This window comes from Phocoena sinus, chromosome 7 (genome assembly GCF_008692025.1).
Source record: "Phocoena sinus isolate mPhoSin1 chromosome 7, mPhoSin1.pri, whole genome shotgun sequence".
NCBI classification, from domain to species: Eukaryota; Metazoa; Chordata; class Mammalia; order Artiodactyla; family Phocoenidae; genus Phocoena; species Phocoena sinus.
Window position 1 is genome coordinate 28,227,349 of NC_045769.1, and position 136,110 is coordinate 28,363,458.

The following is a 136,110-nucleotide window of genomic DNA, read 5'->3' on the forward strand; positions in this document are numbered from 1 at the left end:
TCCATATTACTCAACACAATCTACAGATTAAACACAATCCCTATCAACATGCCAAAGGCATTTTTTGCAGAGATAGAAAAATTCACCCTAAAACACCTCTAGAATCTCAAAGGACCCAAAATAGCCAAAACAATTTTGGAAAAGAAAAATGAAGTTGGAGAGAGATCTCACACTTCCTTATTTTAAAACATACTACAAAGCTATAATAATCAAAATAACATGGTACTGGCATAAAGACAGATATATAGACCAATGGGATAGAATACAGAGCTCAGAAATAAACCCTTGTTTATAGTCAAATGATCTTTGATAAGGACCACTCAACTGGGAAAGGACAGTATCTTTACCAAATGGTGTTAGGAAAACTGGATATCCAAGTGCCAAAGAATGAAGCTGGACCCTTATTTTACACCACATACAAAAATCAGCTCAAAATGGGATAAAGACCTAAATGTAAGACCTAAAACTATAAAATTCCTAGAAGAAAACAGGGGAAAAGTTTCAAGACATGAGATTTGGCAATGATTTCTGGATATGACACCAAAAGCACAGGCAACAAAAAAAAAAGTAGACCAATGGCACTACATCAAACTTAAAAACGTTTGTGCATCAGAGGATACAATCAATAGAATCAAAAGGCAACCAATGGAATGAGAGAAAATATCAGCAAATCATATACCTGATAAGGTGTTAATATCAAGAATATATAAAGAACTCCTACAATTCAACAACAAAAAAATCAAGTAACCCGATTAAAAAGTGGCCAAAACATTCGGACATTTCTCCAAAGATAATATTTAAATGACCAACAAGCATATGAAAATACACTCAACGTCACTAGTCATCAGAGAAATGCAAATCAATACCACAATATTATGTCCCGCTCATCAGGATGCCTACCATCAAAATAAATAGATAAGCATTGGAGAGGATGTGGAGAAACCGGAACACTTGTGCACTGTTGATGGGATTGTAAAATAGTGCAACTACTGTGGAAAACAGTATTAAGTTTCCTCAAAACGTTAAAAAATAGAACTACCATATGATCCAGCAATCCCACTTCTCTCTATTTACCCAAAAGAATTTTTAGAGGAATTTGAAGACATATTTGCACTACCATGTTCATAGAAGCATTATTCATAATAGCCAGGAGGTAGAAGTAATCTAAATGTCCATTGATGAATAAATAAAGAAAATGTAGCAACACACACACAACGGAATACCTTTCAACCTTAAAAAAAAGTAAGGAAATGCTACAACGTGGATGAACATTGAGGACATTATGCTAAGGGGCCAAATCCAGTTACAAAAAGACAAATACTGCATGATTTCACTTATAAGGACGAATCTAAAGCAGTCAAACTCATGGTAATGGAAAGTAGACTGTGGTGGTTACCACGAGCTAGGGTGAGGGGGAAAAAAGAGTTAATGGGTATAGTTTCAGTGTTTGCCAGAAGAAAAAGTTCTGGAGATGTATTGTGCCATGTAACAGTTCTGAAGTATATGCTTAAAAACAAGATGATAATTTTTAATTTCTTTTCTGTAATTAAAAAAAAACAGGTTTAGGGACTTCCCTGGTGGCACAGTGGTTAAGAATCCACCTGCCAACGCAGGGGATGTTCAAGCCCTGGTTCGGGAGGATCCCACATGCTGCGGAGCAACCAAGCCCGTGCGCCACAACTACTGACCCCGCATGCCACAACTACTGAGCCCGCGCACCTAGAGCCCGCGCTCTGCAACAAGAGAAGCCACCGCAATGAGAAGCCTTAGCACCGCAATGAAGAGTAGCCCCCACTCGCCGCAACTAGAGAAAGCCTGCGTGCAGCAACGAAGACCCAACGCAGCCAAAAATAAATTAATTTTTTAAAAATAGTTTTAAAAACAGTCTCTTTTAGCGTTAACCCAGGAATTTTATAAGTAATTAATTTCTGACACGAGACGTCAAGATAGTGGGGACAGAAAACTGGTACTATGCATACACCTTTTCCACCACTGTTGGGGGTTGAGAGGGAGCAAAGCCAGGCCACCTGGGCATCTCTGGGCACAGGGGCCATCCCCTCTGTCCAGCGGTTCTCACTTTCGCCCTGTGAGTCTGGGCATGGTGAGTGGGAGTCGCTATGCTTACAGCTGCGGGTTGCAGCACATTGGATCCACTTCAGGGATCCTGTGAAGGGTGGGAACAACTAACAGTGGAGGCTGCCCTCCAGGTGGACTCAGCCATTCCCCGATGGGCAAGGCCAAGCTTTCTAGAGCGCCCCATAAGGAAAGCAGAAACAGAATTGAAGACAGGCGGGAGGACAGAAAAGGCCAGGCCCATATGGGGCAAAGTGAACCCAAGGATTTAGCACCCCCTTTCTGAGACCTAAAGAGGAGGAGAAAGACTTCAATTCTCCCGTCGGAAGGGGGAAAGAATGAACAGAAGACAACACTGCTGGGCCGGGGGCACCAACTCCATCTCCTCTTAATTTCCTCAAGCAGATTAATTTCCTCAAGCAGATTCAAAACAAAGTGAAGTTGATTCTCAGTTTATTGTAAGTCCTCTTTTTACAGTATAAGTCTCCAAAAGGTCAAGGCAGTTTTATCTCATAAATAACATGTCAATCATATAAAACAGCTGGAACCAAAGTAGAGAAATATATACAATATAATACACTAAGTATTTTCAATATTGTTAACTGAATTTTTCATATTAAATTAAAAGAGGCTATTTTGATTTACAATGTCATTTCTCTAGTTAAAATTAAACCTGTCAAAGACGTAATATACATTTCTTACAAAACAAGCAGAGCAGCATTAATAAAACTGCTCATGATTGTAATTTTTATTTTTCTATAATACAACTGCACCCGTGTTACAAAAACAAACAAAAAAGGCATTGCACTAGATGGTTTGAATACTGCGTAAGTCAGTATGTTAACACTTGAGGAATAATGAATGGCCTGATCTGTTTCACCACCAGGCTCATTTGCAAGGGTTTTCACTCCGCCAGCTAAGCAAACTTTCTATACAGGTAGATTATTTTCCTCAGCAGTTTTATGCAAGCCCACGACACTAATGGGTAAAAAGCCAAGGAGAAGCTGATGCCACAAAAAACAATACAACCCTACTATTTACAATACCCAATAAAGGCCAAAGCTAGAAAACCACTCACTGCTGGATCCAGGAAAAAATTATAAGTAGGACATTCTGTAGGAAAATTTGAATATCTATAAATTTAAAATATTCAATAGACTACAAAAGGGCTTGCAACAGCTTATTCCTCTTATTTTTCTTAGGCTTGGGTAAGAAAAAAGTGAATCTTTTCTTTTTTAAATAAAGTTTTGATGGCATCAAAACACTTCACATTTATAAATTAGATTTTTATACAATGCGACATGTTCACATAGCTTTCTTGTGCTATCAGTTATTCTCAGAATTCATTTTTTTATTCTAAAGAAGAAAGTATTAAGATTTCTTCCTCGTTCTTAACTAATCATCATCAAGGTTCTCCAGGCCTCAATGGGGAATTCAAGAGAGGTAAACAGCCATTCAGTGCCTGACACTGAGTACACAGTATTTGAAAAGTCTTATGTATCTGGTAGTGGCCTAAACAAGAGCAGCAAGAGGCCGGGTGTATAGTTCTACCACTCAAAACAAATTAAATTTTATATTTCCCCTCCATTAAGACAGTTTTAAAAGGACAGATCACCCTTGCAAGGCAACAAGTATTGTTTCAGATTATATCATATTGGAATTTTTTTTAGCCACAAAATTACCTAAGCAGCAGTACTTTAAAAAAAAATCGGTTCTTCAAGTCATGGGCAAGGAAAACAAAATCAACATGACACATTATTGTCAAGAGCTATTCCAATGGAGCATTCAAGCTATACACGTGGTACTGAGACTGAAACAAAGAAACAACGTGATTACAGCTGCGGGAAGACACCTGCCCCTGGAAGTGCTCCTGACTGGGGTGAGGGAAATGGACAGGATAAATAACCCCAAGCCTCCTGACAGAAAAAATAAACAGATGCAAAATATGTTTGCATTCAATATGAGATGCAAAATGCATGTTCCTGACATATGAGAAGTGAATAATGTTCCACATATTTCAGCCCTGTACAACTCCTTTACTGGCCTTTAATATCAAAACTAAAATCGTCATTGTTTTGTACGTTTTCAAAAGGCACATCACATGTTAAAAAAGAAAAAAGTGCTTATCACCAGATCAGTAGTAAGTCCTTGGTCAGTTTGTTTCTAGTACAGAACAAATCATGTTTCTAATAAGCACCAAACACCAAACTAATGCTTTCATTTTCTCAAGCAAACTTTCCAAAATGTTCCTATTTTACATACTTAGTCTCTGTAATTGGAATGTAACCAGATTTTTTTCTTATTATGTGAAAGGTGAAATAGAAACGTGCTACTATAGGAAGCCTGAAAAGAGTGGAACCCTTAAAACTTTACAAACCCCAAATTATCCTTATTACGGGAAAGAAACCAAGAGAAAATATTCAGGGTTGTGTTATTTCCTCAAAGACAGTTTAGTACACTTCTGATCACTTTTTAAATAAACAAAAACTCTAGTAAACAATAAGTTTCTAACTAAGAATATCTTAACTGTTAACATTTCTCAATAGTCAGAACTGGCCTAGAAACTGGTACAGAAAGTTAGAAAACAGGGATGTCCATACTGGAAACTTCTTAATTTTATAGATGCCACATAAATTGCTAGTTATATTGAAAAGGATACTTTACCTTTATAAAAAATAAAGCAAGTGCTTCCCTCACCCAATTTATTGGATCAGGCCTAATTTATTTTTTATATTAAAAAAAAACCCTTCATTAATAATTATCCCTTTGGGGATTTAGTCACTGTAGACTAATTTACTAATGTTTCCCTGAAAGTGGGAGAAAAACCGAGAGTATGAGCATGTGTAGACAAGTGCAGTTCAGCATATTACTTGCACAAAAGCTGTAAATAAGCTTAAAAAAACAGCTCCAGGAAAAGGCTTAAAGTTAATGGCTGTAGCCTCCTGTCACCCACAGAGAAGTAGAGACAGAACTTGAAAAATATCAAACACACTTGAAAACAGGGAAAGATACAGAACATGACAGGATTCTCAATTTAAGTCAAATTCCTCAGTAAAACAAGAATAGATTCTATCAATCTGTTTAACTGGCCATTAATAAAATAATTCAGAATTTTTTTAAGGTTTCAGAAATTCTGATAAGAGGTAACATTAAATTGTTACATAAGAAACACAAAACAAATTCACCAGCTCTACAAATGCTTTCTAGGTAAAGAATCTGTCCAATATGATGCCAGGAGAGTCACAATCTATGAGACACTGTTTTCTCAACAGGATTGTTAGCAAATATGACAACCCATTTTTTCACCGTATCTCATCTCTAACCATACATTTGTCCTCAGCCCTTTGAAATGTGCCTAGATTTCAGCTTAAGTGAACAAAATGTTCATGCAACGTCCCAGCCTACGGATAGCTCATTTGTAGGTTTCAAAAACCAAAGTGCAAATCCATAGAGTTTTAACCCTTCAGGCTACAGATGGCCTCCACAGCCGCAGAACTGAAAGGGCTTTGCATACAGTGGTGAATGTGATGAAGGAATAAAACATGTAGCTTAATTTTGGTCCTTGGTTCCAGGCCCCTTTTTCCTGGTCCATTTCAAAATATGTGCTTTGTTTCAGCAGTTCAGACCCAAGCCTGTCCAGTGGTCTGGTACCATCAGGAAATACTTGTCCATTGCTTCACAAAATCTGGTCCTATACAACTCTGGAGAGACCACAGTCGGCATTTTACCTAGGATTATGAAAGAGAAGAGGGAAAAGGAAGCCGTTACATAATTGGTAAGACAACTGACTTCAACAGCTATGTTCTTTCATGTCAACAGACATAAAATGCCATGGTCTGTAAGCAAACACACCACGGCGGGTTCAGAAAGGAGGGAGGGTGTTCACTGTGCCCCATGACAAGGGACAGGTCCTTCTTGGTAGGAGTTTTTTTTTTTTTATTTTAAAAGACGCTCTTGCTTAGAGATGAGAGATGTCTAAAAGCACAAATGGCGCTGGCAGCTCTCAGAGAACTTAGAGGATTTCAAGTGTTAATTCAAGACAACCTCCTGTTCAGAACTTCTGGCCTTTTTAACTTATCATTTTGAGAACCTCTGGCATCTTAACACAAATTTAAAACCCCATATTTCCCCACCTAAACAATTCCCCTTATTATTTGATCACCTTGGAAATCATGATAAAATCAAAGATAACCACTTATGTTTTAGAATTTTTTTTAAAGTATCCATTTAGTATATGTTAACTGATGAGGAAGATAATGAGAACAGTTTAAAGAGTAAACAGAACAAAAATTCTGCTCACCTTGTCCTCCTAAAATTCCTGTTGATTTCACAACCATCTCAAGCTTTTTGTCCCATGTAAATGTTCGGATATAATCTGTTGCAGGGGGCGAGATTAGCAGTAAAGGTTCTCTTAATAAATATAAGCAGATGACAACCGCAATTACCATTACTATTACTTCTACAATAGTTATTGAGTGCTGGCAATACTGCAGGTGCGGACAATATGCCAGGGACTGTCCTAAGGGTTTTTACCATATTAATTCATTTAATCCTCATAACAACCTCATAGGGCTTCACCTTCAAGTGACTTTTGAATACAGATATTTTTGGTAAAAATAATGAAAATGGAAATGAGGAACCTGAATAAAAGGTACCAGAACAGAAAAACTATTATTTTTAAAATTTCAAATGAAAGTTTGTGAAATTATTCAATAAGCTATTACTACACCAGATAGTCTTCAAATTTTACTCTGGCTTAAATCATGAACTATACACAAGGCATGCTCATCAACTTACCTATAATTCCAACTACCAGCTCATTGCTGGTATCATCTCGCCCAACCAGCAAAGAATAATCTATAATGAGGTGGCTAGAAAGGAAGTGGGAGTCACTACGGATTGAGGCTCTCAGCACAGCTTTGGAATGAGAACGGATATACAGAGGGTTGTCTCGAACCATTTTTAAGAGATTTTCATCCAGCAGGACTACATCACAACTCTCTTTCCCGGTATCGGTTTTTACATTTCGATTCCTAAGTGAACCCTTCAAATCAAAAACCTAGCAGAAAGAAAACTCTCTGTCATTTATGTGTGAGCTGTTACAAATGGTTAATTAAATTAAAAAGGCAGAAAGCTTCCTTGTAGCCACTACAGTTATAAACACTTTAAAATTTAATTTTAAAACCTAATAGCTTATATAAGTCACTAAATGCATACATTGTAATTGTATAATACATAAAACACATGGTGATGTAATTGTATCATGAAATTAATAGCTAGGTACTCATTTATTGAAATATACTGACCCATTTAATCAGCTCTAAGAAACATTAACAAGTAACTCCAAAAATATATTGTTGAATCATAAAGCAGTTTAAAAAACAGATGCAAACATTCAGAGGAAACTTTTAAGTACTGATACCAAAACTATGCAATTACTTAGGACAATGTAGAAGCAACAGCATATCTCTAGGAATTTCTGGGCATTAGGAAAAGCAACACACTCAAAGGTCAGGGACCTGGGTACTAGACCAGTGCGACCTGAAGTGTTATTCAACAGACTACTGCTAGACAGGCTTTCCTGGTTCATGATGACAGAAACGCTAGTGCCAGAATGTAAATCAATTACATCATTAAACCCACAATTTAGTACAGCAGATGCTTCTGCCATAGCAAGACATTCTCGATGAAGAAAGCAGTGCATTAAATTACATTCTATTGATTAGTACAAGCTCTTATCTCACCACGGACTGGAAACAGCTCAAGGACCAGCACATTGAAGAGTACTGTTCTAGAATCTAGACCAACCTGAGTTCTAGGCATAGCTGTGTGACTTTGATAAAGTACTCAATGTCTCTGAGCCTCAGTTTCTTCATCTTTAAAACTGTTATGTTGCATCTGCCTTCTTTTTCTATAATTCTGTGTTTCTAGGATGTTGGATATGTTAAATTTTAGGACCAGTCCACAATATTCCTCTTTATTCTTTCCTACAGGGTTCAATAACTCAAAAGTTAAATTTTGCCTAGTAACCAAAGTTTAATATTTACTCTCAAATATCATGTTACTCTCTGCCTCATTATGTTCAGGAAGCAGAAATACAAAGGGTAAATGCTAGCTAAATGCTTTGCATAGTCCAGTATCCTTACCTGTGCCATCTTTCTCCCATAGAAAAGATTTTCCATGACAAGGAGATCTAGCTTCTTCTCAGTGTTGTTCTGGGAATTCTTATAACCAATTCTGTAAACTCCAAGAATCTTGGCCAATGCAGTGGGCCTCTAATCAAGAAAATAGTAAACTCATATCAAAAAGGACTATGTATGAATAGTATGCTTAGTGAAATAAGTCAGTGAAAGATAAATACTGTATGATATCACTTATATGTGGAATCTAAAAGTAATACAAATGAATGTACATGCAAAACAGAAACAGACTTAGATATAGAAAACAAGCTTGTGGTTACCAAAAGGGAAAGGGAATGGGGGAGAGACAAATTTTTTGTATGAGATTAATAAACTACTCTGTATCAAACAGATAAGCAATAAGGATATATTATATACACAGGGAATTATAGCCATTATCTTGTAACAACTTACAATGAAGTATAATCTGCAAAAATACCAAATCACTATGCCACACACTTGAAACTAATATTGTAAATCAACTATACTTCAATTTTTCAAAAGGAAATATCTGGATTATTCATGTATTACCCAAACATGATTTTCTATTAATATGATCAGTCAGAGGACCTTAAAACAAACTCAAACCTTTGAATCTATGAAGTAAAGCACCAATGCCAACAAAATTATTAGATCTTTAACATTCTCCCAAGGGGTAATCGTTCTCAATTTCTCAAACTCACAAATTTTATTATGACATAATTCCTCCAATAATAGGCAATAAACCCATAAATGGAAAAAAAATCTATGTGACTCTTTCATACTCACGGGAGGCTCACTGCTTCATGACAAGTGGGTAATCTCTCTATATATATGTAGGAAAAAGAGTCTGAAATCCCTGCATTCTACCACACCTCAATAGCACAGCAGAGATCTAGTCATGTTCTGTTCACATATTACCACGGAGAAAACTGCCATTAGGACTCTCAGGATGTGACAAAGCCCAGTAAACTTACAGATCAAGGTTTGGGTTTCTACCTTTTGTTGAACGGCATTTGTAATATAATTGAAGTAGTGTGGTGCAAAGTCAAGGAAAGACTGGACTTCCAGACGAGGCATTTGCTTCAAAATGAATCTATCATCTAAAAGGCAAACATTTCATGTTTATTCAATTGCAATATTTACTGAGGTATTCCAAAATAAATCATTCTAAAAATCCCAAATGATCTGTTTGCTTCACATTTTTAAGGGATATTTTCTGACACCACTGGGAAGACTTTGATCAGAACACAGTTCTCAAGTAATTGAAGGTTTGGAAGGGCTTCTGAGGATTTATATAGTCAAGAAACCTCTACTTTCGACAGTACCACACCTGAAGTCATAGCTAAATGATCTATTTCTTTTTAACTACCAAGTAAAATGTTATAAATTCCTTTGTTAACAATCCAATAAGTAACAGTTATGAAAGTTCTTATCTAGCACATCTTTCCTGATGTATTTTCTCAAATAATTTCACTTTCAGTGAGTATGGAAAATGGAATGTGAAATAAAGATGGTCATGATCTTCTGTAAAACTTTGTAGGTTAAGAACTTGGCCTTCTGGTTTTCAGGTCAAATGTTTCTATTTTTATCTTTCTCTCATGAGCTCTGAGGTACCTTTTGAGTCTTCTAGAAGTTCTCTGTTATTATTTACATTTGGAAAACTCAGGACTAGAAAGAATTTAAAAAGGATATGATCAATATTTGTCTCTCATTACACACCATATATTCTTTTAAATATGCTTCTTTCATCCTCTCAAGCATAAAAAGAAAAACATGTTTGCAAAAAGACAGTATCGTATTACCTCAGTTCAAGGGGTTCATAAATTATCCGAGGGAAAAAGATGGATACCGCTTAATTAGTAAATGATTAAAAAGACTTACCTTCAGTCGCGTAAAAGGCAGCTCCTGATTTGCCTCCTCGGGCCTGCCACGGAGAAGAGTGAGAAAGGGAACGAATGAAATCTTCTTCGCTGCTGCCCAGAATCACTTCTCGCATCTTATGAAACTCTCCCGCATAGTAGAGACGACAGTAAAACTTGGCGTTGGCATCGGAAAATTCTATAAACAGAAGTGTTTTTTTAAAAAAAAAGCTCCTCTGGATCAGAAATACCTTTTCTTTTCCTTCTTGCTCACTCCCCACCCCCACCAAATGCAATCATTTAAGTTTCTCCACGATAGCATTTTTCACATTAAGTCTACTACCTCCCTGTTTATCACAATTCAGTTAAAGTTATCTTCAGGAAGGATTAAAGAGCATCTTATGACCACCCTTCATATTTCTAGAAAAATCAAACAGAAAATAAGACCCATTTCTAATTTTATGCTGGTCACTGTATTTTCATCATTGTACTTTTACATCTTAAATTTTTCTATAGTGTTATAATGCTGGATAATAAATTTTGGCACTCACATGTACACACACAATTCTAGATGCCTTATTAAGGCTCTGTGGCTCTAGATTACACAAAAAGTAATTATTTAAACATCAGACATTGCATTAAATTATAATTTATAAATTAATTATAATTTTAATTAAATTTATAAATAAATTTCCTTCTAAATTAAATAATGTATATTTTATAAACTAAATTTAGACTAAACAAATGTTCATCAGTACACAGACTTAATATTCATTTCAAGAAGTAGAATATTTATCTAGTGAGAAGCTGGAAGCTTCAAATAATGGAGTTTGCTCAATTATAGTCCTGGTCCCCAAACCAAAGGTATTTATCTCATACTTACGGAGCTCCACATGAGGATTTGTGAGTTGTTTCTTCTGTGTATCTCCTCCATCTACTTCATCTAAAAGATTTAACATCATTAGTAAAGCCAAAGTTTTAGATAGTTATCAGGTCATTTTGTCTGTTCTTTTTCCCCTGATATAATACTAAAAACAAGTCAATTCATGTTATCCTAGTCAAGTCACTCTCAAGCAAGCATCATGTATACAATTAACTGTGTAAATTACAATAAAAATCTATGTACCTTTTGAAAGATCAATTTTTAGATTAAAATCAGAGAATTCAGATTGAAGAATAATTTTTCTTATAGTTAAGTAATCTCTATGATAGCAATAAAATAACTCAGCTCTAACATCACGACTTTCTGTGGCTTCTTTACCAGAGTTTATGACCAGTTTTCCCTGTGTATGGAATAATGCTTCCCCAATAGTCTGAGATGCTTTCTTTATCATATACTAAGATATATGTACAATATAGAAAATATACTAGTGTCTACTTCAGAGCTATTTTTTTTATTTGACTGATTTGTCTGGCAAACCTACTGCCAGATCCACTCTAATTATTGCAGAGTTGTGATATATTTTAATATCTAGAAGAACAAGTCATCCACTAAGTTTCACATTTCAAAATTACTTTTTTCAAAGCACCAATGCCTTCCAAGGATCACAGCCCAATAGCAGCCTATAGAATACTTAACGCATATCTTAATTACTGATGAAAACTTACCATGCAGTTCCTATTTTTTAAACTAATAATTCATGATCTAACCCAGGGGTTGCCAAACTATTCCTGTAAAGAGCCAGATGGTAACTATTTTACTCAGTTGCAACTACTCAACTTGCCAATATAATGCAAAACCAGCCAGACAGTAAGTAAATGAAAGGGTGTGCCTGTGTTCCAACAAAACTTTATTAACAAAGACAGGTCAGCATAGTTTGCCAACTCCTGGTCTAATAACCCTGTATTCAAACACAATCAGGTAGATATATTTTTTAAATATCCAAATGAAGGTGGGTATCAACAGCTTCCACCTTACAGAGACTGGAAAAGAAAGGAAACGTCTGAGGGGGTAGTGGGATGAAAACATTTGAATATATACTGTGAGCTACATAGTGAGACACATGTTTTACATGTATAATGTCACTTAGTCCTCAGTAAACCTTAGTCCTCAGTAAACCCAGTAAACCTTGGAAGACACTGCTTTTCCAGTCTCCGAGTACAGAAAGTAGGATTTCTAATTCCACCACACAGTAAGTGATAGCAATGACATCTGAAACCAGTTGGATCCTCCAAGCGCCATGCTTTTCCCACTCTACCCCCACCAAGGTGTGAGAAGAGAGGGAATGCCCTGGTCTCAGCAACAGAAGCATCTACTTCAAGCTATAAGGAACATAACCAACTGAAATAAGTAAATCGAAACCTAGAATAAGCACATTTGGTCTCCTTTAACACACCTTGAGGCTCAATGCCTTGATTCTCCGTTCCCTCCTTGCCCGTCTGCCCAACCTGGTAGTAAGCACTATCTGCTCCACGTAAGGTCTCTCTCTTCTGGGAAGAGAGATCAGGGCTTTTCCCTGCTGTCCCTCGGAAGAAGGACAACATTCCAGAAGCCTTTTTGGCTAAAAATAAGAGGTAACATATTAAGTACAGGTCACTGCAAGTAGAAAAATAAAAATTTTCAACTCATTCCTTTGTTAGCAGTAACCATTACATGAGAGTAATAAATATGAGTAACACTGATAGATTATTATTCCACATGTTTTATGGGATCTTTAGGGGGGCAGTCAAGCACTCTTATTATCAGAAACATGAAAGAAGAGCAATGTTCAGATAGCTATATATCAAAATGTGAGAAATTATATAGAAATGCCATCTTAGAAATTAAATAAGAAATGCCATCTGGCAAGGATATATTACTTCTGGTCTTTGAAATACAGTATGGATGTAAAATTTTTTGTATATCTTCTTTTGTACATATTTCACTTTTCTAAGGCTGTCAGAATATCTTAAGCAACAAGATTAAGTTAAGGCTGGGTTCTTACAGTATCACAGTATAGTTAATTAAACTAATACAAAACAGTATTCCAAGCTACAATGCGTCAAAGTTAAAGGTTTTTATATCATCTGTCTTCCTACACTTCAACAGAGCAAAATATACAATTTTAGTTTTAGCATTTTTCAAAAATAAGTAGTACAGGATGACCAAAACTATCACTAAAGCTTGCTCTATACTTTTCTTCTTAGTTTTGAGCTTCATCATATCACTAATACATATGATCCTAATCTTGCACATTTACCATTAACAAAACCCACATCAAATGTCGATCATGAAGTGCTTACTTAGGGCAGCAGACACCATTATGGCCTTAATGTCCTTAATATCCAATCCCACCTTGTTCCTTGCTAACAGAACTCCAATTTTGTTTGAGGCAGCAATGTGTAGAGTCCCAGGAAATGAATCATGATTTATGTAAGCCAACCAGGACAATGCTGCTTACCACTTTATATGTCTCCTTTGCAGGAAAGGGTGGCCATGAGACTCACTTCTAACCAATGAGATTGAAGGGGGAAGGGAATTTCCCAATAAAAGAGAACAGTTGCAGCTTGTACCTCCCTTCCTTCTGCCTCAAATGCAGACATTAAGTGGGACATTTTTGACCATGAGTAAAACAAGAGAATCAAAGAGAAACTACCCCTATGTTGTCATTACAATGCTGAGTAGCTGAACCAATGCTAGCAACTGTCTACCTGCAGTTGCTATCTTAGAAAAATAAACTGTCATTCAAGACCCAGTAGTCACTTGAGTTTTCTGCTCCTCGTAGTGAATATTCCTGACTGACAAAGTCAAAGAGATCCAAGTTCAAATCCCAGCTCCCCATTACTTGTGTAACCTTCAGCAAATTGCATTATCTAAGTCTTAACTTACTTTCTGAAAAATGGAGATATGTCAAATAACTCTTATGGGGTTATTATGGGAATTAAAGGAGACAATACATGAAAAGTTCTTTTCACAATGCCAACAATGCTGCAAAAACAAACAAACAAGCAAAAACTGCTGTTATATTTCTTCAGTTATATGCTTTAAACTGAAAGCTCTAGCCAGGAAGGCAGATTTTCTGCATAGACCTATGAGTTTCTAGGAGTTTCAAACTTAATAAACTTAAGGTAAGAATCAAAGAAAAGTGAAATATGTACAAAAGAAGATATACAAAAAATTTTACATCCATACTGTATTTCAAAGACCAGAAGTAATATATCCTTGCCAGATGGCATTTCTTATTTAATGTGTTTTCTTCTTCAAACCACAATTACAAACAAAACTAGGAATTACTTCTCCATTTTTAATCTTACTTGGTTGTGGTTCTACTTCTGCTGTACGGTTTGTCTGTCCTCCACTGATCTCAGGTAATCTAATAGGGCTGCTACTCTTTGGTCTGCTGTCTAAAGTACTAAAATGAAAAACAAAAGGAAAGTTGGTTTTATATGATTCAGACACAAAATAGCAAGTACTCTAATTCCTATATTAATCTACCCCCCACCTAACCCCACCCACAATATCAGAAATCTGATTCATAATTTATATAAACACAGGTTAGCATGGAAGAAAAAGGCTTGAAATGTCTACTGGGCTTAAGAAAAAGCAAAATGATAAAGCTATAAAAGCGTATGGAAAAATATATGAAAGTATATAGGCTCTTGTAATATTTTTCACAAGTCTATCAGAGCTATATTAGCATCCATAAGTCCAACAATGACGACAATTTCTGTCTCAAATACTGAACACACTTAAAGAACTGGTTTGGTGGGGGGCTGTTTTATTTTTTAACTGTTAAGATCTTTAATTATTATGGAAAATTCATAAATACTTTAAATTATAAAATCAAGCAGTAGTTTACTAATTTCAGAGTTATTATTTTTTAAATGAAAACAATAAAGAGAACTTAAAAGGTTAAAAGTTTAAATCTGCAATACACAATGAACTTCTATGACAAATTATCAGAAAACTGTATCCTAAGAGACTTCTTAAGGTCTTTTGCTATACCTGAATTTTGTTCTATCAACTATTGGCTAAAGGATGAGTGCCACTGACTATATTCTAGAAACTTTTATATTGACAATAAGCTAAAATAAAATTGGAGTAGGAGAACCTAGAAAATGATGACGTAGCTCAATGAAAATAGATTTTAATCAATCGCAGATCACCTGTTTGTTGAAAGCCCCTCTTCAGCACTGTTCCGCAGAGTCACTTTGGACAATTCTTCTAAGGCATTCCGGTATTCTTTACAACTTAGGGTAGAAATAGGTTGAAAAATGTTAAACATTATGGTCTTCTTTTAAAGTAAATCATATGCTTTAGAATAAGCTTTGCATTGTAGAAACACAATCATTGTAAGCATCCATAATTAAACAAACACAAGTTAACTAACAAAAGTTATCAAGTACAAGCTTCATGAAGAAGGTCAATGTCTTCACAAAAAATAATACAAAATATGACCCAACACACCAACCAGGCTCAATATCCTAAATATGATTGTCAAGGCCTCCACACTAACATTTAGAACAAATGCCTTCAGGGGTTGAACAGCTAACTGAAGAGCATGAAACTTCACTGTTTAGTATAATAGAGAGGAAAGGAACTTAGAGTACTTTTCAACTTAAAGGTATTGAACTTTAAGAAAAAGCATATTTTTTTAGTTTGCATTGGCCAAAAACATCCAACTCTTGGACTAGCAGTCTGGAAGCACTGATTTAGGTAAATCAGATGTTAGGGAACAAGGGAAGCATCTTAGCATGTATTATTTTTCCAATACATTAGAAAAAGGTGACCTCAGCTAGAAAACTTGCTTCCTCATAGTACAAAATATATGTTTTTCTTGGTTGACTTTCTTGCCTTTCTTATCTATTAATGTAGTATGTCTGACCAATAAAAGGAGAAGCAAATACTATCTTCATAAATGTCAAAAGGCAAAGATAAAAAATTTATCATATGGAATCTTCTAAAGGAAAAAAATCTTCATTATCCAAATAGTAACTCGAAACTACATAAATGCTGAAGCCTATAAATCCATCTTGTTTACCCCTGTATACCCAGTACCTAGTATACCACACATTGCAGACATTCCAATATTTGTTGATAAATGGACAACTTGTAACCAATATTAAAAATAAAATTTTAATTTCAATGTCTTCCAAGAGGAAAAAAATTTTTATTAAACATCTTAGATTCTACTTAAACTAGGTTCTACCACTACCAAGATACCATTAAGATTAAAAAGCTTTATTCTTTTAGACATGATATATAAATATTTTTAAAGAGGGGTCCTTCTTTAAGACACATGATAACTGTGGGCATGTAAATGGGTTAAGGCATAGGAACAGCATTACTCTAAGTAAGGAAACTTTACCTGCTATGTGTGGGAAGCAGGAAGGAAATGAATGAAGAATACAAAAAAGACATTCAGATGATATAAGGCAGATATGTTCCAAGTATTATGTCAATAAATAAAGCAAAGGAAAGGATACAATGGATACATATTATAATACAGAGAACGGTTAAAGGATATTAAGGATTAGTAAATAACTTGCCTAGTTAATTTAATTATTAGGAGCTTAAGAATCATCCTGTTATTATTTGGGTAAAGTGTACATTATCAGATACAAAAAGAATAAGCTGTCACATCCAAAGACTATATTCTTTTACTTATATTTAATATTTTACATTTACTTATATTTTGCTCTACTCTATGTAACAGAACTCAAAATACAGCGATTAATAAATACACACAAAATATAAAGATACAATCATAGGTGAAAAAGCCCCATGAATAATACCTGAGAGCAAAAGCAATGATGGAGCTGGGCTCCTTCTCACAGACTGCAATGGGCACTCGTTCATGTTCATACATTAAGTAGTGTTTATCTGGATCACTGTTCAAAATTTTTAAATACATAAATCAGAACAAAATTAGCAGAAAATCACATATACAAACCATTAGCACTACTACAAGTAAATCTCAGGACAATTTTAAGTTAACTAAATAATGCACAATTACAAGAATATAATTAAGCCAAAATATATGCAGAACTTGAACAAACAGCCAAGGAAAATACATCAATAGAAAGTTTTTGAAGACAACTGAAAATTATCAGAATTCTTTTTCAAATCAGAGAGTTCTGGAATCATCACTCCAAACAAAGCTTTCCACACTGGCAGTGTAGAAAGCCAGCCCTATGTTTTTCCCCACTCTGAGTACGTCCAGTACAAACAAAATCACACGAAAACTTGTATAGCCACTGCAATTCATCATCACTATGAAAAAAGCATCACGTCCCAGTAAATTACTGGGTCAGTAATATCCTCATATACAATCAGCAATATGTTTTTATGAGATCAATGGATGTAGCAGTATATCTTAATAATATATATATATAAGCAATTCTTTTCAGAATCAGTACTCTTAAGCATTAAGTAATATTAGTTAATGCTTTTTTAATCCACTCATTTACTATATAATGATTACATGTTCTACAAATTATATTATACCAAAAGACATCTTTTTTACTATGATGAAGTATAATTTTGGATTGAGAAATACATATATGCAGTTAAATAAACATTTTTAAATATGTAGAGAGTATATCTATAGAGAGATTTTTTAAATGAAGTAAAAATAAAACCACCCAACAGCCACTGGCTTTTATAATACTTACAAAGGAAACGGAATAGGGTTATAGCTGTTTCCTGGAAGCAAATTTGCAAAGATGGCTTTCATGGTTGATTTTTCCTTCACCTGGCTGTCTGTGGATCCCAGCAAATGTCCATCAAATACATCTAGAATGAAAAATATTCTACTTATACGTTAATATTCAGAAAGAGTAAAAGAAAGTATAAAGCGTCAACTATATTTCATTTCCTCTTTGGAACACAGACATGTGCACACCATAATTACCAATTATGGTGTAAAATTTTTGATCTAGGAATAATGACTATCAAACAGGAAGCAATAGTGAAGCACACATAGCACTGACCCCAAGTGGCTTGTTTTTTTTTTTTACATTTCAACATGTTTGAAGTTGAGATCATCCTGCAACCGATGGCCTCTTATCATCACAGGGCCAGGCGGCAGCCATGACATAATTACTGGCCGAGCATGCGTGAACTCAGTCACAGCTGTTCCTGTTGCCACTTCAACTCAGTTATGCACACTGTGGCTATTACATCTGAGTTTAATTGCAATTTAAAAGATATTTTTAAAGTTTACGCTACAATTAAGTAGTTGGTGCTTAAACAGAAAGCAAGGAAAGAAAGAAAAAAGGTAAAAATTTGCTATTAGTGAAACAAATATTTGTTGTTAGACAAAGGCTGCAATTTCTCTTTCCTTCTTACAAGGCAAAAATCATGGGCTTTAATGAGACTTAAGAAAGTAATATCCCCAGAAAGTAGATGAAGCTGAAATAACATTTTGTTACTGAGATATTTACATGTCAAGCAGTGCAACTGAAGAAGGGATATGGTAAAAAGCTACATCTGAAACAGCCCTTTCAATAGTAAAAACTTTAAATCCTAAAGGGCTAAGAAAGAATTGTGTCACAGCACTCAGAGTGTTTGTCTCTATTGGACGAAGTGCAGTAAAAGTGACTTGACCTGTACCTTCGGAACTGCTGGTGGTATCAAGTTCTGGGGGCCCTCCCACGGCCTGCTCAGGCACGCCTTCGGGAGGAGTGGGCAGCTGGAGGTGGGGGGAACTGGTGGAGCTCTGACTGGACAGGGTAGCTAAGAAGCGGTCCTCTAAAGAAAAACAGAGTGCAAATGAGTCGCTTTAAAACATTAAGTCCATTTCTATCCAACAGCAATGTTTTTAAAATGCCAACTCCTATTTCTACTTCATAAACCAAAGAATTTTAGCTTCTTAAAAGTTACATAGGCCATTTCAGTGCATATTTTAGAAATGGATACAAAAATCCAGACAGGTTATATGACTTGACCCCAAGCGGATCTTAGTGACAGCACTGTGACTGGTAACCAATTCTGGCTCCTATGCCATATTCTTTGCACTAGACCATAATGCCTACCTAAATATTAGTTCATTCAATTTAATAGAGAATGCAATTATGACACTACTGGGGGAAAACAAATCACATGCTTATTCTCAGGGGGGAAATTCACTTACTTATGATAGAAAAATGCCAAGAATTCTGAGTTGAGCTCTTGTTCTACAAAGATAGTCTAAGTAAATTTCCCTACCAATTTTCTAGGATAGCACCTAGAAAAGTTATTCTACGAAATACTGAGGAAAAATTAAGTCTGGAAAGGATTTTAGTGATATAAAAATATAAATTAAACTTTATAAGATTTTTTTCCATGAAACCTGGCAGTTGACCTTATAACAATCCAGACAGAAATTCAGTTTCCTTTTGTCTTTTTGTTCTTTCCCTAAAAGCAATCTTCTCATTTATCATGCATTTCTATATCCTAACTTATCTTATGCAATGTACTTTATGATAATCTTAAACTTAGAGTGCTACAAACGTTTTACAGGAAGGAAAAAAAAGTCTATGTTCAATTGCATCAGAAAAAAATTCTCAGTATTTAGTAGTTAAAAACAACTTATAGACTAAGAAATGTCTTAAATTCATTGACAGGTGATCACCAGCCTCAAGGACCAACCTTTTTCCCCATTTTGAAGTCCTGGAGAAGCATTCCGTGGAGATGCATCCATTGCACTTATCTGTAGAGAACAAAATACTTTGTTCTTAAGGAAACATTAAATTTAAAATTTTAAATTAAAAAAAAAAATTTTTTAACCCAGTGAATCTTAACCATTTTGTCCTCAAGACCCTTTCAACCTCTTAAGAATCATTAAGACACTCAGATAGCTTTTGTTTATGTGGGTTATATCTTCCAATTTTTCCTTATTAGAAAATCAAAACTGAAAAAGTTATAGAACGTACATTTATTAATTCATTTAAAAATACAATAATAAACCCATTACATATTAACATAAAAAACATATTTTAATTAAAAATAGATTTTTTTAAAAAAAATTAAGAGTGGCATTGTTTTACACTTTTACAATTACTTTAATGCCTAGCTTAATAGAAGACAGTTAAATTCCTCTCCGACTTCTGCATTTAACCTGTTGAGCTATATTATTATGATTGAAGTATATAAAGAAAATCTAGCCTCACACAGATATACAGTTGAAAAAGGGAAGGCTTCCCTGGTGGCACAGTGGTTAAGAATCCTCCTGCCAATGCAGGGGACACGGGTTCGATCCCTGGTCCGGGAAGATCCCACATGCTGCGGAGCAACTAAGCCCATGAGCCACAACTACTGAGCCCGCGTGCCACAACTACTGAAGCCCGTGCGCCCAAAGCCCATGCTCCGCAACAAGAAGCCACAGCAATGAGAAGCCCATGCACCGCAGCAAAGAGTAGCCCATGCTCGCCACAACTAGAGAAAGCTGGTGCGCAGCAACAAAGACCCAACACAGCCATAAATTAATTAATTAATTAATTAATTAATTAATTAAAAAAGAGAAACCTTGTGGAGCCCTTGAAAGGGTCTTGGACCCCCAGGATCCTTGAACCATACTTTGAGAATACTGTTCTAAACAATAGCTCACAGACCCATTAGAGCATCTAGGAACTACTTATATTATCCATTAAGCCTAGTAATCTTTGATTACCCACTGGACTTTCACAAGTCCCATTATCCATAGATAAGATACATTTTAAATGACTATCAGCCCTGTGTACAATTTCATTACAAAGTCATTTCTTAGACTGCTACTTAAAATGTTCTTTGATTTGTTCACCATACCAGAGAGACCTCCCTGGGCACCCTATGTAAAATAACTCACCATCACCTACTCCCCTAGCAATACTCTCCATTTCTTTTAATTTTTTTCTTCATAGCCTTGTTTCCATTTGTTTTTTAAATGTTTATTGGTTCATCTGTTTATTGTCAGTCTCATTAGACGAACGTTCCATAGGGACAATAACTATGGCCTTCATTCACAAACGTGAATTCCTTGCACTCAGAACAGTGCCTAAAAGCACTCAAGAACTATTTATCAAATGAATGAATACAAAGGCAGTGCTACAGATTTTCAAATCAACTTTTGATCTTTCAAAAAGATAATCATCGGGGCTTCCCTGGTGGCGCAGTGGTTGAGGGTCTGGCTGCTGATGCAGGGGACACAGGTTCGTGCCCCGGTCCGGGAAGATTCCACATGCCGCAGAGCGGCTGGGCCCGTGAGCCATGGCCGCTGAGCCTGCGTGTCTGGACCCTGTGCTCCGCAACAGGAGAGGCCACAACAGTGAGAGGCCCATGTATCGCACAAGAAAAAAAAAAAAAAGATAATCATCTACTGACTGATTTTGTATTATTCAATTCTATGTCTCAATATTATAATTAGAGGTCTTACACCACTAGCTTCACTGTTTCATCACTAGGCAAACAGGCCACTAGCAGTTTGTGATAGCCGTTAATTGTCCTTAACTACTTGGCAAATACTAATAAATCATCTTCAGTAATTCTTATTCTTACTCTCACCTAAACTTTAAGGAAAAGTGATTCCTACACAGTTATTTATGAGACAAAAAGGAGGAATACAGTTACACAGTGTTACTAAATAACACAAAGATCCAAGGCACTTGAACCCATCATTCCATGAAAATACTCTGCTACAAATACTACACACTTGTACAAAAAGATATTCTCTCAAAAGTCCTCATGATAACAGAATATTAAGCCCTTATAATATATTGACATTAATTCATCTGTTCATGGTTAGCATGGTAAGTAGAATTCTGTGATGGCCCCCAAGAACTCCACCCCTGGCATACACACACACAGTTATTCAACCAAACATTAATCCAGATACTGTTGTGAAGGGATTTTACCATGTATGTAAGGTCCCAAATCAGTTAACCTTAAACTACAGAGACTAACCAGGTAGGCCTGACCTAATCACATGTGTCCTTTAAATCTGTGTCCAGAGGTCAGACACAGCAGAAGAATTCAGAGATTTGAAACATGAAAAGGATTCAATCCACTGCTATAGGCTTTGAAGATGAACAGAGCCACATGCAAGGAATCAGGCAGCCTCTAGGAGTTGAGAATCGCCTCTAGTCAACTGCCAGCAACAAATGGGGGACCTCAGTCCTATAACCACTAGGAATTGAACTCTGCCAACAACCTAGATGAGCTTGGAAGAAGATCCTGAGCCTCAGGTAACAGCCCTGGCCAAAGCCTTCATCTCAGTTCTGTGAGCAGAGAACCCAGCCACACTGTGCCAGAGTCCTGACACACTGTGAGATAATAAATTTATGTTTTAGGTCACTAAGTTTGGGGTAATGTGCTGTGCAGCAAGAGAAAACTAATACAGTTAGGAAAGGTTAATGAACTCAACATGTAGAACTAACCTGGTGCAGACCCCTTAAGAAAAGCTTCTCACTTAAGCACAGAGATAAGAACACCCAAAACTCACAGTAAAGTAAATTAGGACTCTATTATACACTCAGCACATCCACACCTTCTCCTTTATAGCATTTACTGCCTCTGTGATACTATCCTCAGTGATGCCAGGAGACAGTAGCTTTTGATAAATGTTTCCAATAAATGAATTATAATGTATTTTATTTCAGGCTAAGATAAAAAAAATTAATCCAGGTCACATCACCAAGAAACCTCATAACTTCAAAACTAAAAACTCCTACTATTATTAATAAAGTATATATTAAGCTACCACTTTATTTTTTTTTGGCTGCATTGGGTCTTCATTGCTGCATGTGGGCTTTTCTAGTTGCAACGAGCGGGGGCTACTCTTCGTTGTCATGCGCGGGCTTCTCACTGCGGTGGCTTCTCTTGTTGTGGAGCACGGGCTCTAGGTGCATGGGCTTCAGTAGTTGTGGCTCGTGGGCTCTAGAGCACAGGTTCAGTAGTTGTGGCACACGGGCTTAGTTGCTCCGTGGCATGTGGGATCTTCCTGGACCAGGGATCGAACCCGTGTCCCTTGCGTTGGCAGGTGGATTCTTAACCAATGCACCACCAGGGAAGTCCCTAAACTACCACTTCTAAGTGTCATAAGAGAAATTAATTATATCTATAACAATATATATAGGCTCAAAGACAAAACTGCATTTCATTACCTTGCTTTCTTCCCCTTGCCTCAGTCTTCCAGGACTTGGAGGAACTGAAGGCCGCTTTCTACCCTTTTCTTGCTGGAAAAGGTCCTGCAACCTATAGTTAATGAAAAAAAGGAAAAGAGAAAAGAAAAATATGATTTTCCTTCCAATATCCTGAATAATGTTTACACATATTCTCCTTATAGCTTTGAAACCACAAGAATTAGATTTTCCTATTTCGAATGCAATAGATTTTAAAGCTGTACATAACTAAGACTAAATTTTTGTTTTCTTTCTAATCAATTAATCACTTGTTACTGATATGACTATAGTAATAAAAGAATAGCAAGTTATAATGAGACAATACAGCATAACGTAAAAACTACGGGTGTTAAAGACCAACAGACCTGGGCTCAAAGCCAAGCTCTGACAATTAACAGCTCTATAACTTGGGCAAATCCCTTAGTCTCGTACAGCCACAGTTTCCTCTGTAAAATGGAATCAGTATACGTACATTGTAGGACTCAAAATCAAATAAAACAGTGCATGTCCATCTACTGCCTTACTTAGTGCCTAGCATGGTCCAAGTGCTCAATAAATGCTATAATAATCTAACTGAACTTTTCAATAAGCATTAAAGGGAAATATTTCCCCAAATAAATATTTAAATAAAGGTACAAGATACACAAAATAATAGAGTTGAAAGTAATGGCCTAAAACCCAATAATCACTCCATGACATACTAATACAGATAAATTAGGTTCATTAAGCACACACACTGTATTTGCAACAGCAATGAAGGCTATTCTCATCTTTGTTTTTATCTTCACAACCTACACTTTAAAGGATGAAAGAGGTGAAGGGTGGTAGTGGCAATAAAAATAAAGCTCCTACAACTTGAGAGTAAAAGGAAACATCCAAATTAATAAGGACATTTACATCAAAAACATGATAGCAGAGCAAATTTTGCAATAATGTAAAAGAAACACCGGACTGCAAAGTCACACCTGTTATTCCAAGCCTGCAGCACTTCGCAGAGGCTTTGTTTCTTGGCGATGAGTGACTCAAAGACCGACTGCAGTTGCTGAGGGGTCTCCACAGAGGAAGACAGGAGCCGTGCTTGCATCTTCTCAGTCCAGCTCTTGAACTCGCTTTCTTCCATCTACAAGGAACAGAAACCACTCCAGCAATCTGAGACACACCCCAAAAGGAACCTCTAACAAGTTCACAGCTAACATTTGGGTTTCTGTCAGAAAAATGAATTACCTCTTTTTGTGCAAAGATATCTTCCATTTTCTCCTCTCTTGTTTTGCTAAATGTATCAGTTTTCAAAGATGCGAGTCTTTCATCCACAGCAAGATATACCTGTGAAACTCTAACAATATAAACATAAACATTAAGCACTTTAGAAAAGTCAGAATCAAATTGTCTAATCTCACACAAGTAGAAAAAAGATGTACACACAAAACTTTAACTAGGTCTTATCTAATTAAGAATCACATACAATTTTGCAGAACAAAAAAGGATGTATATCAAAATTTTAATAGTTGTTATGCCTGAGAGCGTTTGACTTCTTTGTCAGTACTTTTATGAACTGTCTACACTTTTCCTTTTTTACATCAGGCATATATAATATACAATTAGAAAAACAGGTTATTTCTGTTTTCGAAGAAAGCTAAAGGAACAAACATGATATTTAAAATAGTTTAGATTTCAGGCAGTACTAAACAAAAACAGATGACCAAAGAAAATAAAACTTACTTTTGAAAGAAGTCCTTCAGATCCTGAAGAAGGGCCACTTTTAGTGGGACCTGACGTTTAATGAATATTTTGGGAAGTGGAACACACACTTCAAGAAGCCGAATGGGAGAATAACTGAGAGGAAAAAATACAAGTAATAGTAGAAAAGTGAAAAATATTTTAATATTTTGAGTAGAGGTGCCAACTAAGTCCTATGAGGTGCAAGAGATCATAAAGTTTCTGTGAAATGGCATTTTTAAAACAATCAAAAATACTGAAGGCAACTTTCAGCCATTACAAATACCCTCCCCAGTTTTAAAAAGATTTTGTTTTATTTTTCCCCTGCATTGAGATGTCATCTTTTATCCCCCGAGGCCATCCTCATGTGCTTTAAAAACAAATGACTGGGATATAAACCTCCATGAATGAGCAGAGGGACTCCTTCCTACAATTAGCTTGGACACAGGTATTCACTACCTTCGCAGTTCCCAGGGATTCTTTGTGAGTTTCCTTTCCACCTGAAGTTCATGATGTCTAGTAAATGCTACATCTCACCTAGGCCCTGGGTTCATGGTTAATAGCTCTTGCTTAAAAAAGGAAATAGGGTTCAATTACAAGTATTTCCTATTTGTGTACCTATTTGTGCCTATTATGTGTCAGATGCTGTTTTAGGTGCTGAGATACAGCATGGAGTAAGGGCCAAAATTCTTGCTCTCGTGATTCAGGAATAATAAGGCTTGGGCGATAAACAAAAACATATACTTAAAACATATCTTACGCCAGACAGTAGGTGCTACAGGGCAAAATAAAGCAGGAAAGGGAAGCAAGGAGTGCCCCGGTGAGAGGGAGTCAGGGCAGGTGAAATCTGAACAAGGACCTGCAGGAAATAAGGAAAAGTAGGCAGATATCTGGGAGCAGGCAGCTCAGAGATGAAGAACAAGTGCAGGGCTCCCAGGTAGGAGCCTACCTGACATAGCTGAGGTCCAGCCAGGAGGCCAGTGAGGCTGAAGTACGGTGAGCGAGGAGGGGTGTAGTAGGGGGTGAGAAGCCAGAGCACGTAGGGGGCTCACAGGCTCGTAAATGGCCTCTGGCCTTCACTCAGGGTGAAACAGACACCCACTGGAGGCTCGAGAGCACATGAGTGGCCTGAGTTGATTTTCATATAACAATACCACTGTGACTGCTGTGTTGAGAACAGGCTGCAGCAGGTAAGGCCAAAAGGAAACTGATTGAGGTTAGTGCAATAATCTAGTAAAAGACAACAGAGGTTCAGCCCAGAGTGGTAGTGGTGGAGGTGGTGAGACATGTTCTGGGTATATTCTGAAGGCACAGCCCGAAGGCTTTCTCAAATCATTTAAGAACAAGTGTAAACACCCATTCTTTGAACTAGTGATTTTAGCTCTATCCGGAATATCCGATTACCCTTATGGCTAAGTAATGTCTTAGCAAAAATTCTGATAAGCTCTCAGATGCAAAAACAATGGTTAAGAGTAACACCTGCAGTAGCAAGAATCATGGATCATGACTTGCTAGCTCTATTTGTCAGCTATAAGCTCTCTAAGTTAGGGTGATAATAATACATATTTCTTAAAGGATTAAATAAAATAATAACACTGAAAGCTCTTCACAGAGTATGGCCCTCTGCCTTTGCAAGAGTGGGAATGGGGAACAACACACACCAAAAATTAATTCAATCTAGTAATACTGGAAATGTTATAAAGCCTTCCAGGGAGTATGTGATTGTGACAAGGTCACTCAGACTTCTTACCTGAAAGATGCTACCATCTGGTTATAGGAGAAATACTGGTGATAATCATGGTGGATGGAGTGACCACACGGCTCAGCATTGGCTCTACGGGTGTATTGGTGTCCATAAAACCTAAGTTCAAGGTATTTTGCAAATGACATGGACCAGGACTCATTGGAAAGAGCAACAACTGGTGTTACCTGAAATTCAGCATAAATTGTTATCTAATCACATATTGAGAATCTCTTTTTTAAAAAACAATGTATTTTCTTCTCTAGTACAAATCTAGTATATTCTGACTACAGAAAACTAGAAGAAGAAAAAAATGCTTCGAGGTGGGTGGAGTTAGGGATGGCTGGGGAAAACTCTCTTGCCAGTAATCCCACTACCACCATCAATATGCTAGTATGTTTGCTTTCTTTCTATACATGAATACATATATGCTTAGCTGGGATGTTTATAAATAAAAATTGTTCCCTATAATTAGCTTCATAACCTTTTTTTATTAGCAATATATCATATTTTCCCACATAGAATATTCTTATACAATTTGATTTTTAATGGCTGCAGAGTATCCCATAATATGGAATTATTTAACCAATCCCTATTGATGTGCATTTAAGACATTACAAGTTTTTCACTATTTTGATGAACTTCCCTGTTGTGTGTGTGTATATGTATGTATATATATACATATATATATATACACTTATAAATATCCATAATTATTATTTCCTTGAAATAAATTAATGAAAATGGAAATTGGTAGGTCAAAGGGCATGGACATTTATATGGTCTTTGATACTTTCTGCCACATTGTGTAAACCAGTACACCTGTTTTGGGAGACAATCTCCAACAGTATCTGAGAATATCAATTTCCCGACTTTCTTACTAATCTCAGGAATTATAAATCTTTGAAATGTAACTTCTTTAAAAACTAAATAAAAACACATTCCATTTATTTTATTTATTTATACTTCTTTGATTATTACTAATGAGTAAAATGTATTTGCACATGTCTACTGGCCATTTGTATTAAATTGCTTTGTCACACCCCTTGCCCATTTTTCTATTATCATGGCTTACAGAAATTTAATAGTAAGTATACTAATATTTGGTCATATATAACTTTTTTGGACACCTAAGTTTTCATTTCTGTGTAACAAAAACTGTTTACCTTTTCCTTTCTAACATAACCCCAAAGGCAGAAGTTTTTGTTTTAAAATAAAGTGCATACAACAAACATGCAAGAAATAAAGATCGAATTTAAGTTATTCATTTAGTTCACTGGTCAATCTACAGAAGTTCACATATTCTACAACAAAATATTGCCAGCTGTCTAACAGCAAACTAAAGGCCTAAAGGAACAAGTATAAGAAGACCAATCACTGCAAGAAATGATCTCACGGCTCTTTGTTCCTACCGAAGAAGGCACTACCTTTGACTTTGCCCTCCTCAACCTCTCTGATACTGAAATGGGTTGCACTATTATTTTATCTCTAATTCCCATATGTGCTTCCAAACACACACTCCAAAATAAGCCAATTAAGATAACAATGAAGTTAAATTTGGCATATGCTCACTGTTAACAATTTGAATAAAAAGTATATATTAAAAACATAATATTGGCACCAAATATTCCCTGCAGAGTTAGAAAAACACACAGAAGAAATAAAACACATGGTTCTTTCCTGAAGAATGTATATGAAAACCAGCAGAGATGAATTAAACATGGTCTCTCATCTGTATGTCTTAAGATAGAAATGTTGACATAGACTTAAACTTACACAAGCATTCTAGCATACTGTAATCACTGTAAGTCTGTCTCCCCCGCTAGAGGACAGGAGCCTGACCTTGTTGTTCCTTCTTTCCTAGGGCCTAGCACAGTACCTGGTACCTAGGTGGTGCTCAATAAGCATTTACTGAATGAATAAACAAACATAATGGAGAACTGTCAAGATAAAACCTCCATCTATTTTACTGGGCATGGTACCCTATGTTTTATATGATGACTGATAAATCCTAAAATGGAATCTTTAGGAAACAAACATTAAAGGGAACATACAGCACTAGAAGGTAAAATAAATAAGAGCCCAAAGACAAATACTAAATCCAAAAAAACAGAGGCCACCCTCCCCCCTAAAAAAGAACTATACTAATACAGAAATAAAAGATACTATGTGATATATTATAGCAACAGGGTACACTTACCTGTTTGCAGATTCTGCACCAGGAATAGGTGAGAATTGTATGCTGATATCCAGGTACTGGAGAATCCAACTCCTTCAGGATTATCTGCACACAGCCTTGGCCATGGACAAAGCGTCGAATGTGATGCACCATGGGGGTATCACAGAACATGCTAGGACACTGATAGGAAGGCCTTTGACAAAAAGAAAGTCCTCACATTAACCACGAAACCGAGGAGCAGTGTATAGTGAATCCTGGCTAAACAGGACCACTGAAGAGAAAGTGCAGCATCCTCTCAAGAGTAAGGACGACTGGTGGATGATCTGCTCGGGGTACCATTCATCCTGCTCAGAGCCTGCAGCTGAACATCCTGCCTTCAACCACATCACAGTGATAGGTTCCACTTGTTAAGCACCTTCTATTTGCCAAGTATTTCTAAAACATCATCTCATTTTACCTATTAAAACTCCTGACATTTGTGGAGTTTGTTAATACCTATAAAGGGGGCTGGTAAAGATTAAACTACTTGTTCTTTGTCATATTAAGTGGCAGGTGATAGCTCTAAGACTTAAACTGAGGTCCTTAGCTTCTCTTGCCTCTCATTTGAATCACTGTAAAAACAGACATCCTAAAAAAAGTCTGTGGGATTGCAGGGCAATTAGATGGGCAAAGATCTGAGGAATGAACTGGAGAAGACATGCTGGGTTGAAATATGAAAGGATTACTTCTCTGCAAACCCTGGCATGTGGCATGAACACGAAGGTCACACAACAGTGCTCCAACTCATGTTTATATTTAGGTTGAAATTCTGGGCATCAAAAAAGCATAAATGGAACACAAGGAGAAAATTGGTTCTTACCGGAAACAGTATCTCTCTAAAAATATTCCTAATGTAAGATCATTTTTTCCATAAAATTCCATTGTTACAATCCTAAAAGAAAAGATTTCTTAGAAACATATCATATGAATTACCAGCCAGCAAAAGATATTTCATGAGACTCCAAACTGATACCTGTTAGATCTGCTTATAATACAGTATTAAAACAGGTACTATTCTTTTGTTGTTACAGAACAGGTTTTACCTCATCTGATAAAACAGGTTTGTACTAGCCACACTACAGCATCGTATCCATTCCCAGTCCATTAGTATCCTATGAAACTATTTAATCAGGATGCACAAACTGTAATATTAAATGAGTAAAACTGATTTGAGTTAGGAAGAAGTAGAAGTTTCCTTTACAAAGCCTTAAGCCCGGTCAGTATAAAATGGGACTCCTGTCTCTGCTCTCTAGTCCACACCATTACTGAGCACAAAGAGCAGCAGCTCACATTCCTCCAGGAAAGCCAATTCTTAACTTTATAACCAACTTATAAATGCCCACAAATAAGAGAGTTCAGCTATACATACCCTGTAGAAACCCACATCTTATATCAAGCCTTGACCTAAACTCCCAGAGAAAATTCCCATGGGCTCACCCAGCCCCAAGTCAGACTGCTAGAGCTCTACTGATGCTGGAAGAATTCCTGATCTCACTGGTGGAAGTAAGTGTTTCTGGTGTCCAGAATTAAAATACGGAACACATTTTGTCATGGAAAGTACTCCAAAAACAAGCAGTTATGTTCTTTAGTACTTTTAAAACTAAACTATGTAATAACTAGGCTTTTGTGACTACCACTGGAAATAAATTATAACATTATAAAATGTGTTTCTGTCAATCTACTTAGAATTAAGTTTTAGAATAAAACTTAAGACAAAAGACTGACTGCTTTTATGAAAGCGATGCCTAAAGAAAACCTGCCTGATTTGTACATGTTATCAAAATGCTTAAAACTAGCTTTTATGTATCAACTCTCTCACTTTTGTAACTACAAATTTCTCTTCCATCCCTCACATCCGTTTTCACTCTCACTAAAGGTACTTTCATTTACTTCTACCCATGAACAAATACAAATTTCATATGTAATTCACAAGTTCAAAAGTTCCATCAATTCACATATGACCAGCAGCATGCCATGCACCTAAAAACAGAGCCTAATGGCTGAATTGTTTTCAGACTTGCTGGAATTCTATCCTCAAGTACAATAGTGGGGGGGTGCAGGGGGGCTGGGCAAGGAATCCTACCACGGACTGACACAGGCACTGGGAGCATTGCTGGACTGGGCAGAAGAGCTGCTGAAGAGCACGCACAGTCTCTGGTGGTTGGCAGGATTCAGACAGTCCACCTGGAAGAGAAGGAACATCCAGATGAGCACCCGCAAGTCATAATGCACTCCAACCCCAGGCCCGGCTCCAACATCCAACACACTCCACTCGATCTGTAAAGCCTCTGTCATCACTACAGGGGTTTCAGTGAAGATTCAAAACTACAAGACACTAAATATAAGGAAGAAGAGCAGTTAGTTTTTGAGGTAAAACAATCCAAAAGGTTTAAGTGAAACGTAAAAATACCAATAGATGTCTAAATAGCTTGTTTTCTTAAATACTCTTATTTTTACAAAACTACATTAAATTATCTTGGAAGTAAATAGTTAATTAAATATGAAATAGTCTGAATTGATAGCTGGATATAACATCAACCTGTGATACCCAGAAATCTAAATCCTGAGGTATTTATTTATTTGTACTTTATACCTGTTTTTGATCATTACAAAGGTAACACCTGTCTCTGCTGAAATTCAAACAGTACAGAGGTATATGAAGAAGTTCATGAAGTACTTAAAGCCTCTCCTCCTTTGATGCTGCCCTTCCTCCCAAATTGACAAATTTGACTGTATGGTTAAAAACCATGTACTTTCACTAGCTCATACATATAAACACACAAAAACACTCACTTAAGTATACACAGGTGATTTTGGTTTTTTACAAAAATGGTTTGATGCTACGTATATTAAAACACAATTTGCTTTTTTTTTTTTTTTTGTGGTATGCGGGCCTCTCACTGTTGTGGCCTCTCCCGTAGGGAGCACAGGCTCCGGAGGCGCAGGCCCAGCGGCCATGGCCCACGGGCCCAGCCAGTCCGTGGCATGCGGGATCCTCCCGGACCGGTGCACGAACCCGTGTCCCCTGCATCGGCAGGTGGACTCCCAACCACTGCACCACCAGGGAAGCCCCAATTTGCTTTTTAACACTAGAAAATATATCATGGGTTCTCTCTGGGTCATTAAACGAGATCCAACTCATCCTTTTAACAGCAAACAATTAGAAATAATGCTTCAGTAAACACCCTTGTACATATATTATAATAAAATGTAAGCATCTTTATACCAAATGCTTACTTACCTGCAGAAATAAGTTATAAAAGATGGGAACCCTAAATCAAAAATATATATGTACTCATGTAAATTTAAAAGACCACCCTATCACTTTTAATAAGTTTACATAAATGTATATAAACATAAATTTATTTAGTTTATTATAAGTATTTTTCCATACCTCATTAGTCATGGCTCTTATCACATTCTTTTTTGCCAATTTCATGTATTAAAAATGGTGTACCATTATTAATCATTCCCAGACTTGTGAAAGCAAACATCTTTTTGTTTTATTAAAAAACTGTATTTCCTCATCTAGAGATAAATTTGTTCATTAGTTTTATTACCACCATTATCAATAATGTATCCATGAATAAATCTTCCTTATTTTTTTAAAACACATCCATTTCCTACAATAAACTTCCAACCCTTACTGTCCTGCTCACTGCCATTAAAAGGATCAAGGACACATCACACTAAACCCGAGTCATCATACCAGAAATTTTAAGCAGCTCCACGCTGCCGCCCTACCTCAGAGCTCCTCCTGAGTTTACTGTGAACTTAGCCTGAAACCCTCAAAATCCAGTTTCATTACATTACACTCCTATTTCATACTTTAAAGCAACACATAAGCCGAAAGACCTAGACAAAAAAAGCATAGAGGAAATATTTAATAAATCTGCATGCAATTTGTCATATTTGATTATTTTTACCCTGCCATAGCAGAGATTTTCAACACATTTTTTTTAAAGACATGTATGTTACGTAGATTTATTTATTTATTTGGCCGCACCTCAAGGCATGTGAGATCTTAAGTTACCCGACCAGGGATAGAACCTGTGCCCCCTGCAGTGGGAGCGCGAAGTCTTAACCACTGGACGGCCAGGAAAGTCCCCAACACATTTTAAATTTACACAAGCACAAAAAGTGGACTTGCTCACCTTTGTTGACCACACTGCATCACTTGTAATCAACGCTTTCTCTTCGTCACCTTCACTTTTGCTTCCAGATTTGCCACTTGAAGTACCCGATGCATCCTTAGAATAAGCGAAAGGGTCTGAATTTTTTTGCTGAATTCTTCCTCCTCTGGCCCGATAATCGGCCAGCATTCTGCCCAGGCTCTGGCTATCACCCAGGTGCTCGGCAATTCTGGTGCTCACTAGCTCGTGTGAGGGCAGGACTTGAACAGACTTGGCCTGAACACTTCCATTCATGCCCTGAAGGCCAGAGAGATCCCTGAGCATCTGTTTCTTCCGCCTGCTCTCCATTTCTTTGAACTCTTTATTGAGGAGAGGAGACCAATAAACCTGCTCCGCAAAATAATCTCGGGTAGAGCATCTCATCCCCTTTTCAGTTAAAAGGAAGGGCTCCCGGAATGTGATTACTGGGGAGATACAGAGGATCACATCTTTCAATTCCTGTTTAAAGGTCAAAGAATAAGTCTTTCGTTTATCTTCAGAGGAGGTAACTTCCTCAGTAATATACAGGCCAGTGTCATCCTGTAGAGGGTCTCTAAAGGCTCTCATCTGGCTTTTGCGATCCTGTAGCTCCTCTGTTTGCTGCAAAGCCTCTGGCTGCTCACTGCCTATGGCATCCTGTTGGTCATCTATATGGAGCGGCAGCAATGATTCTGGTACCGATGGAAAGAGAGCACAGGGGGCACCTGCTGGGCAAGCTGCTGTGGCATGCTCTTGATGCTTTGAAGAGGCAACATCCTGTGGCACACTTTTAGTTTCCTGATCACCCTTCTCAAACAGAATCCTTGATTCTAGCAAACTGCTATCATCAGAGGGCAGAAAGTCCGGAGGGAAGTCAGGCTCCCGGGGGAGGGGACTTCCGCTGAATGGCTCTTGTGCAGCCCCTTCATCCTCCTGTCCCTCAATCAGAGAATGGAAGGAGGGGTTTGGTGTTAATGTAGGAGGCATAGCAAATTCATCCATGAGGAAGGAGATTTCTAGTTGAGAATGATAAGCTACACAGATCATAAATATTAGGATCTCCTTAACTCGAGCCAGCTCGTAATCAGAGCCTCCTCTAAGCTTGATTGTACAGCCCAAGTGCTGTGGACAGCCTTCAAAAAACATCAGTGTTTTGGTTTGTTCTACAAATAAACACAAGGTTAAGAAGGCTTAGGTGGCAATCCAGAAGTCCAGACAGAATTCACCATCTTAACATCAACCAGAGAAAAACCCTTAAGTAAAACAACAGTTGCCTGTCCTCATTTAACCACTGCTAATAGCTATTTCCTACTAAGTCACCCTTGTAGTACTGATGAATTTACTCATGACCTCAGGTCCCCAATTCCAGGTAAATCTATACTAGAGATCACTCACCATTAGGCAACTGAAACATCTGCATGTAAAATTTGTGACAGGTGCCCAGGTGAGGTTTTGTAAGCAGCTGGTCCATCGACATCACCAAATCACCTTGGGTCATCCGACTGATTCGTTCTAAAACTTGCTAGAACACAGAACAACATTATATTACAAAATTTGACACAGAAGAATAAAATTCTTAGAAAATTTAATATGAAAAAATAATAGGAACATATGAAAATGCCCTCGCAATGAATTTCCTTGATTTTAATAATTAAGTGACTTTTACTGACTCTAGATTAGTCTACACTTAGAAATCAATATGAGCCTACTAAAATAAACCATACTCATATTAACGACATTATCAAAAGACATTTAAGCATCATGCACTGGCAAAAGGTACTGATTCAGGAGCGGAGGGTGGGAAGCTTCCAGGAGGGTGGGAAACCTCCAGAACTGACCTCTGTTCTGAAGAGGGTAACTTTTCAAGGGAGAGAACATTTTCTGCTACAAAATGAAGTCTCCACAAATACTACTTATTAACTAATGTCTATTACACCTTTGGTCTTGTAGAACCTATGATGAGCATTATATAACTCGTATGAGTGCTATATGAATCGTACTTTCTTCCAGCCTGAGTTCCTCCAGTCTTATAAATAATGAAATCACTGCCATGCCTGTCCTACTTTCAATATATATGGCACAGCAAAGAAATAAATAATTAAAGATCCCTGCATATCTACCACACATGCATATAAATTTACAAGCCGTGATTATTTTTAAATGATATAAAAATAGAAAAATAAGAACACTCACTGATTTTACATTAATGACCAAAGTAATGCCATGTTCCAGTAACATATCCTGGGCAATTCGAGATACCGTTTTCTCAACTAAAACCAATGTGGGCCGAACATCAACTATTCGCTGAACGTAGTTCTTCAAGAATTCCCTTTCCTAAGTAAGATAAATCAAAAATATTATGTGTGGTACAATTCAAGATCTAGACATGTAAGAATATCAGGATAGTTTGACTATTAATATCAAACTCAGCCTAAGTTTTCTTTGCCCACAAACCACTACTAATAAATATTTCCTACTAAGTAAACACTGTAGTACTGATGTGTTAACTCATTTCTCAGGTCCCCAATCTCAGGTGAAACTATGCTAAAGATCACTCACCATTGCTATAAGCAAATTAACTCAAACACAACCAAGAATATTTTTCATCATTCTAATCTGCCGATTATGCTGAAGAGTTTCAGGAGAAATTTCATTCTCCAACTCACTACCTTTACTTTGAAGGATTTTGAATTCTTAATAACCTATGACATAAAAGCCAAGAATCCAATTAGCTAGCTCTCAAAGGTTATAAATAAATTAATTAATTAAAAACCCTAAGCCTAAATGAAAGCAATTTCTAAACGTTTTTAATATAGTTATGAATTCCCCCTTTTGCATTCTGAAACTAACCAGAATATCTCTTCTTTTGGGTATCTGAATAAATAACTCTCTAACAGATGCTACTTCAGCTACTTCCTAATTTCAATCTCCGAACAGATAATATTCCACCTAGAACAGCTATAGTTAAAAATTAAAACATTTTTAATACAATTTCATGACAAAGGCTTACTTTCAAAGCAAATGAATATTGTAAATAACAACCAGAGTTAAAACAATATAATTCATTAATTGTTTCATAAAATTTCTGGGCTCAGAGAGGTGACAATGGAATGCGGGAGCACATCTGTCACTTCTGCTCCCTATGCCCAGTGTTTTCTGAGTAAGACTGTATTCATGGTCAGTGCCACCAGCAATGGACGAGCCTATCCCCTGCAATGAACCTGCCCTGTTAGATGGAGTATATTTCTTCTCACCCTTCTCTGTTTTACTGATAGAAATTGTACATTTTCAAATTCTCCCATTATTAACAAAATGGAATTTTTTTCCTTGAAACGTGTTAATTTCCTTCTCTGCTTACTAAATTGCTATTTAATGACATTTTAAATGATTTTATTTGTGCAGCTCTAATAAAGAATAACTAAAATAGGGCTTCCCTGGTGGCTCAGTGGTTGAGAGTCTGCCTGCCGATGCAGGGGACACGGATTCGTGCCCCGGTCCGGGAAGATCCCACATGCCACGGAGCGGCTGGGCCTGTGAGCCATGGCTGCTGAGCCTGGGTGTCCGGAGCCTGTGCTCCGCAACAGGAGAGGCCACAACAGTGAGAGGCCCACATACCGCAAAAAAAAAAAAAAAAAAAAAGAATAACTAAAATAAGTTGATTTTTTTTTTTTTTTTAAGTTTCTGGCCTCTGATATAGGGATAGCAAATACATTTCCTCTCAGTTCCAGCTCCAGTCAACTATTATGATTATACATGAAGCACCATGCTAAAAAGGGGTCCTGGGAGAGGCTCAGCAAGGAAAGAGTATCAGAAGGTAGGCCAGGAACACAATGGAGCAGTGGCAGACCAACAGATCTTGAGGGCTGACCTTGTGAAGACAGTATGGCACCACAGGCTAATTATCTCTTTGCCCACTGTTTCTCATCCTCCTTTTTTATTTACCTTTCAGCTTGTTCTTTGATTGGTTATTCAACAATGAGTGGACCAAAAAAAAGGATTAAAAAAAAGTCATATCAATTGATACTATCAATTCAAACTAAAAACTTTAATAGGTCACTTAAAGATATAATAAACTATGTTTTATAGCACTGATGAACCAGATGCTTTAAATTATATGAATTAAATTTAATGTTTACTAATATACATTGCCCAGAGCATACTTCTCTAACATAAAGTTTTTAGTCTGTTAACCTGGTCGTAAGGATGGAGTTAAAATAAAGCAGATAAATTTAAGTATAACTTTTTTGTAACTAAGTATCTATGGATTCTAATTATTAGTTCATCAACTCCAAGACATAAAATTGTACACATTTTAACATCTCTGCAATTAGGATGCATCTTGCAATCCATGTGGTTGTGATCTAAACCTAGAAAAGTCTTTCACTGACATCTTCAGTGAGATCAAGAAAAGTCCCAGCATCACAGTACCTTAGATTCCACGAACGATAACTGTTTCCCCTTTTTCCTTATTTCAGTTGTCATTGAAAAGTCCTAGTAAATAAGAGCTAGAAGGAATGGTATAAATCTAGCTGAAACCCCTCACTTTTACTGATACATAGCTGAATTCCAAAAGGAAACAGTCCCAGTTAACAGAGTTCCTTAAGCAATAGAGCAGAGTTTCATGACCCATGGTGCCTTTCACCACAATTAAGTTTTTTCTGTTGCTGTCTATGAATTCAGAACAAAAGTGATTGCTCTTACCACTCTTGAGAAAATGTACCTATCACCTATGAATTTTCAAGCAATGCTTTTCCTAAATGTTTCTGGAACTGAATGTAAGTGTTTCTGCTATAATAGGAATACACATTCCTGAAAACTTCGCATTTTGAACAACTACAAATTAATTAATAGCATTTATGGGAGAAAAGAGGTTGGGGCAGACAACTTTTAAAACCTATGTAACTTCATATTCAGACCACTAACAAGAATAAAAATTGGTACCTTGACAGAGAACTTGGACAGCCCAGACAGGCAGCTCAGTGTAGCTGGAGGTGGCCTCAAGGGAAATTTAAAACGTACAAAAGCAAGTGCAACAGTACAATTGGAAATGGAACTCTGAACAGTGAACGCCTAAGAGCCATCCAGGACCAGGGGCTGCATCTCTCGAGGGAGAGAACTCTTCGGAGAGGAGCTCACTTCTAATTTCTTAAAATAGAACTAAAAGGTTTCCTGCCTTTATAGGAGCTGAGCTGAGGCTGATTTTCTTTCCAGCTGAGGGTTATAATCCTACCACAGTTATTCTGGGCCTCCACACTTAAGCAAAACCAGACAGAAACTGACACAACTTCCATAGGATGTTATTGCCTTTTACCAACTGTGTGTAAGCTACTCAGTGTTCTAGAAACACGTGTTTTAGTAGAACAGACCTATTAAAGAATCAGGTATTATCATTGGGAACCTGATTAAGTTAGAGAAATCCTTAAAGTAAATCCATGACCCAGGTGGGAAGGAAAAACAGGATTTGGATTGTCACATTTTCTTCATATATTCTCAAAAAGTCATGTGTTGCCTTTAACACTTTGAAACTAAAAATAGTGACAGAGGTTTTTGGTAAGCTTCTAAAGTGTGATACATAAAAGCACCTTTTATAATAAATTTTTTAAAATGAAACAACAGCAATTAAGTTTGTCAAATTTAACCAGCTGGAATGCGTTATAAGAGCTGGCAAGCATCATAGTACACAAACATCCCTCCAGATCACTGTTTCAGTAAGTTCTTACCTGAAGCACAATAGGATCAATGCAAGTAAATTTAGTTTCTTCTCTGTAGAGATACTCAATGGAACACTTCAACAGAAGAATTTTGGGGTTTTTAATAGAAGAATTCATCTAAAAAATAAATGAACAGTTTGTTAAAACTCTGAAGTTTGCACCTTATAGTCCTCCTTTAAGCACAACTTTAAATTCACACTGTTCATAATTCCTCTTAAATAGATGATCTCATTATATTCATATTAAAATACTCTCATTTAGTTCTTTTGTGGTATTCTCTTACTTTTTTTCAAAGCAAATTATTAGTTTAGGGCTATGCAAAATTCTTCAAAAATTGGCATCTTTTCTACTAATGCTATTTTACCTAATCTTCTATACTCTTAACTATTTTTTTTTTTTAATTTCTAATGTTGCAAGAAAAGCTATCCAGCCCTGGGTAGGGCAGAGAGGGGCTTAAAGACAGTCTACTCCACAAACTCCCACAAATCAGCAACTCTGAAGGCAGAATTTAACTTTTCTGAAATTCAAGAAGGGTAGATGAGGGAGAAAAGATTTAAAACACCCGTTGAATATATTTTTAATGGAGTAAATTTCCAAGCAGTCATAAATTTGCAAGCCAAATTGGGTAATAAGAAGTTAAAACAGAAAACCTTAAAGCATATCCTGAAGCAGTGACTCAAACAATATATCCTAACCACGCAACTAAAGCCACAAGCAGAATAGCCAGGGTCCTGCAATCGAAGTTTCTGACTGACCAAGCTTATCAGGGCCAAACCGGTAAATGGTCCTGAAAACAGTGACTCATCAGCTGGGAAACTACATTCAGGGCTCTTTTAGCAACTACAAATTAAAGACTACCTCTAAATATGGTCAGTGGAGCAAGACAGTCATTCATGCATATGTGTCTACCACACCCACATAACAGTTTTTAATTCTGGAGATGAGCACAACATACCTACCTCTGAATTCAACAAAGACCCTTTAATTTGATTTAAAGTACTACTTTGGGGACTTCCCTGGTGGTCCAGTGGTAAAGAATCCACCTTGCAATACAGGTGACTTGATCCCTGGTTAGGGAACTAAGATCCCACGTGCCGCAGGGCAACTAAGCCTGCGCGCCACAACTACTGAGTTTGCCGCCTCAACTAGAGCCCGAGTGCCGCAAACTACAGAACCCACGTGCTCTGGAGCCCACGCACCACAACTAGAGAAGAGAAAACCCGCATGACACAACAAAGATCCCGTGTGCTGCAACTAAGACCTGACATAGCCAAAAATTAAAAAAAAAAACTTTTTAAAAAAAAATAAATAAAATAAAAAATAAATCTTTAAAAAACTAAAGTACTACTTTGATGGGTAAAATGTTTTAATAAGACTCTATGTAGAAATATGAACTCTGGATCATTGCTATAATATCAAATCCAAACATACTTTTATTTCTCTTTGGTCACTAACAACTTTCAGGAGGCTTAATGACTCACAAAAAAAAAATTATTAGACTCTGCTTAGAAAAGAGTGAAAACAGGACTGCAGTTTCTCCATCTAGTTGTTCAGGCTTGAGATCTGCCTGAGGTCTCACTGTAACCAAATCAGGTGGGGCCAGGGTGTCTCTATGTTTAATAAGTTCCCTTAGTGATTCTGAAGCACAGCAAGGTTTGAGAACACTGTACAGATCAATGGTTTCTCAAAATCTGAGAACCCATAAACGATACTGGAAACACCCAGAGTGCCTCCATTAAAAGCAGTCCCAGATGAATGTGAATTGGTGCAGCCACTATGGAAAGCAGTATGGAGGTTCCTTAAAAAACTAAAAACAGAGTTACCACATGATCCGCAATCCCAGTCCTGAGGATACATCCAGAGAAAACTCTAATTTGAAAAGATACATGCACCCCAATGTTCATAGCAGCACTATTTACAATAGCCAAGACACGGAAGCCATCTAAACGTCTATCGACAGATGAATGGATAAAGAAAATGTGGTACATATATACACAATGGAGTACTACTCAGCCATAAAAAGGAATGAAATAATGCCATTTGCAACAACGAGGATGGATCTAGAGATTACCACACTAAGTGAAGTCAGACAGAGAAAGACAAATATTACATAATATCACTTATATGTGGAACCTAAAATATGACACAAATGAACTTATATACAAAACAGAAACAGACTCACAGACATAGAAAACAAACTTATGGTTACCAAAGGGGAAAGGAGTGCAGGGAGGGATAAATTGGGAGTTTGGGAATGGTAGATGCAAGCCACTGTGTATAAAATAAATAAACAACAAGGTCCTACTGTACAGCATAGGGAACTATATTCAATATCCTGTAATAAACTATAATGGAAAAGAATATGAAAAATATATATATGTGTATAAAAAACTAAATCACTTTGTTGTACACTGGAAACTAACATAACATTGTAAATTAACTATACTTCCTTAAAAAAAATTTTTTTTAAGTAGTCCCACCCTTCCCGTACTCACCCCCCAATTCCCACCCCCCTAAACCTACTGAATGAGAATTTCCAGGGTTTGGACTTAGGGATCTACATTTTTAACAAGGTCCACAGGTGATCCTGATGCACACTACACTTTGCTAATCAGTAGCCTTCAGAATAAAGTGAGATACAAAGCCCCGGCCTGCTTCCTCCAGCCCCATCTCCTGCCATTTCCCATCTTGCACCTTAGGATCTCAGTTTCCTTAGTCCACCAGGTTATTTCACCCTACTCTCTGTGCTAGTGCTAGAAAGAGCCTCAGGGTTGAAGGCAGAGATAAAAGGGAAGAAGGATAACAGAATTCCAGTGATAATTCTGAGCTCAGCCCTATGAGGAAGAACAAAGTTGTCAAATGGTAGGCCTCTGGAAGGACTCCAGTCTGTTAGAAAATCCTGTCTCCCTGAGATGCAGTGGGGTGAAGGGAGAAATGATACCAGTGTCCTGTCAGCCTGCTGGTTGGGAAGCCTTCTTCTGTCTGATGAGTTCCCACTGTACAAGTCCCAATCATCATCGGCTCTGGGAGACTCTCCCTCAACCCCCAAAATTTCACCCCTATGGGAGACAGTGCTAGTCACCCCTCAATGTCCAATCTCCTTTTCTTCCATGATTAAGGTACCCCCAGCTTGTTAGCTTGGCACACAGTCATAGTTTGCTGAACTTCACTGTTGAACTGAATCACATTACCTTTTTATGTGCAATATTCTTGGTACAAACAAACCCACTGACAACCACAGAATCAAACTTCTTTCCACCTGGGATCTAATGAAACAATTAAGAAAACAATAAAATTCAATGATACATCCTTAGAATCCAGTCAAATGAATTCTATTATTTATTATTTATTTCCAAATAAGTACAGAAAGTTCCAGGATGCATTTCTTCCTTTCAATCAATAATGAAAGGCCTCTTAGCATGATCATCAACACTCTAACATACTACCTGGTACTTGATGCCAGATGTCAATTAAGACCACTATTAAGTTACATATCATAGGCAAAAAATACAGGCAAAACTCCACTACTCTAAATAAAGCAATTACCCACTGCTTTTACTCAGACCAGTGACAGTAATCTGTAGGAAGAGGACTTCTCATAGATGACACATCAAGAAGAGGAAGCAAGAAAGTTTGGGTTCCCAACTCATTGCAAGCCCAACTTACCCCCCACCCCCATTCGCCTCTCACTTCCTAACAGTGGCTTCTATGACCCTTAAGTGCATTGCTAACAAATAGAGCAGGCAGAAAAACTTCCCCCTCCTCACCTAGCACCCCTCCTGGTAATGACCCTTTCAGATTACCATTAAGAGACAAATTATTATCAGGCCCATCTCATCAATTCCTAGCATTAGGAAAGCATTAGCAGAGCTCACTTTTTTGATGTGGACAAACTGACGGACATCCATGTCATCATCCCGGTTCTTGACATCAGGTCGGACTGTCTGAACAACCTGGCAGACTAGTGATACAATGATGTCCCTCCAAGATGGTGACAATGACTCACTATGGAGCAACTGCTGGAGTAGTGCCATCATGTGGTTGTGATTAGCTGAGCTACAAAAATGTTACAGGAAAGAAGTCTGCATAGTTAATACTGCCAGCGACAACAGTTTTGAAGACACAACACAGTCTACAAAGAAATAAGCACACTAATTATGGCTCACAGATGAGATTTTCTTGGTCAATTTTATTCTTTCTGTATATCTGCACCTTAATGATTTTTCACATAAAGAAAATCTGTGAATATCCTCAACTAAGATGACCCATTTAATTTGATTAAACTTTAACACATAAATGACAATGGGGACAGAAAAGGACAATTTAGGACACTTTTTGTTTTATAAGAAATTTCATCAGAACAGGCTTTATTTCCTAAGTAATGTTAGTATTTTTGATTTTCTAAGGAAGAACTATGCACATGCCTATCAAGTCACTGAAGATTATAAAAATGGAGAATTAAAATTAAAAAGCTCACTGCCTTACAGCAACCTCTCCATGGCTTGTTTCTCTCCATTCTCCTCCCTCAGCAGCTCCAGGTTGTTATGATGCCAACCCAAAGGTGTGAAAGGCAGCTCTTTGGATTTTTCCTCAACTCGACGGTTAAATAAGGATTCTAAGTGTAAAATAAGAAATTATACTTCATTGTCACGTTTTATACCATCTACTCGCAGATTTAGAAATTGCCAACTTAAGTTAGCCAATTCAATTGTTGGTGTAAAAAAAGCAAGGACATGTTTAAATTCGTAAATAAAAAAATGAACTCTGAGTTAGATCATCAATATTCTCAACAGACAAAATCAGAGACAGAAGTGTGAAAAGTAAATTTACATAAGCAACCAGGACTCTCAAGAAAATAATTATAAATACAGCTTCTGAAAAGCAAATGAGATTTTTTTTACACTCTTTTTACTTATTTGGGGACATTAACAAAACGAGGTGCTTTATTTTTCCTATAAAATCACAAACTGAAAACTGCATTCAATAGAAGTCGGAATGCAAGCAGAACACGCGATAGTGTGGGTACTGAACTTTAAAGAGAAAAGCTCAGCCCTTATATGTCTGAACCAGTACATGAAAGTATAGAAAGTCTACTCAGACAATCCTTTTAGTTTCTTTTTCAATACAGGAACAAAAGGCTTTCTTTTTAATTGGCAAAACTTTTACAAGTCAGACCTAAAAATTAACTGTAAAGAAATTAAAACACGGTAAATAACAATTTATGTAAAATTTTGTTAATGGATCAAGACCAAAAAAATAATAGATAATACTACATGCTTTGCAAAAAAAGACGCTCACTAAATGTTGAAAAATGTGATTGAATAAATGGAAAGAAAAGAGGTGAGAAATGCTTACAAAAATTGTCAAATCTTTCCCCTCTTAAAGCAAACAAAACAAACAAAAAAACTTTCAACTAAACATTCCAGCAGCTTACACAGTAAAGCAAGTGTCCATGACAAGTGAAGTACAAAAATGGCACATTTCAATTATTTAAACCCCTGGTCTATAAACATCTAGTTGAACCAGATGCTTGGAGGTGAATTTAGAAACACTGCTAAGTTATGACACCAGCTGCAAGTGGCTGCCTTTGTACCAGTTTGCCCTACCTTCTCTCTTTTATGTGAAACCCTCCCATTATCTGAGGCCTAAGCTGTAGAGTGTTATGGACCAATTAAGTAAGTGCGTCTTCACTCCACAGCAAGCTAAGTAGGGTCACGGTTAGAAAAGGCTTGTACTTCCTCTTGTCTCCAGGGAAATGATCAGCATTATCTCTTTATCTCTTCTGTCCACTTGTCTTCCCAACTCCCCAGGGCAAGCAGCATCCTCAATTGGATGAGATCTGCCTGTAGGCTTTTTGATAAGCTTGACAATCACTGATGATACGTATATCAATACTTAATACTATACTCATGATATAGGAAAGCATAAGCTATTCATGCCTTTAAATGAATAAAATTCAAAATCTATTTAAAAGCTTTTAAACAATTACTTTTCAGATCAGAGACCTTCTTTCAAACCAAGTCCAAGTTTACATTTTTGGTTCTCAACACTCTCAAAGTTACTACACATATTAAAACCTGTGTTCCCATGATACTAAAATAATCAAATACATTGTCAGTACCTAGTCTGCACCTATCAATGTGCGAAGCCCCAAGTATATCCCCATGAACAAAAGAGACACCATCCCATGTATAGCTTTTGATAAAATTACCTTTGATGAAGGCGTCACTTATTGAGAGCTGCTGTCCTCCATTGTCAGAAATCAAATACTCTGCATAGCAGGGAGAGAGGAGAGAGAGGAGGAAGGAAAGGAGAAGCTTATGACTATAACATGCCAGCATAATTATACAGAAAACACACCCACACACAAAGTATTACCCATACTAAACCCATCAGTACACAGCCAAGTCACGAAAACTTTGGGCTAAAATGATGCTTTATAACTTGTTCTGCACACTTCATACTAAACTTGATAGACTTAAATTAATAACTCAACAGAACCTTGAAACAGTAATGACAGATAATCTTTAACAGATCATTTTTCCCTTATCAAAACTGAACTTGTTTATGAAAACTGATTGTCAGTAATTTTCATGACAAGCCTAAAAAGTTACTTTTTCTCATGTACAACTGTATTATTTAACAAACAATGAGTTCAGATAGAGAAGCCACCTCATAACACAATATAAGGTGGGGTTTTTTAAATTTCAGAATATAAGCTATAAAATAAATTAATACAAAAGTGACAATGGCAGGGAATAAAGATGTAACTCGTAAGGATTTATATTAGTTTTTAGAGTTTTAATTTTCAAAAATTCTAACCAAATACTTCCAAATAGTTGCTGAAAGATAACTTCTGAACACACTGTGAATGTGTTCTTTTAGAACTTTTAGAATAGTAAATATTTTTCTTACAAGTGAAACTTACTCTTTACTTTCCCATGACCTTTTCTCTAGGTCTGTGACCAAGCATAGCTCAAATGAGGTTCTTTCTACCGTGCAAATTTAACCACAATGCATTTTAAGCCCTTTAAGGTAAAGGTGCTCCACAAAATTCTTTGCAGGTAGAGTTTATTTATAAACAAATAGGCTTCAAAAGTCAATGTGTCTATAAGCCAATATGCTCATTCTTCAAACAAGAAAGTGGAGGAAAAAATTTAGAAAGTTGAAGTGTGCCATGTCAGATACAATAAAATCAAGTATTATATGGACCAGTGAAAACAGATGTTATACTTTATTCCTATACCTCCCGCACAGAAATTAATAATGTCTACCCCTATTTGTTCAACTAATGTAGAGGCTTTACAAGCTTTACTCTTTATACTAAAGGATATATATATATATATATATATATATATATATATATATATATATATATAAAATTCCAGAAGCAATGGATTTTCCCCATTTTATTATGAAAAAATTTCAAACATACAGAAAATCCTGTATACCCTCCACCTAGACTGAACAATTGTTAATGATTTGCCATATCTGATTTCTCTCTATATGTGTGCTTTTTTCCAGACCATTTGAAATTATACATATCATGACATTTTACCACTAATACTTCAGCATGCATCTCTTAAAAATAAGGGCATTCTCCTCTATAGCCGTAATATTTACACACTTAAGAAAACTGACAATTTCTTAATATCATTGAGTTAGTCCATATTCAAATTTATCTAACTGTTCCCAAAATGCTTTAATAAACGTTATTTTCCCCCTCAAACCTGGATCCATTAAGGTTCATACATTACATTCTCTTTATTCTCTTTTAGTCCAAAGTAGACTTCCTACTTTTTTTTTTCATGATATTGAATTTTGAAAGAACCCAGGCCAAATGTCCTGGTGAACATCCCACATTCTGGATTTGATGGATTGTTTCCTCATGGTGCTGTTTAAATTGCTCTTATACCCCGTTTCCCTATAAATCGGAAATTAGGTCTAGAGGTTTGTGGAAGCCACGATTTTCACCTTCTTCTCTAGGTTCTACTTGCTAACTTTCCAAGAATGGTTCAGAATCCTGCGTCCAACACAGAATAAAATATATTTTAATTGCATAACTCTCCAAGACCAATAATGAAAAATTAATCAAACCAGAAGATCGCATTGTCTCAGTTTTACAAGTTTCTGAAAATGAGGGGTTTGCTTATGTAACATAAATAACATGACCAGTTTTCTGTTTGTTTGTTTTTGCGGTACGCGGGCCTCTCACTGCTGCGGCCCCTCCCACCGCGGAGCACAGGCTCTGGACGCACAGGCCCAGCGGCCATGGCTCACGGGCCCAGCCACTCCGCGGCATGTGGGATCCTCCTGGACCGGGGCACGAACCCGTGTCCCCTGCATCGGCAGGCGGACTCCTAACCACTGCACCACCAGGGAAGCCTGACCAGTTTTTTTTTAAGTATAGCTATTTCAATCAATTTTATAAATTCAAATTTCCTCAGCCTTAAAAGCTAGCAGATGATCCCAAAGAAAAGATTTAATAAGTATTACCTTTAACTTTAATGGAAAGATAAAAAGCACCCATTCTCATTTTTATTTAAGAGAAATGAAAACCAGAAGCAGAGGAAGTCTTTCACTTCCCTAACTAGGTCACTCTGACGACCTTTATTTTCTGGTAACCAGAGTTCCTTGTAATTACAGTGAAGAAAAAAATAATTTATTCTATCTCAACTTCACAAGAAAAATAGAAAAAAGAAAAATTCCTGTTAGTATGCTAAAAACTAACAAGAGAGAACTGTGAAAGCCAGAAATGTTTATTAAGGGATTTATACGGTCCTCAAATACAGGCTCTCAAGGTTGCAAATGACCTAAGAGGTCAATCTAATAATTACCTTCTTTCTGGGGTAGGTGGGTGTGTGAGTGTGAGAGAGAGAGAGAGTGTGTGTGTGTGTGTGTGTGTACACATATATAACGTAATATTACTCAGCCACAAGAAAGAATAAAATCTTGCCATTTCTGAAAACATGGGTAGAACTAGAGGGTATTATGTTAGGTGAAATGAGTCAGAGAAAGACAAATTCTGTATGATTTCACTTATTTGTACAATCTCAAAAACAAAACAAATGAAGAAACAGAACAGAAAAGAAAGAGAGTTACAGATACAAAGAACAAACAGGGGTTGCCAGAGGGGACGGGGGTGGAAGGAGAAAAGAAACAGGTAAGGAAGATTAGGGATACAAACTTTCAGTTGCAAAATAACTAAGTCATGGGTGTAAAATATACAAGGTGGGGCATATAGTCAATAACTATGTAATATCTTTGTACGGTGACATACTGTAACTAGACTTAACTGGTGATCATTTCAAAATGTATAGAAATATGGAATCACTATGATGTGTAACAGTTGGAGGTCAATTATACTTCAAAAACAAACTCAGAAAAAGAGATCAGATTGGCAGTTACTAGAGGAAGGGGGTGGGGAAGGGGAAATTAGACGAAGGCAGTCGAAAGGTAGAAACTTCCAGTACTAGGGACGGATGTACAACACAATAAATACAATTAACACTGCTGTATGTCATATATGAAAGTTGTCAAGAGAGTAAATTCTAAGAGTTCTCATCACAAAGAAAAGAATTTTTTCTATTTCTTTAATTTTCTATCTATGTGAGATGATGGATGTTCACTAAACTTATGCTGCACACGTTAAACTTACACAGTGCTTTATGTCAATTATATCTCAGTAAAACTAGAAGGGAAAAAAAAAAACAACGAGGCATTCTCTAACTCTTCATTATTTTGGACTTCACGTCCTCTTAACAGAGAGTGTTCTTTCCTGGTTAAGATTATCTTGACAGAGGTTAAAAAAAAAAAAAAGGTCAATTAATATTGTATCAACTTCTCCAAATAACTGGCCTAATTTTTCTTTCTTTGCATCACAATTTAAAAAATCTTTCCCAAGATATCCTTGGCATTTCCTCCAATCTTCAGTGCAGTCTGGACTTCTGCTATCCTGCCACTTTTCTAAAAGCACTGGGCCCTCTTTCAGACTGATCCTCATATGAAGGTTTCCTCTCACAATTTTTCTAGAAAAAAATTTTTAAAGGTTGAGATCAGAAAGTTGCCAGAGGGGCTTCCCTGGTGGCGCAGTGGTTGAGAGTCCGCCTGCCGATGCAGGGGACACGGGTTCGTGCCCCGGTCCGGGAAGATCCCACATGCCGCAGAGCGGCTGGGCCCGTGAGCCATGGCCGCTGAGCCTGCGCGTCCGGAGCCTGTGCTCCACAACGGGAGAGGCCACAACAGTGAGAGGCCCGCATAACACACACACACACACACACACACACACACACACACACACACACACACCAAAAAAAGATTATATGTATATGTTTAACTGAATCACGTTGCTATATACCTGAAACTGTAAATGAACTATACTCCAATAAAATTAAAATACTTTAAAAAAAAAAAAAAAAAAAAAAAAAAGAAAGTTGCCAGAGGAGTCATGATGGGGTTTTTTTCAACTGCAGGTGCTGCCCCTTTAATTTTCCTTATAAATGCAGTTTGAGGTTGTACTGTAAAAACGTCATTATCGGAGCCTTCTATTCCCATTCTTCCCCCAACATTATGAAGTTATGTTTCCTAAAGCAAGTGCCTGACTGTGCTCAGCAGTCCACCTTTTGCTATTATCAGTTGCGTGATGACAGGTCACTTTCTTCATGATTTTCAAAAGTTCCTTAACTTTACAAGAGATGAAATCACCAGCAAGTCAAAAATGTATTTCACACTCTTCTTTCAGCACAATGAAATTGCCAACAGAAGTGTCCAGAGAACAGATACCCTCCACAGATCATCCCACCTCTGAACCACATGTCATTTATGTTACAAAAATCCAATATCCTCCATGTGACCACAGTCTACAGTTAATTCTTCCACAAGTGCCACATCTGCTTCACTGTCCTTTCATACTCACCCAAATGTCTGCCATCATTTTTCCAATTTCTGCTTTGAGGATTCCTATAAAGATGTGTATCTTACTTGTGCTCAATGCTAGTCAGGTCTCCTCTTTTCTCACACCCTCTCTAAGTTTCTATTCTTAAATAAGATATACCTATTACTATAACTCTTAAATGCCATTTTACCACATCTTGATGATAGTGGCTAATATCGACAATTATGAGAAATCTGTTGTAGAAATGTGAATTTGTTTCCAATTATTTTAGCATAGATGTTTACATTCAAAAGCTTCTATCTTCTGATAATATTCTGAGGCTCAAAGTAGGCAGCAGCAAAGAATTAGGCAGGAATTTCAGATCTAAGTAAGGAGACAATTCAAATTTAGAGCGCTAAATACTAAAAATTCAAAGTACAGGTGAAATCATGGAATAAATTGCTTCATCTGTAGAATAATGATTTTTCAGTTACTGTAACATAATGAAATGCCACAGTTACTTATTACTTATGTTTTTTTCCTTTTTTTGGCCGCACAGCACGCGGGACCTTAGTTCCCTGACCAGGGATCGAACCCATGCCACCTGCGGTGAAGTGCAAGGTCCTAACCACTGGACCGTCAAGGAATTCCCAATTATGTATTTTTTATTTATTTACCTTTACTAATGCCACTTTAGAGCTAAAATTTAAATTTCCTTTTAATTATATCCAACAAAGTAAACATCATCATCCATTTTTAAAGAAAGCATTTCATTTCTATGTACTGCTATGTTAGATTTTAGTAATGGTTTACCTTATTTTTCCTTTTATACCGAATGTCTTTGAATTATTATTTTTCAGTAGACTAAAGCCTCAAATAAGACAGCTAAAAGAATGAATGTGTTTTGTATTAAAGAAGAAGCCTTTTTATACCTAGAGCATATGCACAATAAGCATTTTAGATTAGAGTAGAAAGATGTTTTGGAATGTGTGAATGCTTTTCACCAATCTAGTTCAAGCATCTGGAGAGGTTTAGTGGAATACTATGCTACTGGGTAATAGCATAAGCAAATAAGCTTTAAAATATTAAATGAAGAAAGAGAAATGAATAGAGCAGAACATCCATGTTATAAATGCAAAGAAATGCCACCTTGGAAGTTGCACATTATGCTAAGGGAAAAGCAGTCAGATGTAGTTTCCTTTTAAAGACTACAAGCTTTAAACTGGGTGTGGTGGTACTGAGGTAGAAAACAAGAAATAAAAGGAACCAGAACCAACCAAAAAAAAAAACAAACATGTGGGGAAGAGGTGTGGGGAAAATGAGAAGGGGTGGACCAAAACCCATACCAAATCCCCTCAGCCATAGGGGTCAGAGGAAGCCAGAAGGACAAGCTGGCTTGAGATCTCTCCAGCCTGTGTTTGGATTGCAGATGGTGACTACCTCCTACCTTTTTGGTCAGCAGGGTGAGGGGGCACATGTGGGTACTTGGAGGGCTTCTTGATATGGAAGTTCACGTTGTCCAGCTCCACGTTCAGGCTGATAGAAGCGGCTGAGTCACTGTCCACTGTGGACTGGAAACTGCTTACTGATGTGCGCTTGCTAGGACTGGCAGAATCTTTTAGTGTTGGGGAGGGGAAAGAAATATAGGGAGAGGAGGGGAGTAAAAATGGGTTTCATCAGGGTATTGGAGGAAAGGAGAAAAATGTTTTTTTTAATATACAAGCCCAATGTGCAATACCAAAATGGATACAGTATTTTCATGTACTTCTGTGTAGACTTAATAAAATTTGAGCAAGTTAAATATAAAATGAAGAAATATGTTGGAGGTTCTGCAGAGAGAAGGTCTGATATCATAGTGAAGAGGTGAGAAAGTTGTCTACTGCAATATTAGCTCGGAGTTATTTTTAAGCTGCTGCAAACTAAAGACTATGGCGAAATCTGAAAACACCAGTAGCCTAACAAGTCGGTTTCTTAAGAAAATACTGTATCTAGGACAAGGATTGCTGTCAGATGTTGTTACACTTAGTTGGAGCCATAAATCTTAAAAGTAGGACTGTTTCAACTACATAAACAAAACACTCATTTTATCATACGTACACAGTAATGATTCATAAAAACTAAAATGTCAGAAAGTGAAACTCACTGGTCAAATTATCGTCACCTTCCTCAGCTATCTGCTCTGTGTCGCTGTCATCAAACTTTATGTCTTTAAACCAGGATGGCTCAGAGTGTCCTTCCACAGAGTTCACTGAGTCACTGTCCGGAGAAGGGGTTTCGGAAAATTCTGTACTCTGAAAGGGTCAAGACAAGATCCAAGCAATTGACCCTCAATGGCAACAATGTTGAGGCTGTCACACTACAAACAAATTCTAGCCCAATATTTGTACAAGGCTAACCAATAAGTAAATTTATGTAAAAATAAGCAAATTAATAGAAGCTAAGTTGTAAACCAGCATCATGCTGGCAACTCCACTCTTACAATTATAGTATTTATGAATCAGTAAGCTTAAAGACAGCATATTATGAACAAAACATAATATACAGATTTTATAGTGTTTCATTTCATCTTTTATTCCTGAGAGTAAAGACAGCTTAGAATTTATCCTAACCCTGTGCCAACATCCTGGAAAACAACTGTTAGATTTTAACACATAACACCACACTAGTGTTTTGGGTCATTTGTCTTTTCTAATCAATCATTGATTTTTCAGTTTTAGTTCACAAAGGTGTTACTGAATATTATTTATATCAAATTAACATAAACCAAAAGTGAAAGTATATCTTTTTAAAAAGTTTTACCTTTAAGTAATTTCCAATTTCCTAAGTAAAAAAAAAAAAACCAGAAAAGAGAATATTCACCGTTTTACCATTACTATACAGTTGAATACTGCTATAGAGTCAAAATCTATTGCAATGGTACCACTAAGTTTTTTCAATTGTTTTACTATATATACTCCCTCTTAGTCCTAAAAATACAGACATAGTAAAACTGAAAAGCACTGAAGATAAATGACAAGCAACTACAATATCACAAAGCCAAGCTTAAGAGAAGCCACACCAACTGAATAGTGTTTGATTCCAATGGGTTTTTTAATCACCACTACCTATCAAGTAAAAATGTTTAACTTTCCTCAAATGGCAGGGAAAACATGTTAGAAAAGTGTATCTTTGGGTAATTCAACTAGTTTTTATTCCCACTGATGAAGAAGACTTGGCAACAAAGCTCACTATACTCTCATTGGCGGTACCACTGAACACTACCTGCAGCGGTCTGTACAGCGCATACTCATCCCTGAAGAGCTGGTCGTGATGACTGACACAATCCAGCCAATGTCCATCCACCATTGCCTGTCCAATTGCTATAGCTTGTGCCCTGAATCAAGACCAAGAGAAAAGAAAACTTTTAAAAGTCAGTCAGAATAATTTTACAAGTACAAGATGAGACACAAACTGAATTTTTTTTCCATTCTAATCAGAGTTGGAATTTCAAATGGTCCTTGGATAGGTGAGGGATAAAACAAGAGAGACTTGAAGCTAAATTAAAAGATCTTCCCATGTACCATAGTAAAGGAGAACCAGTCCCAAGAAAACCTAATTTCAATTACACAAACATTTACAAGTACTCAGTGCATGCATACCCCTGTACTTACTAGGAGTAAAAAGTGTTGAGAATAGCATGGCTCCTGTCCTCAAGGAGCTTACAGTCTTTGATGAGAAGACAATACCAAATATTATAAATATAGATATAAAATGTATATCTATATATATACATGAAATAGACACTTATTAACACATTACATTTATATGGCAATGTACCAAACACATTAGCCCATATTATTTCATTCTCACAGCTTCTTCATAGGATCACAAATTGTCCTCATATTAGAGCTAAGAGGTCAAGTCTCTAAGAGATTGAATAATTTGACGAAGGGCACGAAACTAAAAAGAGATACAACCCAAACTGGAACCCAGGGCTTCACTGCTTACAGCTGTTTCTTCTCTTCCTACATACTTGTTTCTTCTAAGCAAGCAGAAAAGCCAGGTGACGCATTACCCTGAAAGGCAACAAGACCTGTCTGTCTTTCTCACAAATGATTTGTGAGGCAGGGTAGGACACTCCAGGTGTGGTTAATGGACCCAATTCTCAAGACAGGTTGAAAGTTCAGATTAGGGAGCAGTAGCAGGAGAATCTACTGTGGCCTTAGGATCTAGCTGCATTCTCCAATCCAGCTTAACTAGAGAGCTCTGGGCTTTGGGAATTAACTGCACATTTCTGCTTTTAATAAATAATGTGAACTGTGACCCCATTTGGCTCCTTGCATCTATTCTTTACTCATTACAACTCAGAAGGGAGGAGGGTTGAGTAATTAGCACCCCAAACACCAAATGCAGAAAACAAGCAGCACCCCACTCACAAAGAAATTTGCTCCCTTTATATCTACATGATATGTCATTAAAAATAAATTCATAAATAATATCAAAAAGTCTTTCTTAAGCTCCATTACCTTGTAGCAATGTGTCCATTTCGGATTAACCAGTTGACTAACTCCTTTCCTACAATGCAGTTGGGATGAGTTCTCAGCCAGTAGCGGTGATCCTGAAACTCCATTCCGCTACTGTGATGGCAAATTTTTTTCCACAGATCTTTTAACTGAACACTATCCTGAAATCACATTATGAGGAAGTAATTACTCCTGAGAGGATGCTATATACCTTTTCAGACTGCTTCTTGTGATTTTTAGATTCATAAAAGGAAACTCAATTCAGATTTTTTTGTCATAGCTAACTTACATGATTTAATAGAAATGACACATGCATGGGGAACAGCTTGAACTCAGCTCATCTAATTGCAAACACAACTTTTTCTCTTGAGGAAAAAAAAAAACAAAACTATCCCAAATAATTTTTTTTTTCAGTCAATGGCACATACTACAGTCTCCTGATTATCTAAACACAGAATGTCACACCCCTCTTTGGAGACAGAACAAAAGAGAAGGCGGGAACAGTGAATCACATTAATCTAAAGTAACTTTCTGTAGCTTTTACCCCACCCAGATTCTTACCATTCTCTCATATACCCAACTGCCAGGTGAATTTCCTAGAGAAAGGCCATCAGGGAATTACTCCCTGCTCAAAAAAACCTCAACACTGCTCAGCACCTACAGGTTCAAATCTAAAACTTATAGAGACTGAATTCACCACCTTCCACCAAGTAGCCCCAAATAACTTTCCATTCTCATTGCCCACAGAATTGAACTTAATATCCCTCCCAACATCTCCCAATTAATAGACCTCACTTCAGTCCACAAAAAATGCCATGCTTATTCTCATCTCTATACCTTCTGAATTATAAACCTGAGGACAGAAGCCATATCTTCCACTTCTTTGAGTCACTCTTATGATTGAACACAGTATTTTACAAAGATAAATTCAATAAACAACTGATTACTACCTACTTAAACATATAATATTAAATGTCTGAAAAGTATTCCATGTATATAAGAAACATGTTCCAAAGTTTAAACAGCGATCTGGGACCTAACTCAAAGTTAAGCTCTAGTATTATGTAAGCATCTGAATTCTGATTTTGCCAGATGAAAGCAGTCAAGAAAATATTAATGTAGCATATGAGCATGGAATGCTTGACCAATTTCAGGTCATCCTAAGAAAAACTTAAGCAAATTACTTCCTCTATTTAATTTATATAACTGGCTATTTCATTTGTATTTGTCTTAAAAAAATAATTAGTGAGATAAACATTCTTTATGCTCAAAAGTTGCAATGGGTCAAAGACACTAGACCAGTACCAGAAGAATTTTGCGTTCATCCTCAGTGGTCTCTGTCCTAACATATGTTCGGTTAGCCTGGGGACTGACAGATGTCTCATATGATGGTACCATGGGAGACCCAGATCGATCCAGTGACAGGTTAGTAATGCTGGCTGATCTGGAAATAAAAACAGAAAGTGAAAACACAGTTGTAAGTTCTTCATCAATAAACAGGATTACAATGAAAGTTCATTTTTAAATAAATGGTTACTTGCCAATGTTAAGGGCACTTTTAAAAGTAGTTATGATGGTTATGTATGATACTATCATTGGGGAAGCTGGGACAAGAGTATCCAGAAATTCTCTGCACTATTATTTCCAACTTCTATGTTAGTCTGTAATTATTTCAAATTAAGTTTAAAAGAAAGTCATTATGGACCTAAGTGTCCATCAACAGATGAATGGATAAAGAAGATGCGGCATATATATACAATGGAATATTACTCAGCCACAAAAAGAAATGAAATTGAGTTATTTGTAGTGAGGTGGATGGACCCAGAGTCTGTCATATGGAGTGAAGTAAGTCAGAAAGAGAAAAACAAATACCATATGCTAACACATATATATGGAATCTTAAAAAAAAAAAAAAATGGTTCTGAAGAACCTAGGGGCAGGACAGGAATAAAGACGCAGACGTAGAGGATGGACCTGAGGATGTGGGGAGGGGGAAGGGTAAGCTGGGACGAAGTGAGAGAGTGGCATGGACATATATACACTACCAAATGTAAAATACATAGCTAGTGGGAAGCAGCTGCATAGCACAGGGCGATCAGCTCAGTGCTTTGTGACCACCTAGAGGGGTGGGATAAGGAGGGTGGGAGGGAGATGCAAGAGGGAGGAGATATAGGGATATATGTATATGTACAGCTGATTCACTTTGTTATAAAGCAGAAACTAACACATCATTCTAAAGCAATAATATCCCAATAAAGAGGTTTAAAAAAAAAGTCATTATGAAAAAACTACAGGAAAAAAATTATAGATTTAGTTCATACAGCAGTAATATCTCAAATGAAATGAATACAAACTCTTCTTAAAATGCTGAAAATTAGGGTGTTTTCTTTTTTTTAATTGACGAATACAAAGCATCACAGTCTAAATGCAGAAAAATTCTTGCGGATCAGGCATGGGAAATTATGGTCCACAATCCAAAAACTTTGTGTAACCACTGAACTAACGCGTTTTTTTTTAGTTGAACATCTATAATATTCTGATGACAAGAAACCCCCTAATTTTCAACCCCAACTCAGCAAAATCACCCCCCAAAAAAGAATTCCTTTCTTCTCATTAGTAGACCTATGTTTAAAATATTGTCCTCAATTATTATTATATTTTGAATTTGATCAATAGAAAAAGTAGTGAAAATTTATTTCCTCTCTTGGTATATAAGTACTTACAAAATATCCTTATTTTTAACACAGGAAAAAATTGTATTTCTAAAGTTCACAGTCAATCATTAGGTAAGTGTAATATCAATAAGTTACCAGATAAGTGACTTGCAAATGAAATATCAATAGCAGCAAGCAAGCTTTTACTTATAAATAAATTTTAACTAGAAATTTAGTTAGCTTCTACACAGAAAAAATGAAACTCAATTTTAGCTTCTATATAAAGGATAAAAGGCAGAAGCATCTACAATGTGTTCAAGTCCCTCCCAGGATGTATTTTCCCTCATTTGGTCTCACAGAATCCTACTGAATATGTACAACTAGATCCATTCTACAGATAAAGAAATCAAGAGTCAGAGATTAAGGAATTTGTCTAACTCAGCTAATAAATAACAGGACTGCCATTTAAACCAGGTCTCAATTGAAAACCTATGTTCTCCTAGCATAAAGATACTCATAAAATAATTTAAGAAATTATTCACAGGTCTGTAACAGGTTTAGGCAAAAAAAATCATTCTTAATAAGAAACCCTGATATCAAATAAATATAGTCTATAAACAAGACTTTTTAAATAACCAGTTCTTCATGGGGTTTTTTTCCTCTTTTTTTTTTTCTTCTTCATGACTTGGCATGTTCTCTTAGTGAAAAGTTGCCACTATGTCTTATTCAACCAATTAAAGTCTCTTGTCCAATATGTGCTTTATCCATGCATTCTTCTTCTCTAAAAGTCCATCATCCCTACACATATTCTGATATAGTGGCAATGAAAGTAAAAGAAAATTAGTCAATTTTGTTGTCAAATATTCAAATAAGTAGCCTAGTGGTAAGAATGCTAGCTAAAATTTTATTTAGAGACAGTACTCACTGACTAAATTACATCTTTCCTAAAGACATACATCAATATTAGCACTAATTCAAAACACACAGATATACTGCAAACTAGCACAGCTATCTCTACATTTGTATATGTGTGAACAGGAATCTTGGAAATTGTCCCATCTTTTAAAAAACTGTCTTGACTTCACATTCTTCTAGTGCATTCCCCTGCTTCAGTATAACAAAACTCGTCTCCAATTCTTCTTCCACTTTCGCCAGATCCTCGAACAACCCACTGAAATGGTCTATACCACTGTTATTGTTAAATCCCATAATCAGTTTTTACTCCTCATCTCATTTGACATATCAGCAGGATAACTCCCTCTTCCCTGAAATACAATACTTTCTTCACTTGGCTACTAAGACAACACACTCTCCTGACTCCCTTTCACCTTATCACTAGTCTCTCCTTCTCAGTCTCCTTTTCTGGTTCCTCTTCATTTCCCCAGTCTCAGTCCCTGGTCCATACTTCCTCACTTTCCACACTCACTCTTTTGATGATCTCCACACAGGTTCATAGTTTTAAATACCATCCGCATGATAACAACACCCAAGTTTATATCTCCGACTTGTACCCCTCTCCTGAACTCTAGATGTATACCTCCAACTATTTGATATCTCAGTTGGATGTCTAGAAGGTATTTCAAATTCAACATGTCTAAATGTTCCTCCCCTCTTCCCCATATCAATAAATGGCAACTCTGTCAAATGCTCAGGCAGGAACAAGGCAAGGATGTCCTCTCTTAACACTTATTTTCAAAATCATACTGGAAGCACTAGCTACTGTAATAAGAAAAGGAAATAAAAGGAATACAGAATGGGAAGGAAGAATTAAAACTGTCTTTCTTCACAGATGGCATGGTCATCTATGTAAAAATCTGAAAGAATCAACCAAAAAAACTCCCAGAACTATAGCAAGGTTGCATGATGCAAAGTTAATATACAAAAGTCAGTCACTTTCCTATATAACAGCAATGAATAAGTGAAGTTAAAAATTAAAACACAGGGCTTCCCTGGTGGCGCAGTGGTTGAGAATCCGCCTGCCGATGCAGGGGACTTGGGTTTGTGCCCCGGTCTGGGAGGATCCCACATGCCACAGAGCGGCTGGGCCTGTGAGCCATGGCTGCTGGGCCTGCACGTCCGGAGCCTGTGCTCCGCGGCGGGAGAGGCCGCAGCAGTGAGAGGCCCGCGTACCGCAAAAAAAAAAAAAAAAAAATTAAAACACATTACCATTTACATCAGCACCCAAAAAAATGAAACACTTAGGTATAAATCTCACAAAATATATACAAGATCTGAATGAGGAAAACCACAAAACTCTGATGAAAGATATCAAAGAACTAAATTAATGGAGAAATAGTCATTGTTCATGGATAGGAAGACTCAATATTGTGAAGGTGTCAGTTCTTCTCAACCTGATCTACAGAGTCAATACAATCTCAATCAAAATCCCAGCAAGTTATTCTGTGGATACTGACAAACTGATTCTAAGGTTTATATGTTGAGGCAAAAGACCCAGAATAGCCAGCATAATACTGAAGGAGAAGAACAAAGTCGGAGGACTGACACAATCCAGCTTTAAGACTTACCATAAAGCTACAGTAACTAAGACAATGTGGTACTGGTAAAAGAACAAATAGATCAATGGAACAAAACAGAGAGCCCAGAAACAGATCCACATAAATATAGTCACTAATCTTTGATGAAGGAGAAAAGGCAATACAATGGAGCAAAGACAGTCTTTTCAACAAATGGTGCTGGAACAACTGGACATCCACATGCAAAAAAATTAACCTAGACACATACCTTCTACCTTTCTAAAAAATTAACTCCAAATGAATCACAGACCTAAATTTAAAACGTAAAACTAACTCCAGAAAATTACATAGGAGAAAATCTAGATGACCTAGGGTATGGAGATGACTTTTTGGATACAACACGAAAGCATAATCCATGAAAAATTGATAAGCTGTACTTCATTAAAATTAAAAACTTATGCTCTGGGCTTCCCTGGTGGCGCAGTGGTTCAGAGTCCGCCTGCCGATGCGGGGGACGCGGGTTCGTGCCCCGGTCCGGGAGGATCCCGCGTGCCGCGGAGCGGCTGGGCCCGTGAGCCACGGCCGCTGAGCCTGCGCCTCCGGAGCCTGTGCTCCGCAGCGGGAGAGGCCGCACCGGTGAGAGGCCCTCGTACCGCAAAAAAAAAAAAAAAAAAAAAAAAAAAAAAAAAAAAAAAAACTTATGCTCTGCAAAAGACAACAGCAAGAGAGTTAGCAGACAAGCCAGAGACTGGGAGAAAATATCTGCAAAAGACCCATTTGACGAAGGACGGTTATCCAAACTATACAAAGAACTCTTAAAACTCAACAATAAGGAAACTCAGTTAAAAAATGGGCCAAAGCCTAGACAGACACGTCACCAAAGAAGGTATACAGATGGAAAGGATGGAAGCATATGAAAAGATGTTCAACATCACATCGTTAGGTAAACGCAAATTATGAGACAGCATTATACACCTATTAGAATGGCCAAAATCCAGAATACAGATGACACCAAATACTGCCAAGGATATGTAACAACAGAACTCCCATTCATTGCTGGTGGGAATGCAAAATAGTACAGCCATTTTAGAAGAGAGTTTGGCAGTTTCTCACAAAACTAAACATATTCTTAACCACAGGATCCAGTGATCACAATCCTTGGTATTTACCCAAATGAAGAAAAAACATATCCATACGAAAACCCACACAAGGATGTTTATGAAGCCTTATTCATAGTTGCCAAAACTTGGGAGCAACCAAGATGTCCTTCAATAGGTGAGTGGATAAATATAACCGTGGTACTTCCAGACAATGGAATATTCTTCAGTGCTAAAAAGAAATGAGTTATCGAGCCATAAAAACACAAGAAGGAAACTAAAATGCATATTACTAAGTGAAAGGAATCAACCTGAAAAGATTATATACTGTATGACTCCAACTATATAACATTCTGGAAAAGGCAAAACTATGAAGACAGTAAAAAGATCAGTGGTTGCCACGGGTTGAGGCAGGGAGGGAGGGATCAATAAGCAGAGCACAGAAGATTTTTAAAACACGGAAACTATTCTGTACTTTACTATAATGGTGAATATATGTCGTTATATATTTGTTTAAACCCACAAAACGTACAACACCAAGAGTGAACCCTAATGTAAGCTACAGACTTGGGTGATAATGCTGTGTCATTGCAGGTTCGTCAGCTTTAACAACATGCCTCTCTAGTGTGAGATGGTTATAGTGAGGGAGGCTGTGGGGAGCAGGGGGATATGGGAACTCTCTGTACTTTCCCGTCAATCCTGCTGTGAACCTAAAACTGCTCTACAAAGTGAAGTTTATAAATTTTTTTTGAAGTAAAGGATGATGTCTGCAACTTACTCTCAAATAGTCTAGAAAAAAAAAGTAACAAAGCAAATGGGCAAAATGTAAATTAGTGAACCTTAATGAAGAATATATGAAAACTTATTTAACTCTATTACTTGCGACTTTTTTGCAAGTATAAAATATTTTCAAAATAAATAAAAAATGAAACTCGCCAACGGCTTCCCATCTCACTCATTAAACGACAAAGTCCTTACAATGAATTGTAAGAAGGTTCTACTCCTGGCATACAGGACTCTTTGTTATTCCCTGCCAGGCATGTTCCCTCTCAGGAATTAGCGATTCCCTGTTTGCTTGGTAAACTCTTCTACAAAATTTCCACATGGCTTACTCCCTCACTTCCTCAAGTCTTTGCTTAAACATCACCACCTCTGAGGTCTTCACTGACCACACTATTCAAAATTCCAACCTTGGGACTTCCCTGGTGGTCCAATGGTTAAGACGTTGCCTTCTAATGCCAGGTGGCGGTGGGCGGGGTTCAACCCCTGGTCGAGGAGCTAAGATCCCACACACCTCACCACCAAAAATCCAAAACATAAAACAGAAGCAATATTGTAACAAATTCAAAGACTTTAAAAATGGTCCACATCAAAAAAAAAAATCTAAAAAAAAACACAAAAATTCCAACCTCCTCCCCTATTCCTTATGTTTTCATATGCTTTAAATTTTTGTTTATTTGATTCACTGTTATACAAGTACCTAGTTCGTAGGTACTTATTAATTACTTGTTGAAGAATAAATTGAAAGTATGTTAAACCATGGTGAGTCAGATATCTAGTTCTTCAGGTTTATAACCACTTACCAATTGATTTTGTAATGACTATTTTTGGTGGGGAGGTGTGGATGTTAGTAACACTCTAGTAAGTTGAAAAGGAGAAGGAAGTGTGCAGGTATAGAACAGTTATGGGCTATTATTTCAAGGAATTTGCCTAAGAAAATAAATTGAGACTACAGATAACTAGAGGTAAAACACAAAGGAGGGGTTTTGTTTGTTTGTTTTTAATAGGTAAGACATGAGTTTGTTTAAATGCAGACAGTAAGGAGTCAGCAGAGAGAAGTGAAAGATAAGGAACACTAATAGGGTAACTAATAAAAACTAGTAAGGGATGAGAACCAGAACACAAGTGGAGAACCAGAAGTAAAGAGAAAGGATGAGCTGCAACTATAATCAAGTTGGTAAGTGATGTTAAGAGTTGAGGACATCCTCGTCTGTTATCTCCCCTCTTTGCTGTGTAACTGAAAGAGAGGTCACCTGTTAAGCGTGAAGAAAGAAGGAATGAAGTTTCCAAGATCTGAAGCCAATAGAGAATAGTAGAAAACGGCCACTGAGAGAATGCAAGTGACAGCTAACTAGCAAAAAGGAAACGATAGTTTAGTTCAGCTTTTAGAGCTAAGAAAGTGTATAACAATCAATCCCCTCCATTTTATGTCTGTTCTTCTCATTACTATAAAAAAGAAAAACCAGACACAGAACAGTGTTTTCATTTGGCAGTTTACCTATTTCGAGCAGGAGATTTCCCAGCGTCCTCTTGAACAGATACAAGTCTTGTTGAAAGAGCATTATTTGAGGAGTCTGGATGAATCAAACTATAAAGAAAATAAGAAAATACTGAGATGATTTAAGAGAGTTACAGGCAAATCCAATTTCAATAAAATGCTTTAACATTTAAAAGCAGGTTGTTTTTCTGCAATAATGAGCTTATGGGTCATTTTTGTTCTCTTCTTTTAGTTGAAGTGGAAATAGGATGGGTTTTGTCTTAAGGATATCAAATACCAAAAGAGCAATAAAGAGAGTTATATTAAGTATAATGGGTGTCAATAAAATAATAAAATTGGCTGGATGACTGACTTGTAGAACTCCTTCTCACATCACATATACAAAACTGAAGTGCTTTGAGGGGGGCCGGAATCCTGAGTTCAAATACTTTATTCTCAGTCCCCATAACTAGGTGGAATAGCACTGCAGAGTCACACAAACCTAGGTCCAAGTGCAGGCTCTACCTCTTACTAGTTGTGTGACCTTGGGCACGTTACTTAATCTCTCTGAACTTCAGCACCCACATCTGTCAAAAGGAGAAAGTAGTGCCTACCACAGAGATATGATGGCTAAAAGAGAATGAACATTAAACTATTAGCACAGAACCTAAAGTTATTCTGCCTTTGACATCTATCTGGCATCTCCCAGGAAGCTTTCAAACCTGGTTTGTTTTATTGAATCACACTTGCCAATTCTGGGCTCACACAACAGGGCCAGGCATCCACATGGCATTGCTTACTGAAGTAAGAAGTGAAGAATCCCTCTCCTTTCTTTCTTGTTCATTAAATGCAGAGTCAATCTTTAAAACTTATAAAATATATGTAAGGTATAAAGAATCAGGATGCCACAAACACCAATGCACCCATGGAGCAATTTAAGAAAAAGAACATTACCATCAACTTTGAAGTGCTTGTTCCCCTGACCCAATCCCATTCCCTTCCCTGCCCTCAGTGAAACTACTGTTGTAAATTTTATATTTATCATTCTCCTCCTTTTCTTTAAGTTTACCATGTTTGTATCCCTAGATAGTGTATTCATTTGTATATTTTTGAACTTTCTATAAATAATCACTGGCTATATCATATGTGACTTTCTTTTCTCCTCCACATTATATCCCCGAGATTCATACATGTTGAATGTAGGTATAATTCATTCATTTTTTACTTTTGTCTAAATTCATTGGTTACCTATTAATTCCTCACTCCATTAAGAGGTAACTGAGAAAATAACAGAAAGATGCTACTTAAAACTTCAAGCACTTTGACGTGGCCATATTTGGTACGATGCATGAGAAAATTATTTAGCTGACGAAAAACAACCAGAAACTGATGAATCTAGGATTCTAATTCAAACAGTTCCAGGTAAAGAAAGAGTAACATCCTCCACAACCAGACAGTGTAGCATATTTAGACATACAAGAAAAGATGAAACGTTCCTCAGGAAGGAAAAAAATCTAATTTCATTTGCAAATATTATGAACACAAATCTTATGAGCATCCTCCTTCTCAAAGAAGGCTACGTTAGAAGTTATTAATGGAAATAACTTCTGTTGTTTATTCAACAAATATTATCAGGATCATATATACGCCACACACTGTTCTTGGTGCCAGGTGTAGAAGAGCAAACAAGAAAAAGTCTCTCCTCTTGTGGAGCTAACATTCTAATTAGTCAACATTATCACTATCCACAAACATCTTCTGTGATCCTTCCTAAGGCAAGCTGAGAAAAAAGGAGAAAATGGTGTATTTTCAGGAAACAATTCAAAGAAGTTAAATGTTAACTTAAAGCACCCTTAGGTCACAAGACTATCAGTATTTATCAAATATAAATAAAATTACATGTTAAGTGACAGTACCTTTGCCAGGCAAAATCATCCTCTAAAAATATGTTGCGGCTGGCTTTTCTACTCCCTACAGGTGTTCGGGGTTCACTCGGATCAAGTACAGACACAGAGGAAGCGGAATCTGAAAGAGCATTCAAGTCTTCACCAATGGAATTACTGTCTGTGGAATGAGCATAACTTAAGGCTATTTTTCTACAGTATGTACAGGCTCGGAGGTCCCCTAGGAGGAAAAAAAAAAAGAAAATTAAGTAAAAGATAACTAACATATTACTTACCAGAACACATTAAACCCTTGGGTTACTAGTTAATCTAATAACAGGAACCATCCTCAAGTAAAGACTACCAAAAAAGACATCTTTTAAAAGTAAAGTAACTTTGTTAGCTCTGTTATATATTTTAAAAACCATCATTATGCAAAATCCATCAAGGTATCCAAATTACCTCAAATATTTATAACAAGAAAATATGACTCAAGGTACTAGAAAACTCTGCTAAAAGAATATTCCTCAAGGTTCTAAAAATGAAGTAAGGGATCTATCAGAGACAGAATGTTCAAGAAAAAAAATTTTTTTAATTGAGTATATAAACCAATACAAATAGAAGTAACACTTTTTCCCTGAATAACAAGTAAGGAGGAAAATGTTATTTAGCTATCTATATGAAGCCATGAAGAGTGGTCTCCACAAGGGGGCACAGTTTTAAAACAAACTAACAAAATTGGCTTACAAGCAATATGAAATATAGGGGGGGAAGTATAAAGGAAATTCTTATAGTGAAAGTAAGGGTGGAAATGAAATATTCTTGGGAAGACAAACAATAAGGCTATTTAATAATTTTAAATGCATCTTTTTTCAGGATGCAGTCCTGCCCAAATGTAAGTTTTCATTTCTACCCTTTTTCTGTTACAATTTTTTGTGTGATTCTATAACAATTTAGTGTACTAAAAAAGGAGGTAAGATAATTAAACTTTACTAATAACACATTACGTAACAATTCTACTGTAATTCTTTTTACCATTAACATTAGAGAACTGAAGTGACATGAACAAAAGACTTCTGAAAGTCAACTGTACTGTGTTTTTACCATAATTACTACCAAGTACAATAAAAGGTCTTTTATTTTTCATTTTAAGAAAACTATTACATAGTACTCAGCTTTATTAAATTATGCATGTATTTTAAGCAAAGTTAAATATCACTTGTTGTGTTACTCATTTTTAACACCATGATTCAACAGATGAATCTAAAGAACGATATCTCTAATCAAGAGCCCCCCCAAAAAAATTGAATTCCAGTCCAGGATAAATGAGAGTGCTAGGACATACTACCACCGGCTGACCAAAGTAGAATTGTAGTAAGGAGATAAAATTACTTCCTGCAGAAAGGTTCTTAACATAGGCTTGGTTCTTACACTGTAAAGGAAATCTCCCTTCGTCGTTCAGCTGTTAGAATGAAAATGATCAGATCAATAAAGGGAGCCAACCCAGACCAGAAAAGTTCTCATTTCCTGAAGAATCCTCACCAGCAAGGGCCTACTGAGCACATGCCTAAATTAAAGGATGTGGTAAAAAGGTCGATGAGACACAGCCCTGCCATCAAAGAACTCAGTCCACTGGGGACGAGAGACACATATAATCAGAAAGTTGCACAGCAGATACAGAGATAGCACTGTTACACCACTATAACTTAACATTCATTGATCTGCTTCTATGTGCCTAGGTATTCTAGGTATTTATTCGCAGCCTGGATATACAATTGTGCCCAGAATTCACTGTCCCATCTGCAACGGTTAATTTTATGTGTCAACTTGGCAAGACTGATTATTTGGTCCAACAATGGTCTAGTTGTTACTGTGAAGGTTTTTTTTTTTTAAGACATGATTAATATTTACCATCTGTTGACTTTAACCAGATTACCCTCCATAATGTGGATGGATCTCATCCAATCATTTGAAGGCCTTTATGATCAAAGACTGAGGATTCTTAAAAAAAGGAAAAAATTCTGTCTCGTCTTATTTATTTATTTATTTTTGGCTGCGTTGGGTCTTCGTTGCTGTGCACGGGCTTTCTCTAGTTGTGGTGAGCAGGGGCTACTCTTTGTTGCGGTGCACGGGCTTCTCGTTGCGGTGGCTTCTCTTGTTGCGGAGCACGGGCTCTAGGCACGTGGGCTTCAGTAGCTGTGGCTCGCAGGCTCTAGAGCGCAGGCTCAGTAGTTGTGGCGCACGGGCTTAGTTGCTCCATGGCATGTGGGACCTTCCTGGACCAGGGATCGAACTCGTGTCCCCTGAATTGGCAAGAGGATTCTTAACCACTGCGCCACCAGGGAAGCCCTGTCTCGAGTCTTTAAGACAGAAATTCTGCCTGAGTTTCCAGCCCGCTGGCCTATCCTAAGAATTTCAGACTTGCCAGCTCCCTTAATCACTTGAGCCAGTTCCTTAAAATAAATCTTTCTTTCTATATAAATGTGTGTGTGCTGGGGGGGTGGCAGGGAGGGACGTAAATACCCTATTAGTTCTGTTTCTCTGGAGAACCCTAATACAAATTTTGGTACCAAGAGAAGTTCTAGAGCAACAAAATCTTAAGGTTGAATTTTCTGAATTGGTTTTTGGGTTTCTGGAATTGGTTCTCTAATTAGATTTAAAGGCAATAAGGAGTCTATTCCCAGAAGTAAAGAGAATGCTGATAGTCCACGGTGTGATGGGGCAACAGAGTCACGTAAGTATCATCTATGGATACTCCTAATCAAACACTTATAAGAGGCAAAGACCTGACTTACCATGTACTGCACATCTTAGAACATTTTTGTCAAACTAATGAGATTAGCTGCTCCTAATTGCACTGGACAAAAAGGGAAAAGAATGACATCAGGAATTCAGATTCCCAGCTCAAGAACTGTACAATGTACCTCAAAGTGTCTATGTCTTCCCTGAAAGAACCATATACAGCTGCAGAACTGAGATTGCTGAAAATCAAACCAAGAGTCTCATCATGCAAGTGACTGAACCACAACACACACTGAATCACTTAACCTTACGGTGTGTCTATTAAAGTTAGGGCATTGATTAGAAAGGAATGAAATCCTGAAAACTGGAAGGGGATATTTGGGGAAGCTGGGAACTCTTAACTGCCAACTTCTACTTAGTCTTCTTTGCGAGTAGAAGTAGCCTTTCCACCCTGTCTGAGATTAACCCTGCTTTGCCTGAGAAATTCACAACGGCCTCCCATGAGTTAGCTGCCTTGCAAGACCCTGCTTATTCTCCTCAGGACCCACTCCCACCACCCTCTTTGCTTCTAGGCCTATAATAAGACTCAGGTCCCCTGAAAGGAGAGTTACAAAGTGTGACCCATGAGGAAGTACACTACACTCCAAAAGAACTACATGATTTTTCCAATTTAGACAAACAGAAATCCAGGGAATATGTGTGGGAATGGCTACCAAGGGTATAGAATAATACTGGAAAGAACATAAAGTCAGATCAAACTGGATCTATTGATATGGACCCACTAAGCAGAGATTCTGGATTTAATGTTATAGCTCAAGGTGTTCAAAGGGGCTCTAACAGTCTGGTTAATTGGTTGGTTGGCTAAAACATGGACCAAAAGTGTCCTATACTAAATGAAGTTGAAATGCCAGAATTACCCTGGAATGCTATAAAGGAAGGGATCCAAAAGCTTAGGGAGACTGTTAAGAGCAGATTTACCACGTAAGATCTGCTCGCTTGCCCCAGGAGGATCCAGGGGACATACCTTTCACCATGACTATGAGAAAAAAAATTTGTGAGGGGAGTCCCAGCATCCCTGTAGATCTTTGCAGTCACCCATTATAGTGGGAACTGCTGGTGATAAACTGGGAAATCTAAATGCACTGGGGACCACTGGATCCCAGGTTGGGAGGGGCAGAGTGGTGGCATTTAATCGACAAAGACAAGGTAGGCATGTTACCAGAACAGACATCAGTGTCAAAGCTGTAAGCAGAATAGTGTAACATATACAGAGATCTATGACACATCTGATCATGGTGTTCCTAAAAGTAAATGGGCAGTCTTCTAAACTCTTACTGGATTTGTATAAGAAAAAGAGTTCTAGATCAAGTGAACAAAACTCAAACTTGAATCAAAAAGAGTCATGACCCCTCAACCAATTCTCAGACTTAAGCCATTTACAGACCCAGAATTCCTTGAATGAAGGGAGGCTGGGTCACCTCGAGGAAGGGCCCCACTACACTGCCAAAAAATGTATACTGTTTATCTTCCTAAAAGGCTTCCCCAAAGGACCTAGAGCCTTTCACCAGAGTGACAGTGCATTGAGAAAAAGGTAATAGTCAAACTTTTAGGAGATGACTGGACTTTGGCACTGAATTAACACTAATTCCAAGAAGCACAAAATGTTACTATGGTTTCAAGTCAGAGCAGGGGCTTACAGAGGTCAGGTGATCAACAGAGTTCCAGCTTAGGTCCATCTTACAGTGGGTTCAGTGAGTCCCCGAACCCATTTGTGGTTATCCCTCAGTTCTAGAATATATAACTGGAATAAACATACTCAGCAAATGACAAATCCCTACATTTGTTCCTGACCGGTGGAATGAGGGGTATTATGGTAGTTCTGGCCTCCAGAACTGTGAGACAACAAATTTGTTTGTCCTAACCCATTCAGTTTGTGGTATTTTGTTAAGAAAGCCCTAGGGAATCCATACACCAACCATATTAACAAGATAGGATTTTACCCTATAGGTAATGAGAACTCTGAAAGGGTTTTATGCAAGGGAATTTGACATGATCAAATTAGCATTTAATAGGATACTGACTAGAGTATGAAAAATGAATTCGAGATAGGGAAAAACTAAAGGTAAAAAAATCTTTTAAAAGCTGCAGCCATAATCTGGATGAAAGATAACTGGGGTCTGAACTCTGAAGCAGTTTAGGTTAAAAAAAAAAATCTTTTTTTTAAAGTGAGTAAGGCCAAAAGGAAGATCTACATGATAATAAAAATAACATGAGAAAGATACTAACAGTGTTCTCAGACTTCCCTGGTAGTTCAGTGGCTAAGACTCTGCGCTCCCAATGCAGGGGGCCTGGATTCAATCCCTGGTCAGGGAACTAGATTCCACGTGCTGCAACTCAGAGTTCACATGCCACAGCTAAAGATCCCACATGCCGCAACTAAAAGATTCCCACATGCTGCAGCTAAAGACCTGGTGCAGCCGACATAAATAAATAAATTTTTTTTTAATTATACACACACACACACATACACGCACACACACGCACACACACACACACACACACACACATATATATATATACTTTAACAAAAAAGAAGTGTTCTCTTTTTGGTAACTTCTGCCCACCTTCCACTTCCACCTCCTAATCACTACACACACCATTTAGTTTTTTTCTGCTTCAACAAATAACTTTAAATCTCTGTATTACTAAAATTTAGGGAAGAATATGAGTAAATGCAATTTGCTAAAGCACACTGTCATATAACTCAAGGGATATCTGTATTTTGTAAAATAAAAACTCTCATAGGGCTTCCCTGGTGGCACAGTGGTTGAGAGTACAGCTGCCGATGCAAGGGACATGGGTTCGTGCCCCGGTCTGGGAAGATCCCACATGCCGCGGAGCGGCTGGGCCCGTGAGCCATGGCCGCTGAGCCTGAGCGTCCGGAGCCTGTGCTCCGCAACGGGAGAGGCCACAGCAGGGAGAGGCCCGTGTACCGCAAAAAAAAACAAAACAAAACAAACAAAAAAAAACTCTCATAATAATATAAATTAGTGATCACTCCAACCAACTTGTCTAATAAACATTAACGGGGCTTACCTGGTGGCGCAGTGGTTAAGAATCCGCCTGTCAATGCAGAGGACATGGGTTCGAGCCCTGGCCCAGGAAGATCCCACATGCTATGGAGCAACTAAGCCCGTGCGCCACAACTACTGAGCTTGCGCTCTAGAGCCCACGAGCCACAACTACTGAGCCCACGTGCCACAACTACTGAAGCCTGCGCGCCGAGAGCCCGTGCTCCGCAACAAGAGAAGCCACGACAATGAGAAGCCTGCACACCGCAACAAACAGTAGCCCCCACTCACTGCAACTAGAGAAAGCCTGCGCACAGCAACGAAGACCCAACATAGCCAAAAATAAATAAATAAATAAATTTATTTTTTTTTAAATTTAAAGAAAAAAAAACAACAAAAAAACATTAACGGTCCCATGGTTTTTTGGTAGCATCTATGATACACTGTCTTTTACTCATGTTATTTATGAATATCCCCATCTACTTTATTATTTGACTATAAGGTCCTTAAAAGCAAAGCCATGTCTCCCTCATATTTGTGCACCCCATAATTCACACATGATGTCCAAAATTAAAAAATGACTTAACATGGGTCCTGTATTATAACTATCTTATTGTTATGATCTTTAAAAATTGTAAACTTGTCAATACAGCTCATTTACCTGTATAACCCATAAATTTTCCAGGGATTTCTTGATTGCAGCAACGACTGCAGAAAATCTGCCCACACAGTCGGCAGTGGTGTCTGCGTCTAAAAGTGGTAAATTTCTCATTACAGTCATAGCACTCTTTACACTGGCTATCTGGCATCCAATATTGTTTCAGGTCACTATCCTGTAACAATAAAAATGTGTGAAGGCTTCTTGAAACTACTGATTATTAAAATGCAATGGCAAATGCAATGCTAATCAAAATCCTAGAAAATTTCTTTTGCAGAAATTAACAAGCTATTTCTAAAATTTATATGGGAACACAAAAGGTCAAAATGACCAAGACAATCTTGAAGCAGAATAAACTGAAGGATGTATAATGTCAGCCATTAAGATTTATTCCAAAGCTACAGTAATTTTAGACAGAGTATTAGTGGGAGGAAAAAATGGAGCTGTGGAAGAAAAAGGAGAGCCCTGGACACACACATATGGACTCACCCTCACACTTATAAATGGATTTCTGACAAGATCTGTAATGCAGTCAGTGAAGGGTTGTCTTTAAAAAAAAATGGTGCTGGGACTTCCCCGGTGGTCCAGTGGTTAAGACTCTGAGCTTCCGCTGCAGGGGGCACGGGTTCGATCCGTGGTCCAGGAACTAAGAACCCGCATGCCATGTGGCGCAGCGAATAAATAAATAAATAAATTTTAAAAATTTTAAAAATGATACTGGGTCCAACTGGACATCCATGGGGAAAAAAGTGAATCTTTATCCGTATACTTCACACAAATAATAAAGCTTCTTAAAGAAACCATGGGAGAGTATCTACTACCCCGGGCTAGAAAAACATTTCTTAAACAGAACACAAAAAGCGCAATCCATAAAATGAAAAAAATTGATAAAATAAAATTAGGAACTTATGAGTAAAAAATATGGTGTCCACAGGTGAAGTTAGTATTAACTGAACTTTCTTTCAAGTGGCATGGTACCATTTTTAGTGAGTCCCACATGGTCCCCAGGTAAGTGCTTAATAAGTAATCTTCTAAAGCCTCTAGACAGTACCTGGCTCTTCCCCTCCATGATTTCCTTGAGGCGTTTTAATACTGTGCTGAGGCTTCGGAGCTGAACAGCTGTACGAGGGTCATGACCTCCAAAGGCAGGTTCTGCCTTCCTTCTGGTATCTGAGTCAGATTTACAAAACAAAAAACAAAAAACACTACCTTAATAGTCTCTAGTATCAATGCAAAGTTCCTCTTATTTTTAGCATATATCAATACTTACATTCTCCCAGCCAGTGACACAGACTGAGAGTTAAAACTAAAACTAGGCTTTATAAGGGTAAGAGGCTGTTGGAAGTGTTTCTTATTACCATGTGAAACACTGCTTCACAAGCAAATGAGGGCTACCTGAGACAAACACTGTCTGTGACCACTGATGATTTTAAGGCCTGGATGGGAGCATCACTTAACATGGCCCAAAATTCATTAATGATTTCTTGGGCCCTTCGGTCCTGCGAGAAATTTAACAGAAGGAAAAGCAATCCCTGTGTGTTACCTAGCCCAGTCTCTACAGTCAAACAGGTCAGCGACAGGGATGAACAGTTCAGTTCAGTCTGCAGACCACAAACCCAAAGGCTTGTGGAGTAGATCATCAGAAAGGAATTTAATAGCCAACCCCACAGAGTCTGACAGACTTCAGAACATCCAGGATGGTAATTTATCCACAAACTTTCCTTCACCGATGTCCAAGCAGACTTCTCTTCCCCAAAGAATTGCTAGAACCCCAATGCAACCCTTCCCTGCCACCTCCCTACTCCTACAGTTCCAAACTAGATGGGATCACTTGCTCTTGAAACAGCAATACTGAAGCCAGTCCTGTCTATAATAAAACACACCCATGTTCCAGCTTTGTGTCCACCAAAGCTGTCATGTATCATTTCCTTATTTTAGAGCAAGATTACAACTGAAGTTTCTACCTATTCCTGGCTCCAGCAGTTATTAAACCTAAGGATGAAGTAGAGGTGGCTTGACAAAAAGGATGAACATCCTTATTAGCTTAAACTCATTACCCTAATAACCTATGGTAAAGCAAGATGGAAAATAGCTCTCTCTATATCCTTCCCAAACTCACTTGTTTGCTAGATTAGATTTAGGTGTTCTTTGTTTTGGTTGAGTGGGAAAGAAAAGATTACAAAAAAATGTGAAGTTGGTATAAATTGATGAAGAATTTCCCAAGATATTAATTACGGAAATAATTATCTAAACAGCACCTATGTTAGAAAACTTTATTTCTATAAATAATATCTTAATTTCAGCAGATACCTCATTGTTATTACTAGAATAAAAATGTACGTGTATTAGAATGAGCAAATTGTTCTTGAGTCTCTGTGATAAACCAACGCTCCATGATTTACGAATTGAAAAAGGAGACAGATGAAGCTGTTAGAACAGTAAGGCTGTGCTCCCAAGCACAGGCAACAATTAGTTGTGAAGCCCCTTGCATTCAGCCACTTAGGAGTATGAGAAAGTAAAAACAGCATCATCCACAGAAAAAGCAGGAGCAAGACTGTTCCTGGAACCAACAGATGATGGTTTCATCATGGATGAAGATGAAAGAAACATGAGAGAAAATCTGGTCTAGCACTCTGTCCTCAAGCAAATCATCTTAGTTGCTTCTCTTGTAAAATGAATATTAGAAAATTAAATAACTTCCCAAGGTCACAGAGCTAGTAGACTGTGGAATCACAGCCTTTTAGTAGGAAAAGATGGGTAAAACAGTCCCAGGCTTGTGAAACTCAAATGCCTCTAGCAGCTAAGGCAAAATCAAAGAATCAAGTGGACTTGATAAAAGACAGTAAAGAATGGTGGGGATTGCAGCAAACTAGACATTACAAGCTCCACCTAGTGATATTTAAATTCAAGTTTATCAAAACATCAAGCCAAGGTTTGGTAGGCTGTCGGTTTGTAACCCCTAAATGATTAGACTCTAGTCCAACTCCTCAATTTTATAAACAAATAAATCCTATGCTTGACTCAGTATAGGATTTAGTCAAAAGAGCTCCCTTAACAAAAATAGGAGTGTTGCCACGGGCCAGGTTCAAGACCTAAGGAGAGTTTAAGGTTAAAAGTGGGGATGGTCTCTTCCTTCTATCCATTTGGAGTAAAGAGCTCATTTCTCTCTTCCTACCTTCTGATTCTTCCTTCCAAACAGCTGATATGACGCAGGCTGAGTCCCTTTGCCCTGGGAAACCTACAGAGGTGATACAGCCAGCTCCGCTCCAGTCCGTAGCGTGAAACTCTTCTTCTGCTTGGTTTCTCCTTCTCCTCTGACCCACCAGAAGAAGGTTCTGAGCCAAGTCTCAACTAGCAATAAAATATCCTTCTGCCAACAACCATTACCTGTGCCCGCCTACTTTTCACTCGAAGACCTCAGGGGGAAGACTGGCCAGACAAGGCAGGATCTGACATTCACGGACACCTGATTTCCAATGCTACATCCCTTTCCCTCTCTTATGCCACCTCTCATTGCCTTTCTCCTGCCACCTTGAGTTGGGCAAACCACTGCACTGAGTTTAATAATCTAACAGAAATAAAACATAAAACAACTCACTTTATCTAGTCTGTGGATTCAGGCTGATCCCAGTACAGCATGAAAATGAAGGACATGACCACGTAGCAGACCAGGATGGAGAACAAACAGGCAAGAGGAGCTCAGCTTATCCAGCCACAATGACAGCTTGCACCCCGACAAGGACAGAAGGCCAAGAGCAAGTGGCAGCCCACTAATGGAACTGAGAGACTTCTGCAGCCAGAGGCATGCACATCACATTACACTGGCCACCCCAAGAACAGATGCAGCAGTCAGTCACAAAGTTGAAACTAACCTGTGTTCTCCTGGGGGTGTCGCAAACTGTCCTCTGCTGAAACCCAAGCAAGTAATTAATCAAAAAACAGTCAAAGAAAGCTCTGCTTTGCCTAAAGTTCAATGAAATGTTTAAGAACTCTTGTTTAGGTATCAACAGTTATCCAGGTAACAGTTTCATTAATTCTCAAGAGTACCTGACTATTCCAAATAGAAAAAAAGTTAAGTCAATAAACAACCTGCAAAACACAATGACTATGGGAAAAGTCTAATACACAGAGAGGAATGAAATGAGAACAGTGTCATACCTAACACTGAAGATCGCCGCTGAAGCTCCTCATTAAGCTGTTTTTTATAAGGTGTAGGTGATCTCACAGATTGTGTCCTTGAAGGGAGCTGGGGGCTGGTCCAACTTCCACTCAGAGATGGTTGCTCTCCCTGACCCCCTTCTCCTCTCTCTGCAGCAAACAAAAGCTTGGAATTATTGGAAAAACTAAGACTCAGAGTTCAGCAAAGAGAAGGAAATAGATGAGAATTTTTTAGGAAAGAATGTGTACTTGTATTACATGCCTAAGTAAACATTAGGGTTTTCTTAAAGAAAAAAGAGAGAGAAATTCAAAGAAGGTGGCAAAATTACATCCTTGGTATATATGACCTTCACTTTGTTTCACTTTTTTTTTTTTTTTTAATATTTATTTATTTGGCTGAGCCAGGTCTTAGTTGCAACATGTGGGATCTAGTTCCCTAACCAGGAATCGAACCTGGGCCCCCTGCACTGGGATCACAGAGTCTTAACCACTGGACCACCAGGGAAGTCCCTGTTTTACTTTTCATTAGAAATTTCTTGAGCATATTTAAGGAAACAGAATGCAAGCTCTACACAAAGGCAGTGATTTTTTTGTTGTTCTGCTTTATTTATGGGATAGATCCCTTGTACTATTAAAATAGTACCCAGTGGATAGTAGGTGCTCAATAAACATTGCTAAATAAAAAGACTACTGTCATTTAATGGCTAAATGTAACGTATCCTAGACAGGATCCTGGAAAAGAAAAAGGACATTAGGTAAAAACTGAAGAAATATGAATAAAATACTTACTTCAGTTACTAATAATGTATCAATAATAGTTCATTAATTGTAATAAACGTACTCTACCAATGTAAGATGTTAATAACACAGGAAACTGGGTGTAGGGGTATATGAAAACTTCCTGTATTATTTTCCTAATTTTTCCATAAATCCAAAACTATTCTAAAAAATAAGATTGTTGTGGTTTCTTTAAAAAAAAAAGATTATTGTATTCAAAATGGACTAACAGGTTTTACAGAGCTTTCAACATGTCTGTTAATAAAAGTCAGTTAATACTATTAAAATTTCTACTGAGTTAATTAAACTATTAACCCCCAAATCCGTTACAACAAGAGGGATTACTTTCTAACACATTTCAAACAATACAGCTAAATATAAAGCAAAAGATGTAGGCCATGTTTTGTTTTTTTTTTTAATTCTTCTAACAAGTAAAAAATATATTACTTAAAAAGAGCTCATTTAAAAAATATCTTTTCACTTGGTGTCATTAAATGTATACCTTAACAGGTCAACAACAAGCCTGCTGACAACTTTCAATTTTTGAAAAATATGAACCCTTCCTCCCATGTGCTGGTCCTTTAGTTTCATTGCTTTAATTAAAATCTTTTGGGGGCTTCCCTGGTGGCGCAGTGGTTGAGAGTCCACCTGCAGATGCAGGGGACACGGGTTTGTGCCCTGGTCCGGGAAGATCCCACATGCCGCGGAGTGGCTGGGCCCATGAGCCATGGCTGCTGAGCCTGCGCGTCCGGAGCCTGTGCTCCGCAACGGGAGAGGCCACAACAGTGAGAGGTCCGCATACCGCAAAAAAAAAAATTTTTTTTGGCTATTAACCCCTAAAAGAGAAAAGTCCATTCTATGAATTTAAGAAAACTGAGATATATTAAGAAAGGAAAAAAAAAAGAATGCTAACTTCTCTTTAAAAAGAGACCTCCTTGTAACATTTAGTTTTCAATTCTGATCTTCAGTTGCCAATAATTAATAAGATTAAAGTGAAAATTCTAGCTTTCTCTTCTTATGCAGTTAACTCCAGTGACCTATGATTATAAAGCTACCTCCTTGTTAATATTTCACTTTCTTGCAAAGACACAGCATGAAAGTTGAACAAGAGAATTTCAGAGAATCAAGATGGTAGGGTCTCTGATCTTTAAGAATAAGTCTTACCTTTGTTAAATCGAAAGAGATTTACAAAAGAACTATACGCGGATTTAAAAGGAGGTTCGTCCTGATCAGGAGTCAAAGGTTTAAAGTGTGTGAGGTGAGAAGGACTAGTAGGAGATCGAGGCAAATCATCAGCAGAGTCCAATGTAGGGGACGTCTTATCATCTGTGGCCATTTCATGAGTCTAATAAACAAAAGAAATAAGCAAAAGTAAGTTCCTCAGGAAGCCCAAAGGTTGATTCCAAACAGCATCCAAATATCTAAAAATCTGACTTCAAAAATTCAGACCTAAACAAACCAACAAGTAAATAAATCTAGCTCAGCATACACTCCAAATTAAGACTTGAAAACACTGAAGTCTAGATCATAAGGAAGAGTCTCAGTTATCTAAAACTAGGAACATATAGCCAATCTCATTTTCAAAATTACTATTCAAATACAGAAAAATACCAAAATTATTAAAAATTTGAAGGTAAGGCATAAATGTGAGCAGGCAAAAAGGAAAAAAGAGGATTTTCACATGATTTATATAGTTTTCATTTTAAGATTTTTTTGAAAAAATAGCTTTTTTTAAAGGGGAAAACTGGTTTTACACAAGCATACAAATTCCTCAAAGTTTTATTTTACTTATTTCAATGTTTTCTTTCAAAAAAATATAAAAAACGAGTATTTCCAAGAACAGGAAACGAAATAGTCATCCCTTAACGACATTTCTGTATAACCCCAAAAGTTACCTCAAACTATGCCTCATCACCTATAAGAACTATCCAAATCCACAAGCTGACTGATCCCCAACATATGTCTTCCTAGGCACAGGAGCCTTGTTTTTCTCCTTTTAAGCCTCAATTCATATAGGCATTAAAATGAAGATCTTAACAGGCTTTTTTTTTTAATAACCAAAAATTATAATTCAACCAAAGCTGTAAAACTAACCACATCACCAGATGCAGGTAACAGAAAAGCACTGATGTCTATTTTCTGCCATATTGATTAATACTTCAAAGAGAAGACCATGAATTATGCATAACTCATTAAAATGCTATAGCTTGTAATCTAATTTATATTTACAAGGAGGACACTACACTCTTACAAAATGCTTTTTTCACTTTCAAAATCCTATCTACCATCTCATTTCATTTTTCTAAAAGCCTGAAAGATACAGAGCTGGGCTTATTACTACATTTTACCTCTGAAGCAACCAATGTACACTGAACCCAAAACAACTTTCTCGAGGGTCAAGTAGCTAGTCAGTGGTAGAGCTGTAACTAGATGCCAAGTTTTACCCCAGAATTACTCTTTATTTTTTCCTGCGGGCAGCATTTTATTTAATTATTTCTTCTTTTAATTAAAGAGATATTTCGAGTTTGCATTGGTTTTGAAGGCAGACACTCTTGGTTTCAAATTCTGACTCTGAAATATCTTCGTTGAGTAAATTTGGGTAAGAGCCCTGTGAGATATGTATTACCATCTTCATTTTACATAGTGGAAACTGAGTCTTAGTGTGATTAAGTGGGACAGTATATGTGAAGCACTTTTAGCAAAGTGCTTGCCCATAAGAGGCACAGAATTACTCTTTAGAGCAAAATTATCTTGTAGCTCTTCCCAGACTTTCAATTCTGGTCTACCTGAATTCTAACTACTCAGGACACTGCCAAATTAAAACGTTAATTGATTATTAATTAAACAAAGCAAAAATAAAACCATTGATGAGGAGAATTTCGGCAACAAATGTTTATTGGAATGGAGGGAGGGGGAAGAAAAAGAGGAAGGAGAAGAGGAAGGGGCAGAGGAAGAAGAGGAGGAAGAGGGGGAGGAGGGGGGGAGAAGAGGAAGAAGGAAAGAGGGAAAGGACACGTCCTTCTAAAGTGTCTTGACAACCCATATTCCAGCATAAGGGACTGGGAAATCAGCTGGTGATTGATCAAGTGTAAATTCAAAAAGGTAAAAAGAGGGTCCTGGAGAGAAAGAATAATGTGATAGCAGTAACAACCTGAAGGCCTCAGAGCACATCCTACATTCTACTTTGACGCAAGTAATATGAGAGTTAGCAACCTTCCTAAAGAGTCTTAGCATCACACCTAAGGGTCACCCATGTAGAAACTTTTATTAGGTTTTGAAGACGTGAGGATAAAAATTACCAAGAAAACACTCACCAGTGTAGTTTCTAAAACAATACAATCACACAGTTAATATTAATAACTACATAATAATACCAGGACCCTGAAAAAACTACCTTACAACTCTTATTCTGTGGTAGCTTAATAACTAACTGTCTGTGATATAAACTAGGATTCTTTCCTATCTGAGAGGTAATTAGAAGCATTCACTTACTCATTCAAAGACCTCTCATATATCACCAGCACTCTGCCTCTTCTCATTTGAATGCGACTAGTATATGCAGACCCACTCAGCACTATCAAAAGCCCTGTCAGGAACTGAAATTTAGAAAATAAGCCTGCTCTACCAGCCAAACCAAAATTTTAGCAAACAGAAAAATGCAAGTATCAGTTCAGTCATTTCTAAGTACAGTGTTTTTTTTTTTTAATACTCAAAATATATCTAACAATGCAGGACAGCTGAATACTAGAAATGTTAGTTTCCATCTACAAAGATTTTTTTGTTCAATTTTTGATCAACGTACCAACAGATGGAGGTTTTCTAAAGGAAAACCATATGATCCATATTATTCTTCCCAGAAAGAAGAAAAAGAGAAGACACAGGAAAGTAGTCTTGCTCTGCAAAAGAAACTTAACCTGCCCTTCTTTGTCACAAACTCGAATCTAACGGAAAGAAACTAAGAACTTTTTTGTAACAATCCTGATAGTGGGAGTGCCAAAAAACAAGATTCAAATAAATCAGAAATAAGACACTACAATATACCAAGAGACCACCTCTACTGTCAAGGATGCACTGAATCAGTACGGGATAATATAATAAATACACCAGATAAACAGGAATAACTTGACTAAAACAGAATTCCAGCATTTCTCATATTTCTTGAATGCCTTAACAGTGACTTCTACATAGAACATAAGACCCCTAATTCCTAAAAATATTCCACTCTCATCCTTTTGTTGGGAACGTTCTAAACAAGGGGAAAATACTAACTGGGAAATCAAGTCTTCTCAAGAGACTTTTAAACATACGTACAAATGGAATAGCCTCAAAGAGCAGAGGCAAGCATTTAAGGAAGTATATAAATCCTACTACCGGTACCGTTTCTGCAGATGAGCAACTTTCTTGTCCCGTCTATGTATACACCTCTGAAACACAGGCTCGGAGCTTATCCATCAGAGGGAGAAGGAACTGGACTATGCACCTCCGAAATAAGTTCAAGTACACGGGACAAGAGAGGAGCAAGAAAACTTCAAATGCTTCCAAGGAAACCTCTTCCAGAACAGCCCCACCCGGCTCCCTTCCCCACTCGCCAGACAAGGGGCAGCGGGGAATCAAGGGAGCCGCCTGAATGCGGGCACAGGTTCTCTGCCCTTCCTTGCCCAGCTTCGGCCGCAGCCGCGGTTGCGAAGCCCCAGCTCTCCCCTTCACTTCAGACTTCCCCTCCGCTCCAAACCTTCCTAAACCCAAACCTTCCTAAACCCGCCTTCTTCCCCTCTCTCAGGCCCAGCCGGCCGCGCGCCAGCCCCCTCCCTTACCTGCGCCTCCCACCGCGGCCCCGCCGGCCACCCTCCACCCCAGCCCCCGCTTCACCGGGCCCAAGCGCAGGAAGGAAGCTTCAGAGCCCAGCGCCGCGATCCTCAGGCAGCCGGCGGTTGCGGCAGGAAGCAAAGCTGCTTACATGGTTGCTGCGGCTTCTCTCGTCCGCCCCCCCCGGGCTCCGCCCCCTGTTCCTCCTCCCCTCCAATCCGTAACTCTCCCGGGCGCCGGCTCCGCCCTCCCTGCTCCGCCCGCACGACGTTCGGATCAGACGCTCAGGCAGAAGGAGTCCAACCCAGATAGAGTCGTGCTCAACACCTTGACCGAGATTAGGCCGCCTCAGCCTTCCTAGAGGAAGCCACGGCGACTGCGCGCGTGAGCGTCAAGTGTGCGGGGTCACCGGATGGGTGCTGGCTGGACTGCGGTTACCGTATGTGTCCGATGATATGGGCACTCATAATATGTTACCGCGCTCAGCGTTCTTACGGACTGATACTTGCATAACACTTGTGCCTAAAGCGAATGTTGTTATCAGACTTGGGTGACTACGCCAATAACTAGCCAAGTTACCTTAAATTACCAATTTCTTTAGGCTCCAGGCCTCTAATCTGTAAAACGGAACTAATGATAGTACCCTTCACAGATAGTTTTTTGAAGATTAAGTAAAACATTGTACGTAAATGTTTGTAGACATTTGGCACAATGTCTAATCCGGAATAAGTGATGTTAGCTCTATAGCTATTTTTTTCACTCAAGTTTTGTGTTGCAAAGACTGGCGCAAATAAAGTTACCAAGCCCCGTATTGCTCAGCCTGGCTAGCATTAGCCATCATTTTGTCCTGCTAGAGTGTTTTGCCATTAGCTGAAGAGAACATACCAAAACCTGCTGACAGGATTGTGGGACTTGGCAGGGGCAGTCAGAAAGGAAGTGAAACCCAAAGTGAGGTGCTGTTTTAATTAAATTCTGCAGACCCATTTCCCCCAAGAGTTTTGGCAAGTTCCCACCCATTTCTCCTTGAGCTGGGTCTTTTCAGCCACTGGAGAGTAGCATCGAAGCCTGAAGCCTGATAGCAGTATCAATGCCAGTCACCACTCTTAGCTGAGCCCCTCAGCAATCTTCCTAGGAGTCAGCAGTCAACTTCCTCTTCCATTCTTCACTACTGCTATTCCGCACCAACACCATCTTGACTATCATTCTCAGCAAGAGAATCTCATCTACCTGAGTGAAATAGCCGAGGTGCTGGGTGCGATCCCTAACTACCTAACCACCCCAATCACATTTAGCTGCATTCACATCCACCCTGGCCTGACTCCTGCCCTCATTTCTGGGAGAAAAGAGCCTCTTCTGCTCAATCCTCCCAGCTCTCAATCCAGTCTCTCCTCTCTTCCCTGGGAGTGTCACCAAGTCCAAGCTCCAACTGCTGGCAGCGCGACAGGCCAATAAATCGAGAGACGAGGTGTTGGGGCAAGCGACTTTATTCAGAAACCCAGCAAACCAAGAAGATGGTGAACTCGTGCCCCCAAAGAACCATCTTGCCTGAGTTAGAATTCAGGTTTCTTTTATACTAAAAGGGGAGGGAGTGAAGTCAAACATATCCTGGTTCCAGTCAGCCTCCATAGAAGATGTGTTAATTTCTTCCTCCCTGCAGTCATCCACAGGTCCGCCTAGTCAGGATGTTTCCTGTGAGCTAAACAAAGGTATTTTAGCTTAATGCTCATTACCTGGGAGGCAGGATTCCCAGAGATGGGCCATTATGTATAATTTAAGCTTACAGGCAACATTTCTTTAGTGATTAACTCATAATAGAGTACAAAGTGTCTTTAACTCATAATAGAGTACAAAGTGTCTTCCCTATTACAGAAGTTTGTGCCGTCTCTTCAACCTCTCTTTTTCCAATGACTCCTTCCTCCTTAACCCGTGAACGTGCTCAAGTCTATGCCTTCCAGAAACAAAAACAAAGACAAGCAAAAAAATTCCCCCCTCTTGTAGTTAGCCTGGTGATGTTAATATTTCATAAACATACAATAAAGTATAAATTAGACCAAGGGATCACATGAACAGAATAGATAGCCCAGTAAAGATCGCCCACTGTACAGCAAAGTGATTTCAGTTATACAGGTGTATACATTCTTATTTATATTCTTTTCTAATCTGTTTTATCACAGGATATTGAATATAGTTCCCTGAGATATACAGTAGGACCTGGCTGTTTATCCATCCTATACATGATAGCTTGCATGTGCTAACCCGAAATTCCCAATCCCTTCCAACCCCACCCGCTCTCCCCCTTGGCAACCACAGGTCTGTTCTCTATGTCTGTGAGTCTGGAAGACTGGTGTTCTAAATGAATCCTCACATGGCATCCAGTGGAAAAGCCAAGCTAAATTCAAAAGAACCAGAACGTAAGCAGTGAGTTTTATATTCAAATTGCAAGCAGTAATTTAATTTCAGCCAAACATCGTTTGTTACATTTAATTAATGTTGACAATGGTAATATATTTTTTATAGTTTTGCTTCTAGTCATTTTGTCTATAAGTTTGTTATTTTATAGTTGTATGAGAGCTATCAGCATAAGGAGCATATATCTGTATATATTAATATAAGTCACTGCTCGGGATCTACAAAAAAACTTTTCAGTTGAAAAGTACTTCCTACATTACTGACTTAGGAAACGCTGTTTTAGATTTTTAGAAAGGTAACGCTGTTACCTTTCCTCCCACATTGGCTTAGAGCCAAATTTGTAGCCCCCCTTTCGGCACTGTTTAGGATTTGATGGAATACATTTTGTGATTAAACTCACCTTGATTCTGTACAATTTCCTGTATTTATTCTGTCTTTTCCTCACCTATATTCAATGTCCTTTGTCGTGCTATACTGTATGTATCTTGAAGGTTGCTCTAAATCCTTTCTGGAACAAGAATGAATATAAATAATTTTAGCAGTGGACAAGGGGTAATAACGTGAGCCTGATATAATATAGAGTAAATTTACAATCTCAGGTGATTTGGAGTCTCAAATTAGAGATGAAAATACAAGACCATATACCTCTATAATCAGTTCTATAGGAATAAATGGAAGTGACCGCTACTTTCAGTTAATCCATCTCAATAATCAACAAGCGCGAGGCTGCGTATGCTTTCCTTCTTCCTTTTCTCTTGGAAAAAATACCAGTGCCCTCTAGTGACCAAAATGCACCTCGCATAGTACCCTTCATAAGAGTAATAATAATAACCCGATATTAGAGATAATTTTAAAAACTAAATTTGGGGGCATTGAATCCTGGACCAAGCATGCGATTATCCTACAAATCACGATCTAAAATACTTCTCCCCCGCCTTGCATGTTTTCAAGAGTAAGGATTACACAAAAAATAATCCCCTGCAGAGGACAGAATTTTTTTTTAATCCACTGTTCTCTAAGACTTCCGATCTTTATTTGAACTTCTCTGGAACCCAGATAATAATCTCATTATCCTTATCTTCTAATGCAAATGACGACTGCGTTTATTTATAGTACTCAGTAGTAATTGAAATTATAGATACCGAAGCTCTAAAAACTTAGTCATCGGCGGTGGCGGAAATTTACTGTACCATGCCTGCTTGTGCAACTGTTCAACCCTTTGCATTCCAGCTGCGCGAAGCCCCCAAAGCGATGTCACGCTTGCCCAGGGCACTTTTCCTTCTGTCCAAGCGCGTTCCAGTCTACCACACAGCCGGGGCGCGCAGGGAAGGGGATCGGTCCGAGCCGCGCCGTCCCCGGTTTGCCTTTATTGCAGACGTGGAAACTCACTCCGCCGGGCCCTAGGTTGTTACAAAGCCCGGGGGGCCCCTTCGCGGTGGAGGATTCAGAAGACCAGCCCAGGCGTGCCCTGCTCCCCGGCCTGCAGGTGGCAATCTCGTCCTTCTGCCGTAGGGCAGTGGCGGCCTACTCCAAAGGCGCTGCAAGCCCTTCCCCACCTCGAGCGCTTGGAATTCGCCGCGGAATTCGACCTAGTCTTCCGGGACCCGCCCCTGGCCCCTGGCCCCGCCCATCTCAGCGGGTCAGCGCGCGGCGATTGGCGACGGGGCAGGGGCGGAGCTCCGGGAGGTGGACTGAGGGGGCCGGGCCTGGGTCTGGACAAAAGCCTGGAAGCGCGGCCGTTTCAGCTCTCGGTTTCTGCAGAGGCCGTGTCAGAGGCCGAAACAGCTGGAGCACAGCTGGGATTGCCAGAGTGTGCGCTTGTGGGGTTAACCGTGTGAGGGCTGTGGCGTTCCCGGGTCATCGCCAGCGTACCTTCTCCTGCAGGTAACCGCAGGCTTCGAAGGGCGTCTCCGGCCCCTGGCTTTTGTGGGGAGGCTCTGTCAAGCTGGAGTGGGAAAAAGGAAGGAAGCTCAGATCTTGGGTATGGTAGGGGCAACTTAGCGGCGAGTCGTGGTCGCAAGGAAGGGGAAAGAAATCCAGGTATTGGGCGTGGTTTTGGAAATGGGGAGGAAGAAGGTGCTGGATGCCTGGATGTGTAGAAGGCCCGCTCTTAGGCAAGGGAGGACGAAAACCGGGCGGCGGAAGGTTGCATGCCATGACAGACGGAAGGCCAAGTCTGCAACAGAAAGGAAAATCGGGGTGGGAGGATGCAGGGACGCGTGGAAGTCGAAGTCTTGCGTTTACGGGGAAGAAAACGTGCGGCCTCGGGAGCTGGAGGACTTGGGAGTGTGCATCGACCTTGGGCTGCTGGGACTGGCGGTGCGGCGAGCTGCATGCGTCCGCCTGGGGAACCTGAAGGGGGGCGGCGAGGGGCGTTCGCTAGGCCACCTGGTGGCGGTCGGGGGCGGAGTGAGGGTGGAGGAAACCACGCCGCGGCCAGCTTCTCGAGTTCTGGAGGAGGCATCCTTCGGCCTGCTCCTGGCGCCCGGGTTTTAAAGGTCCCGGCATCTGGGAGGGAAGGGGCGGACGTGGAGACCTGGAAGGAGAAACCGAGCCAGCTTCGGATGCAGCGCTCTTGCACAGTGGCCACAAGGACGCATGCAGGCCATGAGCCCGCTAGTCACAGCGTCCCCTAAGGACGTGCAAACCCCAAGACTAGCTAACGGACGACGAACCCGGGACTCCCCACGGACGCACCCTCCAGTGTGTGCAGAGATATTTACTTTATTTGAAAGGTGCCTGCGGACCTAAAACTGCCCTCTGCCCCGCCCGGGTACACTCAGCAGTGTACTTTAAACCAGACAAACCGGGTTGCCTGGCCCGTGTTGAAATCAGCTAAATTCTCCTGACAGGAGTGCCTTGTACCTTACCTTTCTCTTCCCTTTTTTGATTTGTTTTAGGAGATAAACTGCACTCAGCTGAGTCTGCAAGATTGAGAGGAGTTGGGGTGATTAGAAATTGTAAAGGTGAGAATTAGCAATTTCTCCCATTCTTTGATATGGCAATACTGCGTTTAATTGGTCTTGGAGGTCTTGGAAGTGGTCAGAGCCACTGCAAGAGTGAGTCAGGAATATTTCCAACAATAAATTGCACTTGCTTCCTTGTTTCTTTCAGTCTAGACTTCTCTGCAAGAGACTTTGGTTTTTTGGGGAGGGTTGCCCAGAAATTAATGTAGTTTATGAACTCAGCCCCCCAAAAAATGTGGCTAAAATTTTGGGAATAATGAAAATAAACAGGGTGAGCAGCTCTTTTTTCTTAAACTACTTTGTATTAGTCCAGGTTTATTTTCTAGCATTGCACATGTGTATCAGGAGATTGGAATTCAGCTGCTTTCAGAATAAATGAACTGGCTTGTTGGAAAAGGCCTTCCTTCTGAAGTCAGGGTTTGGGTGGAGACAGAAAATCTGAGGGACTAGGGTAGAAAGTGAATTCAGTGGTGTCTAATGCTCACTGCATGGAATTCAAATCTAGGAGAAATAAAATAGTGTCCTACATTGTAGTAAGCCAGGGTCTATAATAAAGCTTCACTTTTTTAGTGAAAAGATAGTAAAAATGTAATGGATAAGTAACGTGAAGAAAACATGAAATGTTTCAGTTATCCATTATGAAATATAGAAAGATTACTGCAGAAAGTGTTTGTTTCAATTGAGAAGAAAATAATTAACTAAAAAACACTGTCACTCATTATTGAAATTTCAAGTATGATGTATGACCTTTTATTAACTGTATTTGCCGTCAAAGAAAATTAGCCATCATAGCCCTTGCATAATACTATGTAGGAGTATGGCCTCAGAAATGTATCAAAACTAATATAAGTTTGCTGCCTCTTTTTGTTTTGTTTTAAATACAAGGACAGATGTGACAGTGGGATCAGCATGACTAAATCATACACTTTAAGCTGTACTTTAAATTATACTTGAAATTACAAATGGGAAGTAGCTGACTCATTCACACCAGTTTGTTCACTTTTTTATTCTAGTTGAGTTCCAGATGGTTCCCCAGTAATGGTCTAGGGAACCTCCTAAATACTAATAAGCAGGATCCCAGAGTTAGAAATTGGGAAGTGAAAATGGGCCTAGGGGTTAGGAATGTGTCCTGGCTTGTGGTGAGGAACTGAAGCTCACAGTCTACTAATCATTACGTTTTAAAATTTAAAGACCAAGTTACTTTAGCTTAACTTTTTAAGAAATACTGTTTACAGGCCTCTTATTTCATATTTTTTTTAGTCAGTTCTCCTGACTTCCAGTCCTCAGCCATAACTTAAAAGAATAAAAGCAATCTGCAGTTTTGTTGCTAGGGAGAAAAAAAGTTTCCATTAGAGCACCATGAAAGGGAACCTTTAGCAGGCTCAGGGCCTCCTCTGCCTCTCAGGAAACACGCCTTTCTTTAAGCCTCATCCAAAGGGTGTACCCCTGTCCTCTCTGGGAATCAGATTGACTTGAATCTGGCATCCCCCCACATCCCAAGAAGACACCTCTTCCTGGAACAATTCCAATCCCCTGTCCCACCCACTGGTAGCTTTGCCCACTAACCGCCAGAAGAAGAGTCCACGAGTTGGGATACCGAGGACAGGACAGGGACGTGTCCTGGACAGTAGTCCTTCTCTATACGTACAGATTTCTCTGAGAAATCACTTTGTATTCAGTGTGACATCCCCAATATCCGTTATTGTCTCTAGGAAAATATAGTTCCACCTGGAATTCTTCATCTTTCACTTTTAAAAGGACTTAAAGTTTCTTTAAAATGGGTCGCTGGAAATTGTTGAATCTCCTCAAGGATAGTTGTTTTAACCAAAACAGCCTCTTAAAAGAGGGGAAATAGTAGCACACATCATTCTGCTCCTCTTGAGGGCCCAGTAGAATGAGGAGTTGGATAGAGGTTTTCAAATAAGCATGATATTGTGGAAATAATCTCATTTTATAGGACAAACCAACAGTCAAGAATAATGATTACATTATTAAGGGCATGTGACCGGCTCAGGCTCCCCGACCTTCCAGCCGACCCTCCAGCCGGATGGCCTTGTGAAAGCTTTTTTTCTTTTAGCAAAGTAGAATGGAAAAATAATTTCCATCTTACAGGGTTGTTGTGAGTGTTGATTCAGAAACCACACAAGAAACATGTAACACAATGCTTTATACAGCAAACGTATTCGATTCTAATGGTTAATGTTATTATTAGCTTTTTATGCAGTCATGCTGTTATGAATTGTTCTTTTAGAAGTCACCAAATTGTATTTTGTTTTTACATGGTAATGAGGCAAATGATGAGCTATGTGTCTTATCATTTTTCCTCTTGAAGGTTTATTGAAGTCAAAATGTCTCAAAAAATCCAAGGCGGTTCTGTAGTAGAGATGCAAGGAGATGAAATGACACGAATCATTTGGGAGTTGATTAAAGAGAAACTTATTTTTCCCTATGTGGAATTGGACCTGCACAGGTAAATGAATCACTCTGCCAAGCAGCAAAGTCAGAAAGCATGTGTGATTTCAGGTTATAAGTCACTTTTTTACATAGATACCACCGTACCTTGTGTATAAAGCTTTTGGTGAGCTTATAAGCAAATGAATGTGTAACTGGTGTGCCCCTGGTGCAGAAAGCCAAACTCTGACAGTAGGTGTTTGCAGCAAAGTAAGGGGTTATTTGCAGGGCGCCAAGAAGGGACTGGGAGACAAGTCTCAGATCCACTCCAAATTGGTCTTTGAGTTGGGGTTGTTTTTAAAGGGGAAGAACTGAGAAGCTTGTGAAATTTCTGTGACATTTCTTAAATGTTAGTTTCAGCGGGTCAGGATGTGTGTCCTGTTTACCTTCTCTGGCCAGGTGGTTCATGGCTTGGGGGTCTGTTAGCTCATCTTGACCTGGAGAAACATTCCTTTTCATTCCTTGTCTTTTTCATTCCTTGTCTTTTACCCTTTTCGTACAATTGTAGCACAGAAAGAATTCTTGACGTTATCTAATACAACCCCGACCTTTCACAAGTTCCGTAAACCATTTGTGTCCTGGAGATTGGAGCCTTTACCCTGTATTAAAACTATTTGTGGGGCTTCCCTGGTGGCTCAGTGGTTGAGAGTCCGCCTGCCAGTGCAGGGGACACAGGTTCGTGCCCCGGTCTGGGAAGATCCCACATGCCGCGGAGCCGCTGGGCCCGTGAGACATGGCCGCTGATCCTGCGCGTCCGGAGCCTGTGCTCCACAACGGGAGAGGCCACAACAGTGAGAGGCCCGTGTACCGCAAAAAAAAAAAAAAAAAAAAAAAGTATTTGGGGACAGACATGAAAATCTCTATGGAATTCTTTCATTTTTCTTCCCCCTATGTTTTTCATACATTTGCTCATGCTCTTTGTACATTTGGACTAGGTAGAGACAGAATTTTCACAGGGGTAGAGAGGCTGAAGACTGGCAGGGTAATATGTTGAACAACACATTTCAGCCAAACTATTGGCAACTGTAAGCGTGTTTGCCTTAACCCAGAATTATTCCTCAGACTGTCCTGAGGACCTGTTATTTGCTTGGGTGTAGACATTTAATTCACATGTTGTCATTAAATGCCCTTTTTAATTATTCTAAGCCTAAGGTGTGGATAATATCTATATTGCAGCCATGAGAGGGAGGGAGCAAATATCTGCAGAGGTCCACCAAACACACAGGAAATGACACTATAAAAACATCATCCAGGGACTTCCCTGGTGGTGCAGTGGTTAGGAATCCACCTGCCAATGCAGGGGACACAGGTTCAATCCCTGGTCTGCGAAGAACCCACACGCCGCGGAGCAAATAAGCCAGTGTGCCACAACTACTGAAGCCTGCGTGCCTAGAGCCCATGCTCGCAACAAGAGAAGCCACTGCAATGAGAAGCCCCCGCACTGCAACTAAGCGGAACTAGAGAAAGCCCAGCCACGAAGACTCAATGCAGCCCTAATTAATTAATTAATTAAAGTTAAAAAAAAAAAAATCATCCAAGTGGTTAAAGAAGCATTTTACAAACACTTTACATGATAATAGGTGAATTTGCAGAGCTCTTCCCAGTATAGTAGCTGCAAAGGTGCTTTTGAGCTGCTTTAGTATAGAGGCATAAGGAGGTTTAAAGGACAGTCATTATGCCTAGAAGGCAAAGAGTCACTGGCTAAAGACTAAAGAATTTTTGGAGACTTAAACAAGTGTAAGTTGTTCCAAAATTGCTATTATTATTACATGATTGGCTCTTTTTGAGGGGAGTGGAGTGACTCATTTGTTTTATTTTCTGTTGGCTAGACAGTAATCGAGGCCATTTATTCATTCTTTTCGCTTAGAAATGTTAAGAAGAGAAGCAAAAAATCCACTAATTTGCTGGCAGGTTCTTCTGATGAAAAATGTTTCCTATGAACATAAATACTGCTGACCACATTGCTTGTTTCAGTTAGGAGTAGACATTTAGAGATATTGAGCAGTCCCTAAACCATAAGATAAGAAAGTCAGTGGCTTTGTAAGTGTCCATGAAAAAAAAATTAACCAATAATCGATCTAAGAAAGAAATGGAAAATTTTATTCATGCCAACTTGAGGATTATAACCCAGGAGACAGTCTTTCAGGAAGCTCTGAGGACTGGTCTGCCCGCTAGAGGTGAAAGAGCAGTTAAGGAAGTTTTTGAGTAAAGGGTTGTATTGACCCAAATGATGTATTGACAGTTTACACACAATCCACATCTGTGCGTACAAAGCAAGTAGTGGGTCATCATGACCCCTTACAAGACTAAGAAGGAAGGATATCTCCTAAGGAGGCCTGGTTAATGCAAATGCACGATACACCCTCAAGGGGAGGGAGGAAGCCAAAACAGTCAAGGCAGTTTGGAATTATTATTTGGAGATACATTGTAAGATTGGATTCCCTTTTGCATTTCCGTCACAAGTTGGGATATCTAAGGAAAGGAAAATACAGGAACTGAAGCGAGAAATCTAGAGGCTTAATGGTTAAGCAAGTTTTGAAGGGTGAAAAAATTTGGAAAACTTTTAAAGCCTTGGCGAACAAAATAAACTGTTCATTACTGTTTTGTTTTTCCTGCTTTTGGCAAACTATTACATACTTTAAATAAAGCTTTACAGTCTTTTTCTATACTTCATGGACAACCAGCATTCTTTCCTACTCTGAATAACCTGCAGTCTGGGTGTTGGTGTGTATTAAGCTATAATTCACTGGGGTCTATAAAACTACTGCTGGATTCCATTACTCATTCTATAAACTGCAGGCTTGTTTCCAGAAGAAAGATTTGCCCAAGATTTAGGGAAAGCTTCTTCATATGACTGTCATTAATGAAGGGGTCATTAGCTTTTTTTGGCAGTGTCCGTCTCATCTGTAACTCCAACACTTCAGTGCCAAAATACTAGAAACCCTCTGACCCCTTTATTTTTAGAGCACAATATTTACTAAGGGAAAATTAATGTTTGGGCTTGCATTCTTATGTTAATCGTGCGGAAGGCAGTCTGCAGAAAGGTTGCTGGTGTGCTATTATTATTGCCTCTATGGTGAAGAGCAGGCAGCAGGGCAGAGCGCAGTGGTTTCCATTTAGTTTCCTTCTAGACAGCTTCCCACACACAGGGAGGCATGCGTGGCCTAGCAGTCCAGCCTTTCTTGGTGCTTTTTTTTTAGTTGGCAGCCATCTTCTGTGTCTAGGATACACTAATGCTAAAACTTGGCAGATTTGGGTACATATGGAGTCTTCACTTTCTGCAGGGCAGGCCCTGCATGCCATCACCATGCACAGAGTGGTGCATGGGGATAGAATAGGAGTACCCTCAATCTCCTGTCGGTTTGCCTGGAAAGTTACGCTTACAATTTTTCCTCCCAGCTATGATTTAGGCATAGAGAATCGCGATGCCACCAATGACCAGGTCACCAAGGACGCTGCAGAAGCTATAAAGAAATACAACGTTGGTGTCAAGTGTGCCACCATCACCCCCGATGAGAAGAGGGTAGAGGAGTTCAAGTTGAAACAAATGTGGAAATCACCAAATGGCACCATCCGAAATATTCTGGGTGGCACTGTGTTCAGAGAAGCTATTATCTGCAAAAATATCCCCCGGCTTGTGAGTGGATGGGTAAAACCCATCATCATAGGTCGTCATGCTTATGGCGATCAAGTAAGTGGTGTTGGCATAACTTGATTTTCCATATTCTTTTTTTTTTTTTACATCTTTATTGGAGTATAATTGCTTTACAATGGTGTGTTAGTTTCTGCTTTATAACAAAGTGAATCAGTTATACGTATACATATGTTCCCATATCTCTTCCCTCTTGCGTCTCCCTCCCACGCTCCCTATCCCACCCCTCCAGGCGGTCACAAAGCATTAATCATTAGAGAAATGAAATCAAAACTACAATGAGATATCATCTCACACCAGTCAGAATGGCCATCATCAAAAAATCCATATTATTTTTTCACGGGCTTTGACTGCCCAGCAGTTCTGATTTATATGTGCTTTATTCTTATCTTTATTTTATCTTATCTACTCCGATTAAGTGAGGTACAGAATTGAGAAATGAATGTATGTATACATTTAGATAAAAGTAAATACAGATAAACTTACAGATGGGTACCTGTCTCAACACAAATGATATTTTTCAGGCATGTTTTTTTCTTCCTTATCTTTTTATTAGATTAAACCATATGATGTAGACATTTTTATTTAGATAATTTCCTGTGGTTCGGCCAAATCAGTGGTTCAGCCAAACCCTGTGGCTGTACAGTAAGGTCCCTTTACAGGTTTTTTGGTGTTTGTTTTATTTTGCTTCGCGTTTTAAAAAAATTTTGTTTGTTTTAATTCCAGTGCCTGAGTCCCACCCTATACCAGCTAAATCTGAATTCCATGGCATTTTAAAGCTCCCCAGGTGATTCTAATGTGCAGACAGAGTTGAGAACTACCAAAGATTATATTAAACATGATCGTTTCATGCATAAAAGGAAAAACTGACTCAGTAGTTGAAAAGTCTCTTTAAAACATTTCCTTCCTGCTTGGGAAAAAAAAAGTACAGTTTCTGTACTTCTATACAAGTAGGCTTGTTGCCAAATTAAACAAAAATTGCCAGCTAAACAAAATAAAAGTTCTGTGTTGAAACTGAAGTTTTAGACTTTCATAGAAAGCAGCTTATGTCTTAAAAGAGCCTTAAAAACAAGTCTCCCTGATGCTGACACCCAGAGGCTTTGATGTAGCCGTCCTTAAAAATAGTATGGGTAGAGCAGACCACTCTCCATTCCTGGGGGCAGGGTCACCAGGTCATCCTTGAGGGGTAGTTCACTTTGTTCTACCGTGTGGCTCAGACTATCCCTTCATCCTGGCCAGTCCCTTCACAGATAGCTCTCAGAGGCCCAGGAGAGGGGATGTAGATGGGAGTGCTACAAGCTCACTAATCCTGGGAACACCACTCTTAAGTTCTTACGAGTTCAATGATGTCCTTTTCCTTTTTTTTTTTTTTTTAATTATTATTTTGGCATCAATCACCTGGAAGAATGGTCATTCTATTTATTAAAGTCTAGATTGAAAACTCCAAACCTCTAGAAAGCATCTATTGTACTTTGGTGCCTCAGTTTCTGCCTTTTGAGAAATGGGAATCAATTACCACCCATAGTGAAGGACTTTATATGTCAGAAATATTCTGCATAGAGTATTTAATCTGTATCATTATCTGACAGCTTTTCTACCAGCTGTTATTAGTATTATTCTACACAAAACAGACAAATAGATTTGGCTGGCATCGGCTGGTACCTGACCCTGAAAGGATTCTAATCTAAGCCATTGAAGAAGATACAAGGCAGCAAAGATTGACATAAGCCTAGTGTGGGCTGGGCACATTTTCCATACCAAAGGTAGCAGTCCTCCACAGGCCCTTTCCTAAGGGTCGTCAGCCTGTTGCAGCTGCTTTCAGAATGATTGCTTCATGTGGACAGGTCCTGGGCTGGGCATTAGTAGCAGTGATTACCATGAAGAGACCGAGTCCTAAAGGTCCAAGGACCAGATCCCGAGTCTTTTGACCCTAGATGCATTATTTCCACTACAGCACAGTTCCTCCCTTGTAAGATTGATGGAAGAATCAAATGAGGTAATATGGGATACAAGTTAATCACTTAAAGTATGTCATACAGTGAGAACCAGGCATTAGCATTCTCATCATTATGTTCAGTGCTACAGCTAGTATATTATCTCCCTATAGGAAGACTTCCTTGACCTCCAGGTTATAGTCATTCCTCTTCCTCTGTCTTCCAATAGCTTTTTTTTGTGTGTGTGTGTGGTACATGGGCCTCTCACTGTTGTGGCCTCTCCCATTGCGGAGCACAGGCTCCGGACACGCAGGCTCAGCGGCCATGGCTCACGGGCCCAGCCGCTCCGCGGCATGTGGGATCTTCCCAGACCGGGGCACGAACCCGCGTCCCCTGCATCGGCAGGCGGACTCTCAACCACTGCGCCACCAGGGAAGCCCTCCAATAGCATTTTTTATCTGTGCCCCCTTTTGACATTTGAAAGCTCTAATGTTACTTCTTTTTTTGTCTTTGTTAGGTCTTAAGCTTCATAAGGGGAAATACTTTGTTATTCTCTCTCATATCCATATCTGTACTCAGAAAACTGCCCCATGCATGGTAGGCCCCTGATAAATATTGATTTCTAATGTGTACTACCACTAACTAGCTAGGACAGTTTGGGGTTTTTTTTGGGGTTTTTTTGTTTTTGTTTTTTTAATATACCTTTTTTCCCCCATACAGTACAGAGCAACTGATTTTGTTGTCCCGGGGCCTGGAAAAGTAGAGATATCCTACACGCCAAGCGATGGATCCCCCAAAACGACATTCCTGGTACATAACTTCACAGGTATGTGTAAGTCCACCATGAGCTACATCTTTCATTTTTTTAGCAGATCGTTTAGACAGCGTTATTACTGTTTTTTTTTAAAGTTCTGTGAAAATTGTGTGGCTGCCTAAAAATACAACCTGAATCTACAACGTTTCCATAGGACTCAAAATCAATGCCATGGCTTCCTGTGGCATTGCTAAAGGCATAAAAAGAACTAGCCACTTAATTGGAAATGCATATAGATAATTGGAAATGCAAGTAGATAATTATGCATCTCTCTTAAAACGTGGAGGGAAGGTTGACAGGAGTCTGTTGTGCACAAATTAATAGCCCCAAATCACCTGTCATGTAATCCTGCCCTTTGGCTCTGGTAGGGTTTGTATTTGAAAATGGCTGCATTATTTATTTGCTGAAGTTTTCTTCTCGTCCTTCTGAGTATTTGTTCTGTGAACGTGGAAAGTTTGGTTTTCTTGCCTCTTCTTCCCCCCCCACCCCGTCCTGCTGCTTCTAAGGTCCATTATGGCAAATGCCTCCCAAAAGCTGTTGAAAGAACAGAGGACCCTCTTTCTCCACTGTTAAGGTTGTTAAAAGCACTCACACAAACAAAACCTCAAAACTTACCTAGCTGTTGTTTTCCTTGACTCCTCTAAATCATATCATTTTAATGGACTCTAGTTCTGCCAGTTTCAGCAGCTCTAACATCCTCAGCCCCAGCTGGCCCTGGGCAGTGGCACAGATTCAAGTTCTAGCTTTCAGTAATAACAAAGTTCAAACAATAAGAGCTGTGAAACACCAGTGATTACATGGAGTGTAATTATTTCTACCAATGACAGAATGAACTTTCAGTATCTGCCAGGAAATTACAAGAATTTTCATCCAGTATTTGAAATGCAAAGTTTTCTCAGTAGCTAAGGATTGAGTTCACACTTAGAGTTTAAAAAACATGCTTGAAATTTTTAAAGTGTGAAAAGAGACTTTAAAAATTATTCAACTCTTGAGTATATTTCTGGTTCGTTTCAGTAGCTTTTGGTATTTCAAGAACCTTAGGATCCTGAAGACCATGTTTTTCTCTTTGTTGCCCTTTCATGTTGCCCTTTCAGAACAAGTTAGAATGTCCTTACCTAGAACTGACTTTCCTCTGATTATGTGTCTCAGGAGCTCATGGAATATTGAAGTTTGAAGCCTGGACTCAGACATGAGAGCTGGGAATTGAGTGTTTTGGGGGTGGTGGGTGTATATAGACTTGTTACAACTATACCCTGTTTACCTTTCTTTTTTCCCTTATTGTTGTCCCCCCACAGAGGGTGGTGGTGTTGCCATGGGGATGTACAATCAAGATAAGGCAATCAAAGATTTTGCACACAGTTCCTTCCTGATGGCTCTGTCTAAGAATTGGCCTTTGTATCTGAGCACCAAAAACACTATTCTAAAGAAATATGATGGACGTTTTAAAGACATCTTTCAGGAGATATATGACAAGTAACTACAGTTCTTTTTCTTTTTTGTCACATAAGCTGGCATTTATAATATAGAATTTGTATGCTTATCCCTTTGATTGTGGGACAAATTGAGTGAAAACCATCACTATCCCATTCAGATAAGGACAAAACTGAGATTTAACAGGAGTGAAACGAAACTCTTGAATTGCTTTTAGAAGAGAAGTGTGTTCTCAGATAAAGTCCCGACGTTTATTTTCTTCAGGGCCAGAGTTATTTAATGTGTGAGTAAAGGTACCCTGTTAGTGATAGAAAGTTCTGATTTTTCATGGGTGTGAGTTTGAGTTTGGGCCCATTTCCATTGTTTCTGAAGCCCACTGTTAAGATTTAAAACTGCTTTTGGGGGCTTCCTTGGTGGCGCAGTGGTTGAGAGTCCGCCTGCCGATGCAGGGGACACGGGTTTGTGCCCCGGTCCGGGAAGATCCCACATGCCGCGGAGCGGCTGGGCCCGTGAGCCATGGCCGCTGAGCCTGCGCGTCCGGAGCCTGTGCTCCGCAACAGGAGAGGCCACAACAGTGAGAGGCCCACGTACAGCAAATAAATAAATAAATAAATAAGTAAAACTCTGCTTTTGGGAATTCCCTGGTGGTCCAGTGGTTAGGACTCCACGCTTTTACTGCTGAGGGCATGGGTTCAATCCCTAGTCCAGGGAATTAAGATCCCATAAGCCGCGGGCCCAAAAGTTTAAATTAATTAATTGATTGATTTTATTAAAAATAAATAAATAAAACTCTGCTTTAGTGGAGTCATTTAAACTTAAGTCTACATTTATAACAACCTTGAGTTCAACAATACCTGAGCACTTGTTGACTTTTAAGATGGCGTCCCTCCCGTTTAGATACAAGCATTCAGGCCACGGCTAGGATTTTAGGTATCTTTCCTGAGACATTTTAATTCCTCCTTCTACTACCTATCTATATCAAACCTAGAAGCTGTCCTAGTTTCCTGAATGATATTGAGCAGTAAAGTAGTCTTTTTCTCCCCAATTACATTCTTAAAGTAAGCTGAATCTCATGAATCTCATTAGTGGTGTATTGAAAACTGTAAAAGTAGTACTTGGAACACTCCACCGCCTTGTTTAATTCTCACATCTCTGCAGAGTGGATGAAATCACCCTTACAGAAGGGGAAATTGTGGTTTCACAACTAGAAAATGAGTGGGCAGAGATTTGAGCCCATGTCTGTCTGGTTCTCAAATTTGTGTTGCTTCAACTAAAATGTGCTGCTTCCAACCCCACCCCGACTCCTTTGGAGAGGCACATGGTAACCCAACAAAACCAGTTTTCTTTGTCTGTTGTTCTCTTTTCTTTCTTGTTTCTTAGGCAGTACAAATCTCAGTTTGAAGCTCAGAATATCTGGTATGAGCACAGGCTCATCGATGACATGGTGGCCCAAGCTATGAAATCAGAAGGAGGCTTCATCTGGGCCTGTAAAAACTATGATGGGGATGTGCAGTCGGACTCCGTGGCCCAAGGTAAGGAGCTGGAGAACCAAGTGGAGGTGGGCTTGGCCTGCAGCAGACAGGTCATGCCCTGCTAGCTCTCTGGTACAGGAAGGGGGATTCTGTAGCCCTTTGCTGCTAAAAGTCATGAAATGTTAACGACGCAAGGCGTCCAGGTCCATCTTCTTAGCTGACAGATGAGGAGATTAAGCTCAGACTGGGTAGGCGACTTCTGGCAGGGACGCACAGGAATTAACTCGTGGGTTGAGACTCCCGGCTTCAGCCTCAGAGGCTGACATAGCTTATGTCTCAGCCCTTTCCCCGCTTGAAGCTTCCCTGCCTCCAATGGTAGCCCAGCGGCCCGATCTGAAAACCACCCCCCACCCTTATCTGCCTTCTGATGAGAACCTGAAAAGCTAGGGGACTCGGGCAAGGAGGGCCCAGGGTTGTCTCCTAAGCGAGGGGCCTCCCTCCAAGAGCCCATTCATCTGGAGACAGTTACAGATCGTGCCCCTTTTGCCAGCCTTGACGGCTCTTCTGTCACCCTGTAAGACACATGTGTTTACTGCTTAGCTTGAAACACACAGAATTGAGCAAAGCAGCCCCGGGCTCTTCACAGAAATTCCAGGAACCAGGAGCTTCATGCCAGAGATAAGGACCAAATGAGCAAAAATGCTCCCTTCCCTGATTTCCTCGGCACCAAGTTGCCCTCCAACTTCAGTTACTCAGGGTAGCTGTGTAAACTGAATTTCCCCCGATGAATGTTTGTGGTAGCTTTAATTATGTTTGCTTTTCCCCAGGAAGTACTACTTTTTCTTTCTCTTATGAAAAGTTAATCATCTATCAGTTTGAAAATCAGTAAATCTGCCTGGTTAAAGATAACTTTTATGTCAGATAAATGAGTTACCCAGTTCTCCTTCTTTACCCTCCTTCTGTTTCTCTTACGTCCTCACAATCGTTTATATTGAATGCAGCAGAGGAAGGAGTGTTGCTTTGTGGTGATTCTGTGGTGCGTAAAAAAGCTTCCTGGTAATCAGAGTTCTTAGAAAGGGACACAAATCATTCCATCATTTCTAAATGTCCTCATGGCAATAAGAAGAGGGTAAAAAAAAAAAGAAGAGGGTATCTGGAGGGATATCTCCAATGTAATTGTCAAGTTATGGAGGTTCAAAGGATTTCAAAATAGGAATGTGGAATTGCAGTGTCCAGCAGTGCACCGATAAGATACCTGGAACCAAGGCTCTGTGTTTGAGCAGCACCTGTAGATAAAGGTGACCTCAACGTAGCTAAACAGATTAAAAGGCAGCCGAGCTGTTCTTTTTTTTTTTTTGGCGGTACGCGGGCCTCTCACTGTTGTTGCTGAGCACAGGCTCAGCAGCCACGGCTCATGGGCCCAGCCGCTCCACGGCATGTGGGATCCTCCCAGACCGGGGCACGAACCCGTGTCCCCTGCATCGACAGGCGGACTCTCAACCATTGCGCCACCAGGGAAGCCCCCAGCCGAGCTATTCTTACGTTCATTCTTCTCTAGAGGCATGAACTACTTTAGACTCACACCAAACATTTTATTTCTGTCCTCAGTTTTGACAGTGGTACCAACTAGTGTCTCCTAATATAAATAGATAGACACATTCACTGTGGATATGGCCCTAAACGTCTCCAATCAATGAATATTTGAGACTCTACTAAAGCCTCATACCAACACAGTGATAGGAAAGGAGCTGCTAATTCAGCACAGAAATGATGAGTTTAAAAAGGGTTTATTTACTAACTCTCAAACAAACAAAGTAGCAGCCTATTATAAATTTGCATTATTAACTCCACAGGTGTTATTGGGAGGTAGCAAAAATGGAGAAAAGTGTTCTTGGAATTCGAGTGTAAAAAAAGAAAAAAGAAGAAAAGAAGAAAAATCAATTGTATGGACTTAAAAGTTGTAATGTGGTTCTCTGAATAGGAAACCACAGAATAGAGTCGTTCTGGGGAGGCTGTGAAAGAGAGCAGGGGCGAGTGGGAGGTGCTTGGACCCATCCCATTCTGTGTTTTTTGTTGTTGCTTTTTTAAAATTTATTTAATTTATTTATTTTTGGCTGCGTTGGGTCTTTGTTGCTGCGTGCAGGCTTTCTTTAGCTGTGGCAAGCGGGGGCTACTCTTCGTTGCGGTGCGCAGGCTTCTCATTGCGGTGGCTTCTCTTGTTGCGGAGCACGGGCTGTAGGTGCGCAGGCTTCAGGAGTTGTGGCTCACGGGCTCTGGAGCGCAGGCTCAGTAGTTGTGGCACATGGGCTTAGTTGCTCTATAGCATGTGGAATCTTCCCAGACCAGGGCTTGAACCCGTGTCCCCTGCATTGGCAGGCGGATTCTTAACCACTGTGCCACCAGGGAAGCCATTCTGTTTTTAATCAGCTTTCTCTTCCCAGTCCCACATGAGCCTGTGAGCAGCTTGATGGCAGGAGACAACTCATTAATCTTTATTTTCCTGGAACAGCAGAGTATCTGCACGTAAGCATGACAGTAATATATTGAGCTCTTACTCTGTGGCGGGTACTAGTCTAAGGAATTGTATTCTTTTCATATATATTCACGAACATATGCATATTCATCTCGTTCTCACAACAACCCTATGAAATTTTACAGGTAAGAAAACTGAGCCACAGTAGTTAGGGAGTCACGGAACTAGGGTGGAATGCAGGCAGTCAGACCATGAGTTCTTCATCATGGAGCAGGTGCCTCTGAGGTAGATAAGTGAAGTAAAAGCACAGCCTTTTCTGAAAGGTAGAAGAATTATTGGTGACTCCATGTGCTCATGTTTATTTTGCTCACTGAGACCTGTCAAGACGAAGTCATTTTCTCTCATTTCTGGGAGACCCAGTGCTCTTCATGTAGTTGAATCCCATACTTCATGTTCTGCCACTCATAGGTTATGGCTCTCTTGGCATGATGACCAGTGTGCTGGTTTGTCCAGATGGCAAGACAGTAGAAGCAGAGGCTGCCCACGGGACTGTAACACGTCACTACCGAATGTACCAGAAAGGACAGGAGACATCCACCAATCCCATTGGTAAGATATTGTTTGCTGCTACATTGATTTCCAACCAGAGTAGAAATCTCCAAAGGGGCTCAGATGTGTTCCTTTGGCTGCCCAGTGCCTTGTGTATAAAATCATCACCAAACAGCTGATTTGCTCTACTCATAAGAACTGTTTTAATATGTTTCTTAAAATACACACAATATATGCTTTTCCAGTTTGTGGGAGAATATTCATTACAGAGAAGAATGTTATCAACAAGCATTTTCCTTTTCCTCTGCTGCAGTGAAATGTCACATGTAGCTAAGAATCTAAAGCCACATTGTTAAATCCTTTTAACTAGGTTTTAGGGATAGCACTTTAAAACAGATTATAGCCTGGAAAGAGGAGAAGAAACCAATATAGACAAGAGGTAGAAGAGATTGTGACCTTTTCCAAATTCATAAATGCCTTAAGCGTCATGTATTCCTACCCTTAATATGTGCTTTCTTAAAGGTCTAACAAAATCCAAAACATTTCCTCTACAAAAGTGCAGGTTTTTTGAAAAGTTTCAATTTGGTAAAATGTTTCCAACTTTCCTAAAACTTACAGCTCATGCAGATAGCAGCCAATGAAGTCAGTTACCTAAACAAACAAACAAAAAACTGTTCTATTTTGGGGAACTGAGGCACTTGGGAATATTTCTAACCAGTGTGATTGAAGTGTGCTTTTTTTTTCTCCCTCTCTTTTAGCTTCCATTTTTGCCTGGACCAGAGGCTTAGCCCACAGAGCTAAACTTGATAACAATAAAGACCTCAGCTTCTTTGCAAAGGTTTTGGAAGAAGTCTGTATTGAGACCATTGAGGCTGGCTTCATGACCAAGGACTTGGCTGCTTGTATTAAAGGTTTACCCAAGTAAGTATAAGATGCCCTAAGCTCTGTGGTCAAATTACCATTTATCCTCACTGGACTCAAAATATCAAGTGCTTTTTGGAGTTGCATGAATTAGTATTTGTCATCTGGTTCAGGAATCAGCAGACATCTGTAAATTGTCAGATAATAAACATTTCAGGCTTTGTGGAACATATGGCAATTATTAAACTTTGCCTCCATGGCAGGAAAGCAGTCAGTGGTGACACAAAAGCTAATGGGTGTGGCAGTGTTCCAATCAAACCCTGTGTACAGAACTGGGCTGCAGCCCAGACTGGGTTCATGGGCCAAGCTGTAGTTTGCTCACCCCTGATCTAGTTACAGTCAAGTGGGTGGCAAGGTTCTGCTTAATTTAACAAGAAAATTATAGGCATTTAGAAACAAAGGGACCCCCAAGACTATTTTATTCTACCTCTTTATTTTCTTCAGTTTACAGTAAGAAAAGTAAGCAGTGCAGGTATAAGATGTCTGGTTTATCATAGTCCCTTCCTTAAGTATCTAACCAGCAGTCAGATACTTGAGGGCCCATGTATTGCCCAGGACTTTTTTGAGAACATGGTAGCCCGTATCCCAGCTGGATCAGCTGCTGCTCAGGGATTCCTCCCTCAATCAAAGTTGGCTACTATGACTCACATCAAGAAACAATACTAAAATTTAACACAAATCCCATGTCCCATCCATGTGTCCTCAGAGATCTCTGTTAGGGTCAGTATACCTCAGTAATGGGGATACACTCCATCACTACATCTTTCTTATCTTAAATTTCCAGCAAGAATACAGTGTTTGAAATGTTCCTATGGGTGTGTTACTTCCAAGCCAATTTGAATAGGCACCTATTAGCAGGATTAGATAGCCAGTCCATTGTCTTTTGCTTTTTAAGTAAGACAAAGGTAGAAATAAGAGCACTAAAGCTATTCTTTTTAATGTGAAAAGAAGTGATGAAATTGTCTTTATTTTCAGGTTATAAATTATATATCTATAAAATTCAAACAATAAAACAAAAAAAGGCTAAGGTAGCTGGATACTAGATAAATAAGCAACAACAAAGTAGCTTTTCCTTACACCACCGAAAAACAAAAATGGAAATGGAAGAACCATCACATTCACAGTGGTAGCAAAACTATTTTTTTTGAAATATTTGAAATATTCTATTTATGATAGCATCAAAAAGAATAAAATACTTAGGAATAAATTTTTTACTAAAGGTTTTTTTTTGAGGACATGTGACATTTTGTGGGGATATGAGTAAAAGCATGACTGTACCTGGATACGTTCTATTATTTTTAAGAATGAGGAATAAGAAGTGGGATGATTTCAGTGTCCCAGGCATTAGTCTGAATGAAGCTCTGGGGCAGTTTCACCCTCAAAGCTACATGGCCAGGAACCTCCTGTGAGTGTGTGTGTGGCCCAGCCTCTGCTCAGACTGCCTGTAACCTGGGTTAGCCCCTTGAACCTTGAACGCAGTCATCGGCCATAAACTTATAGCTTGTTCACATTAATCAGTTTTCTTCTAGAAATAAATAGAATGTTACTTTAAGTAGCATGTCTAGGACTTTTCCTCTACCTGCCACCAGATCAAAGACAAACTAAATTTCCTTCTTTTCTTTTTCCTCTGCTATTAGTGTACAGCGTTCTGACTACTTGAATACATTTGAGTTCATGGATAAACTCGGAGAAAACTTGAAGACAAAACTAGCTCAGGCCAAACTTTAAGGTCATCCCCCGTCTTTGGAGGATATGTGTTTTTGGTAACTAGGTCCACTGGTTTACAGTTTTCTCTATAACACTCAAGAGTAATGGCAAATCAATTCTGTAATTTGTTTAGAAGCCAGAGTTTATCTTTTCTATAAGTTTACAGCCTTTTTCTTATCCATACAGTTATGCCACCTTTGTGAATGTGGCAGGGGACTTTTTAAAAATTTTATTTTACTTTCTACTAGTAGCCTAGGAATTACTTTTAGTGTCCATTTGTACTCACTGTCGCTTTTCTTCATGTTCTGATATAAATGACCAAAATGAAGAGTGCTTGAAAGGGTAAACTATAGCCACAGTACTATTCCCTAAAATTGTATCAAGCAGAAATTCATTCCCTTTCCCACTTTTCATGGCCTGTGGCTCTGGGTGGTTTTGATTTAACAGATGTCCCATTATGTGAGGTAGAAGCTGTACGTTAAACTCGTGTATGATTTGGAATGAAAAGCATGGCTGTAACTAAAAGGTGTTGAAGACACAGTCATCCTTGTAAAGAGCCCTAGCTGAATGTTTCAAAAATACTACATATTTCTGAGCTCACTGAAGAATCCAGAATAAATACTAACTAGGGGTTTGTCCTCTGTATTTGTCTCCTCCTCCTTGCCTTGTGAGGCCTAAGTATTATGCTACCCTGAGCAGCATATTTCATCCACGTGCAATACTACAAGCTGCACCTTTCTTGGACTTCTGCTGACCTGTTTTATTTCCTTTATATAAATGTGATTTTTCAGAAGTTGATTGTAAACACTATTCTAGTCCTGTTCTTAATCGAAACTATCAATTTTAATTAAAATTAAGTGCTGATGACTAGTGTTCTGAGTTTTTATTTATCAAGTATACTTCAGTTGCCAGGCTAGGTCTTAGCCATAGGAATTTGATTTTAAAAAGTCTCTGTCGGGGCTTCCCTGGTGGCGCAGTGGTTGAGAGTCCGCCTGCCGGTGCAGGGGACACGGGTTCGTGCCCCGGTCCGGGAAGATCCCACATGCCGCGGAGCGGCTGGGCCCATGAGCCATGGCCGCTGAGCCTGCGCATCTGGAGCCTGTGCTCCACAACAGGAGAGGCCACAACAGTGAGAGGCCCGCGTACCGCAAAAAAAATAAAATAAACTATCGATTTTAATTAAAATTAAATGCTGATGATTTTTTTTTTTTTTTTTTTTTTTTTTTATGCGTTACGCGGGCCTCTCACGGTTGTGGCCTCTCCCGTTGCGGAGGACAGGCTCCGGACGCGCAGGCTCAGCGGCCATGGCTCATGGGCCCAGCCGCTCCGCGGCATGTGGGATCTTCCCAGACCGGGGCACGAACCCGTGTCCCCTGCATCGGCAGGCGGACTCTCAACCACTGCGCCACCAGGGAAGCCCCCTGAGTTTTTATTTATCAAGTATACTTCAGTTGCCAGGCTAGGTCCTAGCCATAGGAATTTGATTTTAAAAAGTCTCTGTCGGGCTTCCCTGGTGGCGCAGTGGTTGAGAGTCCGCCTGCCGATGCAGGGGACACGGGTTCGTGCCCTGGTCCGGGAGGATCCCACATGCCGTGGAGCGGCTGGGCCCGTGAGCCATGGCCGCTGGGCCTGCGCGTCCAGAGCCTGTGCTCCACAGCGGGAGGGGCCGCAGCGGTGAGAGGCCCGCGTACCGCAAAAAAAATAAAATAAACTATCGATTTTAATTAAAATTAAATGCTGATGACTAGTGTTCTGAGTTTTTATTTATCAAGTATACTTCAGTTGCCAGGCTAGGTCCTAGCCATAGGAATTTGATTTTAAAAAGTCTCTGTCGGGCTTCCCTGGTGGCGCAGTGGTTGAGAGTCCGCCTGCCGATGCAGGGGACACGGGTTCGTGCCCTGGTCCGGGAGGATCCCACATGCCGTGGAGCGGCTGGGCCCGTGAGCCATGGCCGCTGGGCCTGCGCGTCCAGAGCCTGTGCTCCACAGCGGGAGGGGCCGCAGCGGTGAGAGGCCCGCGTACCGCAAAAAAAATAAAATAAACTATCGATTTTAATTAAAATTAAATGCTGATGACTAGTGTTCTGAGTTTTTATTTATCAAGTATACTTCAGTTGCCAGGCTAGGTCCTAGCCATAGGAATTTGATTTTAAAAAGTCTCTGTCGGGCTTCCCTGGTGGCGCAGTGGTTGAGAGTCCGCCTGCTGATGCAGGGGACACGGGTTCGTGCCCCGGTCGGAGTGGCTGGGCCTGTGAGCCATGGCCGCTGAGCCTGCGCGTCCAGAGCCTGTGCTCCGCAACGAGAGAGGCCACAACAGTAAGAGGCCCGCGTACCGCAAAAAATAAATAAATAAAATAAAGCCTTCATTAAAAAAAATTTTTTTTAAATAAAGAGGAGGATGATGATGAATTGCGAGTAATCCCTAACAGGTGCAATTTAAGGTGTATTACTTACTTTATGCCCCTTGTATTATTTACTTGAATTACTTGTATTATTTATGCTCCTTGTGTTATTTACTTTATGCCCCATCGGCAATTTTCATTTATAGAAACTTTCTCTGAGGTTCACTATCCAACCTGTTGTTTTCAATTTCCTTCCTTTCTTCCACTTCGGAACCCACAGGCTTTATCAAATACTTAAGCTAGGGTTGGTGTCACTGTCATTCTTTTAAGAACTCCCAGTGGTGAGGTCAGGAGAGTGTCAGGGCCAGCTGTGGTACTTTGTAAAACAGGTCATTTGTAAAGCAGGAGTTCTTGATTCTCTAGCTATTGAGATATTTGTCCTAGTTTTCAGGCAACTCTATGATATCTTCCCCAACATCTCCTGGATAAAATGCACATTTGCATTCAAAGCCACCTTGTATGTGAAAACCTTAATGATAAAGGCCATTAATCACAGATACATCAGGAGAGATGCTATCACAACATTGTTACAACTGCAGCAAGGAAATATAGCTCAGGTTTTATATATATATATATATATATATATATATATATATATATATATATATATATTTTTTTTTTTTTTTTTTTTTTTTCCGTTACGCCGGCCTCTCACTGTTGTGGCCTCTCCCGTTGCAGAGCACAGGCTCCGGACGCGCAGGCTCAGCGGCCATGGCTCACGGGCCCAGCTGCTTCGCGGCATGTGGGATCTTCCCGGACCGAGGCACGAACCCGCGTCCCCTGCATTGGCAGGTGGACTCTCAACCAGTGCGCCACAAGGGAAGCCCTCAGGTTATATTTTAACGGTGTTTTGTGATAACTCAGATAAAGAGTTCAAATTGATGATGCAGAAACTGTTCCGTCATCTGTGTGGGTGTGGGTGTGGGTGTGGGTGTGTCCCCAGCACCCCTACCCTCCTCCCCCTGTCCCACACATCAAGGTTTTTTCCTCTCTCATTTTTTTCTTTCTGTGTAGCGATTAAGTATTACAGACAAGGTTGACTGGGCTGAGTTAGTCATAGTGAATCCAGATTTCAGGGCAACCTCCAAAAACACCCATACAGATCACAGGCAAGGACTAAAACCTAAGGGTTAATGATTCGGCATTTTCCAAAGTCTGAAGTTCTAAGTATTTATCCAGATGCTGCCCAAGGGCTTCTATTGCTGCAGTGCATCCCTGCTCTGCCAGGCAGCTGTAGTCAGCACTTTTGGGTGAAATGGCCCCTCCTTGGTTTCCGACCAGGCACTAACTCTGGAGGGAAATTCAGACTCCTTGGGGGTGACCTCAGGACACCATGCTCCTCCGAATCAATTCTGCCTCCCCTCTGTCAATTCTTCCTTCCAAAGGTTGTCTGCTGTCCTGACCTGTAGGTGCAATAACTATCTGGTCAGGAGGTAGGAGTAGGGTGGGAATTATAGGATAATTTTTTGTTTAATGGTGCACAGTGAAAAGAGGGCTTTGATTTAGCACACTCTGTGCTCAAATTGGGGAAAGGGAGGAGGCCTTTTTTAATGCTGTGTATTACAAAGTGGGCTTCCAACTAGCTGAAATGTTGTTCAAGCAACAGACATTTTCCATAAAAGAATGTTCTTCGTCCCAAGGAGCAGATTAGTACCCACAAATACTTTTAACCCATATAGAACAAATAATTTACTCCCTCTGGGGTTGAGGTAGAGGGGGGTAACTTAATAGAACCATCATTTATTTTTAGAATGTACACTTACCCCACAGGCAAACCACAGGGTAGAGGTCATACAAGGATGTGCTCAAGATAGAAGCCACTCCATTGCCAAGTTCTTGTGGCTTGCTCTCAATCTCTGGGGATAAGAGGGTACAAGTCATTTAGTGTCATTCTGGAATTGACCCAGAGGTAAATGGGCTATTTAATGTCTTGCTTGTCCTTTTGTTATAATTTGGATACACAGTAATAATAACTGGAGCTAACATTTATGAACCTCATTAAGCACTGCCCTAGATTCTTTACTCAATTACTTGTTTCATGCTTGCAGTAAACTGTCGTGCAGTCACTATTACTTTTTCATAAGTAAATAAAAAACCTGGGGCACAGAGGTGCCCAGGTCACATTGATGGTATTCTGGTCATCTTTTGTCGCCTAATGAATTATCTCAAACCCTAGTGGCTTGAAGCAATAATATTACTTTACTGTTACCTCGCTAGAGGTTGACTAGGCTCAGCTGGGCAGTTCTTATTTAGAGATTCTCACCTGGGGTCTCACACGTGGTTGCAGTCAGATGGCAGCTGTGGCTGTTTCCCCACTCATGTGTCTATTGACTGGGACCCCAGATGGGGCTGTCATGCAGAACCCCACAATAACCTCTCCATGTGGCCTGGACATACCTATAGCATCGCAGCTGAGCTCCAAAAACAAGCATCCCGAAAGGACCGATGAAACCTGTACGGCCTAAAAAAACAAACAAAAAAAACCTTTTTATATTGAGTTAATTATAGACTAACAGGAAGTTGCAAATATAGTAATAGAGTCCCGTGAACCCATCACTCAGCTTCCCCCAGTAGTGATCTTCTGTAACTGTAGGCCAATATCATAACCAGGAAATTAACAATACAATTAACTAGGCTGTGAACTTACTCCATTTTACCAGTTATTATATGCCCTCATTTGTGCATGTGTGTTCTGTGCAATTCGATTTCACGTTAAGATGCATGTAATTGCCACCACAATCAACATACAAAACTGTTCCATCCAGGGACTCCCTTGTGCTATTTCTTTATAGTCACGCCCACTCCTCCCTACCCTGATACCTGTCCCTTGGCAACAGCACACCTGTTCTTCAACTCTATAGTTTTATCATTTCAAGAATGTTACATAAATGGAATCGCACAGTACGTAACCTTTTAAGATTGGCTTTTTTTCACTACACATAATGCCCTTCAGATCCATCCACTTGTGCATGTATCAATTGTTAGTTCCTTGTGTTGCTGTGTAATGGTCCACATATGCCTTTTAAGACCTAGTCTTCAAAGTCACATAGTTTTACTTCTATGATAATTAGAGACCTGTCCAGATTCAAGGGGATAAATCTGCCCCCTACCTTGATAAAAGTGGAGTCAATATCCCCTTATAAGAAGAGCATGAGGGGGCTTCCCTGGTGGCGCAGTGGTTAAGAATCCACCTGCCAAAGCAGGGGACACAGGTTTGAGCCCTGGTCCGGGAAGATCCCACATGCCACGGAGCAACTAAGCCCGTGCGCTACAACTACTGAGCCTGCGCTCTAGAGTCAGTGAGCCACAACTACTGAGCCCGCGTGCCACAACTACTGAAGCCTGTGCACCTAGAGCTGGTGCTCCGCAACAAGAGAAGCCACTGCAATGAGAAGCCTGTGCACCGCAATGAAGAGTTGCCCCCGCTCTCCGCAACTAGAGAAAGCCTGGGCACAGCAACAAGACCCAACACAGCCAAAAATAAATAAATAAATAAATTTATGAGGAAAAAAAAAAAAAAGAAGAAGAAGAGCAAGAGGAACAGGAGGACTGTGTGTCCATCTGGGAAAATGTAACCTGCCACAGATGGTAAGTGGCAAAGATGGGATTCAAACCCAGGTAGTTTGACTCCAGGTCCCATATTTTTAGGGTGACAACATGGCCATTCTTGCCGCAACAAAGGGAATGAAATCATTACAAACTTAATTGAAGAACAGGCTGATAAGCATATTTTAAATATGCAACATTCGTTATATTTAAAGAATTCGGAGACAATTAGGAAAGGCTTAGCAACATTAGAATCCTATATGTTCGCTGAAAAAAAAATGATGATAAGAAACACTTAGGTAAGCATCCTGGAAGTAAAAAGACATATATTATAATTCCTTTTTCACTTTACAGAACTTCTGATCTCTTAGCTTTCTGTTGACTGGAAATACTCCATGAATGTTTACTACTTAGGAAGATCTCTAACTGACGTTGGAACCTAAACAGCCCTATCTTAGAGGTAGATTGTCCAGAATACTTTTCTGAGAGGAAAGAATTCTGGAACCACAGCACAGTTACTGCCCCAAATAAGTTAATCTTCTGTTCTCTCTAGGACTATCACTAGCCCATAAGCACCTTTGAGTGAATTAGAAGACACCCCTTCCTCTGGGCAGATGCAGCCTGGCACCAACTCTCATAGCTTAGCCTTTGTTGATGTGAGATGATAGAAAATGTATATATTCATCTCTGCTCCCAGTTCCTAGCACAGAGCTCCTAAAACCCTTGTAATTTTCTAAATAGATACACCAGGAGCATCTTTTATTCTAATATGGGTCTTTGACCCTGCATCCTGACACGAAGCTCCTAAATCCCTTGGAATTTCCTGGATAATAGGAATGTATTTTGTTCTAATGAGGTGACTCTTGGTGGGCTTCTGGATGGGACTGGTTGTCAGAAAGACCAAGCCATGATTAGAAGCTTGAAACTTTCACCTCCACCCACCCACCCAGTTCTCTGAAGAGGGGCTGGAAATTCAGTTAATGTTCGATCATGCCTATGTGATGAAACTTCCATAAAAATCCCCAGTTGGCACTTTTATGCTCTGAATAAACATAGCAATCAGTTGAGCTCTACCTCCTGCCCTGCAGTGGTAAAGGGTAAACCTAGGATGATAATTCAAATCTCTGTTATTCCAGGGTTTGGGTTCATCTCTAAGCTGCATCCATTTCTCTCTCCAAAAGACAAATAAAAGTACTCTCATTTTTATGGCTAAGTAATATTCCATTATATATATGTACCACATGTTCTTCATCCATTCCTCTGTTGATGGACATTCATGTTGCTTCCATGTCTTGGCAATTGTAAATAGTACTGTAGTGAACATTGGGTTGCATGTATCAATATCTTTTCCAATTAGGGTCTTCTCTGGATATATCCCATTTGCAGCAACATGGATTGACCTAGAGATGATCATACTAAATGAAGTAAGTCAGACAGAGAAACACAAATATCATATGATATTGTTTATATGTGGAATCTAAAAAAATGATACAAATGAACTTATTTACAAAACAGAAAGACCCAGAGACTTCAATAACAAATTTATGGTCACCAAAGGGGAAAGGTGGCAGGAGAGGGATAAATTAGGAGTTTGGGGATTAACATACACACACTACTATATATAAAATAGATAATCAACAAGGACCTACTATATAGCACAGGAAACTCTACTCAATAATCTTTAATAACCTATATGGGAAAAGAATCTGAAAAGAATGGATATATGTATAACTGAATCACTCTGCTGTACACCTGAAACAAACACAACATTGTAAATCAACTATACTTTAACATAAAAAAAATTAAATTTAAGAAAGTACTCTTAAAAACAATCTACAGAACCTACCAACTTTTCACTTTAAGTTAGAACCTTGGAAGGAATGAGACTAAGCTCTGTTCAAATATGGTAACAAAAAAGTTGGATTTAATCAAGCAGATAAATCAGAGAAAGTAAGGAATTAGAAGTGAAAAGGAAAGTTAGAGAAAAAAGCCTTTCACTGATTTTTTTGGATTTCCCCTCAGATTGTCACTTGTATACTACTATGTTATACTGATTACAATAGTGGGTTCATTTATTCCAAATCCCGAGGTGAAGAGTTTACAATACAGTATTTGTCATCTTTGTCATCTTTCTGAATGACGTTGTTTATAGAACCCCCTTTCAGAGCATTTCTCAGCATAGTACATGCCTTTAGAATGTAGCATAAATTCTAAAAGAAATTGAGGAGGCAGGAATAGACTGGGATAGGACTCCTCATTATATAGAAAGACTTGTTTAAGCAACTATCGTCACTCAAAACCTAGAGCCCCTGTCCAGTCATTTACTCTAGCAAATCCCATGCTGAAGAACATTCTCAGCACTGGCAGGGTGTCTGGGCACCCAGTCCCCCACTCCACCAAGCTAGATAAGGCTACAGCAACACTCCCAATCACCCCTGAGTTACGGTGAGTAGATGCAGAGTCCCTGGGCCCTCCTGGACCTTGGGTGCTACCAGGCTAAGAGCAGCCAGAAGTAAACATGGCCAGGCAATCACAGAGGTTTCTTTTTTGCTGAGGTGAATGCTAAAGAGGAACAGCTTCAATAACAGCTCTGTTTGACACCCATATGACATTCCTGGCCTGACCCTGTGAGTCTGTGGCATCACCACTTCTATACATCCAGAGCCGCCATTTAAAAATGTCCCAGTCTTGATGGTGTGCCAGTGGCATACAGCTGGGTGTCCACAGATGTCCTCAAACTTTTTTTTTTTTTTTTTTTTTTTGCGGTACGCGGGCCTCTCACTGTTGTGGCCTCTCCCGTTGCGGAGCACAGGCTCCGGATGCGCAGGCTCAGCAGCCATGGCTCACGGGCCCAGCCGCTCCACGGCACGTGGGATCTTCCCGGACCGGGGCACGAACCCACGTCCCCTGCATCGGCAGGCGGACTCTCAACCACTGCGCCACCAGGGAAGCCCTTTTTTTCTTTTCTTAATTAATTTTTATTGGAGTACAGTTGCTTTACAGATGTCCTCAAACTTTGTAAAAGTGCCATTTCCAAACATATTTCTCTATTAGTGCCTTTATCTTATCCTCAAGAATAGGAGGTTATCTTTGAATTCTGCAGAGAACCAAACAGTGCTTGTTATGAGGTAGCAAGTTTTGGCTGATTTACAACCCCGGTAGAACAAATTCTATATCTAATCATGGCTGGGCATGATTGCCTCCCCACCACCTTGCATATCCTTCCTTTAGAATAATTTTTGTATCTTCCGAGCTAACATCTGACAACTTTAAAACTAAGGAACATCTTCTTTGCATTATCTAAAACAAGATTGGCAATCTTTACCTTTGGTGTCCAAATTGGCCCATTGATTTAGGACACAGGTCATCAAAAACAGTCACGTTGGGCTTCCCTGGTGGCGCAGTGGTTGAGAGTCTGCCTGCTAGTGCAGGGGACACGGGTTCAAGCCCTGGTCTGGGAGGATCCCACATGCCGCGGAGCAACTAGGCCCATGAGCCACAACTACTGAGCCTGCACGTCTGGAGCCTGTGCTCCGCAACAAGAGAGGCCACAATAGTGAGAGGCCCGCACACCGCAAAGAAGAGAGGCCCCCGCTTGCTGCAACTAGAGAAAGCCCTTGCACAGAAATGAAGACCCAACACAGCAAAAATAAATGAATAAATTAATAAACTCCTACCCCCAACATCTTCTAAAAAAAGTCACATTCTCTCTAGAAACTACTATCAAAATCTAGGGCATATGTGAGAATATCACCGGGTGTGGGTCATGCTACCTTGAGAGAAGCAGGGAAAGAGCTATAAAGAGAACCCAGAAACAAGGAAATGAACAATGGATAAGAGGGAGAGAGATTTTCACCTTTTCCTCTCCTCCACCCCTGCTCTTGGCTCTACTAGGTTAGGGAGTCTTCTGTTGCCAGATTTAATAAATAAAAATACAGTCTGTCTAGTTAAATTTCAGATAAATGATGAATAATTTTATAGTATAAGTATAACCCTGTGGAATATTTGGGACATACTTATGCTAAACAAAATTATTTACTCTAACTGAAATTCACATTTGACTGGAGCAAACTGTACTATGGTGAGAACAGCAAAGATTTTGAAACAAGGCGAACATAGATTTGAATCCTGCAAAATTGCTTATTATTCATGAGCCTCTGGCCATGTCATGTAGCTACTTTGAGGCTCAGTCTCCACATCTTCAGATGAAGAAATGACATTACTTCATAGAGTGGTCATGGGGATCAGAAATAAGCAAATGCTGCAGCTAGCGAGTGCTCAGCAAGATGTGTCCTCTGGTTACTCCTCTTAAATTGTTGTTATACTTTCTGCTTCATTCTTCTTTCTACTTCTGATCTAAAATACATCTAAAATCCAAATATTTTTACAGCCTTCTTCTCCCCCCACCCATTACCACTCCACTTCATGTAATATGGAGAACACATATTAATTTTCCACAGCTTTTTCCCCCGCTACAGATAATTTATTGTCATAGGAGCCATAAAGTGTCCTAAAACTATGGCATTTTCATTTGCAGCAACATGGATGGGCCCAGAGATGATCATACTAAGTGAAGTAAGTCAGACAGAGAAAGACAAATACCATATGATATCACTTACATGTGGAATCTAAAATATGACACAAATGAACTTATCTACGAAACAGACTCACAGACATAGAGAACGACTTGTGGTTGCCAAGGGGGAGGGAGGTGGGGGAGGGAAGGAGTGGGATTTCGGGGTTAGCAGATGCAAACTCTTATATACGGAATGGATAAGCAACAAGGTCCTATAGGGAACTATATTCAGTATCCTGGGATAAACCATAATGGAAAAGAATATGAAAAATAATGTATATTTATGTGTAACAGAATCTCTTTGCTGTACAGCAGAAATGAACACAACATTGTAAATCGACTGTACATCAATAAAATAAACTAAAAAAAAAAGATAACTATGGCATTTTAATTCCCCGGCTCAAGATAGGCCTGGAGGGTCCTGCAAAGTTGAGAGCTGGGACTATTGCAGGGACAAGAGAGCACAGTGTGATTAGAGGGGGTTATAGCACAGAATACCAGCTATCAGTGTTATTCCTTAACCACTGAACAATAAACGAAGCTATTCACTGGAGAGAAGCTAAGAGTTTAGTAGGTCTCTCTTCCTACGTAAGCTCTGGAAAAGCCAAAGGGAATGATTTTTAGGGTTAAAAAATGGTTTTGGCTTCTCCCCCCTGAGTCGTTTAGGAGGAGAGACAGGGTTGCAATCCAGATCAGATAATTACAACTGACCTACTGACAGCTGTAACCACACTTAGAACACAAACTGCTGCTGAGGGGAGGAAATGTGCTTGGAAAGTTTTATTAATAAAGCATAGCATTATGAAAGAAACCTCACAGACATGAAAAGAAATGCTTACTTCAGAAACCACAAGCGTACAAATCCTGTCCTCCATCACCTACTGGAGCAGACTCTACAACCCAGGAATTGAAGGACTGCTTTCAATAGCTGAGGGGTCCAACGTACTCTGGAAAATTTGCCAAAATCTCTCTTTGTCTGCTCACACAAAATCCTGGTGATGCCCCATCATACAGGGAGACTCAGCTGACAGCGAGACTGATGACTCCACACAATGTTAGGGGGAAAGTAAATGGACACAGCCATTCTATCAGCTTCTGTCAATATTTAAATGCACCCGTCCCTTAATTCAACAATTCCACTCTGAAAGATCTCTCTTAAGGACATGCTTATTCACAAAGTTAAATATGTATTTTTAGAAAACTGTCTCTGCGAAATTGCTTATTGTAGCAAACAATTAGAAATATCCCAAATGTCTCTCAATAGAGGAACAATTGAATGTACGACAGTGTAGTTTTACTGTGAAATATACACCGCAGTTAAAAAGAATGAGATATGTTTATATATCCTAATAAAGAGAGCTTTCTAAGACATATTTTAAGAAGGTGGGAGAACTGCAAAAAATATCAGTATAATCCAATGATATTAAAATAAACAAGTGTTTCTGTATTTACCTGCGTATGTAAATGCTTAGTGTAGTGTCTTGAGTGATGTGATAGCACTGACACTAGAGAAAAAAGATTACTGGGGCAAATGGAGGGACGTCCCCACACATTGATTCAGTATACCTCTGTACCATTTGAGTTTTTAACAAGGTGTATTTGAGAATTAGTTGTATCATTTTAACTACTCACTCTTAAAAAGAAACGTAAAAAAATTAAATTCACTACTTTGAATATTCTCCCCAAATCTTATTTACTTACCTAAAAGCTCTACTTTTTGAAACGAATCACAGAGAAAATCTAAATTGTGTACCTGCGGCAAACGCACATGTATCTAGGATTTCCTGAGCATATTCGCCCAGGATTCTGACATTTAATTGCTCCAGAGGTGGAGGAGACTCAGAGAAAGAATTCACACCCTGGATCAAGTAAAAAATATTCAGGCTTTGCTCAAGGATTCTTCAGAACCATCCAAAAAGAGGAGAGGGGTCATTTGTGAGTACACATGGATAATCACGAGGGTCCTCAGATTGCCCTCAAACACAGGGAATTATAACAAAGTCGTAGAGGAAGAAGGCTATTTAAAACACTAACCAGGGCTTCCCTGGTGGTGCAGTGGTTGAGAGTCCGCCTGCCGATGCAGGGGACACGGGTTCATGCCCCGGTCCGGGAAGATCCCACAGGCCGTGGAGTGGCTAGGCCCGTGAGCCATGGCCGCTTGGACCTGCCCGTCTGTTGCTCCACAACGGGAGAGGCCACAACAGTGAGAGGCCCGCATACCGTGAAAAAAAAAAAAAAAAAAAAAAGTCTCCCTCGGATTAAAGGTTAGTGTAACTGCAATAATGGAGCATTACCTAGGATGTTCCTAGGTCTTTCACATGTCAGTGTTTCCCAACCTCATCTGCATATTGGAACCCCTGGAGAAACGTAAAGAATATGGATGGCTGAATTCTACTCTCAAAGATTCTGAGTTAATTGTTCTGGGGAGTTTTAGAGGCGCCTCAGGTGATTCTAAAGTACAGCCAATGTTGAGAACCACTGATGCAAATAGAATCTTGGTCTAATTCTGCAATCCCTGGTCCTCCAGACTTGCCCAGATATGCTCAGACGTGTCAAAATCCTAGGGTGAGCATAGTCATAGCTTTGTTACCCTTCAATGTCTGGTCTCTTGTGTTCACAGAGAGGATTACTAAAACTCATCTTATTTATTTATTTATTTATTTATTTGGCTGCACTGGGTCTTAGTTGCGGCACGTTGGAGCTTCGTTGCGGCATGTGGGATCTGTAGTTGTGGCATGCGAACACTTCTTAGTGGAGGCATGCGGACTCTTAGTTGCAGCGTGTAGGATCTTGTTCCCTAACCCAGGCCCCCTGCTTTGGGAGCGCGGTGCCTTAGCCACTGGACCACCAGGGAAGTCCTTTTTCTTTTTTTTTTCATGTAAAACCTGTGAGCTATGCTCACATATGCTGGCTTACCATACACTATCTATATGTGCACGCAGGGGTTTTTTCCCCTACCAAATGCAAATGCTAAAAACACTACCATCTGGTCAACCCCTGCTGACCCCTAATTGTTCAACCAATAAGGGCAAGAACACTCTTAAAAATGAGAGCAGAGATTTTATCTGTTAAATGTGTTCGGAGTTCTCATTACCTTCAGAACATAAAACAATTTCCCATTCCAGATAATGTTTAGTGAATGCATGATAAGCACAAAGAGTTATTATGCATCTTATTTGAGAAGCACAAAGATATTGATAGAAAACATGATGTTTACACTGTAGGAGCTTACCACTGAAATAAGGAGATTCAACATAAACCACTAAGAGATTACTTTTAAAGAGCAAAGGATGAATAAATACAATTAAGATGCAAACACTACGATATTAATGACTACCATCTGTGAAAGACCTGTAAGTGTCTCAGGTCAAAATATTTTTTATATATAGAAAGATTTTCTAATGTTTGGAACAACCTGTGAGGTAGATTCTCCCTGTGCTTTAAAGAACAGAGAAATAAAGTGCAGAAGTTAAGTAACTTACCCCAAATCAGAGTTACTATTCCATTATCATACTATGTAGTAGTATTATTCTTCAGTAATTTAAATATACATTTTGATGAAGACAAAAACTTCATACCAACATTCTGTGAAAATGTAATTCCATTTCCACGGTATCAAGTCAATATATTACATGCAGCTATCATGACTATTTTAGGAATTTTAGAAAGTTTAAAAGAAGACATTAAAATGTCTAGTGAAGATGCAGTGCTTGGGAAGTCAGAGCTGATAAAATGACTTCCCACAGCAAACCATCCCCCTTTCCATCCGTGGTTTCCTTATGTATAAAACATGGATACTATTTTTACACCTGCCTCAAGGACATGCCATGAGAACAGAGAATTTCCTCACTGAGGTGTAAGAGTGGTTTTGTTTTGATTTTAATGTCCTGAGATGAAGAAGTTTGAGAGGTGGGTTTTCTCCCAAAGCTAAAGCAGCCAACGTGGAGGGTCTCACATTTTCCTGGGTTCTTCCAAGGCTGAATGTGTCCTCCATGGGGGTTGCGAGGAGGGGGCAGCAGCCTGGCCCCAGCCAGAGGCCACCCTCCGTGCCCGGCAGGTGGTCCTGGCATTGTGGCAGGACAGGCACACTGCTAGCATTGCCTTCACCAATGAGTCTTTTTTTTTTTTAGAAGTAAAGAATATCTGGGCTTTTAAAAATTATTATTTATTTTATCTATTTATTTTTGGCTGTGTTGGGTCTTTGTTGCTGTGCACGGGCTTTCTCTAGTTGCAGCGAGCAGGGTCTACTCTTCACTGCAGTGCCTGGGCTTCTCATTGTGGTGGCTTCTCTTGTTGCAGAGCACGGGCTCTAGGCACGTGAGCTTCAGTAGTTGTGGCACGAGGGCTCAGTAGTTGTGGCTCACAGGCTTAGTTGCTTCGCGGCATGTGTAATCATCCTGGGCCAGAGATCGAACGTGTGTCCCGTGCATTGGCAGGCAGATTCTTAACCACTGCGCCACCAGGGAAGTCCCACCAATGAGTCTTGGCAACAAGCAGCCCCTGACGGACCGCTGAGCACCCGAACCTTCTCTCGTCTCCAAGGACCAGAGCCGGGGAGGGAAACACTGAAGTTGACAAGTACTTGGCTGAGTTGGACAAGCTTCAGCAACTTCAGCTGGGGGGGCGGGGAATGGAGGTGGGTGTGGGTGTAGGGTTGACAGGAGGGGGAGGGCAGGGGTGAAGAAGCCTAGCAAGGTCAAGGCTAAAGTCTCCAGGAGTTGCCCTGAGGAAGGAGCATCTCCTGAGAAGGAAATTGTGGAAAACGTAACGAAGGAGACATTACCAACATGGAATCAATAAGCTGAAAAATAACTTTTAGTTTATTCTAATACTTTATTTATAATTTCAAATAAATTGTAAACAACTACACTAGAGGAAAGACAATTTTCTTTCCAATCTCTCTATAGAAAATAATTATTACAAAATCTTTGTCACATCAAGAGGTAATCAAAGAATATGCAAGAAAAAAATATTTTAGGGTATGTTGGTGAGCTAATAAAGATAATACTGAGTTTTTTTCTTTATTTTTAATGTTTGTGGTATTTGTTAGCTCTTTCAAATGTGTAACTTGTGGTGATTAATAGTTCTAAATAAACATTCAATCTTGTATTCACATTTTTGCATTCCTTGTCTTAAAGAGCGTCCCCAAGTTGTATAAACTTCAGGCTCACAAAACCTGGAACGTCTGAGTACAATATAAATTCAATGTGGAGTGAACAACTAGTCTATAAAAATCCAAATCTAGAGTGTTACTGTCACTGATAGAACACCTGAGATATCAGGTAGATGAGAGACTTGGACGGTGGAGAGGGGTGGAAAAGAGAGTTAAGTGGTAACGATAACAGACACCCAGGACTAGATGGGGCAGAGTGACAGTCTGCCCCTGTCCAAGGGCATAGAGGACACTCACTCACAGGCCATGGTTAGGAGTTTAGATCTTACTCTAAGAGCAATGGGAAATCATCAGCAAGCTTTAAGCAAGGGAGGAAGCAAGTGTGTGTGCAGGGAGACCACTTAGCAGGAGAGAAATGGTGACAGTTGTTCAGGATTTCCCCTGCCCCATGTCTATGGTCACCAAGTAGAATCAGCCTACCTGTGAGGAGCCCGAGGTTCACTGGCTCCCCCAGAAATCCTCGCTTGGTCAGTTGACTCCTGAGTCTGCAGCCGAGCACTACAAAAACCCCTGGGGGAGGTGGACGGCTCGCATGCTCTCAGCTTTCCATGAATCATTTAGATGGGAAATTGAAGCCTGCTCAGATAAAAAAGATCTGTGAACTTCAGGTCGGGATCATACTCCTGTCCCAAATGTATGACATTTTCTCCCCCTTCAGGGAGTGTGGGTGTATTTAAAAAACAAACTATTTTCATTCAGTCACCGTTTCCTAGCAACCAAAAAAAAAGCATCTATTTTCCGGATGCCTGTGAGCCCCAGCCCAGCGGATGCTCAAGCACGCCTCCAGAAGCACGGAGAGAACAGAAGCATTGGGATCACTCGGTTGGTGAGAGATTCTGAAAGGGGAATCTGTTAATAGAACACGGTCTGAAGGACCTGTACCATAGATGCCGGGGTGCAGAGCGGGGACCTGCAGGGAGTGTACAGATTTTCTTCAGGCCATGATATTCCTATAGAAAATGGGGGCTGTGACTTCTGGGGGGGGTTGGTTTCTATGAAACAGCTAATGCATGAGGCAGCTGACATCTTTCCAGCAGCTCTTTTATGTGTATTTCCAGCCAGAGTCTTGTTTTCATTAAAATTCTATAGACAGAAAAGAGGGACAACTGGCTGAATTCAAATCTAAGCTGAACAGAGTCTGTGCAAATGGTCCTCTTTCAACCAGGCACAGAGACTCAATGCATGGAAATCACTGAACTGGACAGCTGGCAGAAACCTCTTCAATCATTCAGTGCTTTTTTTTACGGAGGAGGAAACACGAAAACACAAAGAGGAAAATGAACTTGTCCAAGGTAGCCTCAACAGGGTCTCCTAACCTCCAGCCTAGTGGGAATGGAAGATGCTCATATTTTAAAAATCTTTATGAGAATTCCCTGGCAGTCCCGTGGTTAGGACTCTGTGCTTTCACTGCTGAGGGTGCGGGTTCATTTGCTGGTCAGGGAACTAAGATCCCGCAAGCCGTGTGGTATGGCCGGAAAAAAAAAAAAAAATCTTTGCATATTATGCCACACTGAGTGGTAAGGGGGAGGAAGAATGGGTCTAAGAGGAAGCTGTCCCAACAACCAAGAGACTCACATTTTATAATTGGTGTTTCTGATATTCAAAGGACTGGCTCAGAATTACAAAACAAGAATAGGTTAGAGCAAACGCTAAATCTTTTGCTTTTTAAAAAGGAATCTTGGGCTTTCCTGGTGGCGCAGTGGTTGAGAGTCCGCCTGCCGATGCAGGGGACACGGGTTCGTGCCCTGGTCCGGGAAGATCCCACATGCCGCAGAGCAGCTGGGCCCGTGAGCCATGGCCACTGAGCCTGCGCATCCGGAGCCTGTGCTCCGCCGCAACGGGAGAGGCCACAACAGTGAGAGGCCCACGTACCGCAAAAAAAAAAAAAAAAAAAAAAAAAAGTTTCTAAAGTTTTTTTTTCCAACCATTTCAGAGTAGTGATTTAAAAACATGTGCATAATTTCAAAAGTATAGAAGGTAATATAATGAACATCTATGGACTTATCATCCCAGAGACAACAAATGTTAATAATTTTCTTATATGTGTATTAGGGTTCTCCAGAGAAACAGAAACAACAGGACGTGTATATATACATAAAGAGAAAATTAATTTACTGAATAGGCTCATGTGATTGTGGTGGCTTGACCAGTCCAAAATCTGATGGGGTAGGCTGGCAGGACTGAGACTCAAGGAAGAGTTGCAATTCAAGTCTGAAGGCGGTCTGCTGGCAGAATTCCTTCCTGCTCAGGAAAGGTCAGCCTTTGTTCTTTTAAGGCCTTCAGCTAATTGGATGAGGTCCACCCACATAATGGAGAGTAATCTGCTTTACTCAACGTCTACTCATTTAAATGCTGATCTCATCCAGAAAATACCTTCCCAAAAAGAATCAGAATAATGTTGGACCAAATATCTGGGCACAGTGGCCCAGCCAAGTTGACACATAAAATTAAGTAACAATTACAACTTGCTTTAAATCTTTTTTAAGAAACAAAACATTGCAGGTAAAGTTGATATCCCGTTTATACCTCTCCCTGGGCACTCCATTCAATAGTGATGCTTTCTAAAATTAAGTCCTTTTTGTGACTCCAGGCCCCCTTTGACCCCATCACCTGAACTTCAATTTCTGGTTCAATGTGGGGTTGAGAATTGAAGGTATGGCCTCACCTTTGCCATCACCACACATTCTTACCAGGACCTGCTGGCCATAGGAAGTTGTACCTGGGTTCTATAGAAACCTCCATCGTGAGCCAGGAACCAGGTAGGTTCACGGAGAGTCACTATGTTGAATGCACACAGAACTCAAACATAATCAGATCACAAGCCATCTTTGCTTGGATTTTTCTATCTAGCTAGTCTCATCCATGATGACATGAGCTGTGTCTGTTTTACTGACACTTGCAAGGTTATGGCAAGAATAAGCAAATGATGAATATTGGAAAAGTGTGGAAGGAATAAGAGGTGTCAGATCAACTCAAGGTACAGTGTGCTGGCCTCCAGACAGCTTTCTGACCTGGAACCTGCTGGATAAGAGGCCTGCACACTCTCGGATCCCTTCCAGAGCCTAGGACTCCATGACTGGTATTAGGAGTGATAGCATCCCTAACTCAAATTCTCTCTGATTTGCTGCTGTAGCTTCTAGGTTCAGAGAGGCTGGGTCTTTCCAAAGGAAAACAGGTGCAGTGTAGCTGCAGATACCTGCTCAGCTGGATAAGCCTTTAATCATGGAAAGAAGGCTACTAAAGAAGGAAATGAGAAAACTCCTGTAAGTCTCATTGAGAATAACTTACATTTACTGCACTGAGCATTTGGTGGGGTTTATGTCATAGATGGTCTGGATATTGGCAGTGGGGTAAAAACCTAAGGAAGAATCTGCTCCTGGGCTATAGGAGAAAGCCGGATGATCTGGCCTCTGTCTCCTGCCCAAGAGGCCTCACATGTGGTGCAAAGCAGGATGCTGAACCTCTCGGGAGGATGTGTCTGCCAGCAGCGTGCACATCCGAGGCATCCCCATTCTAGAGTCTAAGATCTGAGCACACAGTCCCTGCCTATGCTGGGCAGGGTATGCCTTTGAAAGGGCCTGACTGGTAAAAGATAGGAGACATTTCTGGAAAAATGTACCCAAGGGCCCCGCATTTCAATTGCAGACTCTGCTTCTTCTGTTGTCAGGCTTATTGATTAAATAATTTATCTCCATTTTCTGCCCTCCGGACTTTGTTTTAAACACATAAAGAAAACATTAAGTTTTCCCATGGAAATTTTTTTCCTCCTGTGGTAGCTTTTCTTTGACTTGGTACTTTGTTAAGAGGTTGGTGAAAATCACAGACCATATAAAAAGAGGAGAAAAAGGTTATTATGTTCTATTTCATGATTATAGGCACAACAATAATACCCTTTTATTAGAGATCTTATCATAGTCTCCATTAAATGTCCTTTCTCTGCCTACTAAGGTAATTATCTTTTAACAAGTTCTTTAAGAAATGCTGCAATAGGGGCTTCCCTGGTGGCACAGTGGTTGAGAGTCCGCCTGCCGATGCAGGGGACACGGGTTCGTGCCCTGGTCCAGGAGGATCCCACATGCCGCGGAGCGGCTGGGCCCGTGAGCCATGGCCGCTGAGCCTGCGCATCCGGAGCCTGTGCTCCACAACGGGAGAGGCCACAACAGTGAGAGGCCCACGAACCGCAAAAAAAAAAAAAAAAAAAAAGAAATGCTGCAATAAACTATGAATTCACACATGTTTACATGTATGTGTTTGGAGGTCAACATAATAAAGAACAAGCCATGATTAGGAATGCCAGTTCCTCTACATATCTCATCCAAAGAACTGGAATTTCAAAACTGATATAAATATAATTTTTTATGTATATATAGTTTAATTTTACCCAAAGAATCTATTTAGGCTACTTTAAATAAAGTGTCTTGGAATTACAAAGCAAAATTTCAAGAATTTTTATCAATCTAGAATAGCTTAATGACTCAGAAGAAGGGCTCTTAGAACCCCAAAGCAAATTTATCCCCAGCATAGGAACTTGCCCAAAGTGTTTGGTAAAGACCTTGACAAACAGAACTGTCCTTATGTAACATTGTGAGATCGACATTGGAGACCCCAGAGTCCTTTTTCCTATATCCATTCCCTCTTCTTGACTTTCCCAGAGTAGTACTCCTTTCTATTCACCTCCCAGGGCCCTTATTCTACCTTCCCCTTATTAAAAGTCTGTTAGGAAAGGATCCGATAAGGATACACTAAAGTGGAATCACTAATATGTTTTTACACATAACTCCTCCTAACGGTATTTGCATTCTAATGGGCAAAAAGCCTTCAGGCAAAAGAACACATCTGTATGGAATATCATATACCTGGAAGTTATCGACTTTGGACATCCTGCCTGAATCTAGCAAGGGCAGCAAGGGAATCTTTATTTTAAACAGTGGGTCTCAATCCTTTCGGTTTTGTAATATCTGTTCTGCCTTTGGGGATTTATCATACTCCCTGCTTTCTTAGAAATTCGGTTCTCTGTGAGTTTAATTTTACAATAAATGTGATTTGTTCATGATGGTTTGACACTTTAAACTTGCAAGGTAGCAGAATGGCTGTTTAAATCAAAATGAATATTAACTCAGCTACCAGAGCCATCGGTGACTTCGCTTGTATTTGGTGGAGGAGGGAGGGATGGGGAAGGAATGTTCTTCTGCAGACCATGCTCCCATGTCTTTCCCTCTGGTTCAATCCTGCTCTCTTGCTTTTAAGGGGAGATTATATTGGCATCAGACTTCGGGAAAATGAATTTGACCCAAAAGGAAGAAGGCAACTCACCTTTCTAGATGATATGGTAAAGAAAGGCATGCTGCCACGAGTCACATCTGTGTCATACGTGTATTATGGGGACAGAACGGGGATCTAATATCTATCACAAGCAAGGCTAATCTTGATCCCCCCCAGAATGTCCTCTTCCTCATCTTCTCAACCTAGGATTCTCCATGTGGTCTCTTCAACTCATTAAACTGAAAGCAAGAAGAACGAGAAAATTAAAGTCATGAGACTTTGGCTCTTTATTTACTATTAGGAGAGAAAAGATTTAAAAGCAAAACGAGTACAAGATTAAATGGGACAGACATGAGGTTAAAAGCTTGTTGACGAGATTAACTGTCATGTAGTTCTCAAATATAATTTTTTACCATTTATGGAGAAAACCAAATAATTGAATAATCCTAAAATCCTTTTTTATTATATTATACATGTTGAAACTCAGATTCATACTATGTAATCAAAGTTCACGTCACATAAATTAAGGAAGCTATGTAAAGATCTAATCCAAAAGAGATTAGTAAACCCTCAGCTTTTTTATGCTACCCATTTACTATTCTCGCACTAATGAGGAAGAAGAAATCACCTGTCTCTCCCTGCCCCCTCCCCTTCCCTGTCTGATTTCTCTGGAGCTGAGTGAGCAGTTAAGGCTTGGTGTTCTAAACTACTTCTCTGTGCACGTATTAAGTGGAGAAATTAAATTAATTAGATAAGTGCTTCTCAAACTTTAATGAGGTCTTATTACAAGACGGTTTTGATTAAGGGGTTCAGGGGTGGGGCTGGAAATTTGCATTTCTAATGAACAAACAGGTGATGTCAGTGCTGCTGGTCCAGGCATCAATCTTTGTATTAGGCTTCAACAAGTGAGCACGGTCCTTCCTTCCTACCTTCCTTCTTCCTTTCCTCCTTTCTTTCCTTCCTTCCTTCTTTCCTCCCTTCCTTCCTTCCTTCGTTCATTCCTTCCTTCTTTTTTTTTTTTCTTTCTTTCTTTCTTTCTTGCTTTCTTGCTTTCTCTCCTTCCTTCCTCCCTCCCTCCCTCCCTCCCTTCCTCCCTCGCTCCCTTCCTTCCTTCCTTTTCACTTTGGTTCAGCCCCTGAAAGAAATAATTACATTGTTTACACAATGTTAGAGTTACATAGAACCTTAGAACCCATCTACAAACACAGAAATAAAACTGACCTTCCTTTTACTGGGGCTGGGGGTGGGGAGGAGAAAAGGAATGTTTTGATAGACAAATGGCAAAGACGCTTAGAAATTATCAGGAAAGGTAGTGGGGAGGATAGGAATGAACATGGAATTGGTCCTCAGCTTTTTACCGCATATAAGACTCTTAGAAAGTCACTTGGTCTACCTCCAGTTCTCTGCTTCCGCTGAACCCTCCTCCTGGGAGGTCCTTCTCCACCTGTAGACATTCTCCTCATGCCCCAAGCCCCAGCTCCACTGACACCTTCCTCTCTGAAGCCTCCCGGGATTCCCCCAACTCCTCAGATGGACACACCACCTCCCCTGCGACCCTGGGCACTCAGTTCTGATGTTCCACAGAATTAGAAATTGTTCTCTGTGTCCCTCTTCCTCTATCTTCCCCTTTTCCTATTTTAAAATTCAAGGAAACTGTGGCCCAGAGAACAGCAATTGCTCACCCAAGGATATGGTACCATGAGTTGTTGGCAATACCTAGATTTGAACCCAGATTCCCTGATTCCTAGTTTAGTATTCCATGAATCTATCTTTTCATTTCTGGCTCATGCACGCGTGCACATACACACACACACACACACACACACACACACACACACACACTGCTCTACTGTGAGGTGAATGTAATGCCTGAAGAACACTAGTTATTTCTGCCTGAGCATCAGGTTACTGGACACAGCTGGTGATCCTCACCTTTGTGGACATGACAAACGAGTAGAATAGGCTTAGCAATGCCATTGTCATTGTGCCTAGCACGTGCTTCGGCCAATGTCTCAGCCCATTCCTTTGCTGTCTGTGCTTCCTGCTTCCAGGCACACTATGACTTGGCCATCAATGTTGCTCTGCAGTGGCTGGATCACTCAGAAGACTTCACTTGGCTGGAGTGGGAGAAAGTGTAAGTTGAATAGTTTTTTTTCTTTTTCTTTTTTTTTTTAACTGTGAGTAATGACAGAGGAAGTTCACCACAAGGCACTCAGATTTGAAAATACTATGGGGTACGTATCCCCCTCCAACTAGAGACCTGAAGAAACCCTCACAGTTGTCGATTCGAGGAAGTCATATACATGCTTACATATTTTGCATCTCTGTGAGCTGGTTTCTGTCAGATGCACATCTTTCTTGCATAGAATGTTCTGCCTTAGAAATAAAACTGTGCTTTATTGTGTACGTGCCTTGACTTTTTTTTTTAAAAAAAGATCAGTTCTGTGGGTAAGGCTGCAATAGTTTCCTATTGTTTCCTAATAGTTTCCTAAGAACTATTAAACACAACTTCTTAAGCATTTCACCAGATGTGCACCTGAGCTGAGTGGCTTGAATCACCACAGTTTGTATCCTTGCCGGGATTATTGGCATCTCCTCCCATGTGTGCCGAGCAGACCCACTCAGTTAGGAAGAACATGAAACTAATGAGGCCAGGATTGAATCGCTTGTTCTGGAGGCCAGCTGTTTTTTCTGCTCTGTGACTTTAGAACACACACCTGGTGCTGAATGGTTGTATCAGTATTTAGTTGTAATAAGCAGAAAATCCGGTTTAAACGGACTTAAGCAAAAAAATAAATAAATTTTAAAAAGGAGAGAGGGAGGAGAGATTTATTGCCTCTGTATCTGGAAAGTCCACGGCTAGGTCCTCATTAGGCATGGCTTAATTCAAAACTCAAACCAGGTCATCAGGCTCTACCTCTTGGCTACTTCCTCTGGATGGACGCTATTCCTAGTTTCAGCGCACTTTATCACGACATTCAGGCCAGGGGAGAATGGACTTTTTAAAAATCACAGAATTGTGTCTCAATGGCTCTGTTTGCTCTGACTTATCTGGGGGTGCTAGCTAATTTAGGCCACAGTGTGTTTTCCATCCTTGGAATCTAGGGGTGTCATCAGCTTCCCTGGAAGCTTACAGACTTACAGGAGGTTAAGGCAGTTACCCCCAAGCAAACTGCCACAAGAAGGGGAAAGGATATAGGCTGGTGAAACCACAATTTTCCACCATAGTGGCCAGTCCGCCAGGATTTGATAGCTGCAGAAATGTGGATAGATGAGGGCAAATTCGTCACACTGTTGGAAGATTCAAAATTCAAAGTGTACACTTTACTGATGTTGGATTAATCATATCAATTTTGTGAATAGCATAGCACACAGCTATTGGTAATTACTTATTACTTATGATTATTGTCACAACCTTAGCAGGTGTCAAACAAAACAAGAATAAACCCTCCATTCTTATTTATTCATATTCCCCCTTAGGAAAATGCCATTTCGGGGTAGACCCATATATCCAAACCATAGAGAACGAGAAGCAATGATTTTATCGTCTTATGCTGGAATCTTAATGGTAAGGAAAAGAACATTATTTGCATACATGGAGATTTTGTATCTACAATGTGCATTTTCATATTAATGAATATTTATTTTACTTTTTCAACCAATGTTTCTAAATATGCAGAATTTACTAATATTAAATTTTTATTTTTAAAGATTAATAAAAAGACTGACTTCTATATTGTACTGTGAAAACATTTATTTAAGGGGAAAAAATAACACATGGATAATTGGTATTAGGATACTCTGATTTATCCATTTGTTTAGAAGACATTTATTTGGTGCCCACGGTCTCCAGGCATGGTACTGGATATATGGGAGCTATAATAGCTTTGTTTTATAATAAAAGAAAAGCCATGGTATGATAATACATTTTTGTTATTGTTGTTGTTGTTTAACAGAACAGCATCCCAATTGAGGAAGTCTTTAAAATTTATGGGGCTGATTCTTCTACCAATTCTGGTGCTACCAAGGTAGGCACGACCTGAGACTATCAATATAAGGGATTTTTAGAGAGAATTTCTTTATTTTATGAATTCATAATGTTGCATTTCCAGGCATGAAGTAACAGTTTTATATCATGATGGATAAAACCAGATGTAGCCATATCTTACTTGGGTAATAAATGTAAGATGCTTTCCTTAGGTAGAGGACTATATTCATAATACCAAATGCATTTTATGGAAGGCCAAATAGAGGCAGCCAATAGATCACCAGGCTTAGAGTCTAGATTCTGCCTCTGTCTCTGATTAACAGAATTTCTCACTTACACCTTTCATAATGTGGATCTGGTAAGTCCAAGCGCTCCTCTTGTATGATGTACTATAACTTCTAGCACTAGGACAAGATCTACAACATTCATTCTCATGAGAAATTATCTAGTTTACTGCTGCCACATTTCTCCTGCCCACAAGACTACTTGGAAGTCAGTCTAATAGAAGCACTAACGATCTGGGAGTCCAGAGACCCAGGGTGAGTTCTGACTGGGTCCCTTTCCCTCTTTGGGCTTCCATATACTAATCTTAAAAAAACAAAAACAGAAACGGAGTATTCTGAATGATCTTTACAGTCAGTTCAGGTTTTGCTGTTTATGAATGTATGAACCTTTAGTAAACATTTAACATATGGGCTTCTATTTAGAGGTGAACTACCGATCCCTTTAGATACTTCTAGAAAAGTGAAGAAGAAAGGGCAGATGGGGTGGGGTTGGCAGGGATGTGTAGTGGGAGGGAGTCAGGGAGGGAAGCAGGGAGAACCCACACCCTCACATGAGGACTTCTACTCACACAGCTACTTTCAATGCCCCCCACCAGGATTTGGAAGGGAGGCGAGGTCAGGGGCAGGGCTACGGCCACAGGAATGCCTGCATCCTTTGTTCTCTTACCTGCAGACCATACTGCAGACAGTGGGATCCTATAAAGTATAAAGTCCACCAGGGCCAGCTTAGGAGTCGAGCATTTCCTCAGAAGTGTTGTAACTGAATCCAATGGCCCTCTCACCTTAATCCGTATGTAAGCTGGCCTGGTCCTGAGACTCAAGTTGCCTTGATTACAGAGGAAATCAGCACCTCCTCTCTGATCACTCTGGTTTCAACTCTATCCATTCATTCATTCATTCATTCATTCACTCACTCATTCATTCAATATAGTTGTAGGTGCAGGGATACAAGGGTGGGTGAGTCAGAAAAGATGACTTTCTCATGGATCTCATATCTCGGAGCTGACATTCTACCTTGGCTGAGGTATAAGCCACACCAGACTCAGTGCTCCTCAGAGACCCAAGCTGTTCTTGGCTTTTAAAGAAATCCCAGCTCTTCTGTGTTCTTACAGAGACAAGCAAACCATGCTGCTTCATTCCTGTTCATTTTTTCTGCAGCTTTCTCCCTTCCAGGCTGCCCTCTTCTCCCCTTTCCTCAAACCCTCCCCGCCAACACATACATATAAATATCTGAGCCCAAGCTCCTCTGCTTCAGACATTGTGTTTTCTCCCCCTTCATCTTCTGTGCCTGGAAGAGGTCTAGAGCAGGCCGTAGGCACCTCTGGTTGGTTGGTCTCAGCTCAAGTGGCCAGAGAGCAAATACAGAAAACCACATCCTGGAGGGAATGGCACTGTGAACCCCTCCAGTCTTAGCTGGGTTATCCATCAAGAAGGTTTGCAAACATGGGTGTCAGAGTAGCTCAGATGAGCCAGGTTCATTAAAGGGGCCAGAACAGGAAGCCACACTGTTTAGAGCGGGCTGGCCAGTCTCTATCCATCCATCCGGCCTTTCATTCATTCATTAAAGAGCCTTTATTCAGCACCTTCTCTGTTCTTCACAGTCTCTGTCTTCACAATCAGTTACCAATAACAAAAAGTCCAGATGTACAGGTAGACTACATAATGACCAGTTCTGCAGGGAAATAAATCGTACCCTCAGAGAGGGGGTGTTCTCGAACTGAAGTTCACATGCCTGATGCACAGTGAGACCAAATGACCGAAACATCTAAGTTTGGAGCAGAGCAAAGTTTATTGCAGGGCTGAGCAAAGAGAACGGGGCAGCTTAGGCTCAAAAGACCCGAACTCCCTGATGGGTTTCAGGGAAGACGTTTCTATAGGCAAAATTTGGGGGGAGGGCTGCAGAGTATGTAACCCTCCTCTGATTGGTTGGTGATGAGGTAACTGGGTGGTGTTCTGGGAATCTCAATCATCAGCCTTCTGGTTCCAACCAGTTTGGGGTCCGTGTGCTTGTGCTCAGCCTGAAGTGACCTCCTCCATCTGGGTGGGAGCCTTAGTTCCCATAGAAGAACTCAGAGATACGTTATCAGATTGCCATGCACGTCCCCTGAAGAGGAACCAGGACCAGCCCCCATCTCTGCACTACTGCTCTCTCTCTGCGTTCAGTCACTCCTCTAATTGGTAACTGTTTGAATCTGCCCTTTGGAACTCAGGGAATGTCTGATGCTTTTTTTCTACAAACAAAAAATGGGGGACATGGAAAGGCTTTGGTGTCCAGGAGGGCTCCACAGGTCCTGCTCGGTTTCAGTCCCCCCTTTTCTTTGATACTCCTCAGTCTTGAGGGGAAACAGGTGTTGGACAAGAAACGGAAGAATGTTTTGGATAGAGAGGTTAATCATAACTCAGCAGAGGATCTCGTTTTAGGGGGACTGGGTTTCAGGGGCTTTCCTTCAAAGACCTGAGTTTGTTATTGTTACAGAATATGAGTGTCCTGTACTTGAAAGGCCATTTGTGTAAGGGTTTAAGTATGAGAATCCTAGAGCCAGGTAGCCTGGGTTCGAACCCCAGCTCTACCAACTATCAGCAGATTAATCCTGGGCAAGTCTTCTAAGCTCTATCAGCCTTGATTTCATTTGTAAAAACAGGGACCAGAAGATGAGTTTCTGTGGGAAATGAGGTGAGTTGTATCAGTAAAGCCCTTAGTGGTTGGCACACAGTAACCTCAAAATAATAGCTATGGTTAAGATTCTGGTACCCAGGGGGAAGGGGGTGTATCTGATTTCCTCTACATTCCTCTAAATCAGGGATTCTCAACATTTTGGGTCAGATAATTCTTTGTTGTGTGTGTAGGGGGTGGAGTCGGGGCTGTCCAGTGCATTGTGGAATGTTTAGCAGCATCCCTGGCCTCTACCCATTAGATGCCAATAGCTTCGCACTCCTGCCCCGTGATGTGACAACTAAAAATGTCTTTCAACGTTGCCAAATGTCCACTAAGAGGCAAAATCACAGCTACTTAAGAACCACTTCTCTAAATATTCAAAAATTAAATAGCTCATCAAGCATCCATTGTATTATTAATACATTATAAACCTTGCCTATTTTAGATAACAAATTCTCACAAAGGGTATGAGATGATGTGAGATACAGACATAAGCATCTGAGGATCATCTACCCCTGTGGACCTCACAAACTCCTCACTGACTCAAGGATGCCAGCTCAGGCCTTTCTCTTGTGGCTACACGTCGGCTCTACTCAGGCACCCCCTCCACATCTTAAAGAATTAGCAGGACCTCTTAATGGAAATGGAGCATTTCAAAGATTAAATTGTAAGAGTTATTTTAAAACAGTCCTTTGGGATTTAACATAATTTCAAAAAAATGGTTTTAACTAGGAGGTGTGGTTGTTCAAAAACAAAAAAAGTTATCGACAAAGGTTCCTCTCTAACTGCTTCATGTATATGAATCACTTTTGATTCCTTCGGATAAAACGTCTCCTAAGCAACAGCTAAAATCCTTCCCACTCAAAAGCTTAAAGCGCTGTTGAATACTAATCAGATTATGTAGAATTTCTGGCCTCTGGAATTGGCCACTTTGGTACCACATGGGTACTGTGTGTGGGCTTGATGGCTTTCTTCAGGACTATTTGCTGCCACCTAGTGACAGAAAGGCCTCCTGGCCTCAGAATTGTTCAATTCTGTTAAGCTTCGCGTTCTACTCCCGATAAGGGAGCTGGTTTTGGCTGACAGGGAGCCATTTTTCTGCTGAAGAACATGGACCCATAGGGAAAAAAAAATTAACTAAGAACTTCACACAAGTGAGGGTAAAAGGAGCATAAGTGAAGTAAAAGGAGCATAAATCTTCCTTCAACAAATAAAGCAAACAATAAAAATATTCTTCAGCTCCCTTTGACACAGAAAGAGGGGAAAAGGAAAGGGGGGCAGAGAGAGTGAAAACTGGTGTAACAGAGAGAGGAAAAAGACCAAGGCAGGTAACTAGAGAACATCAGAATCTCTTCTTTCCACACCCTAGTGTCTGACCATCCATCATTTCACTCTATCCAGACTTACATCCAAAGCAAGCTCTTCAGAGGCCAACAGACTGGTGTCTAGTCCCAGCTCTGTCACTTGCTAGCTGTGTGGTACACTGAAGATCTCAGTAAGTAACTTTGAAGTAAAAAAAGAGCACATGATTAACTCCAGCTTTAGGATTTCAATGTCATCCTACTTGAAAAATAATTTTTCTTGTAAACCACGCAGGAAGCTATATTAATTGCTTGCATGAATCATCAGATTATCAGGAGTCATAGAATATGTGAGCTGGAAGTGACTTTAAAATCCTCGGGTTCTCTCTTCTCCAGTAGACAAGGAAAAGCCTGTCTTTTTTTTTTTTTTTCTGGCCATGCCATGCGGCTTGCGGGATCTTAGTTCCCTGGAACCCAGGCCACAGCAGTGAAAGTGCCAAGTCCTAACCACTGGACCACCAGGGAATTCCCTGCAAAAGCCTGTCTTGAGTCTTCTAAGGGTAGAAAATGCATCAGGGATGCCATACGAGCTGGTTCTCTTTCTTACACGTGGCACGTATCACGCTGCAGGGCTGTTATCATAGCCACCCTTGCTCCACACAGATACAAAGCCTCCTTGTAATTACTTTCTGTGTTTTAGGGTCATCTTTCTGAATAGATTACGTACTTCTTGAGGTCAGAAGCCATCATTCATGCTTATGTTTAATTCTTTACAATGCTGGATATGACACAAACTCTCAGTGAACATGTTTGCCATTTGAATAAAAGGCTGAGGTCAAATCTAGACGTACCCTGCTGAGGTGGCTATAAGCTGTCCTGTCTATAAAGACAGTACGACTTCATTTATTGTTTAATCCAAATTTTCTGTCCTTTCTGTGTGAGGTGGCGGTTGCCCAGTAACTTGCTAGCACGTTCTCTGGTTTAGTTGATTAAACTTATCACAGTGTGTGGGTACCCTGATTGCCTAATAGTTTATTGGTTTTTTTTTCTCCTCACTCAGCCCTGGAAAGGCAGGAACCTTGTCTGTCTTACCAACCACAGCTCCTAAAACAGGGCCTGACCCACAGTAGTGCTCACTGGAAACTGTTGAATGAATGAAAGGTTGAAGGGACATACAGTCCTAACCTTGAGGAAGTTTCCGGTGCAATGCAGCAGACAGCGGGTTATAACTATAGCACACTGGGGGTGTTCTATGTGACGGCGTGTTTTGAGTTCACAGAGGAGTGAGTCAATAATTTGGCCTTAGGATGGGATTGGGAGGTGGGGAGGACATCGGGGTCAGTTTCTCAGAAAAGGTGATGTCTGAGCCACGTCTTAAAGGAAAAGTAGGAGCCTCTAGGCAGAAGAGGAGGAAAAAGCTATTCCAGGTAAAGGAAACCATGTGAAGAGCATCATTGTGTGAAAGAACATTCTAGGCAAAGAACGGCAACAAAAGGCAGTGTGAGGAAAGTGCATGACCCATGAAACATGGTCCTCAACTGCTAGTAACGTCGTCAGGGACGGCGGGTTGGGGAAACAGGCCGAGCCCTGAAACAAGTGCTATAACCAGCAGCTGTGGACAGCACGAAGTGGGTGCAGCTTTTAAAGTAGAACTGTTTTATTTTTCAGGTTCCCAGAGCTCCACCCTTCCACCTCTCCTTGCACCCTTTTGCCATGTTAACAGCACCCAAAGCAGCAGAATATGCCCGCAAACAGAGTAAGCCTGTTTACTTCCATTGCTTAGAAAAATTTAAGTAAAACTAGGAGATGTACTTACAAAGTAAGGTCAAAGTTGTTATGGTAACATCTTTCTGTCTGGTGGAATTTAAAAGAATCAGGAGCATTTATGACTTGATTTTCCCTCCATCATTGAAATCAGGGAAGTCATTTCTCAGAAATTTTGGTATGATGGAAGCAAAGCACCCTAGAAGGGAAGGATGTAAAACTGAGGTGGACTCATTTTAAAAATGTTTTCATATAGACATGATGACTACGTGTGTCTCTAGGTGTCAAGTTAAGAAGGAGAGCAACGGAATCAAAATGCCACCAGCAGCTCTACAAAGGAAGCAAATGTCACAGAATGGAAACCATAAAATAATTTATCTTTGGACACACAGCCAAAGAACAAAGTAGGGTCTAAAATGCAAACTGAACGAAACTGACTACCAGGTGTTTGGGGAGTACTTTACTTATATTGTGGCTAAAAGTCTAGCCTTTGGAGTTAGACACTCTGGGTTTGAAACTAAAGCCCGCTGTATAAGATACCAGCTGTATGACTTTGGGCAAGTTGCTTTAACCTCTCCTCCTCTGCAAAATGGAAGAATAATGGTACTTATCTCTTAAGGTCGTTGAAATGATTAACTGATATTATGCATGTTTAAGAGATTAGAACAACAAAAAAAGAGGGCTTCCCTGGTGGCGCAAGTGGTTGAGAGTCTGCCTGCCGATGCAGGGGACACTGGGTTCGTGTCCCGCTCCGGGAAGATCCCACATGCCGCGGAGCGGCTGGGCCCGTGAGCCATGGCCGCAGAGCCTGTGCATCGGGAGCCTGTGCTCTGCAACGGGAGAGGCCACAACAGTGAGAGGCCCGCGTTACAGCAAAAAAAAAAAAAGAGAGATGAGAACAGAGTAAATTTCTAAATAAATATGACCATTATTATCATTATAGCATTTGAGAAATACTATCCACAGTTAATCAGCTATTATTCTGTTGATTCAAATAAGTGTGTTGAGGAGAGGATTTGTATAATATGTGTCAAATGTTCCTATTCTCCGTCCCTTTCTCACTAATGAAAATTTTATCTTTGGCTCTGCTTACATCTCTGCTGCTTCTGCCCTGCCCATCTAATCCTTTGACGTTTTATGCTTCAGAATTCAGAGAATGGTCAGAGATGGACAGGGCTGGAAAGTAAGGAGAAAGAAAGGAGGTTCTTTGCCGTTCCAGCTCTGCGTTCTCAATTGCAATGTGCAAAGTGAAAGGAAATTTTAAAAGTCAGAGAGGACCAAAGCTGAGCAGGGAAAGAATCAGAAAAGTGGTACAGACTGGTGGCGGGATGTTTAGGGTTTTGTGAATGAGAGACTCTGGGTCAGCTGAAGGGTGTAAGGTAGGAAGGGAAAGGGGAATTTATGAAAACAGAAACCACTGGGTATGAATGGGTTCGCTCAGGAAACACAAGTGAAAACTGAAATTCTTTTTTATGTAGTTTCGGTTGCTATACTATGCATTTTTAAGATGTGAACCTCTGAATAGACTGGGGTCACACAGGGCTCAGGGTTATTAAGATTTTTGAGGCAAACTATTGACTGATTAGAAATGTAACCTTATCATAGCAAATGCTTAAGAACTGCTGAAATCTTTAGTCACATCAGGCTTAATAAGTGTTATTCTAGTAACAAAATCATGCTATTAGAAATAGTTATGATACTGAGTTTTCTTTAAAGGTCTTTGTTTAATGAGATTTCGAAGG

At 39.6% G+C, this 136,110-nt stretch overlaps 3 protein-coding genes and 1 long non-coding RNA gene across 23 annotated transcripts; 2 read left to right on the forward strand and 2 right to left on the reverse strand.

The window, feature by feature from the left end:
• Positions 1-2,509: 2,509 nt before the first annotated feature.
• Positions 2,510-80,806, reverse strand: PIKFYVE (phosphoinositide kinase, FYVE-type zinc finger containing). 17 transcript variants are annotated; one of them, XM_032637102.1, is made up of 44 exons: positions 80,210-80,626; positions 79,635-79,681; positions 76,997-77,177; positions 75,056-75,205; positions 74,770-74,805; positions 71,949-72,067; positions 70,901-71,072; positions 64,460-64,667; positions 62,565-62,654; positions 55,367-55,505; positions 54,065-54,222; positions 52,821-52,932; positions 51,703-51,850; positions 51,007-51,174; positions 44,898-44,957; positions 43,172-43,301; positions 42,562-42,742; positions 41,878-41,952; positions 38,696-38,803; positions 35,169-35,309; positions 34,371-34,497; positions 32,979-34,138; positions 30,908-31,008; positions 29,645-29,716; positions 28,807-28,978; positions 26,616-26,794; positions 24,869-24,982; positions 24,374-24,482; positions 24,115-24,269; positions 23,132-23,222; positions 19,644-19,704; positions 18,627-18,764; positions 17,687-17,807; positions 16,808-16,903; positions 15,179-15,262; positions 14,327-14,424; positions 12,430-12,594; positions 10,977-11,036; positions 10,116-10,292; positions 9,231-9,334; positions 8,220-8,348; positions 6,871-7,132; positions 6,374-6,448; positions 2,510-5,801 (listed from the first exon to the last, which is right to left on the reverse strand). In XM_032637102.1, exons 3-44 carry the CDS (start codon positions 77,166-77,168, stop codon positions 5,686-5,688), a joined length of 6,333 nt encoding a protein of 2,110 aa, XP_032492993.1. In that variant the 5' UTR covers positions 77,169-77,177; positions 79,635-79,681; positions 80,210-80,626; the 3' UTR covers positions 2,510-5,685. The 17 variants fall into 17 exon arrangements, with proteins under 17 accessions (XP_032492993.1, XP_032492994.1, XP_032492992.1 ...); XM_032637103.1 differs by lacking the exons at positions 79,635-79,681; positions 80,210-80,626 and adding an exon at positions 80,790-80,806; XM_032637101.1 differs by lacking the exons at positions 79,635-79,681; positions 80,210-80,626 and adding an exon at positions 80,702-80,775.
• Positions 80,807-82,158: 1,352 nt separating this feature from the next.
• LOC116757018 lies at positions 82,159-84,596 on the reverse strand. The gene is made up of 3 exons (XR_004350819.1): positions 84,238-84,596; positions 83,448-83,555; positions 82,159-82,334 (listed from the first exon to the last, which is right to left on the reverse strand). It is a non-coding gene; the product is annotated as an uncharacterized LOC116757018 (long non-coding RNA).
• Positions 84,597-84,791: 195 nt separating this feature from the next.
• On the forward strand, positions 84,792-107,945 carry IDH1 (isocitrate dehydrogenase (NADP(+)) 1). Of its 4 annotated transcripts, none has more exons than XM_032637791.1 (10): positions 84,792-84,931; positions 85,948-86,013; positions 88,346-88,483; positions 91,864-92,155; positions 94,771-94,876; positions 96,160-96,337; positions 97,676-97,827; positions 100,709-100,849; positions 101,548-101,710; positions 103,348-104,284. In XM_032637791.1, the coding sequence occupies exons 3-10, from the start codon at positions 88,362-88,364 to the stop codon at positions 103,436-103,438; spliced, it is 1,245 nt and encodes a 414-aa protein (XP_032493682.1). In that variant the 5' UTR covers positions 84,792-84,931; positions 85,948-86,013; positions 88,346-88,361; the 3' UTR covers positions 103,439-104,284. The 4 variants fall into 4 exon arrangements, with proteins under 4 accessions (XP_032493682.1, XP_032493681.1, XP_032493683.1 ...); XM_032637790.1 differs by lacking the exon at positions 103,348-104,284 and adding an exon at positions 106,497-107,945 and having other exon boundaries at positions 84,800-84,931; XM_032637792.1 differs by lacking the exon at positions 84,792-84,931 and adding an exon at positions 85,454-85,782 and having other exon boundaries at positions 103,348-103,809.
• A 14,390-nt stretch (positions 107,946-122,335) lies between these two features.
• Positions 122,336-134,736, forward strand: C7H2orf80 (chromosome 7 C2orf80 homolog). The gene is made up of 7 exons (XM_032636499.1): positions 122,336-122,376; positions 124,361-124,442; positions 126,427-126,509; positions 127,856-127,943; positions 128,332-128,403; positions 134,273-134,368; positions 134,671-134,736. Exons 1-7 carry the CDS (start codon positions 122,336-122,338, stop codon positions 134,734-134,736), a joined length of 528 nt encoding a protein of 175 aa, XP_032492390.1.
• Positions 134,737-136,110: the final 1,374 nt, after the last annotated feature.

Bases quoted from the DNA above. Each gene is read 5' to 3' on its own strand.
- IDH1 (XM_032637790.1), top strand. From the start codon at position 88,362: ATGTCTCAAAAAATCCAAGGCGGTTCTGTAGTAGAGATGCAAGGAGAT. The intron at 97,828-100,708 runs GTAAGGAGCTGG...TGCCACTCATAG, and splicing joins GTCGGACTCCGTGGCCCAAG to GTTATGGCTCTCTTGGCATG. The intron at 100,850-101,547 runs GTAAGATATTGT...CCTCTCTTTTAG, and splicing joins GACATCCACCAATCCCATTG to CTTCCATTTTTGCCTGGACC.
- C7H2orf80 (XM_032636499.1), top strand. From the start codon at position 122,336: ATGGAAAGAAGGCTACTAAAGAAGGAAATGAGAAAACTCCT. The intron at 124,443-126,426 runs GTAAAGAAAGGC...TCCTGCTTCCAG, and splicing joins TCACCTTTCTAGATGATATG to GCACACTATGACTTGGCCAT. The intron at 127,944-128,331 runs GTAAGGAAAAGA...GTTGTTTAACAG, and splicing joins CTTATGCTGGAATCTTAATG to AACAGCATCCCAATTGAGGA.
- PIKFYVE (XM_032637103.1), bottom strand. From the start codon at position 77,168: ATGGCCACAGATGATAAGACGTCCCCTACATTGGACTCTGCTGATGAT. The intron at 51,175-51,702 runs GTGAGTTTCACT...CAACACTAAAAG, and splicing joins AGGTGACGATAATTTGACCA to ATTCTGCCAGTCCTAGCAAG. The intron at 34,139-34,370 runs GTGAGTGATCTC...GTTTATTTGTAG, and splicing joins GATGTTTCAGTTGCCTAATG to AACAAACCAAAACACTGATG.